The sequence below is a fragment of the Pelodiscus sinensis genome, chromosome 1 (genome assembly GCF_052426305.1).
Source record: "Pelodiscus sinensis isolate ZL-2025 chromosome 1, ASM5242630v1, whole genome shotgun sequence".
Lineage (NCBI taxonomy): Eukaryota > Metazoa > Chordata > Testudines > Trionychidae > Pelodiscus > Pelodiscus sinensis.
The window spans coordinates 194,471,921-194,592,054 of NC_143052.1; the positions used below are offsets into that span (position 1 = coordinate 194,471,921).

Sequence of the window (120,134 nt, forward strand, 5' to 3'; positions counted from 1 at the left end):
GTTCTGTAGGAATTTTTAATTCTCAAATTACCGATATCTCCTATGCTCTGTATCACCAGTTAAATTCATTCATATTCTCCCCCAATCGGTCCTGTACGTCCAAACCATCTCTACTTATTTTGCCCATCTCTAGAGCAAGTAATTACTCAAGTTTGTAATGTCAGTTTTAATGTCCTTTATCTGAAAAAGGTGAAATTAGTTTTCACCTATGTGGTGTGACTTTGGGCTAATATGCACCAAAATATCCACCCCTTAGGTTAAAACCTGTCAAGCATAAATCAAAATAATAAATTGGCTGCCAACAACCACTGGCTTTCAGTCTCACTGGCTTTTCCAGCTCATTATTTGAAAGTGCTTATTTTACTGCTCACCATTTTTTCTGTTGCTTATTTAAGGCCTATGTTTTTGTATTTTTGTTTAGTCTCACTGAAAAGCAGAAGGCTTAATCTAATATTCTCAGTCTGGCTGGCCTGTGTCCCAAACCTTTGCTTCCAGGTTTCCTGAAGGACTTAAAGGGTCCCCAGAGAAGCTATTTTATTATTTTTGCTTTAAAGTAGAGAGCGGCCCTGATCCTGCAAGTTACTCTGCAACTAGTAGAGCTCCATGAGATTGCAGGGTCCACCTGCATGGACCAACTCCCAGAACCATGACATTCTTGGTTTTATAAAAAAAATTGACATAGATCAGTTCTTAAACATCTCTGCTCTAGCACAATTGCAGGTGGCTATTAGCCAGAACTGCTTTTGGTTTTAGTAGATTTGCTATGTCATGCATCACCGTAGCAGCTAAGTACTTCACAAATATGGCCAAGATTTTCCAAAATAGATGCCAAGTGTTAAGCTCACTCTACAATCCATAATTAGTTGCCTAAGAAAGTTTCATGGTATTTCCAAAGTGCTGAGCACTGGACATGGATCATTAATTAATTTACCTCCAATAGTATTCTAAAGTTGGGGGAAGTATCCCCATTTTATAGATATGAAACTGAGGCACATAAGATAGCCAGTCTCTTTGGTTTTGGAAAAATTTACCCAGAAATTAAGTGACTTGTTCAAGGTCACATTGAAAGCATATTGCAAAGCAGGGAAACTTCCACAGTTGTTTGGAGTATTAATTCAGTGTTGTGGTCACAGACTAAAGAGAAGAATCCTTCACTTGTCATATTTTAAACAGTTTTAGATTCAAAGCCGCTTTATAACTATCTATGAGAGAGAATTAAACTTTTAATAGAGAGAACTACATCTCCTGGCCACCTCTCCTGTTTGCTGTCTTGCAATGGTAATCACAGCAGTTGTTTACTTTAAAATCAGTTTACTTCCTCTCTCTCTCCCCCCTCCATTACTGCAGGTGCTTTACTGCTTTAAGGTATCATTTGGACCATAGTGACTCATGGTAGCACTCACCAGGGCCACTGCTCCTCCCCCATGCCCTTACCCAGGGCTGGCTTGAGCCATTCCTGCGCCCCGGGCAGCAGGTGCATGATGCATGCGTGGGTCTGCCCCCCGGGCACGCAGCGCATGCGCGGGTCTGCCCCCCGGGCACGCAGCGCATGCGCGGGTCTGCCCCCCGGGCACGCAGCGCATGCGCGGGTCTGCCCCCCGGGCACGCAGCGCATGCGCGGGTCTGCCCCCGGCACGCAGCGCATGCGCAGCCCCGCCCCCGGCACGCAGCACATGCGCAGCCCTGCCCCCGCCACGCAGCGCATCTTACAGATGCAATCAGGCATGTGGCGCCTGATGGCAGCTCTAAGGGGCACCGCACAGCCCCCGGGCATGTGGCACCCCCTATAGGTTGGCGCCCTGGGCAGCTGCCTGGCTAGCCCACCCCTTAATCCGGCCCTGCCCTTACCAATATTTTAATTGCTTAATGAAATACTCAAACTTGGTCCCTGTCTTCCCTGCACTCCCTCCCCCAACAGGCACCAATCACCACTCCTTTACTGCATCCATGTTTCCACCTATCTTATCTCTTGACATCTGCTTCCTTATTGCCTTATCCTCCTTGGGATCTCCTGGCTATGGTGTCAACATAATTAGAGCTGGTACAGGAACAATGAACTTACTGGAAAGCAAATAGCAACTACTGCAGATGGCTGGCTAATGTAATATTCCAAACTACAGCAAGGCAGTGTCTCCTACTCTGGCAGGGGCATCCTTCTCATGCCACATTTTCCTACTGCCTGGCAGAATGAGTGAACATTGCAAATGTTCCTATATATTTTAATCTTAGAGCTCCCTGAACGGGGGGGCGCAGTGTTTATTAAGAGAAGCTAATGTGCCCTCACCTCTTATCCTAGCAAGGTAGAAAAATTGTACTGCCACTCCTCTGGAGGAGGATTAGAAATACTATCACTGATCCGCCCCATGGTAAATATGCTAGAATTGTTATGGGTGGTGGTGATGAGGGAAGCTAGATGACTCATAGATTTAGGAGTAGGTGTGGGTTATCTGGTTAAACTTGGTATGTCTAAATTCAGACTTGTGCTACCCTCCCTCTTCTTCATTATTTTTCTCTTATTTGTTCCTTACACATCCCCAGAGGAGGCTCCCCATTACTCTTCTGTGTAGACTGATTGATTTCTAGGGCTAGCTGAAATTGTTTTTGGTTTTAAACAAAAACACCTTTTTGAATTATGCAGAAACTTTTCTGATCATTTCATTTTTTATTGAAATGAAATATTTAGAGTAGTTCAATCAGTTGGAATCACTTTGAATTTTTTTGGCATAAGAATTACCCTCTTTTTAAACTATCATCCCTGTTTTTTCCCCTCTGAATTGATTTATTTAAATACTAGATGGTTTACCTAGCATTGCTTCGGTCTAACTCAATTTTTGCTTTTCTTTATTTAAATCATTTCTCTGGAGTGGAGCAGGGGATGAGGGGTTCGGTAGGCAGCTGCCCTGGGGAACGAGAACAATCCCAGCCATCTGTCACCACAGCAGCTTGAGGCCAGGTGAGGAGCACCTCTCCATAGCCCCTGCAGCTTCAGCAGGCACAGCTGGGGAAGGGGTGCATGTTCCCCAGCTGGGGCAGGTTCAAATTTGTCTGCCTGTTGTTCCCTAGCCAGAGTGAGGAATGCAGCAAATTGTGTACTCTCCCCTTGCTCCCTGACAAAGGGGAACAGCCAACAATATTCCCATATGAATGGGGGAGGGTGGTTTCAGCTCCCTACCTGCCCCTTTCACCTACCTGGTGATAGACTCTCTTCTGTATGGTTTTATGAGAAGCAATCCCATTCCCAGCACATCCTATTTTCTTGGCACAATCAAACTCTTACCTTGCTGTAAACTAGGATAAGAGGAAGCTGTACACCAAATTTAGTGTCTTAGCTCTTAATTTGAGCAGTCCTTTGAACAGAGAGAGTGTGTGGGCAGGGGGGAGGAGGCCGGCTCCTCCACAACAAAGGTGAAAGTAAGCCACTGGGTATGATAAGAGATTGGCCACCTGGGCATGGGGCACCAGATGCTGCTGGTGTAGCAACAAAAATGGCTTGTATCTCTACATCAGGAGTCGACAATTTTTCTAGGGGGCCACTTCACCACTATTGATAGTGTCCATGGACCACTGTCTTCTCTTAACCCCATGTCCTAGGGGTGCCTAGAGGGAACTACCAGCCACCTTGAACGGCTGGTGAGTCCCTCTGGGGCACACCCCTGGCAGAAGGGGGGAAGACTTGGTGCACTCTCCTGCCTCTGGTTCTTGATTGGCCTGGGGCCAGGGGTGGTGCAGTAGGGCGGGCCGCAAGCCACATGAAACTGCTTGCTGGGCAGGATCCTATCCACCCCTGCACTACAGGCTGGGTAGCATGCCAGCCATGGGGCTCTGGCAACTGGGCAGTGCAATGGCTGTACTCCTAAATCTGAGATTCTTCCACATCATACTTTTCCTTTAACACTGCACACCCACCCACCCACCCACCCACCAACCAACCTTCTGCTTTGAGGACCCCTCTCTCCATCCCACCCTTTTTTTAAACTGGTACTATAATACTGTAGTACCTGTAAGAAATTTAACTTTTCATTCTGGTGGTCAGAATCCTTAGGGGGTGTAGTCGTGTAAGCCTTCATAGAGGGGAAAGCATAAAGCCTCGTTTAACTGGAGAGGGGAGGGACAGCAGATGCTGGTGCTGTCTTGTCCTGTGGTCCCGGGGGGAGCTATGGAGTGAGTTTGCCCACCCTGTTTCTACTTCACCGCGGGGTGTAGCCGGTGCTCAGTAAGAAATCCCGGCCGTGCCAGGTGGGGAAACAAGCCCAGGAACCAACATCCAGGAGCCGTTTGGCTGGCTGGACTCTCCGGCGCGGATACTGAAATGCCTTGTGAAGGGCAGCAGCCTGGGAGCGAGAGCAGGTGGGTGAACGAGGCTCTCTGATGAGCGCAGCTTCCCCGCTGAGAAGCCCCAGGGCGGCTCGCGCAGGAAAGGCAGCGTGTTCCCCGCCTGCGGAGCCAGGGAGAAGCCGCCGGCCGCTGTGGGTGGCACTGGGCGCGGTGACATTTACGCAACCGAGAGCGGGCCCGCGGGGCTAACCCGGCGCCTGCAGCCTCCCCCCGCAGTGCCCGGGCGAAGTGAAAGCGAAAGCGCTGCGAGCGGAGCGCGGCGCACGCAAGGTCCCTTCTCCCTCCAGCCCACCCCTCGGCGGGGCGGCTTTATACACCGGCGTGGAGACCGAAGCAGCCGGGCCCCGCCTGACTCAGCCCGCTCCCCCCACGCCCGGGGCGTGCCTGCCTGCCGGGCCGGGCCCACAGGTGCGGCGAGTTTGCGCGCTCCCTGCTGCCACCCTGCCCGGGGCGCGGCAGAGCAGCTGCAGGGGAGCGCTGCGAGGGAGCCCCGCTGGCCGGGAAGATGCGGCTGCCGTGGAGCAGTGAGTAGCAGCGGCGGGCGCCCCCGGTCGGGCTGGAGGCTGTGGGGCGGAGAGGCGGGCGCGGGCCCGCAGCTGGAGGGCTCCCCGCCCCCGAGCCCCACACGCTCCCGGAGCTCAGGGTCCCTTCCGGGAGGCTCTTGGGACGGGACGTGTCGGGCTTGCTCGTCCCCTCCCAGCCCTGCCTCCCTTTGGCCCGTCCCCTGGCAGGGGCAGCGGAGCCTCTGGACGCCCGGGGCTATGGGGGGTAAACACCTGCAGCACGAGTCATCCCCCCGCACGGGGAGCAGGGGTTGGGCCGGCGGGGAGCAACCTCTGCTACTAGCGCCATGCCCGGCTCGTCCCCGGAACCGCATTGCTGGGGGACAGGGGTTGGAGAAAGGGCAGGACCTTTCTCCAAACAGGGGGATTGTCCCGCAGGGCTAGGGATGGTAGGCGAAGAGTCTGGTGTCTCTCCTCAGCAATTGCCCCTGTTCCCTGAGTTTCCCCCTTCTCTACAGCCACATTGGTCGCAGGTGGGAGAAACCTGCTCTCTGCCAGGGCTGCCTACATCTGCACTCCTAAGTGTGGGACATAAGTACAGCCGCCCTTTGGCCTGGGCACGGTTGCAACAGCTACGTGTACTCCCTACCAGTGCTTGTGCCATTTCACAAGGGACTGAGAAATCTGTATAAACTGGTATAAAATACTAGAGAAATTTCTCTAGTAAATACATTCAGTGCCACATGATACTCTGGATGGAAATTTCACCTAAGGTCATAATTCATTACACACACACACACACACACACACACCCCACCACCATCCCCCCCCCCCCCCCAGGGGAGAGGAAATTTTCACTTCTTGGGTTGTACTGAGTAACACTGCAGATGCCCCTGTCCTCCTCTGCCCACCATGCTTTCGCTCTCTCCCACCCTTGGGGCATGCACAGATCTGCCAAAAGGGGGCAGGGGGTAGATTCCATGCAGCACAAACACACAGAAACCTCTTTCTGGAGCTACTAAGGCACTGGAAAGCTCTCTAGAGTTTTTTGGCAGAGAACATAGTTAGCTGTCAGGAGCACTGTATCTATTTCCTATATACAAGAAAATGTAAATAAATATTAGACTCACACAGCTCTAATATTAATGTGTTCTGACATCTTGTAGCAAGTCACTTGAGAGACACTGGTTAGCCTTAAAATGTTAATGTATGGTCTTACTAGAGAGAGATTGTCAGGACTCCTGGGTTCTAGCTCTAATCCGGAACTGGAATGGAGGCTAGTGGGTTACAGCAGGGGGCAGATACATTTCAGCTCTTTATAAGATCCGAATGGCCATACTGTGTCAGAGCAATGGTCCAGCTAGCCCAGTATCCTATCTTCCAACAGTGACCAATGCCAGGTGCGTCAGAAGGAATGAACAGAAAAGACATTCATTAAATGACCCGTCACTCATTCCCAGCTTCTGGCAAACAGAAGCTAGGGTCACCATCCTTGCCCATTCTGGCTAGAAGACACTGATGGACCTAACCTCCTTGAACTTAGTTTGTTCTTATTGGACTCCTGTTATAGTTTGGGCCTTTTCTCCATCTCCTGGCAAATAGTTCCACAGGTTGACTGAAGTTTTTTTTTTTAAATCTGCTGCCTATAAGAGTTATTTTTATTTACTCCTTCACTAACATAACACATTTCTTTATTCTATTTTTCCACACCATGTATGATTTTCTAGACCTCTAATATATCCCTTCCTCAATCCTTTAGTCATTTATTTTCCAAGCTGAAGAATCCCAGTCTTGTTAAACTCTCCTTATATGGAAGTTGTTCCTTACCCCCAACCTTTTCTGTTGCCCTTTCTGTACCTTTTCCAAATCAATTTTTTTTTAGATGTGATAACCAAATCTTCATACAGTATTCAAGATGTGGGCATACCATGACTTTATATAGAGACAATATTTTGTCTTACCTGTTCGTTTCATGTTGATTCCCAATAGTCAGTTTTTAGACTGCCACTGCATATTAAGCAAGTTTTCAGGGAACTGTCCACAATGATTCCAAGATCATCTTCTTGAGTGGTAACAGGTATTTTAGACCCCATCATTTTTTGTATGCATAGTTGGGATTATTTATTTCCATGTGCATTACTTTGCATTTCTCAGCACTGAATTCCATCTGCCATTGTGTTGCCCAATCACCTATTTGGTGAGATCCCTTTGTAACCCCCTTTGCAGTTAGCTCTGGACTTAGCTATTTTGAGTAATTTTGTGGTATTTGCAAATTTTGCCACCTCACTATTTATCCTTATTTTCAAGAACATGTATGGCTGCGTCTAGACTGGCAAGCTTTTCCACAAAAGCGGGTGTTTTTGCGAAAAAACTTGCCAGATGTCTACACTGTCCGCTTGAATTTGCGCAAGAACACTGACGATCTAATGTAAGATTGTCAGTGTCCTTGCGCAAATACTTTGCTGCTCCCGTTCAGGAAAAAGCCCTCTTGTGCAAATGTATTTGCGCAAGAGGGCCAGTGTAGACAGCTAAAATGTGTTTTGCGCAAAAACGCCATTTTCGCTACTGGGGCTATCGGGGCTTTCTTGCGCAAAACCGCATCTAGATTGGCACGGACGCTTTTCTCAAAAAAGTTCTTACACAAAAGCATCTGTGCCAGTCTAGATGCTCTTTTCCGCAAATGCTTTTAACGGAAAAACTTTTCCGTTAAAAGCATTTGCGGAAAATCATGCCAGTCTAGACATAGCCATATAAGTTTAACAGTACTGGTACAAATTCAAATCACAGCAACACAACACTCATTGCTACTCTCTTTTGCCCTCCCTATCAAGTACTTGGCAATGTTTTCATGATGATCTATGATCATTTAATGACTTGCATATCAGTCTTTTGTTGTTCTTAATCACCTGCCTCCCTCCTTTTATAACAAACTCCCTGTCCCAAAGGCAAAGCAGCAAGCAGCTCAAACTCTGTTGCAGTTAAGAGCTGCCTTTGGAGCCAGGGTATACAGCTTTAAACAGACCTCAAGTATGAAACCCAGGGGGTTCAAACTTTCAAGGTGGGCTTCTGCCTCCTAACCCCTCACTTGTGTTGATGTGAAATGAGGTGCAAAGATAGGTATTTACCAGTGTTCCCTCTAAGACTTTCCATCCATGAGCAAAATGAGTTTTGCCTTATGCACTGTGACAGGGTGGCAAGCCCAGCTCCTCCCCACCCCCTCAGGAGGAAGAGCATGGAGCCTTTGAGGCCCCATCTGGGTTGATTTACCTTTTAAATTGTTATCATCCCCAGGCCAGTAGCAGCCTCCATCAGCAGGGCAATGCAGCCCAGTAGCCAAGTCAGTTGTTCAGATGTAGTGTCCCCCATTGAGGCTAATGGGGTGGGGTAAGGGGACCTCCCACTGCATTGGGTCCCAGTCCAGGGCACTGTCACTGGTGGGCATGTCCCACCACTAGCTCAGTGGGGAGTTCACCCAAAACACACCAAGCTCTCAGAGATTCCAATTCCCCACCCTGGGCTACTTCCTACCCTGTCCAGGATTCTCAGCTTCTTCCACACCTGTGTCCTCCAAGCTGGACACTTACCTGGCCAGTCTCTGCTGGCTGGCTTCTGCTTCAAGCTCTGGCAGCAACTCCTTTCTCTGCTGTGGTCAGCCTTGACTGAGCTGCTCCCTTGGCTTTTATACTGGTCCTCCAGTTGGAGCATGCCCAGCAGGGTTGTGGGGTGGAGCTCTCTCAGCCATATAGGCCTAGTTAACTCTTGCCAACCCAGTGCACAGTTGGTATACCCTGTCACATGCACCAATATTGAGGTCATGTGCGCTTGTTTGGATGTTTGCCATCATGTCACCCAAGTTATTAACAAATAACTTTTATATATTTTTAATAATGCTATGGAAGAAACAATACTAAAACAAGGGATAATTAACAAGGTTCATGACTTTAAATGTTTGTTTATTTAATATGAAGTCAAATTAAAAATGTAATATTGCAAAATTTTAAGTAGCCAAATTCCTCTGTTTATATCCCTTTACTAGACCCTCCTGCAGTTGGGCTTCCTGCTCAGTTAAATCTGGCTGTCCTTTCAGAAAATTGTTAATTGGCCTTTCAGACTAACATTTCTCAGCTTGTGTAGAATACACTGTCCATTGCACACCTAGACAACAGCTTATTGAATATTTCTCACCATTCACCTTGTGTCTCAGGGCTATCTTTTATTTTGGATCAGAGGTGAAGTCAATCCAGTATCTCCCCACCACTGCCCTCAGTTCTTTCTATTTGATTTACTACAGGTAAATAGCAACTTAGAAAATGTAGTTACCTAGAATGCTTGTTCTGCACACAAGACATAAATCAGAGCTAAAGCTCTCAGATTTCCCTTGTCTGATTTGATCAACTCAGAAGCATTCTTCAAAGCTTAAATGTCTATTAACACAAATAATGTATAAGAAAGGTGACAAATAATATTATTTGCTTTATAACACAGTGCACAGGCAGTCCAGTAGTAACTGGCAGTAAGTGTGCATTCAGGCAGTAAGTGTACATTCAGAACTCATGAGCGGCTGAACAGGGCAATTAAATCCTCTGCAGCCTTCCTTTTTCAAAGTCTCTCAAGTGAAAAATTCCCCTCCCCTCTTAGGCTGTCCCGTGTGTGTGTGAGAGAGAGAAATGTGTAAAGAAGGAAAAACAGAAGGTGTGGTCACCAGTCATGTAGCAATAGAGAGTTTATATTGTGTATCAACTATTTTCTGCTCTTTTTTGAGAGGGTCTGGTTTTTAATGGCAGTGGGCCTGCTGAATGCTGTGCATGTTTTACTATTTTACGACATGTTTACAAATAAAGGATGCAATGTTTTCAAGCTATCTCTGCATTACATTATACCATCATGGTTAGGGACGATAAAACTAAAAACCTGTTTAGGAGCAATTAAGCACTAGGAAGAAAACAGCATTCCTCTATTTAGCTAGAACTACATTTCAGTACATTCCATCTGTACATCCATTTTACCCCTGTCCCACACAATAAAATTCCTTATTCATCATGTCAGTCTGAATTTTACTGCATGACAGTCAAGCCCATACCTCGTACAAGCACTGTCCACCACCAAGAAATTAATCAGCCACTTTTTCCCCCCCACAAGCATACTCCTATGGGTACTATTCCCACTCTTCCATTGGGCCATGCATGTCCATGTGGCCACTGGCTCTGGTCCCAGCTCTGGCCCCTGCCACCACATGGTTCTGGGACCCAGCTTCAGCCACCACCATCAGCTGCAGCTCCGGCAGCCAACATGAGAACCCTTCCCCACACCATCCGTTAATAACCGTTAAACCTCATTTTTTAAGGAGTAAGGGTTATTTCAAAAGAAGGGGTTTCTTTCGAAATAACCGTGTCTACACCGTGTTTTTTTATCTCGAAATAGGGTGTTTCGAAATAGCGCCTGCTATTGCTATTTAAGCAAATGAAGTGTGGGAAATTCAAATCCGTGCTTCATTTGCAATTTCGCTTGGCTTCATTTTAATTCCACTCTTGAAAGAGGAATGCAGTGTAGACATACCCCCACATAGCTCATGATGATCTGTATAAATGTGTTGTCTGTTCTTAGGATTTTAGAGTTGGATGTTTGTCTGTTATCTTGCTATAAACAAAAAACCCACTGTCACACACATCTTTCTGTAAGTGAAGACAAGAATGTAGTGCCACACACGAGTGAAAGGCCAGTATGAACAAATTAGCTCAAGTGTTACTTTGTAGTGTTGCTATTTTCACTAGAGCTAGGCTAGCTCTAGCACAGAACACTCAAGCACAGAAAACTTGAATTAATTTTTCAGTCACTAAAAGTGAGTCTGGCAGTTGAAATTTGTCTCAAGGAGGATACCCAACATCAATTGTTTCTTTAAAATGTTTTATACTTCATTAAAGCTAATGAGTAAAGGACCGTTGCAAGTTTTTTTTTTAATCAAGTGGAAAACGTTGATGATCAGATTTATAGTGACCTTTTTCTTACTCTGGATCAGGAGTGGGCAATAATTTTTGATGGGTGGGTCACTCCAGGCATTTGGTAAGTGGGTAAGGGCCATGCTCTTCCATTATATTAATGGAAAAGTTGCAGCATCTGGGATGGAGGTTGGATACAGAAGGGAGATTGAGGTAAGGGATTGGGGTGCAGAAGAGGGTGTGGAATCTGGAAAGGAGTTATGACCTGGGTCAAGGAACTGGAGTGTAGGGTCTGGGAGGAAGGTATGAATGCAGGTAGGGAAGAAGAGGGTTTGGAGTTATATATGGTGTGGGAGTAGAGGATCTAGGAGGAATGAAGAGACTGAGCCTGCCTCTGGCTGGGAGATGTTTACCTGGATGACTTCTGGCCAGCAGCCCAGCATGTTCCCTGCCTTCCATGTCCCAGAAGGCCACTGAGAGCAGCCAGCCATGGGACCCTGTTTGTGAACAGCTGTGAGCCTGTGGGGAGGGAAAGGTTACTTTGTGTGCTGCCTGTTCTTCAAATAGACAGCTCCCATTGGCCAGAAAATGAACAATGGGGGCTGAAAGATTGTGCTGGAGGTGGGGTCAGCAAACGGAGTCTGAGCAGGGGGAGGGAGCAGGCTGTCAGGCTTCCACTGCTCACGTGAGCCATATCTAGCAACTTGGTGGGCAGTATCCAGCCTGTGGGCCTTATTTTTCCTGGCACAGGGGATGCTGAAAATGAACAAGATTTCTCTTGAATTAAATTAATATTAAAAAGCTTGATAAGCTGGAAACAAGGGTCTTAACAAAACAGCGTGGATATTTTTTATAAACATGAAAATCTGTCACATGATCACTCAACATATCAAAGTTCTGCTGTTTCTCATTGACAACATTCGGTATCACATTTGATCTGCAAAAGGCAAAATAAATTGAGCTTGTGCATTTGTGTGAGGTGACTACAAATCCTGTTTAACTAGCTGCTGAGCAACTCCTTACAGTGTTCATATTTTACCTGAGACGAATCCTTTGTTTTAATTACTTATATCCATTCAGTTCTTTGTTTTTCTACCACTCCCTTCAACTTCAAGCATTCTGAATCAGATAAATCATTAAATAGAGTTTAGCAATCAGTGAATGCTAAATAGAGCTGGCCAAAATGTGTTAAATTGGGCCAATTTTTCAATATAATTTTGTATTTTGAAATATCAGATTTTCACCCCAGAATATATTTTGGACATATATTGCATCCTGTTTTAATTCACTTTAAAATATAATACTTGTTGTCAATATCTAATCACCTCCAGCTCCAGCATAGACTGAGAGTCACTTAACTCAATTGTTAAAAATCTGTATCAATTGGATGCTAATTAGAACGGGTCAAAATTTTTCCAACAAAATGTTTTTCCTGTTAGAAAAAGCTATTTTGTTGCAATCTAAACTTTCCCCAGCAGGTATCAATTTTGATGAGATTTCATTTTAAAAAAATCAAAATGAAGCATTCTGATATGGTCAAAATGTTCTGTTTTGACTTCCATGGACTAGGACATTTCAGTTTTTCATTTTGAAATTATTTTTTTCTCTAATATTTTATTTTATATTCTAAATTATAATATAAAATGTCAAAATTGATTCAAAATATTTTGATTGTATTGAATTGTAATGTTTCACCTGACCAGAAATTGATGTGGGTTTTGTTTTTTCAAATTCCATTTTGCAGGAAATTTAGAAATTTCCACATAGTAAAAGAGAATGGGAAATTTAGTTTCAGAATTTGATGTAAAAAAAAAAATGTTTGTTTCTGAATAGCCCCGGTGTTAATGTTTTTAAACAGCACTTATAAGTTAAACATGATTTATTTATCTTTTTAAACTCAACCCACGCACTCCTCCATGATAGATGGGGGGCCTAGAGTGCTGGGATTGTGCTAAAGCACAAGGAATTCATTAACTTCTTGCTCAGGAATTTGATTTAGGAACCATCTATAGATCCCGTATTTACTATTAGGAAAGGAAACTTAAAAATAAACAAAAGAATCTCCAAATTTGATGTTTAGTCCTCATTTCCTTGTCTGAACTGCCTGCTATGTGCTGTTGAAAAACCTGCCTTGTTTTCTCTGTCCCTTCCACATCTTGCAACCCCACGAAAACTCTGTATTTCAGCAGCAGTCAAACTAGTTCTTAATGAACACAATGTATATACTCACCGTCTGAAGCACTTGGGTCATTTTGGGGTGAAAAATATACAAATGTGGTATTTTATTAACTTTTGAGTAGCATGAATTACACTTACTTCCAGGCCCAGGAATAAATTGTTATTTCTCAAGAAGAGGTAGCCAAGTTTCTGGTACAACATGACTCTGTATTTATCTGCTTCAATATCAAAAACATGGCAAATACACACCAGTCTTCGTGTCCATTATAGACACTATTATAGTTTATACTAGAATTAGTAGCACAATTGCAGAAATGAGAGAGACTGGACTAATGGCTATGGTCACTCCAGTTTTCTCTGCAGGCTTCCAAGTTTCCGGATGTGCACAAATCTGGTGTTTAGAAGTCCACCCTCAACCAGATCTCCAACCCTCATTTACATATCTGCCTAGTCAGGCCTAGCTTAGTTTCCTCCTGTATTTTTAAGAAGATACAGAAAGCCCCCTGTAAGCTTACTGTAGGGTAGGGTTTTAAACTGCTACCTATCATCATAGAAACTGGGTGCCACCAATCTAAAATGGATAGCAATAGGAAGGTCTATTGTGGATTTCATGGACTCTCTGGCATGTCTCCTTTTCCAGGGTCAAATAGATAGACTGATGTTTGTTTTTGTTTTTAAGACATTTTTCCTGTAGGGGTAGAAAAGGTGGTCATTGTAGAGTGCCATGCTCACTCTGTCCACAGCCCAACTGAAAATCTCAAATGGTGTGGAGTGCCTGTGCATCAGGACTGAATTTCACTGTATTAAATTGGTTTATTTGTGTAGCATTGCCATAGAAAATGCTATATTTTTAATATCCTTTTGTAGACTTATTTCACATTAAGTAATGGATTTGTTGTTTCTTTTCAGACGTGGCAAAGTTATCAGGACTAGCATTCGCATCTGTATGTGCTTGGTATTTGGGATACCTATTTGCAGATATCGTTCCTGAAGATTCGCTATCATCAGCTATTGAAAATCTTCAGAACATTGGAGAGAAACCAGTAATTAAGCGTATGTGGTCACTTGATATTTTTCCACTAACATGCAGCATATTATAAGGGAAACATAGTGTTTGTAATTTAATCTGCAAATGGCTTGTTAGTTAATGAATGATTACTTGTGTACTATTTTAAGAATGAATGAGCAGCTATTATTATAATTAAAGCTGTCATTTTAATAGCAGTTAACTCGTGGTCAACTCAAAAGAATTGTGGTAAAAAATTGTGATTAATTACACTGTTAAACAAATAAAATATCAATTGAAATTTATTAAATATTTTGGATGTTTAAATTTTGAAATATGTTGATTTCAATTACAGCACAATACAAAGTATACAATGTTCATTTTATATTGTTATTTTTATTACAAATATTTGCGCTGAAAAAATGCTAAAAGAAATATTTTTCAATTCACTCAAAAACAAAATTACGTTAAACTATAGACCTACAAGTCCACTGAGTCCTACATTTTGTTCAGCCAATCACTAAGACAAGCACGTTTGTTTACATTTATAGGAGGTAATACTGCCCATGTCTCATTTACAGTGTCACTTGAAAGAGAGAACAAGCATTCATATGGCAATTTTGTAGCCAGCATTGCAAGGTATTTACGATCAGATATGCTGAATATTCGTAAATCCCTTCTATAGCTGTAAAATCCCATTTAATTGATTGTCTGGTTAAACATCATGTTTAACCAGTTAACTGATTAAAGGGGAGGTGGGCAGGATGGCAAAGCTCTAGCCTCCACTGGTTAATGGGAACAGGTAAGCGTCACTCATTAAAGGTGATGCTTACTCGTCAACCTTTCACATCCCTAGGCCCTTTATGCTTTGGCTACCATTCCAGAGAAGAAGCTTTCATGCTGATCATACTCATTAAAATATGTTAATTAAATTAGTGACTGAATTCCTTAAGAGAGAATTGTGTGTCTCCTCTCCTGCTTTACCACTTTCAACTGCGGATTTGACAAAACACACAAGGTACCAATGTGAGATTTCTAAAGATGACAACAGCACTGTACTCAAGTTTAAGAGTCTAAAGTGCCTTCAAAAATCTGAGAGGATGAAGGTGTGGAGCATACTTTCAGAAGTCTTAAAAAGAACAACACTCTGGTGCAAAAATAATAGAAACCAAGACACCCAAAAAAATCAACCTTCTGCTGGTGACATCTGATTCAGATGATGAAAATGAGCCTGTGCTGATCAGTACAGCTTTGGATTATTGAGCAAAACCAATCGTTGGCATGGACACGTGTCTTCTGGAATTGGTGGCTGATACATGAATGTACATTTCAATCTTTAGTGCATCTGGTATGTAAATATTTTGTGATGCTAGTTACAACAGAGCCATGCGAATGAGGATGCATCTACACTGCACTTTTAGCTCGGTATAAGCTACGCAATTTGAGCTATGTAAATTGCATACCTTACATTGAGTGTATTTCAAAATGGCTTATTTTGAAATTTTGCATTGACTACACAGCGCCAAATTTTGAAATAGAGCACTATTCCGAAACATCCCTTCATCCTCATGGAACTAGGTTTACAGGGATGTCAGAATAGCATTCCCATTATTTCTAAAGCTATTTTGAAATAACAGGTACTGTGTTAAGATGCGGGAATGTTATTTTGGGACACCAGAAGTATCCTGAAATAGAGCTGCTGTCTAGATGCACCCTGACTGACTTCGCTTTCAGATGACGTTGTGAAGAAGTTAGTAGCATTATCTCCTGCAAATTGTAACCAAATTTGTTTGTCTGAGTGATTGTCTAAGTTGTAATATTTTTAAACACCAATTTACCCTCATTTGGCAAGTAGGTGCTAATTTCAAGCATGTGTAAATCTGGGGTACTTTTGATATGATCGCTTGCCTTTGTAAGTACTTGTTTGACCTTGCTCTAATAGTCTGAAATTATTTGGTCACTTTGATAACCATGATGTTTACACGGTGCTCAAACAAAACATGTTCTGTTTTCTTATTCACTACAGCCCCACCTCCTAAACGACAGAAATGTGACCATTGGTCTCCATGTTCACCTGGGAGCTATGCTTATCGATTACTTAGTGGTGGTGGCAAGGAAAAAATGGCCAAGATTTGTTTTGAAGATGAGATGTAAGTCCTACTCTACTTTCAATCCAACCAAGGGCATTTGCTTTTGGTTTAATGACAAACCAAATTCTTACTATAAAAGACATTTATTGGATTAACGCAGACTACATAACACAAGAACAGTGATCTTGGGATTTTTCACTTTCAATATTATTTGCCGTGCTACACTCTTTAAGCACCTCAAGCAAGAAACCAGCATCTCAGCTCTCCTCTACTTTACATCTGCATATGTCAGTGGTCTATCCTTGGCTCTTCCCAGTTTGTTCGGTTCTGATAGCGTGTGAGATGGTAAAACACACACACACAAAGTCCATCTGCAAAGAGATTTCAGTTTAAAGTACAGGTGTGATTCTAGGACAGATATGTTGCAAATGAGGCACAGTTGGAAATCCAAAGGTGGGAATCACTTAGAGCAGTGGTGTAGCCAGGGCCAGACACTTGGGTGGGCCTCGACTTTTGGTGGGAGAGTGGGTGGGCAATGAGAGGGGACAGGAGAGGTCAGGACTGCCTTGCCTAATCTCTCCTGTCAGCCTTGCAGGGGGCAATGGACGTTCTGGCGAGGAGTCCCCCTAGACTCTAAGTGCACACCCAGGGAGCAGGGTCAGGACACAAGAGCTTGCCCGGATCCTCCCATCTGCCTGGTACTCCAGCCTGGGAGTGGGGTCAAAGTGCAGGGGCAGGGTTGAAGCGTGAGAACTTTTCCTGTTCCACCTGCCTGGCATTCCATCAGGGCAGTGCGTCAGAGCATGGGGGCCTGCCTTGACACTCCAAGTCCACTCCCTAGCTAGAGCACCAAACAGATAGAGGGAGGCAAGGCCTCAACCCCACTCTACAGCCAGCATACTGGGTGAGCAGTGTAGGCCACTGCACCCCAGCCCTGTTCCCGGTTGGAGTGCTGGGCAGACAGAGCAGGGCAAGCCTTCAGCTCCACTCCACTGCTGGAGTGTGGGGTGGGCAGGGAAAGCAATGGGGCCAGAGGAGAGATAGAGTTAGTGGAGGTAGACCTGGATCCTATGTGAATGGGCCACCGCCCAACCTTGGCTATATTTCTGATTTAGAGGTTGCGGGTTTTAATTTAATGATTATAAATATTTTAAAAATCTTCTTCAGTGCTGTCAACTCTGCTCCATACGTTTTCTCCCTTTGGGATAGCTCACTGGTTTTTTCATCTTTGGGGTCACATGCTGGTTTTATTGAAATCTTTGCCAATATTTTCACTGACTTTACTGAAACTAAAGCTTGACTCTGTGTCCTTATTTCTGTGAAGCTGCTATCTCCCTGACATTTTTATTTCCCCCTTTTCTGGCTACATGTATTGCTTCATTGTGTCAGCTGTTGGATACCTTAACTTTAAACCCTGAATAATTCTGTTCCATTTGTGTGGAGAACATTCTTTTTTTTTAAGTCCATTACCAACACTAAACCTTGTCTAATTTTCTCTGTTTTATTGCATCTTTCCAGTCTTCCTCGCTCTATGTAATCTGAAAGTATACTTATTTTTCTTTGACACTTTAGATTTTTTTTCCTTTTAGTCTCCTTTGTTCTTTTTGTTTTCTCTGCGCTTGTGTCTAAAATAGTCATTCTTGGTAACATTGTTTAACCTTGCACCTAGGATTGTACCTTAGTTTGTATGCTTTGGGCCAAGATTTTCAAAAGTGGCTAATGCAGGGGTTCTCAAACTTTGTGATACCATGACCCCCCTCTTAGCTGCTCGCGACCCCCCGGGGGGTTGGGACCCACAGTTTGAGAAATGCAGGGCTAATTAATGTTGGTGCATCAAGTTTCCACTGCACAACTTGAAACACTGTAAAAAGGGCCTAATTTTCAGAGGTTGGATTTCCAGCACGTTCTCAAAATAGGGCCTCTTTATAGTATTTCAAGTTAGGCCCTCTAAAACTGAGACACTTGCAATCACTAGTGACTTGTAAAAATGTTGGTGTGCCACTGTTGAGAAGATACACTGGCCTATTCTATGAATCTACATGGAATGGTGCCATAAAACTTTTTTTTTTCTCTCTTCAGCATTGTTTTTACTCTTATGCTGCACTTATTTACGGTTTTGAAGTAGGCTTATTATGGGTTCTCTGGAAGAAACTGACCCACCCTTCATAGACTTTTAAGACATGGGGGCTCCATTGCTTTCAGCAGATTCCTCAGTTAAATGATTAACCTAAAAACAAAAATCTAAAGGAAGGACTTTGCACAGGTAAATGCCATTGCTCTTCTGGAAGTACAATTCCTGACTGACAGCATATTTATCTCAATTTCAGGCTCATAAGTGAACAGAAGGGTAATGTTGGACGAGGTATAAACATTGCCATTGTGAATTGTAAGTAAGAGAAGAATGTTATGAGGACAATGGTAGAACACTAAGAAAAATGATTATGCATATCTAAGATGCAATCTCTAAGCAAACTAACAATCCTCATTCTATATTTTTAAACTAACATTTCTTCTCCGTTGGACACTTACAAAAATGTAGCAGAGCTGGGCAAAATACAGCTCACCAGCCAGAGCCAGCTCACCATGATACTCTGGGCTGCCAATGTCCTGTAGTCTACGGGATCCTCAGGCAGGCTTCCTGCCTGTCATGCCCATGCATGCCACTCAAAGCTGTCAGCTGCTAGGGTCAGTGTGTATGCCTCTACTGTGTGCCCCCTGGGAGGGGGTCTCCATACACAGTTCCTGCTCCAGTACAATCCTCACAGATCCCATTGGCCAGAAAACAAGCTCAGATTCAGTGTGGTGTTTGCTTTTACCCAAAAATGTTGCACATTAAAAAAAAGTTTTGTTCTATTTCCCCCTCTTCCCCCCCCCCCCCCCACACACTTGAAGCTAAATGGCTGCACTATAGAGACACAGCCATCCTTCCACCGAGAGCTAGTTTCTAGCCATGCTTTCCTTAATTATCTTATTTTGTTTATCCACTCATTCAGATAGAAAAGTGACTGTATCTACCTTTGCAGTACAGTAAAACAAATCATCTGCAAATGTACTGTTCAATTAAACATTTTGGGTATGTCTACACAGCAAAGTTATTTCAAAATAAAAGCCATTATTTTGAAATAACTTTCCTAGCATCTACACAAGCCAGCTGCTATTTGGAAATTAATTTGAAATAGCGGAGGCCTTATTTCAAAATTGGTAAACCTCATTCCACGAGGATTAGCGCCAATTTTGAAATTACTATTTTGAAATAAGTGCTGTGTAGATGCTTATTCTGAAATAAGGGGCCTCCAGCCCTTCCCAGGGTGCCCTGCTGGCTGCCCTGGCCACAAGGTAACTTCTGACCTGATGCCCTGCCAGAACCAGTTCCGGCTGACCTTAAATGTGATTCAGCGTCCAATCAGTGTGGCTGTGCTATTTCAAAATGCATTTTGTGTGTATTTCAAAATTAGATATTTCGAAATAATGTAGTGTAGATATACCTTCCACTACACACTGTATCAAACATTTTTACTATAGCATCAGTCTAATATATTATTTCACATTGGTGTCCACTTTGTTTTCTGAATGAAGAGTTTTTGTTGTTAAGGAAGAAAAAAAACATAGATCAAGATTAACACCACTTAGGAAAAAAGGTGATGTTTTGCAGACAATCCAGAATCCTACGTTTGGCATCTCTAGTCTCTGGTCTTTACTCAGATCTGGAATGTTATTTCCCCACTTCTGGCCTCTGCCTCCTGAATTGGGAAAAGTAAACTTTAACAGAGTCCAAATACTCCTCCCTCTCCCATGATCTTGCCAAGGATAAGCCTTGATGAGCCAGAGAGGGAGCAGCAATTGCCAGATTTTCCTGCTGAGTGGGAGCTTACAGTGCTCCAGAAGAAAGCCTTGCATGGAAGTATGTGTCTTTCATTTTAAAGCCTGACTCCGTTTGGCATTTGAAAGCATAACATGACAATTGGTTATTGTTTTTCCAGTTTTCCTACTAGCAAAAACATATGTTACATGAATTTATCAAAGAATTTTGAAGTCTTAAGACTTGCTTCGAATTTTGCATCTGTTTCATGAACTCACGATAGGCTCATTTTGAACAATAACAATTAATTATAAATATTAACCAAAATTCTCTAAAATGACTAGTGGGTATGGGAGCCTAACTTGGGCCACTATAAAGAGATCAGGTTTTTTAGAAAGTGATGAACATCCATCCATTGAAAATTAGGGCTATTGAAATTTTCTCTAGTTTTGCTTCCATAATCAACAGGAACTTGAAAGCCTTAAGTCGTTGTATCCAGCTCTACTTAGGAACTAGAATAAAGTGTATAGGCAAGCACCGCAGTTCATAATGCAATTCACTCATTCTTTTAAACATAAACCGAAACAGTAAAGCCAATTCAAGAATCTGGGCAGAAATATTTTCTGCCATGAAACAATTTTGGTGAAGTTCAGTTGCAGGCAGGGGCGGATATAGGGCAGGGCGAACAGGGCAGCCGCCCCGGGCCCTGCACTTCAGAAAGCCCCGCGCATGCGCCGTGGCGCCGCTGCGCATGCGCATGGCGTCACAGCGCATGCACCGTGGCAAAGGGGGGGCCCCGTGGAATTATGCTGCCCGGGGCCCCGCAAAACGGTCATCTGCCCCTGGTTGCAGGACACCTTTTTATAGATCACTTCTGCATGCAATCAGTGGGCAGGAATTAATGCTGTCAAGGAGAATCACTAAGATTATATATAAGTGAATATACATATGCACGCACCAGATTAATGTTCTGAACTTGGAAGGAAATATGGAACTAATGAAAACTTGAAACCATAAGCAATGAGGAGTCCTGTGGCACCTTAGGGTATATCTGCACTTGCACCCTCTTTCAAGAGAGGGATACAAATGAACAGGGCTCACCGAACCGCGGCAAGTCCCGCTCACCAGCCGCACTGTCCTGCGATCATGCGCAGATCGCCCGAACCTGGCTCTTCCGGGTTACAATCTACTCACCACGGGCAAGTAGATTGCATTATTTGTCGAGCTCTGCAAATGAAGACATTCGAAATTGCAAATGAAGCCAGGATTTAAATATCCTGTGCTTCATTTGCATATTTACATTATGGCACTATTTCAAAATAGTGCTATTTCAAAATAACAGATGCTGTTAAGACGCGGTTATTTCGAGAGAAAACCCTTCTCTCAAAATAACCCTTATTCCACATACAATGAGGTTTACCAGATACTGCGTCCTAACAGCGTCTGTTATTTTGAAATAGCGCCATAACACGAATATGCAAATGAAGCGCAGGATATTTAAATCTCAGCTTCATTTACAATTTCAAATGTCTTCATTTGCATCCTTCTCTCGAAAGAGGGTACAAGTGTAGCCATACTCTTATAGACTAACAAATTTATTGGAGCATAAGCTTTCCTGAGCAAAGACCCACTTTGTCTGATGAAGTGGGTCTTTACCCACGAAAGCTTATGCTCCAATAAATCTGTTAGTCTATAAGGTGCCACAGGACTCCTCATCGTTTTTGCGATTCAGACTAACACGGCTACCCCGCTGATACTTGAAACCATAGTCAGGGGCGGATATAGGGCAGGGCGAACGGGGCAGCCGCCCCGAGCCCCGCGCTTCAGAAAGCCCCGCGCATGCGCCGCGGCACTGCTGCTCATGCGCATGGCGTCACTGCGCATGTGCCGTGGCAAAGGGGGGGCCCCGCGGAATTATGCTGCCCAGGGCCCCGCAAAACAGTCATCTGCCCCTGACCATAGTAATATAAAATAATAAATGCATTTATTTTTAGTTGTAACCATTGTGTTTACTTTCCCTTTTCATATCTCCCTTTCCATCATATTTAAAATGTATTATTTCTTTATTGCAGTTAAAACAGGAAAAGTAATATCTACAGAGTTTTTTGACATGTGGGAAGGAGGTAAGAGCCAAAGTATTATGAAATAGAAGTGGCACAGGGTCTCTTGTAGACACTTTTCCATGCAGAAGAAGTTTGGATAGAAAATATTTTTATTTAAATATTTGACAGTTGCTAAAGTCCTCCAGTAATTAATATAAAACAGATGGTAAAACAGATTTAACTCTGCTCATCAGTAGTACTTCACAGCTTAATACTAAAGAAAAAACTGAATTGTGTCAGTGGGAGTTGAGGGCACTCTTTTTTTTTTAGGATTGGGCCCTCTGAATGGGAAAGGGGGAATTAACTGGCTAGAGAAAAATGAGAAATTTACTTCTGTTTTTTTGGAGAAGGAAAGCTTAAAAGTAGCAATAAGCTGAGAGTAAGGTGTTTTTGTGCATTGGTATGCAGGTAATTGAAGAATCATTTGTTTTATCAATAGAATTCTCTGGACCCATGACTACTTTCATTAAAAATGCACCTCAAGGGTCACTCCTTTTGATGGTGACCCATGATGATGGAAGCAGCAGGTAAGCGAGTGCATTCTAGAATAATAAATGGCTTGCAACTCAGACTGGCAACCTTCTGAGAAGCAAAAGTTGTTACAATTTGAGTGATGATCAGGTTTAATCACTTACCATCTCCTGTGATATTTGATGTTGTCCCATTCAACACTTACTCATATAACACATATTGAACTTCTCAAAGACGCTCCAATTACACTAAATTTGTTCAAACAATTAAATGTACAAAAGAGAATCCTTCCCAACATAGAACTCTCCTCTCTGCTCCACGTGTGCAAACTCATGGTTTTTTATTGACATCAGTGGAGTTGCACAGGTGAAGTGAGGATAGAATTTGTTTCTGTGAATTGTATGGCACATTACTGGACAGTTCTTCAGTAGAAGATACAAGAAGGCTTTAATTATTCATTAATAGGAAATCAGAACACCCAACACAAAATATCAACAGACTATTTCCTTTCTTACCTAACTTATTTTTAAAGTTCTAAATTTCAGAAGTTTTCAATGTTTAATTTTTCAACTCTTCTAGATTAAAGGATGATGCGAAAAAAGCAATAGCAGAACTTGGGAGTAAAGAAATATGGAACATAAAGTTCAGGTCAAGCTGGGTCTTTATAGCTGCCAAAGGTTTCAAGCTACCAGATTATATTCAAAGAGAAAGGGTAAGGGTTATTTTGTTGTTGTCGGTTTTGTTTTTTAAAACTATAAATTTGAGAAACCCTTCAGAACCTTGTGTTGTGGCTTCTTTTCTGGAAACCAATTTCCAAAAGTGACTAGCAATTTAGGGTGTTTCAGACTTCCTTAAAGGTGTCTCAGAAATTGAGTTTTCAAAAATTGAATTTCAGAAGGTAGATGCTCAGCATTTTCTGAAGATCAGGACCCTGTATGAGTCTCAGAATTGACACCCAGGAAGAGATGCCCAAAACTATGTCATTTTTAAAAAATATTAGCCTCCTCACATTTGAGGAAAATTTAGCAGTAATCCTTTTTGAATCTGAACTTCTTCCCATGCCAGTGATATTTTAATTTATATGCTCCATACCTTAATTTATATGATGTAGAGAGGGGAGGAAAAATTAGTATTCTAGACCCAGCTCAGTTTCCACAGATTTCTCAAACTATTCTGAAGATATAGAGAACTATCCCTAGTTTCACGTCTTTTCCAGAACATGGTTGGGTGTTACTTACTGAAACAGATTCCCTATAAGAGGTACCTCAGCATCATTGTCTATGAGGTGCTCCAGGCATTAAGGAGTTTGGGTGATATCATTTTGAGGAATGATTATATAACAGAATGGAGTGAGGACATGCCAGTTTATGATAAACAAAATGCCCAGTGCATCTGACAGTTTCCAAGTGCTGGTATCCACGTATCTTTTCTCTCTTGCTACAAACAGCGAAATTAAGTTTTCCAGACTACTGACAACAGTCTATATGTGATAAACTGAACATTTGTTTGCTTTTTTTTTTTAACCAGATCAATCATTCTGACAATAGCAAGAACAGATATAATGGCTGGCCAGCTGAAATCCAGATAGAAGGTTGTATCCCAACTAACCTGATCTGATCTTACATTTTGCTACTAAAGTTGTGTACATTATTTTTATATATGGATGAGTCATAAAACCGATACACATTTAAATAACTGCTGTAAACTAATAAAGTCATGTGTACTATTTTAACCAGTTATCCTTCAGTGGTTATATTATACAACTGGTGGGAAAGCAAATGGGTGTTTCAATGGTAGATGCAGATAAATTCATCCATTTTCTGGTCTATAATGATGATGCATAATAGATATGCCAGGATTATAAAAATGGGACCATACTGTCACTATAAATGACAAGTCTTAATTTTTATAGGTTGCTTTCTGCTGTAAGTTTTACGAGGAAACAAGATAGAAAACCAAATTATATTTCTCCTGTCTCAATCCCTAGTAGTTGAAACAATTACTCTGCTGCAGTGTATTAATAATTCTTTTTCTCCTAAGAAAAGTTTGAATTGCCATTACTCTTAATGTACTTGTGTACTGATAATTAACCAATTTTAGCAATCACCAGAGGGTCACTTACAAGAATTCTGTGCAAATGATCTACACCCTTACATTTCAGTTTGCTCCTCCTCTCCCCACCATTAGTTTATTTTGCACATTGTTTCACAAACTTCTTACAGAATTTATAGAACTCATAAGAAAGATGCCTAGCTTCACTGTTGCATTTGTTGCTTCTCTTCTATTTCCTTTGTTTGGTTATCTGTTTAGAATGTAAGCACCTCAGGTCAGGAATGTAATAATAATATTTGTCTGTAAACCACCTAAGAAACTGTTGGCATTATAGATACTGTAGTAAATCCAAATCAAATCCAACATAGCACCTGCTGAATTTGGCCTCACTCCTATTGTAATAGGTTCCCTATTGGGTACCGCTGTGTTCCTGACCTATCAGCCTGGGCTCCCTCTTGCTAGGGATGTCAATGTATAGTTGAGCAGATGATTAACTGATAAGCCTAGGCTTATTGGTTAATCTTATTGACTACACACACTCCACCCCTCCTTGCTGCCTATGATAGAGAGGCAGCAGGAGGGGAAAGTGAGAGCCGGTGGTTCAGAGCCACCTGCCCTGCCCCCCTAACCCCAGCATTGCGGCTTCATGTGAGCCGCTTCTCTCCCCCTCCCTCCACACTGCTGCCTCTCTATCAGAGGAACTGGGGTGGGGAGAGAGGCAGGAGCTGATATATGTAGGAACCAGCTCTTAAGATGGCTTTCCTCACATACTGGCTCCACAGATCTGTCTGCTGCTCCTCTCCTCCCCTCTCCCCTCTCCCCCCTCCCCCCCACTCACACTGCTGCCTCTGTTAGAGGTAGCAGGGGGGAGGGCAGGAGAGGCTGCAACAGAACAGCTTCTGTCCATGGTGGGCTCAAGCTCACTGCAGACAGAGGCTGCTCTGTGGGATGCTGGCACAGCTCTTGTCCACGGGGAGATCAGACCCCACAGAGACAGGGGCTGGTGCCACCCCCATGCTGCTGCCTTCTGGCCCCATCCCTGAGGACCATTGAATAGTCATGTAACCATGTAATATTTTGTGCAGTTACATGACTATTCAGTTAATCACTTTCTAACATCCCTACCTCTTACACTGGGACTGCTGTTTCAAGCTGCAAAGCCTTCAGCAGGTTGCTGCCTTCACTTTCACCAGCATATGTATGGCTAGCGACACACCCAGCTGCTGTTACATGCAAACTCTTTGACAAGCCCCCCCTTGGGAAGGCTACAGCAAAGGCAACAACCATCTTCTCAGGCTCACACTCTCAGGAGTATAAACCCATCTTGCACTGTATAGAGAACAGTCCAGCGTAAGCTCACTAACTTCATCCCCTTCCTCAATGTGAAGAGGAATATGCAACAGCCTTTTGCACGCAAGTTGTGGTTCGTGCACACTGGTTTAGATAAAGCAAAAATAAGATTATTAAAAGCTGCATTTTAAGTGATCATATAAGGAATAACAAACATCAAAACAGATTACCTAGCTAGCCATATGAATAGGTTGTTGCCTGCTGCAAAGCCACACAGAGCAGCAGAAGAGGGCATTGGAGGGATTTGTTGCAGAAAGTTTTGTATCACCAAAGACAACCAGGAGCATCTAGTACTCACTGTTGGACGGGAACTTTACCCAGAACTGCTGAACTTAGTGTACAAATGCATTCCTCAGTGCCTCCTCTTTCAGACTGCTGTACCACCAGGGCTAAGGAGCCTTGTGTTCAATGTAACTCTGATTTACCTCCCCCTCCCCCATCTTTCCCTTTGTAAATAAATATTTTCTCTTCCTATATTTGCTGTCCTCTTCCAGTGTATGTGTATTCATTCTGGGCGCATTGGAACAGATGCTCCAAGGTGGAAGGGACTTTCCCAGCTGCATTTGTGCATGTGCCGTTGCCTGTCCAGAACTGCCTTCGGAGTGGACTGCATCTTGGCCACAACGGCACTAAAGTTACACAGCACAGATGTTTGAGCCTGGGTCTGGGACCATGAGAGGCAGGAGGCTCCCTGAACCCAAATATTTTCACAGCAATGGAAAAGCCCCTTAGCCTGGGTCAACTGACAAAAGCCAGCTATGTGTGTTTAGTTGCAGTGTAAACATACCCTTAGCAGTGGGCATGTCTTCATCGCTACTGGTTCTTAAGCACCCTGGATGATGTACCAAGCGAGTAAGAAGTCCACCAACCTGTTTTTGTCTTTAATGTGAGCTTGTGAAGGACGCTGTTTTGTGAAGTTATGAAGATACAGTAGCAACTGCCAATGTTCTGGGGGAGATTTGGAGAGCACGTAATGTACAATGCTTTATGGTGCTGTGCAAGTGCAAAGCAGGCAGAAAGCCAAAGTAGCCAGCTACCTGCAATAGCTCTATGCCAGCCTATTTGGGTATGGCTACACTAGCCACCCTAGTTCGAACTAGGGTGGCTAATGTAGTCATTCGAACTTGCAAATGAAGCCTGGGATTTAAATATCCCGGGCTTCATTTGCATGTTCCCGGGTGCCGCTATTTTTAAATGCCCAGTAGCTCGAACTACCTGCCCGCAGCACGGGCTAGGTCTGTGGTCCCCAACACGGTGCCCGCGGGCGCCATGGAGCCCGCGGGGGCATTTGTGTGCGCTCACCAAGTGCTTGGGGCTGGCCTGGCCTCGGGCGTGCAGCACTTGGGGGGGAGTATGCGGCGCTTGGGGGGATGTGCCGGCCCCGGGCGCGCAATGCTTGGGGAGGGAGGCGCCCGCGGGGGCATTTGTGGGCGCTCACCAAGTGCTCGGGGCTGGCCTGGCCTTGGGCACGTGGCACTTGGGGGGTAGCGCCGGCCCCGGGCGTGCGGCGCTTGGAGGGGGCTCCAGGCATGTGGCGCATAAATTTAAATGGCTGCTGCGCTGAGCCGACAAACAGCTGATCAGCTGTTTGTCAGCTCAGCTCGCTAGTCTGGACGCTCCCGCGCCAACATGAAAGCCCTTTATCGACCTCCCTGGTAAACCTCATCCTATGAGGCATAAGGGGGAGGTCAATAAAGGGCTTTCAGGTCGACGCAGGAGTATCCAGACTAGCTCGCTGAGCCAACAAACAGCTGATCAGCTGTTTGTCGGCTCAGCGTGGCAGCCATTTAAATTTAAATGAAGCCGCAATTATTTAAATCGCGGCTTCATTTCCCTTTGCCCATCAGTCTAATCTACATGGCACCATTGATGGAGCCATGTAGTTTAGACACACCCTAGTAGTGTTCATGTAGCATACGCTACGTCTACATTGGCATGATCTTGCGCAAATACTCTTTAATGCAAGAGTCCTTGCGTTAAAGTATTTGCATAAGAGAGCATCTACACTGGCATGTGCCTTTGTGCAAGAGATGTGCTTTTGCGCAAGGGCATCTGTGCCAATGTAGACACACTCTTGCGCAAGAAAGCTCCAGTGACTATTTTAACCATCAGGCTTTCTTGCACAAGAAATTGATATTACCTGTCTACACTGGCCTCTTGCGCAAGAACAGTTGTGCAAGAGGGCTTATTCCTGAGCGGGAGCATCATAGTTCTTGTGCAAGAAGCACTGATTTCACACATTAGAACCTCAGTGTTCTTGCGCAAGAACACACAGCCAGTGTAGACAGGCAGCATGTTTTTGCACAAAAGCGCCCACTTTTGCGCAAAATCGTGCCAATGTAGACACAGCCATACTGTTTTACAAATGTTTACAAAGCTGTAATAAAAAATGTAGTGTGCCATTTGAGTGGCTTGTCCTTATATAATTTGTCTGGTAAAAAGATCATCAGGCCCACTAGATCAGTGGTTCTGAACCACTTACGTGTACCCTGGGGGTACATAGAGATCTTCCACGGGGTACATCAACTCATCTATTTGCTTCACTCCACAACAAGCTACAAGAAAAACACTAGCGAAGTCTGTGCAAACTAAAATTTAATATAATGCCATGTTTATTCTGTGCTATATACTATACATAGAACTATAAGTATAGGTTGAACCTCTGTAGTCCGGGACTCTGGTCCAGCAACGTGCATGGTAGGACCATGGATGTTGTGGGACTAGAGAGCCCCAGCACAGAGGTTGCTGGGGGTTGGGAGCAGAGCCAGCCAGCAGGGGGCAGCAACACCCACGGGGCATCAAAGTACACAGCCAGTTGGACTGGGAAGCTGGCAGGGGCGCCAGAGTCCATGGGGGGTGGAGGGCAGCAGAGCTAGCAATGGGCCAGGAAGCCAGCAGGGCTGCTGGAGTCCACAGGGCAGAGGAGGCTTTAGTCTCCGCAGCTGGTATGGCTGCAAGTGTCCACAGGGCAGCCACCAGAGCTCCTGGGGCTGCTGGGCTTCACAGGGCCCGCAGGGCTGCCATAAGTAGGAGGCTGAGGGCAGTGGTAGCAGGTAGCTGGGGAGAGGAGCCCAGTGGAGGGACTGCCCCTCCCTTCAGACCTTCCCTGGTCCGGAAAACACTCCAGGCAGCCAGACCAGGAGGTCCAATCTGTACAATATTTATATTCCAGTTGACTTACTCTCATTGTTAGCATATAATTATAAAATAATTAATTTTTCAGTAATAGGGGGCTTGAGACACTTATGTCTGATTTTGGAACCAATAGGGTTTTTTTTAAGTGAAGTGAAACTTGGGGCTATGCAAGATACATCAGACATTTGGAAGGGGCATGGTAATAAGAAAAAGTTTGAGAGCATCTGCTGTAGATCTATGGCTTATACTACATCTACCAGAGTTATACCAGACATGAACTTCTTTCTAAGGGTATGTCTACACTACCACCCTAGTTCGAACTAGGGTGGTAATGTAGGCAACCAGAGCCCGAGGAGTAAAACGAGGAGTAACGGTAGTTACTAGGAAGCCTAGTCCGAACTACCTAGTCCGTGCCGCGTGGAGGCGCGCGGCACGGAGTCCGCAATAGCAGACATTTAAAAATGGCGGCACCCGGCTTTATGCAAATGAAGCCCGGGAAATTCAAATCCCGGGCTTCATTTGCAACTCCGGTTGCCTACATTACCACCCTAGTTCGAACTAAGGTGGTAGTGTAGACATACCCTAACTGCTTAGGCCTCACTAGTAGATGTAGTGGGCCTGATAGTAGCTGATACAAATCAGCATAGCTCCACTGATTTCAGAGAAGCACTACCAATTTACACTAGGGGGCTGTGTCTACACTGGCATGATTTTGCACAAATACTTTTAACGGAAAATATTTTCCATTAAAAGTATTTGTGCAAGAGAGCGTCTATACTGGCGTGTGCCTTTACAAAAAGATGTGCTTTTGCGCAAAAGCATCCGTACCAGTGTAGATGCTCTCTTGCACAAGAAAGCTCTGATGGCCATTTTAGCCATCGGGCTTTCTTGTGCAAGAAAGTGATGTTACCTGTCGACACTGGCCTCTTGCACAAGAACACTTGCGCAAGTGGACTTATCCCTGAGCGGGAGCGGGAGAGTATTTGCACAAGAAGTACTGATTTCATACAGTAGAACATCAGTGTTCTTGCACAAATACTCGCAGCCAGTGTAGACAGGCGGCAAGATTTTGCGCAAAAGTGGCCGCTTTTGCGCAAAATCTTGCCAATGTAGACACAGCCAGGGAGTATCAGCTCTTCATGTGTGATATCTGTACTGCAGAAGCACCCCCAACCTGCCTTCGCTACATTGCCCATAAAACTGTAGAACAGGGTTTTCCAACCTATGGGTTGGGACCCAAATATGGGTCGCCATTACATTTCAAAAGGGTCGCTAAGTGTTTCCCCAGATGGCTCTGCCATCCCTCCTCCCCCCCCCCCCCATTTTTGAATTGCCTTGGGTCGCTAAGTCTCCCTGAATTGTCAAAATAGGTCCCATCTGGAAAAGGTTGGGAACCGCTGCTGTAGAAGCAGCATCCTGACCACAGCTCCTGGGTTCTCGTGTGGCTACAAATAAAAGCATTTAACATTCAGGTAAATCATTTTATGAGGAATTCCTCTCGGGCTATGTCTAGACTACAGGGTTTTTCCTCAGGTATCCTGGAAAAACTCTAACACATCCAGGGAACGCATCCGCTCTTCCGCTTTTTTGGCAGAAGAGCGGATGTGCTCTTTTGGAAGCTCTGTCTTCCTCCTGCCACGAGGATGAAGGGCTCTTTTGAAAGGTTTTTTTTCCCAAAATTTGGCCCAGTGTAGACAGGCCAAATTTCGGAAAAGCATCTTCCAAAAAAAAAATCTGCATACCTTTTTCCGATACAGCCCCGTAGTGGAGACATAACCTCAGTTGGATTTTGATGTTTCCCTGGAGCAAGGTACACTGTTTTAAGAAGCATTATCTCCAGGGTCCTGCAGCACACCGGAATGAAATGCCTCAGTTGTCCTCACTTTAAAGTAAAAATCATGACTTGCTGGTCCTGCTTCCCCATCTGTCACACAAACCAGTGACTTAAGTAGATCATGGCTCATTTTTTACCATATAAGTAGAATTTAGCATCTGTCTTTGCAGCTTATCCCCTTTCCTAGTACCACAGTGTAGAAAGAGATGGCAAAAAGGACCCATTAAAAATACTGAATCTGCGATTTCTGATTTAACTGTGGCCTGTAAGAGAATTAAATGCATTTCACTATCTTCATATGGCTATTAATACTGTTTTATTCTTATGTATCCTATTACAGGACAGTCTGCTGGAGAGAGATCAGAATAACTAATTAGATATTGGTGGTAGGTGAAACAATATTAACAGTAATGAATAACCAAATCTTTGGGTCATGAATTTAAACTCCCATATTTCATGCTGCTAAGCTCACAGTAGAAAGCAGCCCCGGTGGTTTGTTTCATTTCTCCAGAATGATGCCACTGAAGCAGGGTGGGGCTAGTAAGCATGGTATATATAACCAAAAGCATCAGAATATTAGCAGTTTCCTCTCAGCCCAGCACTTGGAACAGGTAAGAATCTTTCGCCTTTGTTCTTTCTCAATTAATCCCTTAGTACTGTGCCGATAGCAGTGATTGTTCTATTGCAAGAGAGAAGGATTACTTTATTGGTAGTCAAATGTGAGTAGCAATAAGAGCTGCTACCAGAGAGCCAGAAACAAGAGTGACGTAATGATACAAAAGCTTTCTCTCACTAGACAAAAACAGAGTGTTGTAAAATCTCTGCTAGTAGCATAAACTTACAGAGGGAATGTAGTTTCTGTTTAAGAGGATGTTTGAAGGACGGGTCACAGATTATTGTTAATTAGAGGTATATTTAAAAAATAGGAGATTCTAGTCTATGGATGGAGTTGCTATGCAATGTTTTACACAGCCTTAGAGCAACCTAGCAGTTAGAGAGAGAGTGCATCAGACTGTAAGGTAAATATAGCACAATTAAACTGAATTAGCTTTAGTTTTGTTTTCAGCTACAGTCTCTCAGGGATCCAGGGAATTCTCTGGATGCTTCTGAAAGCTCAGATAAACAGAGGTGAGAAAACATTACTGTGATTGCCAGGAATTGCTCTCCCCTCTTAGAAGGGTAGTATATCTCACCCAGCCCATGAGCGCTCTGCAATGTGAATGATTTGCTGACATGGTGAGCCATCACTCTACCTGGTAAGTTTCGTTTCTGCTCTTTGCTGCCTGGGAAGCTGGAGAGAGCTGGTGATGCGGATGCTGCTGTTGCTAGGAAGGAGACACACAGCTGAGTTCGGGGGAGTTAAACCCCATTTCCATCAGCATGTAGCCACCCCAGAAAATTGTGATTGGATTGGAGGCACCAGATTTCTGACAGTTTCTGAAAAAAGATGGAAGATAAAGAGGAGACTTTTTATTTTCTACCACAATTCTCTTTGTCCCACCCCTCACTCCTAAAATAAACTGCAGGGTTGTGAATGTCAATAAGTGCCCGTTTAGGGGATATGCAAAAGCCAATCTGTAGCCATTTGGCAGCAGCACAGTACCCACAGCATAGGAGTCTGAAACAAGAGTTTGAATAAATGGTTACCTGCAGAGGTTGAGTCATTGGAATAATATAACCTTTTCTGTTTTGTTTTAAATACTATGCTGTTTACTAGTAGCCTACTGATACAGGGTGAAAGATAATGACAGGTCCTTAAGTATAAAGATAATGTTCTTGGGAACCAAAAATTTGGGCTATAATAGCATTCAGTGGTTAGTTTAGTTTCCCGAAGTTCTGAGAAAAGGATGGAGATAAGTAAACCACAGTCAGTAGTTTTGAAATACTCCTAGCATGTGGATTGGTAAAGCTCCTCTTTCTCTTGAAGTAATTACTTATGTCAGCAGATATTACTGAATGAGAACCCAAGTGACCTATCCAACAGAAAATTGGATTATAGGCAGCACAGAAGCCCCTGCAAACAATTCTGAAAATCTAGGTGAAATTAGTAGGTAACCTGATGCATATTAAGGATATTTTTTCATAGAATCCTAGAGCTGGAAGGGACCTCAGAAGGTCATTGAGTCCAGCCCCCTGTGCAAAGCAGGACTAACCCCAACTAAATCAACCCAGTCATGGCTTTGGCAAGCTGGGACTTTAAAACCTCTAGGGATGGAGATTCCTACTTCCCTAGGTAACCCATTCCAGTGCTGCACCACACTCCTAGTGAAATATTTTCCTAATATCCAACCTAGACCTTCCCCCTGCCTTCCGCCCCCGTAACTTGAGATCATTGCTTCTCATTCTGCCATTCGTCACTACTGAAAACAGTCTTTTTCCATCCTCTTTGAAACCCAGAGGCATAGCAAGGGGGGTATGAGAGGGGCAGTTGCCCCCAGGTGCCATGCCAGGTGTCGATCCAGGAACCGGAGGTGCCGCCTCTGGTAGTCCTCCTGGTTCCTGGCTGTCCTGCTTGCCCGGGCGCGGGCGGCTGCTGCAGGCGGTGGGGTGCGCCCTGCAGGCCCAGGTGCTGCGGCTGTGGTGCAAGAAGACCAGCGGTCAATTACCCCAGGGGCCCAGGTGTGTGAAACCCAGCTCCCCTCTGCAAGGCCAGGGCCCCTGCAGGATCCCCAGCTGCTGCTCTGTGGTGGGCAAGGCCCAGGCGCACGGTCCCGGGGCTCCCTCTCGCCCCAGCCCCCCGTACACATAAGGGGAACACGAGGGTACTCACAGGTGGACGCCTCCCCGGCCTCTGACGATGCAGGCGAGCGGGTCTGTGGCGTGCCTCGGGGGTCCCAGGTCCTGGGCAGGCTGGCGGCAGGCTCCTGGCTCTCAGAGCCCTCTTCCTCCTCCTCCGTGTCCAGGAGCGGTCCCTCTGCCCCGGGGTCAATCACGTCCCGGGGGGCAGAGACAGCATGAGCCCCCAGGATGCGGTCCAGGTCATGGAAGTGGGGGCAGGCTTCCGGGTCGGCCCCTGGCAGGCAGGCCCGGGAGTAGGACTGCTGCAAGTCCTTTATTTTGCAGCGCACCTGCTCCCGGCTGCGCTGGTGGCCCCTGGCGGCCAGACTGGCAGTCATGCGTCCATAGACGGCCGCGTTCCGGTGGCTAGTGCGGAGATCGTGGACATTGGAGGCTTCCCCCCAAACCTCGATGAGGTCCACGATCTCCGCACTTGACCAGGCGGGCGCCCGCCTTTTGCGCCCCCCGGGCAGGCTCCTGGGAGCCGCCAGGCTGGTCCTGGGGAGCAGTGGAGGGCTGGGAGCCCTCGGATGGCTGGCTCATCCTGTGGCAGGTGCAGGCTGTGCAGGCACGGGTGCTTGCAGCCTTGCAACTAGCACAAAGTGAGTAGCCAGCCCGTGGCCCTTTAAGGGCTCCGGGGCCGGGAGGGGGGCAATAGAGTTTCCCTGGTGTTGGCCAGAGTGGCCACCAGGGAAACCTGGGAAGCCTTAGCCTCCCACTAGTTCGAATTAAGGGTCTACACAGCCCTTAATTCGAACTAGCTAGTTCGAACTAGGCGTTAGTCCTCGTAAAATGAGGATTACCTAGTTCGAACTAAGTGCTCCGTTAGTTCGAATTAAGTTCGAACTAACGGAGCGCTAGTGTAGCGCCTAGGAAAGTTAGTTCGAACTAACGGATGTTAGTTCGAACTAACTTTGTAGTGTAGACATACCCTGAGAGTCATCATATGCATATGAAGTTAGTTGTCTTAATGCTGCCCCATTCACCTTCAAAGAGGGAGCTTCCAAAAGCAAGCACTTGCTGCTGACTCTCAAGACATCCATAGGTCTAGTCTTCTCGCAATGAGCCCACTTCACAGGTCCCACTGTTCTTCTCATTGTTCTTGGAACTGGCTTCCACCCTTCTCCAACCATTGCAAGTGCAGGGAGGTGCTCGTCTTTCATGCCTTATCCATTCACTCCTCATTCACTCAACAGGACAATCAATTAAGCAAAAGGAGGTACAAAATCTACAAGATAGAAGGTTTCTATGTAAAAAGACTTAATACAAAGTTTCTATGTTCTATATGAAAGTATACAAAGTTTCTATATAAAAGGGCTTAATACAACAAACTAAAGACAGTACAATACTAAAAGGACTTGATTCAAAGTTAAAATAAAAAATTTCAATGAGAAAATGAATAATACAGAGATTTATGAGATGTATCTACAGTTGCACAGCTTTGGGGAAGGGATGAGTGCATTGGGGGTGCTTATATTTTTTTAAAGGTAGTTTATAACAAAAGGAAAAACTTAAAAACAATAATCTAATAGAACTTTAAAGACTAACAAAACATGAGATACTACTGACTTCCTGAGAAAAGTACAAAACATCGATAACCTCCCTGGTAACACCATCCTTGCTACCATGGATGTAGAAGCTCTATACACCCACATCCCACATGAAGACGGATTACAAGCAATTAGAAACACTATCCCAGAGGACAGCACTGCCAATCTGGCAGCAGACCTATGTAACTTTGTTCTCACCCACAATTATTTCCAATTTGAGGACAACTTATACCTCTAGATCAGTGGCACAGCCATGGGTACCCGCATGGCCTCACATTATGCTAACATCTTTATGGCTGACTTAGAACGTTTCCTCAGATCCCGTCCCCTTATGCCCCTTCTCTACTTACGCTACATCAATGACATCTTTATGATCTGGACTCTCATGGCCAAGAAACACTGGAGACATTCCACAGAGATTTTAACAGCCTACACCCCACCATCAATCTCAGCCTGGACCATTCTACACGAGAGATCCCTATCCTGGATAACAGGTCAGACACCCTCTGTGGTGACACTGCTGGGCTTTGACACATTCTTCATCACCTTGTGGCCTTTGCCAAGGCTGACGGCTATGGGGCCATGCCTGCCCCCAAGGAACAATGCTCCTCTGATTATGAAATGTGGTCATATTTTCTGTAAGGACTAATGACTTGATTTTTGTCCTAGGAACACATCCTGAAGATTCCAGTGTAGCATGATGACTGGGAAGAATGTAAAGAGAGAGGGAAATTTTTCAACTCCCCAGGGGAATAAAAAAGTACAGGTGAGTGTCAGACATATAGTGAGAACAAATATCTGGAGGACCATATAAATTATGCTACTTACGGGTAGGGCTTGAACTCTTGACCTGTGAATCTGAAGGTGGGTAGCTTATGCACTGTGCCACTGGAGGAACCTCCAAGTTCCTTGTGGTCTGTATCCCCCTTATCCGTCATACATCCTAAAGATGCCAGGTCCATGCTGAGGTCCTGTGTCGATGCTCTGGAAGGGGGAGGGGCTGGCAAGGCCCTCTGTCCATCCATAGCCCCAGTACACCTGCACGGGACAAGTCGAGTGTTAGCCCTAACTGTGAATAGTCTAGGAACATATTCTTTAATAACTTTTGCTATTTCATAGCTGCGAAGGAGAAATGCAATTCATTATACATAGAAAACGTGCGAGTCTTCAGACTCACTTTGGGTATTTCATTTTAAAACATCTCCATTTTGGCACGTGCAGATGTACTGCATTGTCAGTTCTTGTCATGGAAGGTGCTCAATGATAGCCCGGGTGATTGAAATGCTTTTAGCCGCAGAAACAGTCACCTTCTGGGCACCAAATGCCCCAGCAGATATTTCCCCACAAGGCCTTTCCACTGTATCCAAATCCTTTTCTGCAGGGGCTGCCTCTCAGGGTAAAATGGCCGTTCTGTTTCTATGGCTGTTCCAACTTTGGTCCCTCCAATGAGAGTGCCTATAGAGAACCAATCCCTGCCACCACTTAGGGACTGGACAACAAACCCCAGTTCATTTCATGCAGGAAGCTGAATATTTAGGAGATGACAATAACCGTGGTGCTTTTGAAGGCTGCCTAATAGCCTGGGATCCCCTGTGTTGGTGTAACTAGGATGAGCATGGGCCCCCTTTCTATAGTGTCCCTCGTTTGGTTGGAAAGCTCATCAGTCAAAGGTGGAGAAAAAAGTCATCACATAATCTCCTTACGCGCCTTCAAAGTTAACGTTGTTTTGAAATTGAGAGAAATACCTTAAAATAATCAATGGGGTATGAGCAGGGAGGCTTTCTAGCCAGGATGGTAAGAAGTCAGTGAGTGTGGGGTCTAGCGCACAAGTGGGGGAGGGGCGCAAGCTCCATGGCTTGCAATGTGCAGGAGGTCAGACTAGATGATCATGGAGGTCAGTGTTCCCATTCAGGTGTGCGCCTGCATAACCGCGCACAAAAAATTCTTCCCCTGCTCACTTCCTCTGGAGAGCCATGCAGCAGCGCTCGCACAGCCGTGACTGCTCCAGTGGGCAGGACAAGCTGAGACAAAGTGGTGAGGGAGCTGCTGGGGTGGGCCATGGCCACGTGGAGGGAAAGGAGGGGGGCCTGCTACATCGGCTGGGGCTGCTATATTGCGGGGAGGCGGGGCCTGTTCCAGCAGCTGGGGTAGGGAACAGGATCTGCTGCATGACGTAGCGGTGGTGTCTGCTATGGCAGCCACAAACGTGTGTGTTAATAAATTGGATGCCATGTTGGCACACATCCAGACCAACACATATGACCTCAGTATTGGTGCACAAGCCAAAACTCATTGGAAAGTCTTAGAGGGAATATGGACAGAGGTCCCTTCTGACTTTAAGGTTTAAGCATATGAATGAGATACCCAGAATCAAGCTAGAACTTTGGGCACAAGGAAATTGGAGTGTCCTTTATAAAGCATTATTACTCGGTATTTGACTTGTTTGTCTGTCTAAACAGAAATGTCCTGCTTTTCTGGTGCCTGTGTGGCTATTCAGAGCTACTTTATTTATCTGGGTCCTACAAATTGACTAGAGGTTCTTATCTGAGGGTATGTCTAGACTACATGGCTCCGTTGATGGAGCCATGTAAACTAGTTTACCCGACATAGTCAATGAAGCAGGGATTTAAATAATCCCTGTTTCATTAAAATCAAAATGGCCGCTGCGCTGTGCCGACGATCAGCTGATCCAGCACAGCGCGGCAGTCTAGACACAGCTCGGTCGACAAGGGAAGCCTTTGTCAACCACTCCCTTATGCCTCGTGAAATGAGGTTTACAGGAGCAGTCGGCAAAGGCTTCCTTTGTCGACCGATCCGCGTCTCGACTGCCACACTGTGCCGGATCAGCAAATTGTCGGCACAGCGCAGTGGCCATTTTTAAGTTAAAAAGCAGGGATTATTTAAATCCCTGCTTCACTGACTATGTCAGGGTGTGTCTACACTACAAAGTTAATTCGAACTAACGGACGTTAGTTCGAACTAACTTTGATAGGCGCTACACTAGCGCTCCGCTAGTTCGAACTTAACTCGAACTAGTGGAGCGCTTAGTTCGAACTAGGTAAACCTCATTGTACGAGGACTAAGCCTAGTTCGAACTTACTAGTTCGAATAAAGGGCTGTGTAGCCCCTTAATTCGAACTAGTGGGAGGCTAGCCCGCCCCAGCTTTCCCTGGTGGCCACTCTGGCCAACACCAGGGAAATTCTATTACCCCCTCCCGGCCCCAGACTCCTTAAAGGGGCACGGGCTGGCTACGGTGCCAGTGCCAGGTGCAAGCCTGCCAGCACCCAGCCAGCAGACCCTGCACCTGGCACGGCTCGAGCCAGCCACCCGATGCCCCCCAGCCCTCTCCCTCTTCCTGGGACCAGGCTGGCGGCTCCCGGGAGCTTGCCCAAGACCGCAAGAGGCGGGCACCCGCCTGGACCAGTGCAGACATCGTGGACCTCATCCACGACCTCCGCACTAGGCACAGGAAAGCGGCCGTCTAGGGCAGGAGAGCTGCCAGCCTGGCCACCCAGGAGCAGGTTTGCATGAAAATCAAGGTGGTCCACAGAGACCCCCGACCCTGAGCCCTGAGCCCTGAGCTTAGAATGGCCGTACTGGGTCAGACCAAAGGTCCATCTAGCCCAGTAGCCTTTCTGCCGACAGCGGCCAACCCTAGGGACCCTGGAGGGGATGGACCAAAGACAATGACCAAGCCATTTGTCTTGTACCATCCCTCTCCAGCCTTCCACAAACTTCGGCCAGGGACACCACTCCTACCCCCTGGCTAATACCACTCCATAGACCCAACCTCCATGAATTGATCTCACTTCTCTTTAAACTCTGTTCTAGTTCTAGCCTTCACAGCCTCCTGCAGCAAGGAGTTCCACAGGTTGACTCTTTTCTTTGTGAAGAAGAACTTTCTGTTATTAGTTTGAAGCCTGCTACCCATTCCTTTCCTTTGGTATCCTCTAGTCCTTCTATTATGGGAACTAATGAAGAACTTTTCTGTATGCACCCTCTCCACCCCACTCATGCTTTTATAGACCTCTATCATATCCCCCCTCAGTCTCCTCTTTTCTAAGCTGAAAAGTCCCAGTCTCTTTAGCCTCTCTTCATATGGGACCTGTTCCAAACCCCTCTTCATAGTAGTTGCCCTCCCCTCTCCCACCTCCTTTTCCCAGTCTCCCCCAGTTTTGTTCAATAGAGAGAGATTCTATTTTTGAACACAATTGTTCTTTATTTTGTACATCAGGAAGGGGGGCTAGGGAGGGGTAAGTGGAAGGAGGTGAGGGAGGAATGGGGTACGAGCCCCCGATGGGGAGGACTGGGAAAAGATCTGCGGGCTTCTGGGGGTGGAACCTCTCTGCAGCCCCCCAATTGCCCCCTCTCCCCAGATGGCAGCCTGTGGCAAGTGCAGCCGGTCTGATGGCCGAGTGCTTTGATGTGCCCAGTGTGGGTACTCCGGGCAATCCAAGCCAGGACTGCTTTGCAAGCGGGGCACCCCTGAGAACTGTCTGTCCGGGGTGGGGGTCGGGTCCCTTTAAGCACAACCCTCGGCTAGCCTGAGGCAGCAGCTCCACGCTCTAAGTCCTCATCTGATGCCCTGCCGACACTGCTTCCAGCCATCCTTAACCCCGGTTCAGGGTCCACTCTGTGTGGACATGCTAGTTCGAATTAGCAAAACGCTAATTCAAACTAGTTTTTTAGTCTGGATGCGTTAGTTCGAATTAGCTTAGTTCGAATTAACTAATTCGAACTAAGTTAGTTCGAATTAGCGCTGTAGTGTAGACATACCCTCAGATAAAGTAGTTTACATGGCTCCGTCGACAGAGCCGCGTAGTCTAGGCATACCTTGAGACATAAGATATCTCCAATGGTAATTTAAAGCACTAGCATCAATGTAATCAATACAAAGAGAAACCACAAAGCTGCCCTGCAGTAAAGAATGATGATTAAAAGGACTCCCCCACTTTCCCCATATATCACCCATGCCTTTGAGCAAGTAGCCCTGCTTCACCGGTCCTCTTAAGAAGATGAGATTTCCAGGGTGCTGTGAATATCAACGGATCAGGCTCTTCTGAACCAAATAACTGGGAGGAGCAAAGTGCATCCTAAGGGAAGCAAGGGTATGTCTACACTACCCTCCTAGTTCGAACTAGGAGGGTAATGTATGCATACCGCACTTGCTAATGAAGCCCGGGATTTGAATTTCCCGGGCTTCATTAGCATAAGCGGGGAGCCGCCATTTTTAAATCCCCGCTGCTTCGAACCCCGTGTAGCGCGGCTACACGGGGCTCGAACTAGGTAGTTCGGACTAGGGTGCCTATTCCGAACTACCGGTACTCCTCGTGAAACGAGGTGTACCGGTAGTTCGGAATAGGCACCCTAGTCCGAACTACCTAGTTCGAGCCCCGTGTAGCCGCGCTACACGGGGTTCGAAGCAGCGGGGATTTAAAAATGGCGGCTCCCCGCTTATGCTAATGAAGCCCGGGAAATTCAAATCCCGGGCTTCATTAGCAAGTGCGGTATGCATACATTACCCCGCTAGTTCGAACTAGCGGGGTAGTGTAGACATACCCCCCGAGACTTGTGTGGAACAGGCCCTGCCAGCTGCCCTGCCATTGCATATTGTGGTGAGAGGTGTCTAGCTGGAGCCCCTGCCTACATTTCAACTGCAGCAGGCATGGCGTGAGGAGGGAGGATGACTGCTAAGATGACACACAAGATGTGTGGAGTTTGTTCTTCACGGTATATAAGGAATACACAGATCTTCCCAATATTGTGTATTTTAGTGCCTCGTGGAGTGTCATCGCTGTGTCAATTACATTTTTTATAATACACACACAAAAACCACACCTGACATAAGGCTGTGTATCTGTGACACTCCTTAGAGTGCAATCTAGACTGTTGGATAGTTGGACAGCCATCACCCCGTGGTACTGCTAGCGCACAGCTTTTAGCAAGCCACTGGGTTATGGGGTTGCTTCCAGAGTGACACCAGCAAAGTCAAAGTCCCAGACTGGCTGCTCAGAAATGTGTATGTTCTACTGCTCAGTACTCTTCTGGCCAGGACAAGCTTGTAGACAGTTTGTCATTTCAACAAAGGAAAAGGATTATGCACCAGACATGTTATCTCAAGTACAGGTTCCCAAACCTTTCAATACACGCACACACTGCTTTAGATAACATTTTTTAAAAGATTAGCTATAGAAAGATGGATTTAAGTGATTACAAGTGATGAGGCATAAAAGTCAAATTGGTGAAAAAAATAAAAAGATAAAAATGCAAATTAATTCCTGACTTTACCAGACCAATGGTATAACTACAAAAAGATCTGTCTCACAAAAGAACCTGCAGTTAATATCATAGGCTGGCTCCACTTCTAACCTGAAACCCCATCCCTGTAAGGCAAGAGGAAGATAGGTGACACTGTGTCCATTGTCTCTTATTTTTATACTCCTCTGCCCTCGTTAAGTCTCCTGTATATAGGAGGTTTGAACAATCTCTGAGATGAAATGTAAATTTCTTGTTTATACCTTCTCTCATGTTGGAGGATGCCTGCTTAAGCTGGTGATACTTTTAAACACTTTGCTGGTGTGACAGTGTGTTTTCATCTTTAAGAAACTGGTATCTGGGTGTTACCCAGAACTGCAACATATTTCAGTAAGAATCAGAGTAGATCCATATAACTTTGTACATAATGTTGCTCAACTTATTTTAACAGGATAATATTCAGCAGATTATGAATTTTCAAATGATACCTCATAAAGCATACTTTGCACAAAACATTATAACCTTATAAAATTGGTGAACATGAGTTTCACAGTATCTCACCACCGGCACTATACCTATGTTTTTAATAAAACTGGAGGTCTAGGTCCTGTTTCCATTTATAAACTATTTTTTTTATCAGAATGCAGAATGCACCTTGTGCAGTCAATATGAGGAAAAGGTTCGTCCCAGTATCGATCTCATTGACTCCTTGAGAGCGCTTGGAATAGAAAAGGACCTGGGTTTGCCAGCAATTGCAGTGATTGGAGACCAGAGTTCTGGAAAAAGCTCCGTTCTAGAAGCCCTGTCCGGAGTTGCTCTTCCTAGAGGCAGTGGTAAGAATTTGCCTTTTGGCTTTTTCTCTCAGAAATCTGACACTTGCCTGAGTTGCAATGGTATATTATTCTGTAAGGGTATGTCTACACTACCCCGCTAGTTCGAACTAGCGGGGTAATGTATGCATACCGCACTTGCTAATGAAGCCCGGGATTTGAATTTCCCGGGCTTCATTAGCATAAGCGGGGAGCCGCCATTTTTAAATCCCCGCTGCTTCGAACCCCGTGTAGCGCGGCTACACGGGGCTCGAACTAGGTAGTTCGGACTAGGGTCCTATTCCGAACTACCGTTACTCCTCGTGAAACGAGGTGTACCGGTAGTTCGGAATAGGCACCCTAGTCCGAACTACCTAGTTCGAGCCCCGTGTAGCCGCGCTACACGGGGTTCGAAGCAGCGGGGATTTAAAAATGGCGGCTCCCCGCTTATGCTAATGAAGCCCGGGAAATTCAAATCCCGGGCTTCATTAGCAAGTGCGGTATGCATACATTACCCTCCTAGTTCGAACTAGGAGGGTAGTGTAGACATACCCTAAGGGTGGTGAAGGGCTGCTTTGAAATATGGAGGGAGAAGGTGCACCTGTGATCTGAGAGACTGAACATGGGGCTGGAAGGCAAGAAATCTGGGCTATGGTGTCAGCACTGCCAGGAACATCTAGACAACTCATTTCATCTGGGGTCTTCAAAGTATTTGAAGGCTTCAATATCTGAGATATAGGTGAGAGGATTATTCTAGGAGGGGTGGGTGAGATTTTGTGGCCTGCACTGTGCAGGGGGTCAGACTAGATGATCATAATGGTCCCTTCTGACCTTAAAGTCTATGGCTACGTCTAGACTGGCCACAAATTCCAGAAAAGGGATGCAAATCAGGTAAGTCAGCATAGGGAAATCCGCGGGGGACATGTTTATTTAAATCCTTGGGGATATTTAAATCCGCGGGGGACTTCCCTATGCTGACTTACCTGATTTGCATCCCTTTTCCGGAATTTGTGGCCAGTCTAGACGTAGCCTATGAGTCTATGAGTCATCTCCCTGATTTTTAGGTGCCCCTTTTTAGGTGCCTATGAGTCTATGAGTCATCTCCCTGATTTTAGGTGCCCCTTTTTAGGTGCCTACCTGAATAAGAGATCCTCCGGAAAAGGGCTTTATTCCGGAGGATCGTGCCAGTCTGGACGCTTTTTTTCCGGCTTTTCCCCAAGCTGGAAAAAAAGCGGCGGACATGTTTATTTAAATCCGCGGGGGATATTTAAATCCCCCGCAGATTTCCCTATGCTGACTTACCTGATTTGCATCCCTTTTCCGGAATTTGTGGCCAGTCTAGACGTAGTCTATGAGTCTATGAGTCATCTCCCTGATTTTTAGGTGCCCCTTTTGGCGAAATGGGGATAACTCCAAATATATTCACACACACATATACCTATGTAATGGACTTTGAGTTCTTCAGATGAAGAGCACTGAGGGTATGTCTAGACTACATGGCTCCATCGACGGAGCCATGTAGATGAGTTTATTAAACATAGGAAAATGAAGTGGTGATTTAAATAATCGTCGCTTCATTTACATCAAAATGGCTGCTGCGTTGTGCCGATCAGCTGTTTGGCAGCACAGTGGGGCAGTGCCACCAAACAGCTGACCGGCACAACGCAGCGACCATTTTAATGTAAATGAAGCAGCAATCATTTAAATCACCACTTCATTTTCCTATGTCTAGTAAACTCATCTACATAGCTCCATCTACAGAGCCATGTAGTCTAGACATACCCTAAGAGCCTATCTAGAGGCCCTTGGACTCCAGTGGAAAGACTATTATTTCACTGACATTACATTTGAGACTCTACTACTGTGCAAAGAAGTAATTGTATCTTTGATTATGAAATACATGTTGACCATAAGCTAAAGACAATCTATTGCTATTTCAGTGGCTTCCAAAGAGGAGGGAAACACTGTATTTCACTTTTTGATATAAGACTAGTGATTTTTTTGTTTTTGTTTAATTCTGTAGGTATTGTTACCAGATGTCCTCTAGAGCTCAAACTGAAGAAAGTGCATAACACACAGGAATGGAAAGGAAAAATTACTTACTTGGAGATAATGCAGGAGTTGAATGGTCCCTCAGAAGTGGAACAAGAAATAAGGAAAGGTAAATGTAACCCAGGACATAAATAACATATAAGATTGTGCTTCTTTGTGACCTTGATTCTGCACTGACCTCTGTGTGGGCACCAGCGCTTATTGTAGGATTAAAGCCCATTTTTGTAATGACATCATGAAAAGTAGGGATTTCTTACTCTTGAGTTTGTGCTTAGTTAAGAGTAAGTGTTATCAGCAGATAACATTTGCAAGTAGGCTCCTTCCTTATCCTGGCCAAATAACAAATACATTGGTTCACTGGTGATTTAGAAAAAAAAGTGAAAATTGCCAGTGAATTGAAAAAAAAAATTGTTTCAGCTGAAATAAAACATTTCATTTCAAATCAAAACATACTTGTAGGCTACGTCTAGATTGGCATGATTTTCTGGAAATGCTTTTAACGGAAAAGTTTTCCGTTAAAAGCATTTTCGGAAAAGAGCGTCTAGATTGGCACGGACACTTTTCCACAAAAGCACTTTTTGCGGAAGCGCGTCTAGATTGGCCATGGACGCTTTTTTGCGCAAAAAAAGCCCCGATCGTCATTTTCGCGATTGGGGCTTTTTTGGGCAAAACAAATCTGAGGTGTCTACACTGGCCTTTTTGCGCAAAAGTTTTGCGCAAAAGGGACTTTTCCCCGATCGGGAGCAGTATAGTATTTTCTCAAAAAGCACTGATTTCTTACAGTAGGAAGTCAGTGCTTTTGCAGAAATTCAAGCGGCCAGTGTAGACAGCTGGCAAGTATTTCCGGAAAAGCGGCTGATTTTCCGGAGAAACTGGCCAGTCTAGACACAGCCATTAGGTAACAACTGTTTGAATGGTTTTGAAATAAATGGGAATCATTGGTTTTGTCTTGAAATTTATTTTGTTATTTATTTATTATTTATTTATCTGAAACAATTTTGTTAAATCGACACGAATTTGTGAAATGTTTTGTTGTCACCAAATCTGCTTTTTTCTGTTCAAAATATGGTGAGAAAAATTTCACCCACCTCTATGAAGCTTCAAACCAGACATACACTTATGCTGGATGTAGACAGATGAGCAGCAAATTTGTGGTTTAGCACTCTGCTGCTCTTAGGGGCTGATAGTTGCTAAACCCTGAGCCAAGTCTTCGATATTTTTGTCCCTATGGTATATAAATGAAGACTAATCTTTTCTCTTTTATATCATATTTATTAATCTTATTTTATAGCTAATTATAATGAAGGGGAAGCTTTTCTGATAACATATGTTCTGAAAGAAGCAAATGTAGCAATAGGTTTTTTCTTAATCCATGACATTTTTTAGTTTAAGTTCATAACATGTTTCTAATCTTTGCTTTTGTGTCTCTTTCCTGTAGCCCAGGATGCAATGGCTGGTGAAGGAGTGGGCATTAGTCACGAACTAATTTCCCTAGAAATTAGCTCCCCGAATGTTCCAGATCTGACACTGATTGATCTGCCAGGGATTGCTAGAGTGGCTGTTGGGAGTCAGCCTCAAGACATTGGCAAGCAGGTAAAGTATGTAGCAATTCTCTGCTGGGAAACTGGTAATAATGGCAAAGGAGATTACTGTATCTTGCTCTGCATAATGTTCTGCTTAATGATGACACAGAACTGACTAATATGTAATTTCCCAGGAAGAGTTAAGATGTAACAAAATAGGGTTTTAGTGGAGGAAGTGCTACATTGAGAAGGATATGCATATACCAGGCTAGGGTAAAATACAGCCTGTGGGCTGGGTGCAGCCAGCCAAGCCCCAGATCTGGCCCGCAGAGACAACCCTATAGCCTGCACACCACTCAGAAATGGAGCTGTGGGGCGCTTTCTCATTATGAGTCCGGAGAGGAGGGGGAAAGATTCAGACGCTGCCCCCAGCATAATCCTATTAGCCGGTTTCTGGACTGTATCAGTCAATTGACTGCCAGCACAAAAGCTGAGGAGATACACAAGTGTTTCAAATGCATTTGAACACATCCATCTCCTGAGTTGCAGCCCAGAATCTGAGTCTAAATGTTCAGTTGTGAGACATGTTGTCTTCAACTTTTCAATAACATCATAAAAAGCGAAAATTTGATGTCGCTTTATCATTCCTAATTTAGTTCTAAGTATACCTTCTTGGACAGTCCTCTGTGGACTGTTATCCGGTGCTTTTAAACAATGGCTGTTTGAGTTGGTCACATGCAGTATGTTTACATGTGTTTATCAACACATTTAATTTTACCTTTAGATGATAAGATTTCAGGCTGTATTGTGTTCTTCTCAAATAAGCTTCTGTCCCATAGTCATATCTCTAATACTAATAATCTGAGATCAACTCTGAACATGAGCCAGTTAGTTTTAGGAATATAAACTTCTCAGTACTGGATCCAAATCACTGATCGATTAAGTTATATCTAGAGCCTCTGGCAGTTCTCAGTTCTGTGAGACAGGTGAAAAACACCATAATGCACCTACCCAGTTATGCAGCCAGTCTAACCACATTCAGAGATGAGGGATAGCTAAATTCCTTCCAAAGCTATGAAATCTGGAAGGACCAAATCTACCACTTGTAACAAGACTTACCTACCTATCTGAAGTAATCAACTTTTATTACAAATTGAGGGGGAAATCTCGCTCCCCTGGGGTACAGAGCCCCCAGAAGGGTCAGAGGCCAGAGGTCAAATCAGTGAGGCAGGAGAGAAACCTAGAAGGAAAAACTTTATGATGCATGCATGCAGGCTGTCACTTCCAAGAGTGAAAGCAGCAGCAATGAGAGACAGATTCAGGTATCCTATATACAGAATGCTTAGACAGTTCAGTTGTTGATTGTTCTTCTTTAACATATCAAAGTCTCAGCAGAAGTACTCTGAGACTTCTGTTCACCCCAGGAGTGCTAGATGTAAGTTTTTACAGTACACAAAGCCACATGAGAACTTGAGTGGAGGAGTCTACAAGGCAAACTGTGACAAAGATAAGGGTTTACATGACAAATTGTGACAAACTAGGAGTATCCATGAACTTGAGATAGGAGGCATTGTAAGGGTCTTGATTAGAGTTAATTTGATTTCTCTCTGTTACAGGGAGAGAGGTCTGGAAAACTTTTAACCCTTACAGCAGTTTTCTTTCAGAGAGTTTTGATTTCTGCACAGTCCCCCCTTTGACACAATTGGAGTTATTTGATTTTTTCTCCCACAATATCTTATTTCATTACAGATCATAACTCTTATTAAAAAGTATATTCATAAGCAACAAACTATAAATCTGGTAGTAGTGCCAAGTAATGTGGATATTGCAACAACAGAAGCCCTAAAAATGGCTAAAGAGGTGGACCCTAACGGGGAGAGAACCCTTGGTAAGTAAAGATACATATATTTAAAAAGAAAAGGGGATTGGGTTGTGAGAAAAGTAATTGTACTGGCAAAGAATGTTTAGTGCTAAACACAGGAGAGGCTGAGCATATTCCACCACTTGCTGTGGTTCCTTCCTAAAAGAATCATGGGAAAGCAGCAAAGGAACCAGACATTTATATTTTGGTGGTGGGCTTGCTTTGATTTGAAATCCACACAGGATTTCCTATCAGTGCTTCATTTGAGAATCTGAATTTCAGACAAAAATAATCACAAGTACTATAGGGGGAAATGGCTAAAGGAGCAACCAACCATCCCCTCCTCGCAAATTATCCTGTTATGTAAAATGTTCCTGCAAATGTTAGTTCTGACACTTGGTGAGCCTAGAATCATTTGGGAGTTTCTTTTAACAATTCTCCACAGAATCACAGAACACTAGAACTAGAAGGGACCTCAAGAGAACATGAGCTATAAGGCAAGGCTGAAGGAACTGGGCTTGTTTAGTTTGAAAAGGAGAAGACCGAGAAGGGACATGAGAGCAATTTCAAGTATCTAAAAGGGTGTTACAAGGAGGAAGGAGAAAAATTGTTCTCCTTGGCCTCTGAGGATCGTACAAGAAGTAATGGGCCCTGCAGCAAGGGAGGTTTAAGTTGGACATTAGGGAAAACTTCCTCACTGTCAGGGTGGTAAAGCACTGGAATAAATTGCCGATGGGGGTTGTGGAATCTCCATCTCTGGAGATATTTAAGAGCAGGTTAAATAGATGTCAGAGGGAAAAAACCTCTCTAGTAACCAAAAGTGAAATGTTCTCTTATGTGGAAGGACCTTCCTGCCACACAATAACTTTGTCTACCCTGCAAGTTTTTGTGGTAGAAAATATGCTAATGAGGGACTCATTAGCAGGGCTTGACAAATAATGCAATCTACTTGCCTGTGCAAGTAGATTGCAACCCAGAAGAGCCGGGTTTGGGCGATCTGCGCATGCCGGACAGCGCAGCTGGTGAGTGGGGCTCGCCGCAGTTCGGTGAGCCCTGCTCATTAGCATAAGTCACAATATCATTAGTATATTTTCTACCGCTTCTTTTTGCATGAGGGGTTTTTGCACAAAAAGAAGCAGTGTAGCCACTTCCTTTTTGTGCAAAAAACCCTTTTTGCGCAAGATCCTTATGCCACTCCCAGTTACACTGCTTCTTTTTGCTCAAAAACTGCTTGCACAAAAAGAAATGGCAGGAAATATGCTAACGATATTGCAACTTACGCTAATGAGCAGGGCTCACCGAGCAGCGGCAAGCCCCGCTCGCCAGCCATGCGGTTCTGCGCTCTGCGCATGCACAGATCGTTCTGCGCATGCACAGATCGCTCTGTGCCAGCTCTTCCGGGGTGTAATCAGTTCTGTTAAAAGCATTTGCGGAAAATCATGCCAGTCTAGACGTAGCCCTTATGACTCTACTTTAATCCCCAGATGGATCACATCCGTGAGCAGAGATACCTTCCTAAAGCCGAAACAAAAGACAGGACTATGTAGCACTTTAAAGACTAACAAGACGGTATATTAGGTGATAAGCTTTTGTGGGCCAGACTAACACTGCTACATCTCTATTACTTTCTAAAGCTGACAGACATACAACCACTTAACACATAGTTGATAACTGATGTCTGCTTTGTTTAAATACTTGTTTCACTGGGAACACTGATGTCTGCTCCTCACAATTAGCATCTATCCAGGAGTCTAGAATTTTACTCCCCCCCCCCAATCACTTTGATCTGCCTATTGAGCATCCTATATAATCAGTTGTAACCTATCTGGCAGCGTTCACTAAGCCATAATAAGCGATGTGACACTCGGACAGTGCTGTGTGTAATAAACTCTCCTGTTTGCTTCACATAAAGTGTTCAGATTCTGTTCCTTCATAACTATGGAACCACAAGTACAGCTTCCGTCTATAACGTGTGTCACCTCATTAAATACAATATTTCTTTCGTTACTTCACAGGGATTCTCACAAAACCTGATTTGGTCGACAAAGGAACGGAGAGAGATGTCACTGACATAGTCCGAAATCTCAGTGTCCCCCTAAGAAAGGGCTACATGATTGTTAAATGTCGTGGGCAGCAGGACATCCATGACAACTTGTCGCTGGCCTCTGCAATCCAGAAAGAGAGACAATTCTTTGAGGAACATGAATATTTTCGGTAGTTTTAAAGTCAATACACACGGAATATTAGACAGGTTTTCCCCCACTAACAGGTTTTTTTATCACAGAAAAGAAAGTAAATACATGCTATATGTGCAGTCATTAAAGCCAGTCACTCTGGGCAAAATTATGAGGTGGACTACACATGCACACAGGGAAGAAGATGGAGTAAGCATTCCCCTTATGCTGACATGCTTCTGTAGGGGCCAAAGGGAACAGTTGCTCCAGAGCTCAGGCTCAGGGCTCACGCCTGCTACTGTAGCAGCAGTGCAACCAGAGCCCTGGGCCCTTTTGGTTGCAGCTGGAGCAATGCACAGCATGGTCCAGGCAGCTGTGCGGGTTGGGGATGGGCACTGCATTCCAGAGGGTGTTTAGGGTTGGCTGCTCCTGGCCCTGCCCTTTCCACCTGAGGCCTCACCCTTTCCAAGACCACAGAGCCAGGTCCTCCCTCTACCTTGTGCAGGGGCCTATGGAGGCTGATGGTGCTCCTGCCTTTATGCTTCTACACGGGCTCCTCAGGCTTTGGGAACAGTCCACTCTGAATCCAGCAACCTGAATAAACAAAATCACCTTGTCATTCATCACTATCAGCTAATCTCTACTATCAGAAACAAAAATGTGTTCACAACTGTGGTGTGTGAGAAGTACCATACACAATTCCATAAACTCACATGGGTGGTCTATTCACAGATCTAAAATCCTCTTTTCTTCTTCTTCCCAAGAATAGGCCATAGCAGCAGCACAATAATACTTAGCACTTGTATATAGCACCTTTCATCAGCAGATCTCAAAGCACTTTATGGAGTAGCTCAATATCATCTCTGTTTTACAGAAGGGAAAACTGAGGCAGAAAATGATTACAGTCACCCCAAGTAACACAGAAGGCCTCTGGCAAAGCCAGGAACAGCTGTACTGTGTCTGAAATGCTTTGGAATCCTTTGGGATGAAAGAAGGAATTCTTTGGGATATTATTATTTATTGTGTTCTTTAATCTCTTTCAGTGTTCTTTTTGAAGAAGGAAAAGCCACCATCCCCTTTTTGGCAGAGAGACTAACACAGGAACTGATAGAGCACATTAATGTAAGTTAGCAGTCTTGGACTACTGGTTCTTTAAAAACCAATTTGGTGAACGCACAAAACAGCAAATGTTGTTTGGACCTTTTACCGAGATATGTATGTAAGCTGCATAGTAGCAAGTCGGAACTCTCTGAAACCTTAACTAGATTGTAGAACAGGGGTGGGCATGATACAGCCCGTGGGATATGGCCTGCCAAGCTATTTTTTTATCTGGCCTGTGGCCTGCCCTGCCGTGCCCCTGCCCCCAGGCCAGTCAAGACCCTGGGGCAGGGGAGTGCACAAAGTCTCCTCCCCCAACCAGGGACACGCAGCACCAGAGGGTACCATCAGCTGTACCATCAGCTGGAGGTTCCCTCTGGGTACCATGCACTCCTGGCAGGATGGGGGCAGGGATTAGACCTCCCATGCTTCCCCTTTCCCCAGGGGAGCATGCGAAGTGACCTCTCTGCTTCCCCCTGCACATGGTGCCTAGAGGGAACTACCCCTTCTGCCTGAGGGCCCCACCTCTTTCAGGCCAGCCTGCGACAACACCCAACTTTGGTGAAGTGGCCCCCCTACAAAAATTATGGCCTACCCCTGATGTAGAAAATAAATATAAGAAGTCAATTTCTCATAAATTCATATTTTTAACTAATGGCTTTGCCAGGCTTGGTGACAGAGGGACAAAGGGTTCAGTTGCCCTGGGGTCTGGTGACTCCAGCTACGTCTAGACTACGGAGTTTTTCCGGGTATCCCAGAAGAACTCTACCATGTCCGGGGCAAGTGTCTGCTCTTCCGACACTTTTTGCAGAAGAGCAGACATGCTCTTTCGAAGCCCCTGTATTCCTCGTTTCACAAGGAAGAGGGGCTCTTCTGAAAGAGGAAGTTTTTCCAAAATTTGGCCCAGTGTAGATGGGCCAAATTTCGGAAAAGCCTCTTCTGAAAAAACAATTGTGGATCGCAATTTGTGTACCTCTTTCCAGTAAAATGCCGTTGTCTAGACTTAGCCTCGCAGAGGCCTGAGACTCAGGCCGCTGCCTCAGCAGCAACAATGCTAAAGTCTCAAGCCCTTTAAATCACCACTGTAGTGCCTCTCTGGGAAGGTAGGGGTGTGGCCCCACGCAGTCCCAGCGGCAATGAGAGCCAGCTGCCATTGGCCTGCCCCTTCTGCCTGCACTCCCCTCCTCCCCCCGACACACACACCTTGCCCAGTGATGTGGCGTGGCTGTCAGCTTCCCAGGGCTTAGCGTAAAGCAAATTACAGATCTTGAAGAATATTAGCTACATTTCTATATGTATCCCCTGATTTAATTTGGAGATTAGGAGATCCATACTAGCTTTATGTCAATGCCTTGTATGTGGATAAAATAAATAGTCTTGGTTAATTTGAGGTTTTATACACTATTCTCTTACAATGGGTTAAAATTTTTTTTGCCTCCCCTTGTTAATACCAAGTGACAATACACACTCAGTTATAGGATAGCGATGACCCAAATTCACATCAGAAAATCCCTAGTAGAAAACTACAATTGTTCCATGTCATATTATACATTTAAAGCTTTTAAAATGTAAGGAATTGTTTTCCTCACTGAGGAAAAATCAACCCCTTTTACTTGGGACTATCCTTCCAGTTGCTTTATTTCTTTTCAATTTAGAAGGACTTCAAGGGCAATAGGGTTATCAGGGACAGCCAGCATGGATTTGCCAAAAAAAATCATGCCAGATTGACCTAATTTCCTCCTTCGACTGTGTTACTGGCATAGTGGATAGGGGAGAAACAGGAGATGTGATATTTCATGATTTAATACGTTGTTTGACACAGTCCCACATAAAATTATCATAAGCACACTAGGGAAATATAATATTAAATGAAATGACTAAAAGGTGGGTGAACAACTGGTTGAAAGACTACATCAAAAGTGTAGTTATCAATGGGTTGCAGTCAAACTGGAAAAACTTATCTAGTGAGGCCCTTAGGCATCAGTCTTGGGTCCAGTACTATTCAATATTTGTGTTAATGACTCGGGCAGTAGAGTGGAGATTATGCTTATAAAATGTGTGGATGACAAGCTGGAAGGGTTGCGAGTACTTTGGAGGTCAAATTTGAAATGACCTTGACAAATTAGAGAACTGGTCTGAAATCAATGAGATGAAAGTCAATAAGGACAAGTGCAAAGTATTTTATTTAGGAAATAAAAAGCAAAGGCATAACTGCAAAATGGGAATCGCTGGCTAGGCGGCAGTACTGCTGTGAAGGATCCAGGGCTTATCGTGGTTTACAAACTGAATATGGGTCAACAACGCGATGCAGTTGCAAAATAGAATAAAATTATTTGAGGATGTATTAGCCGGAGTGTCGTATTTAAGGCACAGAAGCTACTTATCCCTCTCTACTTGACACTAGTGAGGCCTCAGCTGGAGTATTGTGTCCAGTTCTGAGCAGCGCACTTTAGAAAAGTGGTGGACAAACTGGAGAGAGTCCAGAGGAAAGCAACAAAAAAGATTTAGAAAACCTGACCTACAAGGAAAGGTTCAAAAAATTGGCCATGTTTAGTCTTGAGAAAATAATAGAGAGGTGGGGCCTCGTAAAATCTTCATATCTCTTAAGGCTGTGGTCCTCAAATGGTGGTGCATGGTGACTTCTTCGGTGGTCCACAGGAACATTGTCCAAAGGCACACGGTGTGAGCAAGTGCCGCAATTAGGCTGTTTTATGCTGTGTTCACAAGCATGTGGCGCATCACCTAGGATGCAACCACGTTATGTTGTCAGTAACTTCCGTCTGAGGCTCTGAGCATCAGTGTAGCTGCCCCCGTCATGCTGAGCAGTTGCTGTGTCATTCGTCCTGTGCTACATGTGCTGGAGGTAGTCCACGAAAATTTTTTGATTGGCCTGGTGGTCCGTGGACTGAAATGAGTTGAGAACCACTGTCTTAAGGGCTGTTATAAAAAGGACGGTTACCAATTGTTCTACATGTCCAATATACGCAGGAAAAGAAGCAGCGATCTTTATCTGCAGCAATGGAAATTTATTTTAGCTATTAGAAAAAACTTTTGTAGCTGTAATGGTAGACATGTTCTGCATCAAACTTTCAAGGGAGGTGGTGGAATCCATGTCACTGGAGGTTTTTAAGAACAGGTTGAACAAACATCTGTCAGGTATGGTCTCAGTTACTTGGTCCTTCTGTCATCCGACGGTCAGGGCAGTGTGTGCGTGTGTTACACCCAAGTCTTCAACTGCTGAGACGCAAGGTCCCGTCGCAGCGGGCACCCTAGGAGGCTGGAGGGTGCCCCGAAAAGAGTTTAAAGTCTGTGACTTTACCGCTAGGACCTGGGTCCCGTCGCAGAGGGCAGCCAACAGGCTGACAGATGCCCCGAGTTAATAGGAAGAGCTTATTACATCTCAGATTTCAGCTGCTAGGATACAGGATCCCTTCGCAGCAGGCAGTCTAGGGAAGACTGAGAGATGCCCCAATGGATCTGTCACCTGGGAGTGACACGATCCAAACGCCCAAGCTCTTCCTATACCTGTCCCTTATGACCGGCTGAAGTTCTTTTAAATTGTGCTTGGTTCTGTTACAGCAACTGAAGGAGTTAGGTTAAAACTTAAACAGTTACAGGTTTATTAAACAAGCTTATAAATCATATGGTTACAATGGCTATTGCTCTATTTTTTAACTGCTAGCAAATATAGATCTTTAAAATAGTTACAAAGAAGATAAAGATAGAAAATAGAAATAATGGTACCAAGTAACAGCTTAATCTTTAAAGAGCTCTAAGTCTGTGTACACTTAAGACAAAGGACCACATCCAGGTACAATTTTTACCCCCTTCTGTGCCTTTCGACTCCAGCGGGTCAAGCCAGGGCCAGTCCCTCAATTCCTAGGAAAGACGAATACGAGGTGGAACCTCGGGAGGTCAAACACCTAACCCGACCAGCAGATAGATGGTGGATTGACACTCAGAGTAAATGTGCTGCTGGACCCATCTTTATACCCATAGGGGCCCATATCCTCTTTCTTATCTAAGATGCCAAATTGTACTGGTCCGTTTTTGTGGCGCCAGTTCTTACAAGCAAGTTTCAACTTAATTTACACTTGCAAGAGAGATAACTAAATTATGAGTACTGGACATTTTTTTTTTTTTACTGGGCAAGAGATTCCTCCCCCCACGGATGGCTGTGTGTTCATATCAATATGGGTTTCAGTCAAGGTCATTTCTTGGCAGCCTCTTGGTCAGCAATTGGCGTATCTCTGTTTACAGCCATTCAGGGTCACAGCCTGCATATCCGGGCCTTCTGTTCAAGGCTTACTGCTCTGTGTGCCCTGTATGCTCCAGGCAAGCAAAGATGGATGTTACAGGGGGGTTCCTGTCTGGCTATACCTTCCTCAGCAAAGACTTTATGACTTCTTAAGCCCTACATGTCTATGATTCTATATTTCCCCCCCACAGAAATCACTACCAACTTTAGAAAACCAGATAAAGGAAAAACTTCGGTTGGCAAACAACAGGCTACAAAAATGTGGCAAAGGTGTGCCAGAATCAGTGGAAGATCAGATGCCCTTCCTAGTAGATGTGAGTATAAATATGTATTTGGTACCCTTATTGGAACAAAAACATTGGTTAGCATTTGGAATTGTGTGGCTATTGCAAGTAGGTCTCTTCTAGGCTGCATACTCAGCATGAACTCACTAAATAACTACAGACACATCCACATGTACTTTCCTTAACATAGAAGAAGTAGGCCATGAGCTTGCTTTCAATTCCCAGTCTTCATAAATCCAGAATCTATATTCACCAATAAAATAAACCAAATTAAAAATCAGATTATTTCTGTTTGTACATGTCAGCTCTAATAAAACAATGGGTAAATTACATTTGGTTACATTAAGGCTGTGTCTACACTGGGCCACGTATTCCGGAAAAGCAGTCGCTTTTCCAGAATAACTTGCCAGCTATCTACACTGGCCGCTTGCTTTTCCGGACAAGCAATGACGATCTACTGTAAAATTGTCAGTGTTTTTCCGGAAAAACTATGCTGCTCCCGTTCGGGCAAAAGTCCTTTTCCGGAAAAACTGTTCCGGAAAAGGGCCAGTGTAGACAGCACAGTAGTCTTTTCCGCAAAAAAGCCCCGATTGCGAAAATGATGATCGGGGCTTTTTTCCGGAAAAGCGCGTCTACATTGGCCACGGGCACTTTTCCGGAAAAAGTGCTTTTCCGGAAAAGCATCCTGCCAATGTAGACGCACTTTTTCCGGAAATACTTATAACGGAAAACTGTTTCGTTTTAAGCATTTCCGGAAAAGGGTGCCAGTGTAGACACAGCCTAATTGTACTAATGCACCTAAAGTTGCTGCTAATAGAAAATGTTGTATTAAGGAAAAGCATAACAGAAATCAAGAATAAGTAGTTGTATTCCATATTTACAAGGTCATATAATTTTTTGCACAAAATTCCAGTGATTTTTAAAAGCAAAATTGTCTTCTACCTGTATTCTAACCAACCCAGGTAATCCCATAAAACTCTTTTACAGCTTCAAACAATCCCAGCAGTTTGCAGTGAGTAGGGACTAGGGATATGTGCTAAAACAGAAGCTCTCAAAGTTCTGACAGGGCCATATTTTAATACAGAGACTGCCATGTACATTCAAAATAATGCTTACATGGAAAAACAACAAAGCACTCAATATATCTTTAGTTTCTTTTGATGAAATTTAGCTCTGGGAGCAAGGAGGATTATTGTTATTCACTGGTATTACCAGAGCATCTAGAACAGCCTGCATTGAGATGAAGACCGCACTGGGCTAAGTACTGTACACACACAGACTAAAAAGGTATTTGCTTTCCAGGAAAGTGTGCCACCTATGGACAAGGAAAGAAAAGGATGAGTGGGAAACAGACATTGAGAATTGAAGTAACCTGTGCAAGGTCACACAGCAAGTCAGAAGTAGAGCTGGGACTAGAAAGCTAGGCTTCCTGAGTCTTTGCCCTACATTCTGAACCACAGTGTCCTCAAACCTGCAGCAGTTCACAGTTGAGCACCTCAGTGCTAAAATACAGTCTCTGAGCGCTGATGCATCTCAGAATGTCACTGCCCTGGCTTGATCTACAATGTAATTGCAAGGGCGAATTCCAGAGTTTTTCAGAGAGCAGTGTTCAACTCTACAGAAGTTCCACTCCTTGCTACAAAGTTTGAGTTATGTATCATTGCAAACAACTCTGGATCTGAATTTAGCCCCCGGAGTGTTGTTTAACTGACAATTTCCTGTCTCTTTACAGAAACTCAAACTCTTTAATCAGAACATCATAAATTCAGTGCATGGTGAAGAAATTGTAATTGATAAAACAAAAAAAAGACTATTCACACAAGTTCGAAAATGCTTTAATGAGTGGGAAAATGATGTTCATGACAGTGAACTGAAAGGTAAACACCAAATGTTGGTTGGCCTGCAAGTTGTTCTGCTCTGACAGACATCTATGCCTGCCCAGAGTCCTAGTGAAATCAATAGGGCTCCGTGTGGATACAAAGGTTTGCTTGCATGGACCTGCTTGTTCTTGTTGGGGGTCTTTATCCATCATTAGAGATGAGTACAAAGGGCAAATTCCATATGTGGATCCAAGTATATGTTGTTCATGTTTAAGTATAGAGTTTAGTGTGATCCAGTCACTACTTCTAATGAGATCCACTTTGTCATGTTCTACCTGAAGTTGTACCAGCCCTAAACATGAAAGCTAATGAAAGTTCATTGCAGTGATGCAAGGTTGTTTCGATTTGTTTGTTTCCCTGACTGTGAGCGTGTTGATTGATCCAAGTAAAAGATATAAATAAAAATTCTTGTGCATGTAGATAGTGCTTGTGATTACTGCTTAAGATAAGCTGCTCCTTATCTTAAGGAATGCCAGCTTCCTTAAGATAACGCAGCCTGTTAATTGCTTTAAAGTGATTGTGAATCTCTCGGATTGGTAAACAACAGTGCTATTGTAACACTACATCTGAAATTATAATTGGGTTTTCAAAATGGTCAAATGCAGGTGATTGCACAACTGCCTTAGGCCCCTTCACTATCTCAGCTTGTTAGACCCTTTCTGTGGTGACTTTAACACTACACCCTCAAATATCTACAGTGTTACAGGCAGGTGTGCTACACAGTCACAGTGTGTGCAACTTTATAGCTACAATCTTCATATTCCTGACTGTTCCTGTAGCCAGGGGCGGATACAGGGCAGAGCGAACGGGGCGGCCGCCCCAGGCCCCGCGTTTAAAAAAGCCCCGCGCATGCGCCGTGGCAAAGGGTGGGGGGCCTGCGGAGTTATGCTGCCCAGGGCCCCGCAAAACAGTCATCTGCCCCTGCCTGTAGCTGTTTTGTATCCAAATAGATACATGCAAACTAAGAAATAGCTTTGGCCCTTTATTAAATCCAGGCCTTTTCACATATCTGTGCTGTTATATTAAAATCTACTCTGAAGCAGTGGAAATAACTGTCCTGCTGTTTTAATTGCCGTAGTAAATGACATTATGAAAGAAGAAGTGTGGGGCTTTGAAAATCAGTATCGTGGAAGAGAGCTCCCAGGATTTGTCAATTACAAAACTTTTGAGGCCATTGTGAAACAACAAATTGTGCTGCTGAAATCACCTGCTATTATGACCCTGAAGACAGTTACAGGTGAGTTTCATTCACTCAGTTTGCCATAAACTTTGACCAAATTCACTTAACTGCTTTTATGATTGCGTAGCTTTCAATCGTGTGACAAGCTTTTGGGGGCAGGTGAGTTTGGGGGCTGGAATCAGAATGATGGCAATTATAAACTTGTGGAGTGTAAAATATTGAAATATTCAACCCTCCGCTTGCTTCTTCAGACAAAGTCGTTCCATTCATAGGACAATTCGGAGTGGTTGCCCTGGGCCCTGCTCATGGGCAGCAGCACCTGGTGGAGGGAGCCATGGGAAGCAGAGCCACCCAGTAGCCTGCTGTGTGCTCCACTATCTCTAGCTAGGTTGCTCTGCTTCACCGTGATGGTGGGAAGTAGAATGCCCCAAGTCTGGTCCTTGCCCACTCCATTCCACTCCCCCAGTGACATTTTTAACAGCTTGGAGCACAAAATAACTCAAAGTATGATCCAGATAATGGTGGAGTGTACATTCATTTTACGCTGTTCCCTGCAAGTGCCATTACAATCGCCGCAGGACCCATGGACTCAATTTGATTTAGTGGCAATGTTACAAGCCTTCCATACTGAGGCTCCAAATCACCAAATGGAATGGACTACTCAAATGTTTAAAGATAAGAATGTATTTACAATGTTTTGCTATATCAGGGTCTCAGCAGAGAAAATATTTATTTAAACTTAAAGTTTTTCATGATTTTTATTCAGCTGATTTACGAGAAAAACATTTCATAATTAGCTTGGAAAACCAAGTAATACACATCACAAAACAATCAGCCATGCAGGACAGAAATACACAAACCAAGAAGCTTTTAAATTAAAACATTCTTTAAGCTACAGCTGAGCCCAATTTGTCAATGAGTCATATGGTTCTTATTTTTATTCTGCTGAAATTAAATTATAGTTATTTCCCCTTTCTCTTTTTAGAGCTTGTACAAGAAACTTTTACTGATATTGCCAGGCAACACTTTGAGAACTTTTTCTGCCTTTTCAGAGCAGCAAAGGTAAGGGGCTATTTATGGCAGTTGTTCTCAACCTCAGCTAGGGGTACACTTACCTGAGGAGTATGGAATAGGCAAAAGCCTCCGAGGGGATATATCCACTCATCTAGGTATTTGCCTCCTTTTACAACAAGCTATATAAAAAAGCACTGGTGAAGTCAGTGCAAACTAAAATTTCATGAACAATGACTTGTTTGTACTGCTCTAGATACTATATATTGAAATGTAAGTAAAATATTTACACTCCAATTGATTTTATAATTATATGGTAAAAAAGAGAAAGTAAGCAATTTTTCAGTACTAGTGTGCTGTGATACTTGCATTTTTATGTCTGATATTTTTAAGTACAGTAGAGTCTCGATTTTCCGACCTTCACTTATCCAACATTCCATTTTATCCGACAGTGCCGCCCATCATGTGACGGCAAGGGGCTCCAGGGATGATTCACACCACAATGGCCTTGCTTTCCCTTTTTCCAGGACTGGGCAGGAGCTCTGTTGGCAGGTCTATGGGGGCTCCTCTCAGCCTGGCACATGCAGCGTGGGCTCAGTAACCTTACCCAACCCCCCACGCCTGGGGCAGCTCACGCCTGTGCTGCGGGCTCGCCTGGTGCTCAGGTGTGCTGGGCCCGTGCCCCACTCGGGGTCCGATCCTGGCCGTCCTGCTGTGTTAGTGGCTCTGCTTTTGGGAGCAGGCCTGGACCTGCTTCCCCCTCCCAAAACTTTGCGGGCTGGGCGGGGGGAAGAGAGGGAGACGCCCCCCTGCAGAGTGAGCCTGGCTCCTGGCCAGAGCAAGGGGGGAGTCCAGGGGCCCGCTTCTCCAGGCCGAGGCAGGAAGGGAAGGGAAGGGGTGTGTGTGGCGAGAGGAGGGGCCACTGCTGCTACCGGGCTGCGGAAAGGCAGGAGCGCTGGGGCCTTGGGCACATCCAGTTGGCCCGAGGAAGGGGGAGGACGCGGCCCCTCACAAGGATGCAGCATCCGGAATCCACCAGAGAGGGGGCTGCGCGTGCGCCAACTGCTGCCAAGACAAAGAGCAGATCCTGGCTGGGAGGCCTCCCCCTCCAGCCACTGCCACTGCTGCTATTGCTGCTTCACTCCTGTCCCTCGGCCAGAGCGCACCAGGCCTCTGCCCCGCCATGAGCCAGTGCCGTCCATATTATTCGACATTTCTGGTTATCTGACCATCCTGCGGTCCCGTTTAGGTTGGATAATTGAGACTTTACTGTAAGTAGTTTTTAATTTAGATTAAAACTGGGTGTACACAAGTCAAATCAGACTCACGGGTACCATAATCTGGAAAGCTTGAGAGCCCCGGATATGTGATATCTTGTACCTAATCATCATTAATGGCATGATTTTAAGGCTGTTTTTATTCTTGGTCCCTCTATTATCTAGCTGTATAACTTCCCACTGGTTGGTGAAATATTTTATTCAGTGAATGGTGTACAACATAAAGTTACACAGTGAAGCGACAGATCTATAAAAGTGAAGGCATTGAACAATAATGCCATAAATGTGAGGACATGGGGCCTGATTCTGATTTCACTTAACTGGTTTTACACATGTGTAACTTCACTGGCCTCCATAGAGTTACTCTGGAATTATGCTGAGACCAGAATCTCAAACTCATGAAGTCTCATACAATGAATAGTTTGTGGGACTTTAGTTCCCTGATTCCTATTAAAGGGAGCCTTGGTGGGACAAACCCCACTTGTAGGCTGTCAGTCATTCTGTCCTCTGAGGCCTTGCCTCGGGTGCACAGAGCACAATTAGCAGAGATCTTGACTTTAGTTTAATGCCAAATTGTTTGATTATTACTAATTTGGTTCATTTGGTCAATAATCTGATGGATCATTTAGTCACGGATTTCGTTCTGAACTCTGAAGGTGTCACAAAGACTTGGGTGGAGGGTGCAGTTGCTTCTTAGTCAGCTCAGCTCTCTCCAGCTACATTCTCAGTATGGTCTGAGAGGTTCAGCTGGGACGCTGGTCAAGCTCCATTCTTTGCAGCCGACTTCAAAAGTGGGAATCTTTCTGTTATGGAGTGTTTGGTGTAGAATGAGCTTAACCTAGGAATGACTTTGGGAGGTTCAGATTCATTTATTGCCCCTCTGCATTCCAGGCAAGCTGACTACAGCTTTGTGTAGCCTGCCAGTGAAATCGCTGGGGTTTGTTGTTCTGGGTGGCTTTGATGTCTGCACAGAGGAAAGCTGTATTGAGAAAGGGTGTGTCTAGACTACCTAGTTTTGTCGACAAAAGTGGACTTTTGTTGACAAAACAATACCAGCGTCTACACTACCGCGGAGTTCTGTCGACATAACGTCGACAGAACTCCGCGGTTTTGTCGACGCTGGTATACCTCATTTTACGAGGCATAACACTTTCTGTCGACAGAACTCTGTCGACAGAAGGTGTTATTGCCTGTAACACTGCGTCCAGACTACGGAGTTCTGTCGACAAAGCGGCTTGCTTTGTCGACAGAACTCCATGTGTCTGGACGCAAATTGTCGACGGAAGTTTTGTCGACAGTATCTGTCGACAAAACTTTCGTCGACAAAACGCGGTAGTCTAGACGTACCCTTAGTTTGGTATCTCAGTACAGTGTAGGTTCTAGCTGGATCTAGAGTGGAAAATGCTATAATGCTGTTTGATGATTCAATGAGCGTCTAATAACCTTTGTCAGAGTTGGACTGTTTGCCTCTGCAGACAGAGGTCAGTGCTAACTTTGCTTCTTTTGGGGAAGTAGATACATTTAGATGAATGCTTAAGAGTCATGAGTAGTTGTATAAATTGTTGGATGGTATTGGGTCTGCTCTATTAATGCTTCTGTTTTTAAATCATAGAATAGAATTGAAGACATAAAACAAAAACAAGAAGAGGAAGCTGAAATTGTAATCGCTAATCAGTTCAAAATGGAACACATCGTTTACTGTCAGGACAGACTTTACAGCGAGGATTTACAGGAAGTTAGAAAAACTGCTGGAGTCCTCTCTTTCGGTGCTGCTGTTGCTCATGTTAAATCTGTTGCCTCTCAAAAACAGTATTCCATTGATGAAATGACTTATCACTTGAATGCATATTTCAAGGTGAGTTTCTTGTCTCTGTACTTCCCTCCATCAGTCCTACTTTGTAGAACAGCAGTCTCTGGGGAGGAAATGTACAGATGATTTTTTAAGGAAAGGGGTGATTCCTTTCCTTTTAAAAAAATGCTAAGAGTAAAGAGTAGTGCTTTGGGCAAATACAGGATTAACAGTACTGGACTCAGAAGACTTATGGACAAAAAAAAACTATTCAAATATCCTTAGTTGTAGTCATTGGTTTTTGGTACTTGTTCCCATTACAATTCTCAATTTGCAGTAAGCTTAAAGAGTAACAACTTGCTGCCATATGTAACAGTAGGTCCTATTGCTAGAAGTGATATAACATTGAGAAGTCATAGTCTCAAAATGAAAGGGAGTTAATTAACTATACTTTCATATCTATAGCTTATTGACTAGACTGCCTCTAACTAAAATGATCACTTGTAAAAATACAGGCTCCTATTTTCAGAGTTTCCCTAATGCAGAGGTGACATAGGGGAGGGATGGAAAGCATGAGGGATCACTTTTCTCCCCTTCCCCCTTCCAATTTGCTGCTTGGCTTGTAGCTGGCTGCCCTCATTCTGTCCCCCAGAGGCACAAGTCATCTCTGGATCCATCCTTAATTATTGATTACATCATCCTATTGATTCTCTTATTTTCTCTTAGGGTGCAGGCAATCGTCTTTCCACTCAAATCCCTTTGATTATTCAGTCCCATGTTCTCCAGGACTATGCTGAAAAGTTACAGAATGCAATGCTGCAACTTTTGCAAGATAAAGATCAGTTCAGCATTCTTCTTTCTGAGAAGAAAGATGCTTCCAATGAAAGGAAAATTTTGAAGGAAAGAATTAAACGACTGACACAAGCTCGACAACGCTTAGCAAAGTTTCCAGGTTAAAGCAAATGCACGAAGCATCAGCACTTACGTTTAACTCAATGGTCTCCAACCTTTTTACATCCAAGATCACTTTTTAAATGTCAGCCATGCGCTTCCTGAGCAGTTGGAGTTGGCACAGTCCCAGGATTCCTACCCCCCTACACAGGAAGGCAGCAGGGGGAAGAAAATTGCATGCAACACATCCAGCATTTCAGGAAACACGCTGGCTGTTTGGGGAAGGGGAAGAGCAACCCGCATGCTTCCCGAGGCCTCGGACCTGATTTCCCTCCTCCCCCCCATGCCGCAGGAAGCAGGCGCTACCTCCACTGTCGCTGGAGGTAGCCTCAGCGAGGTCTGCTTCTTGGGGGTGAGGGGAAATTGGGAGGGCCCCGAATACCTCGTGATCGACGAGTCAATCACAATCAACAGGTTGGTGACCATGAGTTTAACTCTTATGTGTGTGCGTTAGTTAACCTAGGCCTAAAGATTCAGTAGTAACAGTTGGGCACTGAGGACGTTTGAAAATCAGGCCACTTATTACATGACAGAATATGGATTTTGATGCCTTCCTGTTTTTGAAAATCCTGACCCTGGTGACCTCTAACTGGGAATAGCCTGGATAGGGAAGAGGAGTTGGCCTTCAAATTTCAGTGTGTGGAGGATTCTTCTCTCCTCAGGGGGGAAACATAGTTTCTTTATAATACTGGCCACACTGGAATCCTGACCAAGTTCATACAACTGGGGGAAGGAAGTAAAGTCTGAATTTCCTGCCAGAACGTCTCTGTACCAGACCCATCTTACACTCCCATCTCACAATATCTGAGACATCCCTTCAGGGCATCTTGCAGCTGCATTGCTGCCCAGCTCCCATGATCCCCTGATAGCATGTCTCCTTTTATGTCAGCCACCTCTATTCTAGAAATGCCCCCCGCCCCCCTTACCAGCCCCTCTAGCAGCCATCTTCAAATACATAGAACTGGGACCGCATACAGAGGAGCCGACCGCCTCATTGAGCCCCTGGACAAGGCGGGGGATGGGGGCAGGGCCTCAGGCAGAAGTGGGGGGCCAGGGGCAGTCAACCTTCATTGTTGCCTGGACTGTGGCACATCCTCCTCTCCCCCCAGCCTTTAGCGCTGCCTGGAGTGCTCTCCGGTGGCAATTTAAAAGGCCCAGGGTTCTGGGCTTTACCACTGCCACAACAGCAATGGCTGGGAACCTCAGCCCTCTTGAATTGCCAGGCCTTGGGGCAGTTGCCCTCTTTGCCTCACCACCCACCCCACCCCCATCAGCAGGCCTGACCACATGGACACCTCCTCCCCCCTCCACCCATTGTGGGCCTTCATACAAAACTCTGCCTCAGCAGGAGGAGGAGTTTCCTCATCATGCAGGGAGGCAGGCCCGTCCACCTTTCTGAAAGGAAGGGGGCTATCAATAGGGGACTTTAGATTTGTGCTTAGTGCTTTTGCCTCTTTGTGATGCTCACAGCAAATGTTTTTGCTACAGTTTTTAGCATATGCTGCTTTAAACTTTGATAATCTTGTGGTACCTTATTTAAAGCATAATTTCTATATATATTACATAGTGTCCTCTGTCATTTAAGCTGTGAGTTATTGTTTCTATGGTGTGTGCATTTTTTTCTCTGGGGACTCAGTGGACAGTCCCATCAAGTGAAAAATTATTCCGAGTTCCTAAATAAATAGTTGAAAGCAACAGCGTATATGTTTTGTCTCACGTAGTATCTCACAGCTGCACCCACTCTTCAATTTATCCTACAAACATCTGACATATTTTGGAAGCTGGCTGGGCATTTTAATAAACTCTTTTCCATAAGCAACGTGTGTCTCTATTCAGTACGGTGTATCATTCTATAATATTGCATTCCAAGTGCAACATGCTTCTTTAAGGCATGATGTTAATGTAAGACATCTTGTGATAGCCCTTCCATGCATGACACACAGAGACAACTGCACCTTCTGGGGACATTTAAGTAGAAAGTCCTTGACAGAGATCCTGCTGAAGAAATCAGAATGAGCCCAAATAGGTCTATGTTCAGAACATGTTGAAAAACTCTTCATTTTGCAAAAGCCTTCCTGCATTAGAAGAAACTAAGCATTCAGGCCAGATAGTGTAAACAAGCATCCTGGGAATGTTGTACACAATTACAATGTGGGGATTCAACTCCCACTTGTCCTTTATTTTATTATGCTCCCAGTGTCTATGGTTACAAATTAGAACAATTACCTGGCCTGACGAGAGCTCTACTAGACTTGTGATTATAAGGCCTTTTCCTAGTTTGGGCTCCATCTTTAATTGTACTGAGAGCAACTTCACAGGCTCTTTTCAGCCTGGCATAGTGACCTTCAACTCATTCAACCAAACTGGTCACCTCATCCTCCTCAGTGTCCTCTCTGTCCAGAATATCGAATGGCAAATGGGCTCTCTCCCAAACATGAGATAAAAAGGAACATAACTCATTGATGAATGGATGAGACTGATATAACCCAACACCAGCTCATGAAGGTGTTCCTTCCAGCTTCACTTCCTTTGGGGCTTGAGGGTCCTTTGCAAGTCAGGCTCCATCCAATTAAATCTTTCACGCTCAGTGTTTCTTTGCAGGTGATAGGGTGGTGTTTGGCTGTTGGCTATGCCATACAGTTTGCACAATTCAGACATTGTCTCTGACTCAAAACCCCTCCCCTGATCTGAGGATAAATGCACTAGACAACCATAGTACACAAACCACTGGTATATGAGGACTTCAGCCATTGTCCACACAGTCTGGCTTCTAGTTGAATCTGAGACAATGAAGCAGGTAAATATGTTCATGAGAACCAGTACTTCCTTATACCCTTCTGAAGATCTCTCTAGCAGCGTGTAGTCCACCACTAGTATCTCCACTGGTAGTCACGTTAGGACAGGTCAAAGAGGCTCGGGGGAGGAAACACATCTTTGGCACACTATTTGCACTGACAGATCCACGATTGCACTTCGCTACGTATTGTAGACCAGCAATAGTTTCTCATCCCTTAAGTAGGGTTCCTGTCTTCAAAATGCCCACCGTGATCATGCCTAGCTTTCATAAACTTGCAGCACAGTCGCCACCAACCATCACACTTCTTTATCTCAGGGGGTACGTCTACACTACAGCGCTAGTTCGAACTAACTTAGTTCAAATTAGTTAATTCGAACTAAGCTAGTTCGAACTAACGCGTCTAGAACTAAAAACTAGTTCGAACTAGCATTTTGCTAGTTCGAACTAGCGCGTCCACACTGATTGGACGCAGGGAGGCATTTAAGGGCAGCTGAAACCGGTTCTGGCAGGGCATCAGGTCAGCAGTTGCTTTGTGTGGCTGCTGTCTGAGGCTATCTGAGGCTCGTGATTAAAGGGACCCCCCTGGACAGCCGGTTCTCAGCTTTTCCTGCTTGCTTGCCAACCTCGCCGAGGGACAGCAAAGCGTTGGTCTCTGTGCCCGTCTGTGTCGGTGCTTCCCTTCGGGGGGGCCGCCGCAGGTGGCAACATGGAGCCACGGCTCGCCCTGCACCTTCTGGTGCACGTTCTGGACTTGCTGCTGCAAGCCTGCCAGCAATGGCTCGAGGCTGCCTGGCACCACCTGGGGAACGTCAGCCCCCTGCCTCTCCGCCTGGCCGCTCTGGGGGCCATGGAGGAGCCGCGGTGGCGCCCCGGCACCGGCGTGCCCCGCCGCATCTGGCGTCTGGACACCAGCAGCGACTGGTGGGACCGCATCGTCCTGGAGCGCTGGGACGACCGACAGTGGACCCAGAACTTTAGGATGAGGAGGGACACCTTCCTGGAGCTCTGCGAGTGGCTCGCCCCTGCCCTGCAAAGAAGGGGCACTCAACCCCCAGCTCTTGGGGGTTCTGCTCCGAAGGAGGCTCAGTGTGAACAACCCAGAAGCACTGTGGGAGGAGGGGGGTTTCCCTGCAGTAAAGGGACACAAATTGACCTGCCCACATCCCCAGGATGCTGCTGTGTGTGAAACCTGCCTCAGGGAGTGGCAGAAACCTGCGCCCAGGACAGTCCCCAGATGGCAGGGACCTGTCCACATGGGAACCAGGAGCAAAGCCTTGCAGCAGAGATAGGGATTGGGGCATGTTCATGCAGGACAGACCAAGCGCAATGACCATTTGCTTCGAGTCTGGGAGGCTCCAGGCCAGGGGCTGGCTGAGGAGCAAGGCTGGAAAGCAGTGGAGGAGGTTGGGTGAGAGGAGGAGGTTGGGTGGGAGGGGTGGGAATCCCAGAACTTCCTTCTTCTGCCTTCCGAAGCTTTGCTCTGCCCAGCAGGGGGTCCCAGCCCTGTCTGGGATAAGTAGCAAAGGCCCCCATGGCTGCTCCAATGGCCTGAATTGAAATGTCATGAGCGCAGAGCCCTGTGATCTCCCAGCCCCCTGCTAGAACTGCAGTGCCCAGAATGAACAGCTGGGGGCTTGGCAAAGCCACCCTGGGGGTCATGCTGGTCTGTACCAGTGTCCAGTGCCTGCCTTGGAAGAAAGCAGAGATTTGAGAAACACTGCTGTAGATCTTTTTTTTTTTTTTTTTTTTTTTTAAACTGTTTAAAGCTAAAGTTATTCTGCCTTAAAACAAATGAAGCCTTACATTCCTTTGTCAGTTATCTCAGCAATGTCTCTTTATAATGGAGGAAAAGGTCTATATGGAAATCTATTCATTTTAAAGGTAGTTCAGAACAGATACATAAGCACTTTAGGTAAAACTAAATTATCTAAAAAGTTGCATTTGTGCAAGGCTAGGGGAAAAGCTTGTTCATTACAGATGCCAAGCAAAACCCACCAGTTTTATTCACAGTCCTATTATGAGATTTAAATATGAGTAACTTACATAAAACAAATCGCAAACAGGCTAAACCTAAAACAGCTTGATTTAAAACAAATTGAGTTTAAATTTGTACAATTTTTGACAAACACTGTAAACTTAAGGAGCTACTATCTGTCCATTTGGATTGATGAAGCAAAATTATTTAAAATAGCTTTTGCCAGACTCTCCTTAACAATCTGTAAAGGCGAGATCTGCAATGTGCTCTCCATTCTCATTAATGTCAGAGTTCACTGGGCCTCAGGTAAATGGATCTCAAATATTTTTTGAATTTTACTGATTCTAATGCACAACAAGAGAGACCAGGAGATTAAAAATTGAATTTCTTCACTACCATGTGCCATTTCAGTTGCTGTCATCCAATCAGTCTGCTACATAAACATTCCTGCATTTGGACAATAAATCTGTCTTGATAACTCATTCTAGGGCCTGAAATGTGCAGCACTGGTATTTAGGAAAAACACTTTTCAACTTTGTAAATTGAGTCAATTTGAAATCACAGCCAAAATGTATATATTAAGCAATGCAATCTTAATTGAATGATTAATAGGCAGCAGCGCTTCAGAAGTGATGAAAAGGAGGAGGGGAAAACTTGCCACAAGGCAACATAGGTGGGTATCCCTCCTGCCCAGCCTAAGCTCTCTGGAGTGTCAGGAGCTTGGCCCCCACCTGGGTTCCACATTGCTCAGTTCCTGCCCACAGCCACCTCCCAGGAGCTGCTGCCAGGCCAGGTAGGTGAGCTGGGCCTTCCTCTCCAAGCTGCTGGCACCAGTCCAGCTCATAGAGCACAGAGACCCCCACAGCCAGGAGCCAGCACCAGCTCCCCATGATGGCCTCTGTCCCAAGATGCTCCCTGCCTGTATGCACAGCACCACCAGCACTACCACACACCTACTGCCCCTGCACACTGCCCCACCATATACCCCTACCCCGGTGCACAGAGCCACTACATACACCCTACCCCTTCACACAGTATCACACCCATAGGCATGCACAGCACATTTCATTAGGGTGTGCACCCAAAGAATTTTTTTAAATGTACTTTGACCACTCCCCATTAGCCACATCGCTGTTAACCATGCCTCTGTTCCCCATTAGCCATGCCCTGGGAGGTAACCCTCTCCGGGCAAGATGGGCACATGACCAAAAGTAAAAAGTGTTATGTGACCCCCGACCCAAGGACTTTTCCCACCATCCTCCTACCAATAGGGATTAGTTTGCCCCTCCCAGCCGCCCCCCCCCCCATGCAACTATCCTGCAATTGCATTAATCCAATGTGTGTGACATTAATGCGGGGGTGGAGAGGCTGGGGGGGCAGTGTTCCCTCTAAGAGTTTCCTCCCATGAGAAGAATGAATTTTGTGTTGTGCACCAGAACTGAGTTCATGTGGCTTGTTTGGATGTGCCATTGTGGCACCCAAGTTACTAATAAATATCTACCTTTCCCCTTTGCTGCCATGTCTCCTCCCCTTGCTCCATCAACTCCCCTGGTGCCTGCTTCCCCCCAGTCCTCTTCTGCTGTCCTGACTCCTGCCCTTCTCACTGCCCTCAGCTTTCCTGAGACCTGCCCCCCTTCACCGGCCCTTCTCTCCCCCTGTGCCCACTCCTCCAGTAGCCCCACTCTGATCATGTGAGCTACCCCTCCTCATCCTCTCATCTAACACCTCCCTCGCCTCTCTCCTCTGGTGCTGGTCCCTCCCCTGCAGGTGTCTGCCCTTCTGCTTCATCCCCAGAATCCCCTGGCACCTACACCTTCCCTTACCCCTACACCCTCCTGGTGCCTCCCCCTTCCCTCATCGCCCCTGCCCCCTTTAACTTTTTTCCCTGATGCCCATCCCCTCACCACCCTCTGCCCCCATTCCCCTCATGCCCCTGTGCCCTCTCACATGACTTGCTCCAACCCCACCTTCCTCATGCCTATCCCTTCTGTCAAGCCGTCTCCCAGCACCTCCCCCTCCAAGCCCCAATGCCCTTACCCTCTCCTCTTCCAGCATCACCCTGTCCCTCCTCCCACTGACACCTCCCCTCCTGCCCTTTTCCTCATTGTCTCCACTTCTCCCCCTAGCATTTGTGTCTTCTCTCCCCTGTCCCTTTGGTGCCTTCCCCTTTCTTCCCCCTCTCCCCTCCCCCTCCGTACAAGCCCCTTCCCCTTTCTTCCTCCTCTACCACAAAAGCCCCTTCCTCCTATCCTGCCCCCCCCCCCCTTACCTTCAGCTTCTTCCTTACAGCTTGCAGGGCTGGAGTCAGAGCCAGCCCAAGTTGCAGGGCCGGGGAGAGGCAACCCCAGAGCACTGTGCAGTGCTGCAGGGCTGGGCGGGAGCACCCCCGGGGTGCCGCATGTTGCTGTAGGAACAGGCGGGGGTGCCCCATGGTGCTGCAGGGCTGGGCGCCACGCAGTGCTGTAGGGCAGGGCCCGGGCTGCCATCTGTAATCGGGCCCCAGCTGCTTTTGGTGTTGGGCCGCTGGGTTTTAAAGTTCCCGGCGTTTCCCCTCTCACCTGTTCCACGGTGTCTGTCCCACAGTGCCCAGTAGATGGCTGTGGGGAATTTAAAGTGAGGGGCTGTGGTGCTCCATCACAAATCCCCCTCTTCCTCCAGCAGCTGCTGGCTGGCCCCAGACATTAGGGTGTGCCTGCGCACACCCCGTGCACACGCCAATGATCACACCACAGCTTGCCTCTGCACAGCACCACCTCTATGCTCTCTGCCCCTGCCTACAGTGCCACACCCAGTTCCCCCCATACCCTGTTGTGCAACCAAAGACTATTCACGCATCCTGTCCCTGTGCACAACACTACCACATGTATTCTGCCCATAGTGCCACTTCCACACACCCTGCCACTACACACAGCTCCTCCAGCACACCCACTCCATGCCCTTAGGCACAGCACCACCACACACAGCAGCACTAGAACACCCACCTCTCCATACATGCTGTCTCTACATACTTCACCATTTCCACACAGTGCCACCAGCATCTACACTGGCCACAAGCACAGCACTGTCTTACACACCCAGCCCCTATACACACAACCACACAGCACACCAGTACCTACGGGGGTCCAACCCCCTCCCGATTGGTAGAAGGAGGTGGAAAGATTTCTTAGAAGGGTCACACAACCCACTTCTGGACTGATCACCCAGCCCTGGAACGCCCCTGATTGGTCAAATCTGCTCTCAGGGTAGTCCTTTGGGGCCCAAACACATCCCAATTGGTAGAGGATGGTGAGAGGAGTTCTTAGAGGGGTCTCATAAGACCTTTTACTTCCAGTCATGTGTCCATTTTGACCCCGGAAGTACTACTCCAGAGGCGGGTCTTCCTGTGGCAGGTGGGCAGGGCCTAAAGGGTCAGTGGGTGTGGCTAATGAGGTCAGGGGGCATGACTAACATTTGATTGATAGGCTCCTTATATCATGTCCCCCCATTTGCAGTTCGGAAAATATGGTGACCATATGTATGAGTTCTATGTCCAGCCACTCATGCATTACACTGCAGAGCAACACCAGCAAATCCCATCCCACACTTTTCCCCAGAAATGTGACTCTTGTACTGCCCAGTCCACACCTGGACAATACAAGTTGATATATAGTCCAATATTCATGAACAGAAAATAATATACACAAATCTGATTATTTCAAATATTTTCCCCAAACACATCAATCTACATGTATTCGTTTAAATAAAACAATAAAAAAGGTTTGTTTACTAAATAAAAAGAGACTTTTAAGTGATTACAAGTAATGAGGCATAAAAGTCAGATCTGGTTACAGAAAAATAATGGTAAAATGCAACTAATATCTAACTTAACAAGCTAAATGAATTCAAACCAAGAGTTTCTTTCCCTCACACCATGTGCTTCAGCAGTCTTGCTGACTGGATTGTTTTTAGCCAAGACCCCTAAGGCCAGAGTCAAAATTCTAATTAAGCACAATAGGCACATACCTAGAGGTGCCAGCATTCCTAAAAGTTAAAAGTGGGTTAAAGGTTTCATTTTTCACAGAAAATGCAGAAGTCAATTATATGCAAGGGGCGCTAATGATTTTGTGTCTAGGGGTGCATACAATATTGATCCAGCCCTGCTTCTGATACTTCAGTGTTACTTTCCTTGTCTTTCAGGTGTTGTTGATGCAATGGACAGAGAGAAAGGGAAGAGTATTGTGGGGCATTGATTCTCCTTTCTTTTAGTTCTCTTTTTCTTTGAAAAATTATCTCTAGCTGAGTTTCAGGAGACAGAAAGTCTCTGGGGACAGAAACCTTCAGCTCTTTCTTTGTCAAGAGGTAGATTTCTCATTCACACCCTTTTGCCTGCCAAAGATTGGTCACATATACAGGTAATAATCTATTTGATTTTATGTACACCTGGCTGAGGCTTCATTTTTGTGTTTTGGCTTTGAAGAGCTTGTTTGTATTTATTTTTGCAAACTTGGGACATTTCAGAGTAATACCACACAGTAAACTCACATAACTTTATGCAGTGTTGCCCCCACAGGTCTATTTTACCAGGACAATAATGATCAGCAAATTATGAGTTTTCAAGTGATACTTCAGCTGGCATAGTTTGTACAAAATTTAATATAGACCTATAAAAAGCTGAATATAGGGGTTTATATTGTCACAGCAGTGAAGCATCAGGATGAAAGAATCTGGAAGATGAAGAAACAATGGGTTGGAGGGAGCAGGCTTGTTCGAAGAGACTGAGTAGGATTGTTGAGGAAACTGATTTTGAATGTGCAACAGTTAGGGGCATGGTAATTGATGTTGGGTGTGTAGATTCAGTTTGGTTTGGGTTGTTGTCCATCTCATCACCTTACTGTACCAGTCGTGCCAACTCTTATGCTTTTATCATGAGCCTCTGTGATATTTGTTGAATCAGAGTTATTTGAAAATTAGTTTTTAGGCCTTATGGTTGCAGAGAAAAGCCTGTATTGTTTGAAATCTAAAGGCTCAAAAGATCTCAAAGGCAAATAAATCCATGTATTATTTTTAAAAATCTTAAGATTTTAAGCCAATCTTTTGATTTTGTGGCGTCCTGATTCATTATTTTAGAAATCTTGGGATTGGTGAGGCTGAGATGCAGTACATTTTACTGTAAATATTTGGAACCCCTTGCATTAAAAAATCAGTAAGTCCAACTTTCTATCAATAGAGGTTGCATTAGCTATATATGAATACAGCTGAGAGAGTAAATGGAACACAGATTCTGGAAACATGTATCCCTTGTCCATTGAAAGCTCTGTAGTAGACAAGCCATGGCAGAGAAAAACATGCATTCCACTGTGAAACTAATTTACAGTCATGAAAAGAATGTTCTTGCAAATTAGTTTCATTTCCCCTGATTATTGTCAGAGAACATGGGTGGAGCCAGTGACAAAACAGTGAAAGAAAATATAATTGTACTATGAGATCAATGAACACACCTTGATGCCTGTAGGATACTTCTGAGTAAGTTTCATTTCTTCTGTTTCTGTCTGGTACTGTGGGTGGAGTTACAGACAAAGAAAATAATGGAGAAATTCCATATTGGATAATAGTTTCCTGTTGGGCTGAATGTAAGGCAGGTAGGAATTTTTCTCTTTCTCCTCTTTTTAAATAACTAAAAGTTTCTGTGTATCTTTGGGAATAGGCTTTCCCTCTGTAAAATGATCAGCACACAGACATAGGATACAAAATAAATACGACTGTTTCCTTTTTTTGAGGATGAATTGTGATGTATTTTGTATGTGTGTGTGTGTGTGTGTGTGTCTGTTTGTTAAGAAGTCTGGACTTATTATGGGAATTCAGCCTAATAGCTTGGATAACTATTTAATTGTTTTCAGTGTTGTGAGCACTATGTTTGGTCAGACTCTGAGAGGCTGCATGGAGTTTTAGGATAGCAGAGGATGGAGTTTAGAGCCAATAGTTCTGAGGCAATCACAACAATATGGTAGGCAGAAGGTGCTGTCACTTTTCAGATGGACAAAAGTTGAATAAAAATTATATTTGGGGAAGGCAATATGTGAAAATGGCACCTTCTTACTAAAGAGTCTGGCCACTTCCCTGGCCCCTTTGGAATCATCCATGCATTTAGTGACAATAGCTGCTTGTTTTTGTGACTAAAGTAAGTCTATTTATTGGTTATTTCTTTTAGTGCCATAGCTTCACGACAGCCATGGAAAAATGAACAGGGTCACCTATTCATGCATAATTTTCATTACTAATAATGAATTCAAAAGGGCACAATTTAATGTGTATTTAGGACTAGATTAATGACACATTGGGAGATAAAAGCAAAAGAAAAAATAATCCAGAATTATATTGCTGAATGGGGTATAAATTACTCTGGAGGGAAATAATGTGTGTGACTTTATTAAGGGCAGTCATAACAACAAGTGGAGTAGAAAAAAGGAGAGAATTGTGGAATACTTTTGGAAGACATCATTTTTTCACAAAATTAGAGAGAGAAAAACCCTCAGCCAGCTCTATAGTAGTTTTTTTTTAAATGACAAACTTAAAAAACAACAAATGGTCTGGTAGCACTTTAAAGACTAACAAAACATGTAAATGGTATCATGAGCTTTCGTGGGCACAACCCACTTCTTCAGATGACTGGAGTTTTGAGTTAAGGGAGTGCAGACCCAAAATACATAGGGGAGAAGAGAGAGGAGGGAAGGGAAAAAATGTCAGGGGGCAGGAAACAAGGAGCAGAGGGTATGAAAATATCAAAGGGAAAGCCAAATAAGCAGAACTGGTAATCTATAAGCACCTAAAGATTGGATAGTTCAAAGAAGCAGATAAGGCGCATAGGATAGCAATTAGAGAGGAAGGATACTAAAGCAAGAATCTCCACAGACAAAGACCTAGTGGCACCTTCATTTAACATTAAGTTGATAATGTCCCAGCCATCTGTCATCTTGATTGAGGAGGCCATCAGTGTGAGAATTGAATGTGTGGATGAATTGTAATTCCAATGCCTCTCTGTGTATTTGGCTTGTAGAACTGGTTTGTGAGAAGACAGCCACCATTATCAACCTAACATTCAATGAAGGTGCCAACAGCTCTTTGTCTGAGAGACATGCCCCTGCTTCAAGGAGAAGGGTGGAACCATGCCAGGCAGCAGCCTCCCTTAACCTGCTGCACCAGGGACCGAGCTATTACGGGTCCAGTCAGTAGTGCTGACTGGAACCACCAGGATCCCTTTTTGACCAGGCATTCTGGCCAAAAACCAGACATCTTGTAATCCTAACAAAACTTGAATTTTTACTACATTAAAACTAAACAGAAATAGAAAAAAGAGAAAACTTCCCGTTCTCCTTTCCACAATCTAATACTGCAAAATGGCCACAGCCCCCTTTTTTGTTCTTTTATAATATAGAGCATTTTTAAGCAAAAGGGGTGGCCCATTTGTAAAGAGCGAGCCAACAGTTGTCCAGATACAAAAATGTCATTTTTCTAAATGTACGGGTTCGTGAAAACTCTCTGAAGAAAGAGTGTCTGGAGAATGGTGTGCTGGTTTGTGCTCCTTACCTCTGTTTGCCAGCTGTCCATTTAGGCCCCATTCCTGTAGACACACATAAGTGTTAAACTGCCAACTCACACAAGTAAATGTAAGTGTGTGGATGGGTATTTGCAGGATCTAGTCCTTTAAATAGGACACTCATGAGTCAATCACACTAGTAAAGCTACGTGCAGTGTTTTCTATCAAAACTTCCTATTGATTAAAAATAATTTTTCAACTATAGTGATGTAGGGGGAACAATTTTTCATATATTTGGTCAAAATGTTCGGTATTTTAATTAGAAGAAAAATGATTGAAGATGGTTTTTGAGAACTGATAATTGTTAAGAGATATTTTTGAGGGAAATCTGGAAAAAAAAGTGAAAATGTTTCAAAATCTCCCATCATATATATAGTAGCCCAATGTCAGAGAGTCTGTAATGCTGAAATGCTGGCTGTTCCCTCTGGGCGGTGCTGTTGCTGAAATGCTGGCTGTTCCCTCTGGGTGGTGCTGTTGCTGAAATGCTAGCTGTTCCCTCTGGGCGGTGCTGTTGCTGAAATGCTGGCTGTTCTCTCTGGGCGGCCCGTGCTGCATGGGGAGTGCGGGGCTCAATCGGCCTCTTGATCCTTAAGCGGCGCAGAAGCCAGCTGAGCACCATGGTAGGAAGGGAAGGGGGTGGGGCGTGACAGCGACTCCAGGCCCCGCCCCCTGCCGTGAACATCACCTCCCCACCTCCCTTCGCCTCTCGCCGTGGCGCTCGGCTGACTTCGGCACCGCTTAGCCAGGCCACTGCGTGGGAGCAAGTGGCACAAGCGACTGTTTGGGCTCCGCACTCCCCAAGCAGCACGGGGAATGCGGAGCCCAAACAGCCGTTTGGGATCCGTGGTCCCCTGAGTGAGAGGCAGGAGGGGGAGGAGAAGAGAAAGAGAGAGACAGAGAGAGCAGCAGGAGGTGGAGGAGAGGTGAGGGGGGGGAGGCAGTAGGAGAAGGGGAGAAAGAGAGAGAGAGAGAGACTGGAGGCTCAGGACAGAAGACCGATGTGGAGGAGAGATCTGAAAATCCCATCTTATGACGGGCTAATTGGCTAGTTAAAAGTAATTGTCATTTTTTGACCAATTCAGCACAGTGACGCAATAAAAATAAGGGAGGAGAACCTCAAATGGAACAAGCTAGCATAGAACAATTGGTTTGAAAAGAACTATACTATCTGGTTCCAGCAGAAATCTGTCCCAACCAATAACAATATTGCTTTGACTTTCTCTATAGTTATTACTGCTGCCGCCTTGAAGCCACTCAAGTCCGTGTATTGTTTCCAGACCAGAACAGAACAGCTCTGGATCAGATATTTGCTTTTCAGTGACAGACATTTAGTGAACAAGTCCCAGAGCTGCTGAGCATCTTCCTTTGTCATGCAAAGAGGCAGGCAGATAACGTTTAAACCATCCCTTCGTAAGAAGCAGGCACCATCAGAGGCTGGAGAACACTTGATGGCCAGAGAATCACAAGTGTTCATTGGTGGAAGACAACCCCCACAGTTAAATGCAGCTTCATCAGAATCACTCCCACAGCCTAAATTTGCTTTTGCAAGAGCATTCCCAGCTCAGTCAGAAGAAGATTTTGCAGTTCCACTCCCACCAGAGTCAGAAGACCCTTTTGTTACATCGCCCCCACCTGCACCGACTAATGCAGCTGTGGAAGGATTGTTCTCAAATGCAACGTTTACAGGACCACACCCAACCCACTCACAAGCACCTTTTCCAGGGTATTTCCCACCACAGTTTAAACCAGTTTTTCTAGGATCACTCCCAACACAGTCCAAGGAAGCTTTTACGAGCCCACTACCAACTGAATCAAAAGGAGCTACTGCAGTGCCACACTTTTGGCTGCAGAATGCACCTCCAGAATGGAATGAGAAGATTCAGAAACAAACTACAGCAGACCAGTTGATGAAGCCCGAGAACTATCGTCAAGAAAAGATGAAACAGCAAGGGCTCTATCATTTACAAGGGCAACAGAATAAGGCAAGTCAGATATTTGGCACCTGAGTGAAAACTGATACCTCCTTGGAAATTAATGTTTAGCTGCTGAATTTTCAGTAGTCTGGGCTCACTTCTACATACACAGTCTGCAGATTAGGGTAACCAGATAGCAATTGTGAAACATCAGAACAGGAAGTGTGTGTGTGGGGGGGGGGGAGTAATACACCTATATATAAGATAAAAGCCTCAAATATCAGGACTTCCTCTATAAAATTGGAACATCTGGTCAGCCTTCTTTAGACACAGATCAAAACAATTCTGTCTCTGTGCGATTGTGCATGTAAATCTAGGTACCAGTCCTGCAAACTCTTATGCACATGTCTAAATCCCTTTGAATCCTACAGTACCCAATAAATCACATATGTAAATATTTGCAGCATGGAGGGAGTAATTGATCAGTCATGTAATTACTAAGATTTGCATCTGCATGTCATTTGTAAGTATAAAAAATGTAGGCATATAACATGGAAAGGCCAGTCTAACTCCAACCTTCCCTTAGAATGTGTATTTTAATAAGTAATATTAGAAAACTTTAAACAGATCCTGTAGGATTTAAATTATTGGGGGAACGGGGTGTCACATGTCCTCCTTTCAATAGGAATTGGTAGAAATATAGACTCTTATTTAATATTTCTTATGTTTAACACCTGAGAAAACCAGAATAGACATTTCAAAAGTTTATATTAAAATTAATAAAGCAGCTAAATAGTAAGGGGGGTGCAACATATTTTCCCCCTGGTGATAGATATGACAATACTTATCATCACCAAATATAGTTATTCTGTATTTGTGTTTCAATATATTTATTTCCTGAAATAGTGTTCTTAATTCAGAGTGGAAAATGAGCATTTAGCTTTTTATCTCTGTATGCAGATACCAGATTTTAGATTAAGATAGGAAGCTGCCTGATCTGTCAAACTATAAAATACTAGTTTTCTCAAAGTGATATGGAGGTAGGGCAAGGAGGAGGTAGGGGAAGGATCAACATAAACATGTAAAAGATAGTCATCAGCTATTAGCCCATAAAGAAATTACAGTGGAACCTCACTTATCTCTGCATTATCTGACTCCAATAAAAACTCTATGTTTCTTCAGAGCACACAGCAATGATATAACAGGGATAATGTAATGAGGTTTCTTATTATTAAGACCAGTGGTGCACAATAAGGGGGTCATGGATGTCTTCCCAGGGGGTTGTGGTGCTAAGATCCGGCCAGCTGGGAGCTGGAGCTGGAGCTGGCAGTTGACGGACCCTGTGACTGAGGGGTCGCAGATCAAAAAAGGTTGTGCACCACTGATTAAGACTATCATAACTTTACTATATTTATTGGAATACATGTACTAGCACTTCATGTTGCATTATTAATAAAGAAGGACTGCAGATACCAACAATAACTGAACAAAATACATTGATGGGGTGTTATTACTTTTATTACTGTGTATTCACTTACCTGCCAATTTATAAAATTCAGTAATTTACGATGGCTATTTCAGCCATTCCTGCAAATTAGCTAAGTTCTAGTGAATTTACAGAAATGTGTTTACCTTGTGAAGAATACTACTGAAGGCTTTTAGCTCACAGGGTGCAATATACTTTGTTGATGATACACATGACTTATGGCATGGATGTGTTTAACTTTGGCTGAGTTTGTGAAATTAAATGAAAGACTAAATGAAAGGCTATTCTAAACAGAGAGCAGAATACACCTTGTGCAACCAATATGAGGAGAAGATCCGTCCCTGTATCGATCTCATTGACTCCCTGAGAGCGCTCGGAGTAGAAAAGGACCTGGCCTTGCCAGCAATTGCAGTGATTGGAGACCAGAGTTCTGGAAAAAGTTCAGTTCTAGAAGCCCTTTCCGGAGTTGCTCTTCCTAGAGGCAGTGGTAAGAATTTCCATCTTGGCTTTTCATCTCAGAAATCTGATACTTGCCGAAGTTACAATGGTGTGTTTCTAGCTGACATTCTGTAATTCATGTCAGATCAGGTGAAACAAAAGACAGGACTATGTAGCACTTTAAAGACTAACAAGATGGTTTATTAGGTGATGAGCTTTCATGGGCCAGACCCACGTGGGTCATCACCTAATAAACCATCTTGTTAGTTTTTAAAGTGCTGCATAGTCCTGTCTTTTGTTTCAGCAAGACCAGACTAACACGGCTGCATCTCTATCACTATGTCAGTTCAGGGACACTGAAAGTGGGGGTTTTGATTCATCCCTGACAGAACCCAAAATACTTTGTATTTTCCCCCTTACCATTATATAGAAAACATTGCATCACCTCTCTGTGGGAAAATGCATTATTTTGAAATTTCTTTCATTCCATATTGGGACAAAGCTTCATATGTCAGACTTCATTTTGAAACAACAAATGTTGTAATTAAATAATCTGTTTAGTGTCAATGTTTACTTTATATTCAGCAGGGGTAATTGTGTGCAGTGAAACCTCTGAAAGGAATTAACTCCAGACTGCTCTCTAACCAAATAATAGCAACTGTTGCTCCGGAGAACCCGGTGTTGGCCCAAGAGACCACTTGCAGATCTCATGACACAAGCAGCAGTATGGGCATAGTGTGACCAGATGTCTGTTTTTTTACCAGAACATCCAGTCAAAAAAGGATCACGACACCTCTGGTCAGTACTGGGCCATTAATAGCCCAGTCAGCAGTGCTGCGGAGCTAAAACAGGCTAATCCCTACATGTCCTGATGCCACACTGCACTCTGGAAGCAATCAGCAGAACCAGTTTCTAGGTGGGGGAGGATTGGGTAGATAGCCACTCTAACAACCAGTTGCATAAAGGTGAAGCAAAAACATGGCAAGACTGCTCCTGGAGTACTGTGGTTTACCTGCTTTATCCCTGGCAGTTCTTAGAAAAAACACATCTTTTCCTGGGCTTTGACATAGTCTTTTTCATAAATATCTGGAACACAATGCATGTGTCTTCAGTTTAGACATTAATTCCAGCATATCCTGTCAGAAAGGTTTGGCATGCTCAAATAACTTTTTAATCCCACAAAATTGAACACCATAACCCTGCCTCTTCCCCTGCTTCATAGCCCCATTCCTCCTCACTGAGTGGCTTGCTCTCCCCACCCTCACTCACTTTCACTGCAGGGGTGCAGGAGGGAGTGAGAGCTCTGGGGCTGCAAGCTCTGGGATGGGGCTTGGGATAAGGGTTCAGAGTGTGGGAGGGGACTGTGAATTGAGGCATGGAGTGGGATGTGGGGGGGGGGAGGTGAGGGCTCTGGTGGGAGGTGCAGGCCCTGAGGTGGGGTTAGAGATGAGGGGTTTGAGGTGCAGGAGGAGGTTCTAGGCTGGGGGCAGAAGGGTTTAGGGCATGGAAGGGGACTCTGGGCATAGGCAGGAGTTTGGAGTACAAGGAGGGGGGATGAGCTCCAGCTGGGGGTGCAGGTTCTGGGATGGGGCCAGGGATGAGGGATCTGGGGGGCAGGAAGGGGCTCTGTGTTTGGGGGGCTCAGGGCGGGAGCTGAGGGTTGGTGCTCAGGGTTTGGGCACACACTTACTTCTGACAGTTCCCTGTCAATGGTGCAGTGAGGAGACTAAAGCAGGCTCTCAGCCTCTCCTGGGAGAGCAGACCAGGTTATAGGCTGGAAGCAGCCAGCAGTAGGTCTAGCTCCTAGGGGAAGCACAGGAGGTGTTTCTGCATGTAGTGCTACTCTCACTTGCAGGCACTGCTGCCCAGGGATGGCCTGAGCTGTTTTGGCGCCCTGGGCCCCAGGCACGCGGTGCCGCCCCCGAGGCGCACCCATGTCCGGGATGCGCAGCCCCGGGGCAGGCTGTGCCTGGCCGTGCAGGGCCCTGTGGCCACGGGGAGAAGGGCACTACTGGCCGGTGCTGCAGGGGTTAACACAGCCCCTGCCCCGGGCAGCCGCTGCAGCCCGCCAGGAGCCGGGCGCTCCCCGTAGGTTGGCACCCTGGGCAGCTGCCCGGCTAGCCCACCGCTTAGTCCAGCCCTTTTGCCACCACAGTTCCCATTGGCCCTGGTTCCCAGTCAGTGAGAGTGTAGCACCAGTACTTGGCCCTGGGGCAACTGTCCCTTTGCTCCCCCATCCTTTGTCAGCAGGCCTGATCAGCGTAGTAGGGTTATGGTAACTAATTGACCACTCATTATCAGTGGGAAATAGGTGAATGGAGGGATGATAGGAATTACTAGAGAACTTTCTGGGTGTCTGACTAATGAGTCTTGCCCACATGCTCAGGGTTTAGCTAATCGCCATATTTGGGGTCGGGAAGGAATTTTCCTCCAGGGTAGATTGGCAGAGGCCCTGGAGGTTTTTCGCCTTCCTCTGTAGAATGGGGCACAGATCACAGCTAGAGGATTCTCTGCATCTTGGGGTCTTCAAAGTATTTGAAGGCGTCAATATCTGAGATATAGGTGAGAGGATTATTCTGGGAGGGGTGGGTGAGATTCTGTGGCCTGCACTGTGCAGGGGGTCAGACTAGATGATCATAATGGTCCCTTCTGACCTTAAAGTCTATGAGTCTGTTAACTGTATGAAATAGCTCTCAAATAAATGTGAAAACTTTCAAACAAAGTATTTTTAACATCTGGCCACTGCCCCAGAGCTGCATACAAACAGGACAATAGTTTTATTCACTGTCCTTCAAATGTCCAACATCCTTTCCTGACTCTTAGATATTCCACAGTGTGTAAACTCTGTGAACACACTGGAAAGCTTTGAAAGTCTCAAAGGGATAGCTGTGTTAGTCTGTAACTTTAAAAAAACTTCTTGGGTTAGCACCTTTCTTATCTAATTGCTATCCTGAGATCCTTATTGGCTTCTTTTAACTATCCAATCTTTACGTGCTTATAGATTACCAGCTCTGCCTACTTGTTTTTCCCTTTGATATTTTCATACCCTCTGCTCCTTGTACCCTCCTCCTTCTTTTTTTTTTTCCTTTCCCCCATTCCCTTTTCCCCTATTTATTTTGGGTCTACACATCCTAAACTTAAAACTCTGGTCATTTGAAAAAGTGGGCTGTGCCCACGAAAGCTCATGATACCATCTACATGTTTTGTTAGTCTATAAAGTGCTACCAGACCATTTGTTGTTTTTTAAGTTTAAAAAAACAATGTGTAGTCCTGTAGCACCTTTCTTTGGGCATTTCTCAGCCGGTGGTAGGCAAAGCTACATTCTGTGTTGTGCTCTGTCTGTTCCTATTCAAAATAACAAGGATGATCGTTAATAGAATGAACTCTCTTTATGAATGGTTGTAGGTATTGTTACCAGATGCCCCTTGGTGCTCAGACTGAAAAAACTGGCTCCTCAGCAGCAATGGAAAGGGACAATTAGTTACTGGGATGTAAAGAAAGAACTCCACCATCCTTCAGTGGTGGAAAAAGAAATAAGAAAAGGTAAGCGGCGCTATTTCTTGCATTCAAATGTAATTAATCAGATCCATCTTTTTCATCTCTTATTCCCTTCTGTTAGGCAGTATAACATTTACCAGATTATCCCCCTGACCGTAACTGTCCAGTATGCCAGGAACACAGGAAGCCACACTCACAGCTGAATAACAACTCAGCTGATTTCATTTAACAGCAGAAGTCATTTATACCAGGACTTTTCAGACCAGCTCAGGTTCTAATGGATCTAAGTCATCGTCCTGCATTTGACTTTGACCAATGCCAAGTATTCTAGCAGAAGATAAAAAGAAATGATGTATTCACATGACCCTACATAATTGTACAGTCTTCCATAATATGTCTATCCTACCTCTAAGGGTTATCAGTTTATGCTCTAAAGTTTAAATTTGATTGTCCCTGGCTTAGCATGCGTAGTTACCTATAGCAGTGGTTTTCTTTTTCTTTTTTTTTTCATGACCCAGTTGAAGAAAATTGTCGATGCCAGTGACCCAATATAATTTGAGTAAAGTGTGGGCTCTGGGGTTGGGCTGAGGATGAGAGCTTTGGGCTGTAGGAGGGTGCTCTGGTTTGGGGGAGAGGTCAGGGCTGAAGTAGGAGTCACTTACCTCAAGTGACTCCTGATCAGCAGGGTGCTAAGGCAGACCATGCTGCAGCACAGAAGCAGCCAGCAGCAGGTTCCCAGCCAATGGGAGAGCGGAGCTGGTGCTCAGGGCAGGAGCAGTGTACAGAACCCTATATACTCCCTTCTCCCTGCATCCCCTAGGAGCTGGGCTGCTTTTAGGGCACAGTGCAATCTGTGGTGCCACAGGTAGCCTGCCTTAGCACTCCCACTGGTCACCTGATTACCCTGCAGCCATGAGACCCAGTGCTTGATATTCTACAACCTAGTTTAAAAACCACTGACTTACAGTGCTACTGGACATAACATTGTTTGTTAATCTCTGAAGTTTTCAAGAAATCATTGTAAAAACTAATAAAGTAAGTGACATACAAGTGAAATGAGCAAATTATGAGTTCTGAGAGTTTCTCATGAAAATTATGTACTTTGATATCTAGAAATGGCAGCAATGCATAGCTATAAAATTATGTTATTTTGCATTGATAAACCAGTCACATGTACTTGCAGGCTTCTGAGAGATGCTTGATTACAGTGCTCGTTCATGGTTAGAGAAGAGTACTGGCATTTCCTTCTTTTCTATTCATGGCTCTGCCACTGATGTGCTATATAACCTTGGATAAATTACTCTATCTCTGTGCCTGATTTCATCCACACATCCCATCTATAGAATGTGTATAAATATGCTTTACTAACTTTCAGTGTTGTCAAGGATTAACTAATGGGTGTCTAACATTTAGGAGTTGAGGAACCAATTGTGGAAATGCTAAGTATTTTGTTGCTTCACTATATGTCTAGTTGTTTTTATAAAAAAAAGCATTGTACTTTGTTTTTTGCACACTGAGATTTCTTAAAGTGTATTCTTCAATTATTATGAAAGTTCAAATCCTGCAAAGGAGTCCAATCATGCCCCATTGATTTCCATAGGACTTTTTGTGGTCAGGGTTGGGTCCCAAAATGCTTTTCTTTAAAATAACAACAACAACAAAGGTTGCAACTGGAGCTTTCCAGTTTTAATATGTTCTAATCTGAAATTCTTATGATGACTTTCTATGATTTTCTTTCTTATCTTTCCCTCCTTTCTAGCCCAGAATACAATAGCTGGCGAAGGAGTGGGCATTAGCCAGGAATTAATTTCCCTAGAAATTAGTTCCCCAAACGTTCCAGATCTGACGCTGATCGATCTTCCAGGAATTGCAAGGGTAGCTGTAGGGAATCAGCCACAAGACATTGGAGAACAGGTAATGCAACATACATTTTCTGATCTGGGAAACAGTTAAGTTACATTAGCAGAGATCTAATGCATACATTATCTTAACAGGAGGTTTTGCTGGAGGATCAGACTGTAGTGTTCTATACAGTTACGGTGCCTTAGTTATGACTGAAATTAAAAGAGTTGTACACAACAAACAAGACAATTATTGATGGAGGAAGTGCTGAAAAAAAATGAGTGATGGTCACTTAGGGTGCATCTACCCTTAGCTCGAAATAAGCTATGCAATTTGATCTATGCAAATTAAGTAGTTTATTTCGAGTTAATTTTGAAATAGCTTATTTCATATTTGGGTGCTGTCTACACAACACCAAATTTCAAAATAAACTGCTATTCTGAAACATCCCTTAATCCTTGTGGAAAGAGGTTTACTAGACCACCAAAATAAAGAGCCTGTTATATTTCAAAATAACGGGCTTGTCTCAAAGACATGGAATGGCTACTGGAAATATCCCAAAATAGCTCCAGAGTGTAGACATACCCTTACTGATCAGTCCTACAGATGAAATTCAGCAATAGAATGGCTCATAACTTTTTAAAAAATTCTGACTAGTGTATTCTTCCACAACTGAGAGAAATTGTGTGTTGTAAGGAAAAAATCTGGGTTCATTAATTTTATTGTCTCTCAGTGTTTCCTCATATAAGGGATCAAATTCTTACTTCAGCAGAGTTATAGCATATTTGCAGCAGTGTAAATGAGAGTAGTATTGGGCCCATTTTTTCTGAACCATGCAGAATACTTTTGTGGAGTGGAAAAGATAATACATAAAGTAGAAATGAGTAACAATTTTCCTGTCTTTATTTTTAAAAAGGTAACAAACTAAAATATATATAGTTCAAATAGGAATTATTCAAGAACATGGCCACCTGTAAAGTTACTCTACAATTAGCCAGAGTTTGAGTGGTAGGTGGTGATGTACAGTAAATCTGTGTATTAATGCCTCCCCCCGTGTTACACTTAGAGAAATAAAACCAGCACAATCTTATTTTGAGAAGGCAATATGCTGCATTCATTGTGAATGAAGAATTCATTTACTGTCCCTAGCTACTAAAACTATCCACCACACATACACACACTTACATAGACACTGTCCTATGGATGGGATATAATTACTGGCCTCAGTTTCTCATGCTAGTCTACTGGCCAGGTGGTCTATACATGAAGAGGGGAACCTGGTCATATTAGTGCACGCTGTGCTCCTCGAGGATGATTGTAAAATCGAAAGACCCAACTCTGTAGTTTTGAACCCATCTTTTTATATGTCCATAGATCCTGTTCTGTCCCGAGAACACTGTTTGACCTCAAGTCATCAGCTAATGGCAGATGGGACTTTGACCTTTTCCTGATAGGGTTTTTGTGTGTTAGGTTTTTGGGTGGGTCTTTTGCAGGGTTTGCTGGCATTGTTTGTCAGCCATCAAGGTGGTGTTGGCAGCTGGCCACTGAGACAGACCAGAGCCTAGGACTGATACCATGCACAGCACACATACACATTCAGACTTTTAAATGAGATTACAAGCAGACACCCCTAAATTTAACGAAGGACAGGACTATGTAGCACTTTAAAGACTAACAAGATGGTTTATTAGGTGATGAGCTTCCCCAATTATCACCCCTAATGTCATTACCTCACAGAAACTTCCCCTATTATCACCCCTATGTCATTACCTCACAGACACTAACCTTCACCCCTCACCCCTACTCTGTTCTAAAATTTGATTTGTCAATTTCACATGGGTTCATTTTTTTGATTGTATCACTTTGGTATATTTGGTGGTGCTGATTTTCTTACACATATTGATCTGAGGAAGTGGGTCTGGCCCAGGAAAGCTCATCATCTAATAAACCATCTTGTTAGTCTTTAAAGTGCTACATAGTTCTGTATTTTGTTTCAGCTACACCAGACTAACACGGTTGCATCTCTATCACCCCTAACTTTAAACAGTTAAGGAGGTACAGAGTTTAAAATGAGGTTTTAGTTACTATACAGAGTACAATGTCAATGTATTAACAGTTTAAAATGAGGTTTTAGTTACAATATATAAAAAAGTTACAGTAACAAATTCTTCAAAGGCAATTCTTAACAGGTTACTAACAAATGCATTCAAAAGTGGTTAGCACTGTTTCATTTATAAATTCCATGCAGATATAATTCATTAAAAGGGTGATTTCATAATTCAGCACTACACATAATGCGTGTAAATAGTGTTCCCTCTAAGTGTACGTCTATACTGCGGGATTTAAACTCCGCCACGTCCTAGGAACGCATTTGCTCTTCCTCATATTTTTTTTTCCAAACATGCTCTTTCAGGGAGCCCCGTAAACCTCATTCTATGAGGGATAAGGGCTCCGCTGAAAGAGGAGGCTTTCCTGCCATTTGGCCCCATCTAGACTATGCCAAATGGCAGAAAAGCTGCTTCCAGAAAAAAAAATCAGAAAAAGCTACACAAATTGCAGAGTGCATAGTGTAGATCGAGCGTAAGCTGCATGGCAGAGCAGCTTCACGGGTGATTAATCAGCCTTTCCCAAGGGTCAGGCCTCCCATGCAGGGAGTTAACTGGCTGGGTGGGGCTGATTAATCATTTGGGAAGCAGTGCAGGTGACAGGTTAGAGGGACCACTGCCTGTAAATGGTACATTGGAATAGAAAGAGAAGCAAAAACTTGACAAATGCCAACAAGGTTGACTGAATGAGAAAGGGTTGGGCCATGTATTGTAACAATGTAGAAGAGAATGATAAGAAAGGTAACACACAAAAACCAATAGGAGAACACTTTAACTTCCCTGGACATTCATTAATGGATTTAAAAGTAGCCATCCTCTTACCAAAAAATCTTTAAAACCAGATTACAAAAAGAAACAGCAGAGCTGCAATTCATTTGCAAATTTAACAGGATCAAATGGGACTGAATAAGGAATTAGATTGGTTATCTCACTCCACCAATTTTCCCTCTTTTGGTATTCACATCTCCCCATCAGCTGCTGGGACTGAATCACATCCACCCTAACTAAATTGGCCTTGTTAATATTGGCCCTACACTTGACAAGTAGCTCCTTTCTTTTGCTATACTAGTATATGTATATGTGTGTCTATGTATATCCCTGCCTCTGGAATTTCTAATCCATGCAGTCTGATGAAGTGGATTCATCCATAAAAGCTGCCTTATCACCAAATAAATCTGTTAGTCTTTAAGGTTCCATAGTACTTCTTTTTGTTTTTAAAGCTAATACAAGAGTGCTCCCATTATGTAGCCAGAATGTAGGAAAACAATCTCTTTATTTTGAGATGAAATTACTATAATTATTTGTACAAATCTATTCATTTTATCCACAATAAAATGGTTGTTGTGAGCCCAGCAGCACTTGTCAATACCCCTGAATGGGTTGCCCCAAGAAGCAAAATAAGGGAGAATAAGCATCTTACTTTTTTAACATGAGAGAAAATGGCATTGAAGGGAAATATGGATGGCAAGGGCCAATTGAACAGGATAATAGTTACATGAATTCAATTGAAGTAGAGCTGGGTAAACCTTTGGTAACAACACAAAATCATGAGAAGCTCTGGTTGTTGGGATTCAGACATGAAAAAACACCATCCAAATGTCATGTCTGTTTTATTTACTTTTTATGAATTACTGAAAGGTGAAGCTAAGGTATTTTGCTTCCTTTTCATCGGTATGCTTTTAAGGTGGACGTATTTCATTCTACATTTTATCTGCTCTTGATGTATCATTATATTCCAAATTGACTTTTTTTCTTAGCTGTGCATTTAGGGCATGTCTAGACTACATGGCTCTGTCGACGGAGCCATGTAGAGTTGTTTACTCGGTAACGGGAAATGAAGCAGCAATTTAAATAATTGCCACTTCATTTAAATGTAAATGATTGCCGCACTGTGCCCATCAGCTGTTTGGTGGCACAGCGCTGTAGACTGGATGCTCCATGGTCGACATCAAAGACATTTGTCGACCTCCCCGGTAAACTTCATCCCACGAGGCATACCGGGGAGGTCGACAAATGCCTTTGATGTCAACCACGGAGCATCCAGACTACAGCGCTGTGCCACCAAACAGCTGATTGGCACAGCGCAGCAGCCATTTTAATTTAAATGAAGCAGAAATTATTTAAATCAGTGCTTCATTTCCCTTTGCCTACAACCCTAATCTACATGGCTCCGTCAATGGAGCCATGTAGTCTTGACACACCCTTAGAGAATAGAACTTGGTTGTCGCTAATGCAGGAAAATATCATTAGCATATTAATCATCAAATAGATTGTGTACCTAGACTAATCAATTTTTATGAGCATTTCCTAAAGCTGATACATTAGCTGTATGTTCTTGGCAATGTTACACATTTGGATTATCTTTAGATAATCAGGCTGAATTCCCCCACCAAAATTCACTTTTGTCATATAATTACATCCATCATGATGGATGCAATTCTACCTCCTCGGACAATAAGAAGCCTGGTATCCAATGGCATTTGTCACATCAAACTTTACTGCTTTTCTTTCTTACCATATTTTATTACAGATCAAAAAGCTAATTAAAAATTTTATTGCTAAGCAAGAGACAATAAACTTGGTAGTGGTGCCAAGTAATGTGGATATTGCAACAACAGAGGCCCTGAAAATGGCTCAAGAGGTGGACCCTGATGGAGAGAGAACGCTAGGTAAGACATGCTTTTAAACATACAAATGGGGGGAAGGAAGGTCATAGAGTTCTAATATTTCCCCCTCCCCCCCAGCCCTGCAAGGAGTTATCCACAATGAGGAAAAAACAAGCTGTATGAAATAACATGAATTTTGTGCACCAATAAAATGAAACCAACATCTAAAGGCATAGCCCAGGGGTGGCCAGCCAGTTAGACACAAAGAGCCAAAAGAGCTAATAGTACAAAGAGCCACACGTCCCTCCCCCAGAGCCAGGCACCCTCAGATCCCTCCCATTATAATCCAATGCCTGAATCTCACTGGCGGGTGCACAAAGCAGGCACACAGTTCCAAACACACTGTAAGCCTGAGAGCCGCATTTCTGTGAGCAAAGAGCCATATGTTGGCCACCCCTTGGCATAGCTCAATATGGGGCCCTACTGCCATTGATACTGTGCCTATAAATATCTTGAACACTTCACAGGTTAAAATATTGTAAAGGCTCTGCTACTTAATGTCTGGGGTGTTCCTGGAGAAACGTGTGAGGAGAGAAGTGGTGGGGTGGGGAGGAATTACAAGACCCCTTGAGAAGTCACTTTAGCATGCACTGCAGGAAATAGTCCTGGCATTGGGTGACTAGATATCTCAACAGATCTTCCTGTGCTTATCATTTCTGTGCTTATCTAACCTGCTCCTCATTACTTGACAGGGATCCTGACAAAACCAGATTTGGTGGACAGAGGAACTGAGGAGTCGGTTGTTGACATTGTCCGAAACCTTGTCATCCACCTAAGAAAGGGTTATATGATTGTTAAATGTCGTGGGCAGCAAGACATTCATGACAACCTGACCCTGGCCTCTGCAATCCAGAAGGAGAGAGCATTCTTTGAGGAGCATGAACATTTTAGGTACTTTTCAAACAGTTAAAGGGCCTAATCCACAATCCATTGAGGTCAATGGAAAGATCCCTGCTGACTCCAGTCAGATTTGGATTAGGCCCATAATGAGAATTCTCCTCAAGGGATTGGGTGTTTCTTTGTTTAGTTTCCTTTTGTTTGTGTGGTAGTTTCCAAAATACAAGAGTTTACATACCAAACAAGTTTTGTTTGGTATAAATCAAGAACACTTCAGATTCAAGTTTGATTTAAGCCCTGATCCAGAAAACCATTAAACTTGATGACCATTAAACTCTGAAGTAGTCTCAATAAAGTTGTTCTGCACATGCTTTAAAGTGTCTTACTGGCATGGGCAGTAACACATATAGTTCCATCCACTAGAAAGTATGGTGAAACTCACAGGAAAGCTATGGTCTGTGTCTTACTGGCATGCAGTCCTCCATAGATGATTGCTCTTTAGCATTTCATGCATAAAGAGGGTTTTTTTAGCCTAAAGTGGTTCTGAATGAGTAACCCCACTATATGTAGCAGTATATACATTCTTATAAAAACAGAAAATATTTTTTTTGAAGTTATGGTTCTGAACATTTTTCTATTCTCAGTCTGTTCAGCAAACAGCTCGTTGTTTAAAATCCAATCTTGCACAAAAGCAGTCTTGTCAGGATGAGTTGAGGCAACGGCTGCACCTTCACCAGCGTTCCCCTGCCTCATCAGAAGAAACGTGTTTTGTACTGCAGAACTGGAGAAGACCCTGCAATCTTGTTCAGCAAATGCTAATTGCTCATAATCATATTCCTTACTCTCTTTCAGAGTTCTTTTGGAGGAGAACATGGCTACTATCCCCATTCTAGCAGAGAAACTTACAGCTGAGCTTGTGGAACACATTAATGTAAGCTAATAAACGCCTAACATCAGGTTGTTTTCATCAGTGACTTTTTAAAAAGAATAGAACCCAAACCTACAGTTTTGGAGGACTGGGTCTGTAAACATTATTTCTATGAATAGTCTTTAATGACCCTGCTTGATACCAGTCTAGAAGCACATGGTCCACTATGTTAAACCTTGGAGTGGTAGTCAGGTGTAGAACTGGGTGGATAATTGATTTTTCAGTTCAGCTGCCAACTGGGGGTATAATTAGGGGGAAAATACTCATTTTGGATCCAGTACTGAACTTAGAAAAGTCCATCTTTCCCCCAATTTGAAACTATTGAGTCAAATACACAAGTTTCGGGTCAACCAAAAGTGGGGGTTTTTAGTGAATAAACTATTTGTCCAGGAAAGTTTTACCCAGCAATAATTAGTTGATCTGTATTGTTGTTTTCACCTCTAGAAATCTTTGCCCACTTTAGAAGAGCAAATAAACACTCAGCTCCAAAAAACAACTGAACAGTTACTAAAGTATGGCAAAGGCGTACCAAAAACAGAAAGCGATAAATTGCTTTTCCTAATAGACGTGAGTATAAATGTGTGTTTGGTTGTGTGGAGTACCAAAGGGATCTGAATAAATTACTTAACTTTCAGGAATTTCAAAGGGAACAATTCAGTTCTGCCACTATTATTCTGTAGGGCTTTCATGGCTTACAACACACACAAGCCTAAATGTTTCCCTGGATTTAAACCATGGCTGTGCTTGGCTTGTGGTGGCCAGTTTAATGAAACTCTTCCATCTGCTGTTTCTTCTATCTCCTGATTATGAACCCCAAACTAGTGTGATGGATCTGTTACTGGTGGGGTGGATCAGACTCGGTAGCCTGAGTTGTTCAGGAGGTCAGACTGGACAATCATGACAATCCCTTCTGCCCTTAAAGTCTGTGAGTTCATGAGATCTACGGTGAATGGTGGTTCCCACAATACCGAGTGAGCTGCTCCCACAAACACCACCTTCCAATCCCCCAAGTGCACCCCTGTAATGATGCAGGCCTGTGCCTCCACTCCTTTTCAGAGTGCAATGCTGTGATCCAACCCCTCTCAGACTGGCTGCCAATTGTGTTATATAGTAGCAGGCGCACTTGGGCTGTGATCTGACAGAGTTCTCCTCTGGGATCCTGCATTATCATATTTTACAGGCCCTCATTATTGATACCTGTGCAACTCCACCAACCTTTTTTTCACTCCCTCTGGGGCACCTGGCATTAACCACTGTTGGCAGACAGGATACTGGGCTAGATGAACCTTTGGTCTGACCCAGTATGGCCGTTCTTATGTTCTTAACCTTCACTGGCTTTGCATAAGTTTAAATTTTTATATATATTTGTATTGTGGGTTGTTGTTGTTTTTGTAAGCCGCCTGGAATATTTTAAATAGAAAGGCGGGGTAAAAATATTTAAATAAATAAATAATAAATAAGTCTAACAGGAATTTGATAAAAGATTGCCCTGAACCACAAGGAAAATAAAGTTCAAGTTCACTCTTGCTTAGCTCTGCCACCTTCACAGAACTCAGGCTGTTTTTAAAAACCTCTCATTACAGAAAATCAAACTTTTTAATCAAGAGATCATGAGTTCAGCGGCGGGAGAAGAAAAGTTACATGAAGATGAAATTAGGCTTTTTACAGAAATCCGCAGAGAGTTTCAGAAATGGGAGAAAATACTTGATGACAGCGCATTGACTAGTAAGTAGAGTGGGTTGTCTGTGAAGCTGCTATAAAATACAGGTTGAAATTCTCTTAACCGGGATTCTCTGGTCCGGCAACATCCTTGGTCCAGCATGGATGTCGCAGGACCAGAGAGTCCAGGTGGAGGGCCAGCAGTAAGGATCCCTGTGGGGCAACCAGGGCAGTGTGCAAGTGGGAGACCCGGCATGTGGCTGCCCAACAGGGCTAGGAGCCCTGGTGCGCAACACGCGGGGCTGCTCACAGAGCCCTGGCGCAGCACTAGTGGCTGCTCGGGAAGACCTGGTGCACATCATATGATGCTACCCAGGGACCCCCAGCATGTATGGCTGTCCGGAGTCCTAGTGTGTGGTGTACGCGACTGCCTGGAGCCCCAGCACTGGACTGCCCTGCAGAGCTATGGAAGCAATGGCTTCCCAGTGGGTCAGCAGGACAGCAGGGCCATTAAGAGGTGGGGAACTGGCTGGGAGCCCAGCAGCCAGGCCAAGGAGACTGGCGGCAGGGGTCCAAAAATGACCTCCCTCTGTCAACAAAATCCCTCATCCAGAACCAGTCAGGTTCCGAGTGTACCAGACCAGGGAGGTCCAACCTGTACTCAACTTCTCTTATTTTGTATGACGTTGTAATCAATGGTCCCTCTAATTTTTTACATCCATGTGCAGAATAGATTTTGCTATATGCACCATTATGGAGGTGATATATGGTGTGGGTGGAGTTGTGAGCTTCAGAGCATGGGAGGAGAGTCAGGGCTGAGGCAGAAAGTTCCCACCATTTGAATTGAAGTGCTTTGCATGTGAGATTCTGAGTTGGCATGCCTGGGTTGTGTAGAGTGGGATATTTTTCAAAAGCATTCAGCATTAGCTTAACTCTGCTCCCCATGAAGTTCTCCCAGTGACTCCACTGAAGGAAAGGTAAGCAAACACCAGGTACTTCTGAAAATCACACCCAGAAACTTTAATCCTGACTTCCTCAAATGCACATTTGCTAACACAAATGGAAGTAATGGAATAAATTGTCATTTTAAATTAACTTTGTCATACCTCCCTTACTGAAGTTGATTGTTTAAAAAAAATAAACAATCCATACAACCACACCAGTAAAAATGAGTAGTCCTAGGGCACCTTAGAAACTAACAAATATATTTATATAGTATCATGAGCTTTTGTGAGCAAAACCCACTTCTTCAGATGAGCTGGAAGCTGGACTGGAAATAATAGGAATCTAGAGTTTATTACAGAAAAGGAAGGTGTAACGGGGCAGGACGCCTCTGCCCCTCAGAGGCGAACCCATCCCGCACTGAGCCGGCCGTGGCGCTCACGCTGCTCAGCACTGCCGGGAGAATGCGGCGGGTCTGTGCGGCTTGCACGGCGGCCGATGGGCAGTCCGCCGCCGGGCGCAGGGGCAGCTACAGTGTCCGGCCTGTTGACGTCAGAGGAATGACGTTAGTGGCGCGTCAGGGGAGGGGAAAGGGAGAGGATGCTGACGTAGGGGGGAGGCAGGTAGTTTAAAAGGGAAAAGGAAAGCCCTAGGGAGGGGGCGAGGAGAGGAGGAGGGAGGAAACAGAGACGGAGGGTCGGGAGTAGGAAGAAGCCCAGGGCAGGGGCTGGAGTTGAGCCCGGCGAGCCAGAGGGTTTTGGGACAAGTTTCCCCCGCCGGCTGAGCAGGTCTGGTGGATCCTGCTCTTAGGTCCCTGGGCTGGGATCCGTGAGTGAGGGCGGGCCCGGGCCCCCCTACTCCCTCCCGTTGCTGGGAGACCACGCCTTAGCGCTGAGGGCGCAGCAGCTGCGGAGGCCAGCTCGTTAAACTCATAACTGGGGCTACCCGCTATCTGAGACCCCGACACACGGGAAAGAGGGGGAACCTCGCCCGTTGCAGACTGGACTTTGGGGGACATGCACCCCAACAGAAGGGAAGAAAAAAAATTACCTGTCAATAGTATTACTGGTGCTAATGAGGCTAATCGAGTGGGCTGGAAGTGTTTACTTTTTAGTTTATAATATTTGCTGTTACTTTAAACTAGCTTACCCTACCCAGTCTTTCTCCTCCAATTTGAAAATACAGCTGTGTGATTTCATCTGCACTTCCTAATGAAGCTACATTTTACTAAAGGTTCTCTGTTAACAGCTTGCTAGAATGGGCGTCCGTACTTTTGATGTTAGGTTGTGGTCAGAGGCACACAGCATTGCTGGTGTAAAACCAGCGGAGAGAGCTGAATCACTTTTCAAGATAGTGTAAACCGGGCAATAGGTTTTTACTCGAGATGGTCAACATTTTTCACACTTCAAAATTTGGAAAGCCTTTTTTTCCTTGCAATTTTGACAAACAGAAATAAAACTGTACAGAAATGTTCAGTTTCTTACACACACGCCATGTTTTTGGGGGTTTTTTACTGGCTGGTTTTGGTCCATAATATACAGAATATTGCTAGATTTTTTTAATAGGAATCTTTAAGAAAGACTGCATTCCCAACCAAATTTAGGATATGCGTCTACTCTTTGATACTGTTTGTTGTAATTGAAAACTCAGCAGTCATTTAAATACTCTCCATGCTGGTAAAAAGTGGCAATAGTGATTACAATTAAACTGCGGCTAGTGCTACAAAACCATAAAAATGTTGCTGTCTACATGTCTTTTGCCCAAACAGTTCTTTTTCAGTAGATAACTCAGATGATTGTGTAATTAGTGATCTTAAATAAGTTCTAGTCTTTTAACCATTAGTAACCCCAACACCATTTCCCAGGTGTGAGAGAGTCTTCTGGGCCAAGTTTAGCAGGACACTTACCTTTGGTGAATCTAGTTAAAGTGAATGAATGGCAGCCTGGACCTCCTGCAGTGGGGAGAAACGCCTGGCTGGAGCAGGGCCAAAGCTGGGACCGGAGTAAAAAAGTCTCTCACCAGCTGCAATAACTCCAGGGCCGGGGTCCTGGGAGAAGTGTCTCTTAGACTCATAGGGTATGTCTACACTACAAAGTTAATTCAAACTAACAGACGTTAGTTCGAATTAACTTTGATAGGCGCTACACTAGCAAACCGCTAGTTCGAACTTAATTCGAACTAGCGGAGCGCTTAATTCGAACTAGGTAAACCTCATTCCACAATTCCATTCGAATTAAGTTAGTTCGAATTAGTGCTATAGTGTAGACATACCCATAGACTTTAAGGTCAGAAGGGACCATTTTGATCATCTAGTCCAACCCCTGCACCGTGCAGGCCACAGAATCTCACCCACCCACTGCTAGAATAATCCTCTCACCTATATCTCAGATATTGAAGTCCTTGAAACAATGGTTCAAAGATCCCAAGATGCAGAGAATCCTCCTGCTAGTGACCCGTGCCCCATGCAACAGAGAAAGGAGAAAAACCTCCAGGGCCTCTGCCAATCTACCCTGGAGGAATATTCCTTCCCAACCCCAAATAAATTCCTTCCTGACCCTCTTCTCAGGCCGCAGCAACCCTGGGGCTGGGAGAGAGGCACCTCTCCCCGGCAGTGTTCCCTCTAAGATTTTCCATCCATTAGCAGAATGAGTTTTGTCTTCAGCACTGATATTGAGGTGATGTGCGCTTGTTTGGATGTGTGCCGCCGTGGTACCCAAGTTATTAACAAATATCTTATATATATTTTTTAAAATGTTATGGAAGAAAGAACCCTAAGACAAGGGATAATTAACAAGGTTCATGACTTTAAGGCTACGTCTAGACTGGCCCCTATTACGAAATAGCCATGCTAATTTCCAACTTTGGAATAGGGAAATCTGCGGGGGATTTAAATATCCCCTGCAGGATTTAAATAAACATGTCCGCCGCTTTTTTTTCCGGCTTGGGGAAAAGCCGGAAAAAAGTGTCTAGACTGGCGCGATCCTCCGGAATAAAGCCCTTTTCCAGAGGATCTCTTATTCCTACTTTCAGAAAAAAAAGCGGCGGACATGTTTATTTAAATCCCGCGGGGGATATTTAAATCCCCCGCTGATTTCCCTATTCCAAAGTTGGAAATTAGCATGGCTATTTCGTAATAGGGGCCTTAAAGTCATGCACCTTGTTAATTATCCCTTGTTTTAGGGTTCTTTCTTCCATAACATTTTAAAAAATATATATAAGATATTTGCTAATAACTTTCAGGTAGGAATAAGAGATCCTCTGGAAAAGGGCTTTATTCCGTAGGATCGCGCCAGTCTAGACGCTTTTTTCCGGCTTTTCCCCAAGCCGGAAAAAAAGCGGCGGACATGTTTATTTAAATCCCGCGGGGGATATTTAAATCCCCCGCGGATTTCCCTATTCCAAAGTTGGAAATTAGCATGGCTATTTCGTAATAGGGGCCAGTCTAGACGTAGCCTAAATGTTTATATAATATGAGGTCAAATAAAAAGAATATTAATACTGCAAAATTTTCAGTAGCCTACTCCCTCTGTTTATAGCCCTCCCCAGAGCCTCACCCAGCTGGACTAGTTGATCTCCTTTCCAGTCTTATGACATTATGATTACTGTCAGAATTCAAAACACCACAAGAACCTCGGGGGGTTTGCTACCAATATATGAGAAATATGAGATCCAGCAGAAAAATCTGAATTACAGCATCTCTCAACTTTTATTACGATACCAAGGCATGAACTCAGTGCAGGAATGCTGAAAGAGTGGACGATGTATCTATGTCCCCTTTGTGCCATCTGTATTTTCCATCTTGCCAGAAGCATGTCCAGCTGCTGTTGTTAGATTAGCCTCAAGGCAGCTCTAAGTCTGCACTGCCCACAGTTCCACTGAAGTCACAAGAGGCCAAAAATAAGCACAGGGCAGCACTGCTCTAGTTTTCCTCCGGAATGCCTCTATGCTAGGAGTTTTGTGGGGGGCACCACAGAGCTATTTCTTTGGCTCTCAGCAAGATAGAGAGTCCTCTACCTACACCGGGGGTAAGACCCAAGTGGGGAAGTGAGATCACTGCCTTCAGGGTACCTCTCTGCCCCTGGAGTGCAAAGTGGCCACTCTGCACCATGCTGTGCAAATAGCCTGGACACTAGCACACCCGGGCGGAATCTGGGGCTGGGTGCTCCTTTCCCCTCTCTGCAGTGGTGCCAGGAGCCCGTGGCATGATTCGGGAGTCAGCATCGCCCCCCCTTCCCCAGGCTGGGTGCCTGACCTGGTTACCCCGCCCCCGCCACCCAGTGTCTGAGCTGTGTTATTCCTGTCTGCACAGGATGTCAGAGCAGGAGCAGGACAAATGACAGGCAGTGTTGTGTGGGCTGCTGCAGGCCCAAGTGCAAGCCAGCAGTGACCCCAGAGCACTGAGTAGTGCCACCATGCGCCTTCACCTCAGGAAGGCTCCCCACCTCGCAGGCATTAGGGAAAGGCAACTCATTCAAAAGATGGGTTTTCTCTCTAAATGCCACTGCTACACGGGGCGTTTTATTTCGCAATAATGCGATTTCAAAATGGCGGCTGGACGCGATTATGCTAATTAAGCACAGGATATTTAAATCCCGCGCTTCATTAGCAATTTCGGTACACTACATTTGCATCCCTATCTCGAGATAGGGAGCAAGTGTAGACGTACCCTGAGGCTACGTCTACACTGGCATGAATTTCCGAAAATGCTTTTAACTGAAAAGTTTTCCGTTAAAAGCATTTTCGGAAAAGTGCATCTAGATTGGCAGGATGCTTTTCCGAAAAAGCACTTTTTGCGGAAAACCGTCCGTGGCCAATCTAGACGCGGTTTTCCTCAAAAAAGCCCCGATTGCCTTTTTCACGATTGGGGTTTTTTTGCGGAAAACAGTACTGTGCTATCTACACTGGCCCTTTTGCGCAAAAGTCTTTCGGAAAAAGACTTTTGCCCGAACAGGAGCAGCATAGTTTTTCCGGAAAAGCACTGATGATTTTACATGAGATCGTCAGTGCTTTTCTGGAAATTCAAGTGGCCAGTGTAGACAGCTGGCAAGTTTTTCCGGAAAAGCTGTTGATTTTCAAGAAAAATTTGCCAGTCTAGATACAGCCTGAGTGTTTAATGAAGTTTAGACTAAGTGGACTTACAAATTGTGTTACATCTTTCTCTTAAGCATCAAGAATATCAGACTCCTAGAAACTGCTATGCTGTTTCAGAATACTGGCCAGTGTTCCTGTTTCCATTAATTTATATGCACATATCAATGAGTGTAACAGTTCATTCTTAGCAGTAGTAATGGCATATTTTGGCTCAGTTTTATAGAAATCAATGTGCTTATGCAATCAGATGTGTAGTAATTCTTCCAATCCAAAGTGTCTTTGGAACAAAGAATTGAAACTTCTCTTTTGAAGCCACAATTTTCTTTAGAAATTTGGTATATTAAAAGAGTGCTGTTGTTTTAATGTTATAGATAGAAAAACCATACAACATGAAGTGTCCAGATTTGAAGAACAGTATCGTGGAAGAGAGCTCCCAGGGTTTACCAGTTACAAGACATTTGAGGCCATTGTAAAACGGCAAATCGTGGCACTAGAAAAACCAGCTATTGAGATGATGAAGAAAGTGATGGGTGAGTTTCAATTAAGGTTATCTCTAAGCTTTGGAAACATTGGTTTGTCTACATTTTGGTTGCTGAGCAAGAGCCGTATCTTGGCTACTTCAGGCAGGGGGAAATGAATCTGTATCAAACCAGCTTTGGGCCATGAGACAGATCTCTAGACCTCAAATATCTTTGCTTATTCTTTAGACTTTGCCACTACAAATTCCAAAATGAACAGGGGAGAGGCTGTCCTAGATATGATTTTGACAAATAGGGAGGAACTAGTTGAGAATTTGAAAGTGGAAGGCAGTTTGGGTGACAGTGAAAGTATAGAGTTCATGAGTCTAAGGACTAGGAGGAGGGAGAACAGCAAAATAAAGACAATGGATTTAAAGAAGGTAAGGCCCTATGGGAAGTAAATCTACAAGAAAACATGACCTATGAGGGAAGACTGAAAGAACTGGGTTTGTTTAACTTGGAGAAGAAAAGACTGAGCGGGGACTTTGCAGCTTTCAAGTACCTAAAAGGGTGTTATAAGGAGGAAGGAGGAAAATTGTCCTTAGGGGTGGAAAATAATTTTTGATGGGGGACCATTCCAAGATTTTGGAAGGTGGTCATGAGCCACACTTTTCTAGATGGTCGGGAGGTTAGATGGAGGTTGGGTACAGAAGGGAGCCCAGGGTAGGGGACTGGAATACATAAGGGGGTGTAGGGTCTGAGGGGAGTTTAGGTGAAGTAAGGGGTTGTGACCTGGGGCAGAGGATTGGGATGCAGGGTCCAGAAGGGAGTGGGGTACAGGAGTAAATTTTGACCTGGGGTAGGGGTGTAGCAAGGGGTGCAAGGTCTGGAAGGGAATTGTGACCTGGGTCAGGCTGTGTGTTCAGAGGATTTGGGTGATGACCTAAGGAAGGAGCAGGTGATGACCTGGAGTGGGGAGTTAAGAAGTGGGTGGGGCTGGGTACCAGAGGCAGAGGCTAGGGTGCTGGAGGCAGGCTCTGGCCAGGAGTCACTTACCTGATGCAGCTCCTGGACAGCAGTCCAACAGGGTCCCCAAGACAATCTCCCTTCTGCAGCAGCCTGAGGCTGCTCAGGGAGGTTCCCTTCATGTGCCACTCAGGGCCATTTTGGACAACTGGCAGCTCCCTCTATGTGCCACGTGTCCCTGGCAGGAGGTGGGGGGAGGAGGAGACTTTGCACTCTCTCCCACTCCCAGGCCAATTGGAGCATGGGAGCAGGGGAGCGTGTGAAGTCTATCCCTCTCCCCTGCCCCCCACCCTACTCCTCCCTGCTGATGGCTCCCTATAGGCACCACACATCCTTGGTGGGGACAGGGAGGCAAGGAAGCTGCCAGCCATTTTGATGAACAGCCTTGGGGTCTTAGCAGTGTGGGCCACGGGCTGGATCAGACTGCTTCGCAGGCCAGATCTAATATGTTGCCCACCCATGGCCTAGATGGTGCTTGGTCCTGCCATAAGTGCAGGGGACTGGACTTGATGACCTCTCAAGGTTCCTTCCAGTTCTAGTGTTCTGTTTTTGAAAAAGTTAGAAATGGACCATGACAGGAAAATGTAAAATCATCCTAGATATGACAAGAATGGATTAAATATTGAATAGCTAAACATAGCTCCATTTCATTGTCCTTTGCATAGATACAGAGAAGAACCACGTTTTATAAATCTTGTACTACCAGAAGCTCATTAATCACATTTACATTGTTACCTTTATTTTATGTCTCTTTTCTCCCCTCAGAAATTGTCCAAAAATCTTTTACAGAGGTTGCCACAGATCACTTTGAGGATTTTCATAATCTTCACAGAGCTGCTAAGGTAAGACACCACATGCTCTCCACAAAAGCGCAGCAAGAATGATTAAAGGTCAGGAAAACATAACCTATGACAGAAGACTGATAAAATTGGTTTGTTTAGTTTGGAAAAGAGAAGACTGAGTGGGGACATTGTAAGTTTTCAGGTACATTAAAGGTTGTTAAAAGGGCAAAGATGAAAAATTGTTCTAACCTCTGAGGATAGGATAGGATAAGAAGCAATGGGCTTAAATTGCAGCAAGGGAGGTTTAGGTTAGACATTAGGAAAAAATCTTCCTAACTGTCCAAGTAGTTAAGCTCTGGAAAAAAATTGCTGAGGGAGGTTGTGCAATCTCTTTCATCTGAGGTTTTTGTAACTGGTTAGACAAACACCTGTTGGGAATGGTCTGATTATTAGTAAGTCCTGCCTTGAGAGTCAGGGACTGGGCTAGAAAACCTGTTGAGGTCCCTTCCCATCTGATACTTCTATGACTTTATGTAACCGGATATAAGACAAGTAATACTGAATGGCATAGTATACTTACTGTATATAGAGCTACATTTTACTCCTCCACTGTGGATCAGTCTCTGTCATTATTGTGTTATTAAGCAATTTATGGCGATTCCTGCACACATATCACCTTTACGAATATGTTGTGCAATAAGGTAACAGAGAAACTGTAAATAAATGGAAATTGTATATACAGGAGACATGAAGGTTTGTTGCATTAATAGCAACATTGTCGTTGCTCTGTTTCTCAGTTTCATGAGTATACTGCACTTGATTTTATATCATAATGTGGCAGGGTGTTGCCCTGCCCTTGCCCTTTAAGGGGCCAAGGAGCGGGAGAGAGGAGAGCCCAGCTGAGGGCAATTAGGAGAGCCCAGCTGAAGCATAAAAGAGCAGCTCCTGGGAGGAGGAATCATCTACCTGCCTGCTGCTCTGGAGGGAGAGCAGTAAGTCCTGATGGCTAGGGAAGAAGAAGGCTCCCTGGAGGAGGGCAGGACTGGGGAGGCTCAGGCAGGAGAAGCCCAGGCTACACGACCTGAGGCCCAGTGCTGCATAGGAGGCAGTTCTGAAAGGCCAGGGCGAGCAATGGAGGCAGCCCTAAAAGGCTGGGTCGCATAGGAGGCAGCTGCGGTAAGCTAGGGGAGGCTGAGCCAGGGAAGCCCCAGGCCATGAGTCCAGGAGGCAACTGGGCAAGCAGAGGTGAGCCTGTGGCCGGGGAGTAGGGGCCTGGAGATCCTGCAGTCTGCCTGGAGGAGCTGTTAAGGGGCAGGCAGGGGGCCTGAGGCCAGGACAGAGTGAGGGGAGCTAGGAGTCCCCAAGAGGAAGAACTGGGGGTCCCCCAGGAGTAAGGAGGACCCTGGACTATCTCCCCCTGGAAGGGGGCCTGGAGGAAGAGCAAAGTGGTCACTGCCAGAGGACAGTGCCCTGAAGACACCACCACACCTGAACAGGGCGGGTCTGAGCGCTGGTTACTTCGCCAATGGCCACCCTGGAGGGAAGAGCCAGGCGAAAAAAAAGGGAGTGAACCCGCTACAATATCTGTTCATAGCAGTGTACACAACAAAAATTGAGTTTCTGCTCCCAAAGAGTTTACAATCTCAGATTTCATTCCTGCTGAGACTTAAGTACGTAAGTAGTCCCCAAAGTCAAGCATGCGTGTAAGTTTTTGTAGTGCCTGTGTTAAGCTAAGAATAGAAGACACCACCACAGGGAGGGGAAAGGCCAAAGACAATATGATGATGGGGCTGCTTAGGAAATTTATATATCATGGGGGGAGGGATTATTTTTTTTTAAAATTGAATTCAGTCACTTAAGGGCTATGAATTGAGAGAAGATTTTGGTGGAGAGGGAAACTATAAATGGACAGACAGGAAGGTACTGCCAGTCAGAGGGAACTGTATGAAATATGGCCTCATTTTCTAAATTGATGAGCATCCACAAAATCACTTTGAAATTTCCGAGAGATACAAGGGCTCAGCAGCTTTGAAAAATCAGGCAGGTGAGTGGCTTTGGCTGAGCAAAGAAGAGGGCAGGGAGTAAAGGGAAACCAGAGCAGAGGGGGAGGAAGGAAGAGAGATGTGATGTGGAAGTCCTGGGATCTGAGAACAAGGCTGAATTTGGTTCAGGAGGGAGTGTGAATCCTGGGAAAGGATTTTAAGGAAGGCTTGAATGGAATTGTAACACCGAGGAGAGGCAGATAGTTTACCCATCCAATCTACCCAAAAGTCTCCTGGGAAAACAATCTCTGGAAGGCCAAAGAGGAGGGGTTGCTGAACTGAACTATTGGATGCTCAGTGCTTGGCTGAAGGTGGGTTTGTTGGGCATGGACAATGGAGTGGATTTTGGAGATAAGATTGAGGGGAACAAGCTCACGTCAGGGCCTGCCAAAGACAGAGACAGTTAAAATGTGGCTGGGGGGGGACATGTGTTGAATACGCTATTGGCAATCACTCTATGCTGCATCAGAATGTGCGGAATTATCCCTTTAGTTAGTGTTTCCTTAACTCTGCACACCCATCGCATGGTGTGGGAAGTCTCCCATAGATGGTAACATAAACACTCTGTTGCTTACTCAGGCAGCAGTTTTTTGGTGGTTCCTGCCCAAAAGTGTCATGGGTGCACAGAACAATGTAGACACTCCTGCCTTCCTTGAACCACCTGACAGGGAGCCAGAATCTAGCTTTGCCATTAGATTTTGGGAACCCTGTGACACTATAGCACATATTACCTGTCACATAGAACTGGTCCCGTACTCATGAACCTATTACTTAATAGATTTTCATCATTTTCTTCTCTCTCCCCTCTACCAATCTCCTTTTACAGGACAGAATTAAATACATTATCACGAAACAAGCAAAGGAAGCGGAAACAATCATCATAATCCATTTTAAAATGGAGCAGCTTGTATACTGCCAGGATAATGTTTACAGACAAGACTTAAAAGTTATCAGGGAAGAAGAATCAAAGGAAGTCGTCAATGATTTGCACTCGGCCTCCTTGAAATTCGGCTTTGGAACTGCCCAGGACTACCCTGCCATTAAGGATATGACCTATCACTTGGAGGCATATTTCCATGTGAGTTTATGGATTCCTACCACAGCAGTTTTTATTCCATTCCACACCTTGAAGCAGTTCCCATTACAATTAACAGATGTTTCTTATGGTTTTTAATTTAAGAAAATACCCATTTACAGGGCTCACCAAGCGGCAGCGAGCCCTGCTCACCAGCTACACGGTTTGGCGCACTGCGCATGCGCAGACCATGCTGCATGGCTGTGCTGGCTTGTAATCTACTCACCACAGGGTGAGTAGATTACACTAATTGTCAAGCCCTGCCCATTTATATGATCAGGAGTGGCCCGAGGTCGGCTGCGGCAGCTGGCGCCCCAAGCAGAAGGCACAATCGGCGCCCCCGCCTGTACAAGCCGTCAATGGCCATGACGTCATCATCGGGCGCCCGGGTGCCCCGTGATGTCATTATTGGGTGCCCCGGGCCAGCGGACCCCTCGGCAACCACTGAGTCTGCCTATGCTCACGAGCCATCCCTGCATATAATCCCGTCCTTGATTTGCATTGATAACTTTTCATTTATTAACTGGAATTAGAACTGCCAATGCATTATGTCTGTGAGCAAATTTAAATGTGATGTGAAAGACATGTACAGTATAGTATCAATGTTACAGGCTGAGTGTTTAACAAAGCTTCAGGGGGTAGCAGAGTTAGTGGGTACAGGATAAATTTAAAAACAACAAATGGTCTGGTAGCACTTTATAGACTAACAAAACATATAGATGGTATTGAGCTTTCGTGGGCACAGGGTGCTCTTTCCACAAAAGCTCAGGATACCATCTACATGTTTTGTTAGTCTATAAAGTGCTACCGGACCGTTTGTTGTTCCTTATGTGTAACACAGGAATGTTTCATCATGTTGCATCTACCTTTTGATTGCTTTTCCTGCTCTAAGCTACACCAACTTTCACCACATAAATTTAGATGTGGATTAAGTTAATCTCTGTGTCCTGAGAAATTAAGGCTCTGACTTTTAGCTGAGCCTCAGCCTGGTCTGCAGAGATGCAGCACTGGCCAAATGCACGTGCAATGGCAAAAAATGGATATGTCTAGCAATACGCATCAGTACATCCATAAAACAAAAGGCAGGTACTGAATAAGGAGACCTCAGTTTCCATTTTGTTCTAATGGAGAGATCAAATAAAAGCAAGTTCTTTTGTCTTTTTACCCTACCTCATAATATCTAATGCTAAAATAACCATGTCTATCAACTGGCATATTTTATGTCATCCCACGCACACTTATGGTGTCCTAAAGCGCTTCATGTGGCAATAGGTTAAATAAGACTAGAACGGTGAATCTGCAGCCATTAGACACTCAGCAACATTTTCAAGAAACCCTGTACAAATAAATTCCATTGGTGGTTTTGTTTTTGGTTTTGGTTTTTTGTTTGTTTGTTTTAAATAGGAGAATTAGGCTCCTAGATTGGTTACTTTTGAAAATGGGACTTAAGCACTTAAGTACTCAGGAAAATTTTACCCTCAACTTCATCATTTAAAAAGAGAAATGTTACACAACAGACTGGAATTTCTCACAAAAGTGAGCTTGATTTAAGTTCCCTCTGTGCATCAGTCAGGTTGAATAGCTTGTCTGGATTACAAATTGCTGCCTTGCTTGTACTCTGGTTTGTTAGATGAAGAGGGGAAATAGCTTATATTATCCTCGACCTCCTTTAAGGCTAGGATATAGCACTAAGGCAGGACTTTCCTTCACAGGACTACTAGACATGCCGAAATACATTCTGGATCCTGGGAGTTGACTTTGGACTGTGCCCATTTGACTACTGGTCCCAGATGGGTTGAAAATGTTAAAGGGATTCAAACTAGAACCATAAGATCTGAAATATGTAGAAGTACATTAGGCTTTGTCCTACATACAGGTTGGGCCTCACTGGTCCAGCACACTCAGGACCTGACCAATCCCAAACTGGATCTGGGAATTTTCCAGGTCAGAGGAGGTCGAGGCCGGCCCCTCTGCGGCCATTGGCTGCCAGGCTCTGCTTTGGCAGCAGCAGAGGGGCCAGCATTGACCAAACAGGGACTAGAAGAAGGGCATTCAGGGGAAGAAGCAGGGTGAATGCACAGCCCCACGGGAGCACGCTTAGCCCCTTGGCAGCCAGGCTGAACTCTTGAATCTTGCTGCTGGCTGTTGGGTTATGCTCCTGGCCTCCAGCCACAGGGTTCTGTAGCCACCCTGCCTCTTCCCCTGAGCACCTTTCTTGTCCCCACTCACCCAACCTCTCTGCTTCCGCCAGCTCTGGGGCTACATTTCAGGAGCAGCAGAGGGGGTGCCAGGCACTGAGCGGAGGGATGGGCATTTTGGTGAAGAGGCAGGGTGGATGCATAACCCCAACCTGTGAGTGCACTGAGCCCTGTGGCAGCACTCCCAGCCCCTCAACACTGGCTGCAGGGCTGCACTCCTGGTCCCCAAACCACAGGACTCTGCACTTACCCTTCCTCTCCCCCCCCCCCCCCAGCATTCCCTGTTCTTGTTGCTCCCCTTCCCTCCTACCTGAGCTTGTGGCATGATTGAGTCCAGTAGCATGTGAATTGAATTTGCAGATGAACTGTAATTCCAATGCTTCCCTGTGGAGCGGCCCGATATGTATATCCAGGAACGTTAGCTAGCGCCCCAAGCGGGTGGCGCAATTAGTGCCCCCCTCCCCCTTGCACAGCAGTCAATGGCCATGACATTATCACGGGGCGCATCATCGCCCTGTGACATTATCATTGGGTGCCCGGGCCAGTGGTGCTCTAGGCAACTGCCTAGTTCGCCTAGGCTCATGGGCCGCCCCTGTGTTTATCTGATTTGTGTCCATTGATTCTTTCCTGCAGAGACTGTCCAGTTTGTCCTATAGATATAGATATAGATAGATTGGGGGGCACTGTTGGCATTTGATGGCATAGATCAAATTATTGGATGTGCAGTCAAATGACCTTTTGATTTGGTGGCTTGTGTTGTTGGCTCTAGTGATGAATTCGCCAGTATAGATATGTGGGCAGAGTTGGTATCATTTTTGGTTGTAGAGCTGGGTTCCTGGAGGCTTATGATATGGTTGTGTGGCATGGTTACCAGAAAGAATGTTTCAGGTTGGAGGGTTGTCTGTAAGCGAGAATAGGATTTTCTCCCAAGGCTTCTGAGAGTGAGGGATCATTTTCCAAGATGAGTTGTAGGTTGTGTATAATGCATTGGAGGGGTCTGAGTTGTGGACTATAGGTAACACAAGAGGAGTTCCATTATTTTCTCTTTTGGGTCTGTCTTGGAGTAGTTCATGTCTGGGTACTTTTTTGGCTCTGACAATTTGTTTTTTCACTTCTCCAGGTGAGTATTTCAGTTTTAGGAATGTTCTGTAAAGATCCTGTAGGTGATTGTCTCTGTCTGTGGGGCCGGAGCAACTCCAGTTGTATCTTAGGGCTTGGCTGTATACAATAGACTGAGAAATATGTCTGGGATGGAAGCTGGAGGGATGGAGGTGAGTGTAGTGGTCAGTGGGTTTCTGATATAGGGTGGTGGAGATTTGTCCATTATTTAACTGTACTATAGTGTCAAGGAAGTGGATTTCTCGTGTGGACTTAACCTCAGCCTGGACGATGGTGAAGTGGAAGTTGTTGAAATCCTTGTGGAATTCTTCAAGAGTCTCTTTTCTATGGGTCCATGTGATGAAGATGTCATCGATGTAGTGGAAGTAAAGTAGAGGTGTTAAGGGACAAGAGCTGAGGAAACATTGTTCAAGGTCAGCCATAAAGATGCTAGCATATTGTGGTGCCATGTGAGTGTCATGGCTGTGCCACCAACTTGGAGATAGAACTTGTCTCCGAATCAGACGTAGTTGTGGGTGAGGACAAAGTTGCAGAGCTCTGTAATCAGGTGTGTAGTGTTGTCATCGGGAATGGTGCTCTTGATAGCCTATATTCTGTCTTCATGTGGAATGTTGGTGTAAAGGGCTTCTACATCCATGGTGGCCAGGATGGTGTTTTCAGGTAGATGACTGATGTTTTGAAGTTTCCTCAGGAAGTCAGTGGAGTCACGGAGGCATCTAGGAGTGCTAGTAGCATAGGGGCTGAGAAAGGAGTCGAAATAGCCAGATAATCCTGTGGTGAGTGTGCCAATGTTTGAGATGATGGGCTGTCCGGGATTACCAGGTTTGTGTATTTTGGGTAGTAGATAGAAAGTTCCTGGTTGGGGATTGGAGGGGGGTGTTAGTGTAAATTTGTTCCTGAGCAGCATCAGGGAGTGTCATGAGCAGTTTTTTTCAGTGTGGGGGGTGTGTGGTGTTTTTTGTTTTGTTTTGCATTCCTTAGTGGGGTCACAGGAGAAAGGCCTATAGAATCTGGTATTGGTGAGTTGTCTGTTGGCCTCCTGTTTATAATCTGTCCTGTTCATGATAAGTACAGCGCTTCCTTTGTCGGTCTCTTTGAATATGATAAGATTGGTTTTGAGGCTATGAATAGCATTGTGTTCTGCATGATATGTATGTTATATGTTTACAACAGTGTTATTTACTAGATGGCCCTCTGCTGGCAAATGTCAGCATTAATTTGGTTATACAAGCAGTTACATCATCATCCATTGTGTTCATGCCCTGAGAAAATTTGTGGTTCAAATTAAGAGCAGTTTCATTCATGTTTTCAAATGGGACAAAAAAGGAAACGATACATTTCAGCTCTCTGAACCATTTCATGACTAATTCATGGATGTGCTCACTGAAACAATCATTTGACACAATTGTGTAGCTTCTTACTGACTTTCACTACAGTGTCCTTCTCATATCCTCTCCAATAGTAATGTTTTGTATCCATCTTCTGTTTCCAGAGTGCAGGTAAACGTCTCTCCAACCAAATTCCTCTGATCATCCAGTTCTATATCCTTCAGGACTGTGGAGATAAATTACATAATTCAATGCTGCAACTTTTACAAGAAAAAGAGAAATTGAGCTTCTTTCTTCAAGAACGGAAAGATTCTGCGTATCAGAGAGAGATTCTGAGTGGACGAATTAATCGTCTGACACAAGCTCGCCTTCGCTTAATACAGTTTTCTGTGATATAGCTTCTCTACTTTAAATGGTCTGTTTCAAATATCAGTTCTTGGTACTGAAAAGATTTATCAGTGCTTTGTATAACCTGTTAGAAATTGTGCACCTGTCTACACTGTCCTTACAAAACCGAGGTAACTTACAAAACCGAGGTAACTAAGTCAGAGTTTAGCTAAATCACACAATTGCTTTAACATCATCCATTATGTATCTGTCGTGTTCATCTGTAAACCATTTCATATTTTTATTTTTATATTTGATTTAGTTCAATGTATAACATGAATTTCCTGTGCTTCCCCCTAATTATGTTCTTACTGGGAAACACTTTGTGTTCATTTTAGCAAACAAAGGACAGTGGCTCTCTGGTACAGAACACACATTCTACAATAGGCAAATGAATTAAACCATATTGCAGTTAGAGACTGAACAAAAAGTATATTTTAAATGTGTGCTTTCCTACTTTTTTGTTGTTGTGTTCTTCCACATGCTTTATTTCAGCCATGGAAACCAGTTAGTCTATTTAACATTTTGGAATTACGGTACATGATGAGGATGTAAAGTTGCAAGATTCTAGACTGTATGTGTGTGAAACCTGATGTCCTGGTCCAATCACTGGTAAAGAACTAATTTTAATGGTGGTTCAATAAATAGTTAGTTGGGACTAGGTTGTTTCTGTGAGTGTGCATTGTAATTATTCTGTGAAACTCTACAAGTCCAGTATGAGTTTTAATAGAGTGGCTGAGGCACCCCCAGCTCCCCGCTCTAACCCAGTGCACCACCCCTCCCCCAGAGCCAGGCCCCGCTTGTCCCCCCTGCTTCCCCTCCTCTCCCTCCTGCTCTAACCTAATACCTGAGCCTCACTGGAGCTGCCACCAGGGCCACACACTTCTCTTGTTACCTGCAAAAGTTTCTCTAAACCATTCCACACTTTAGGGACACACACCTTTACCCAGTTCCCAGGGCTCACGGTGCAACCCTGTTAATTTACACACCCACCCTTACCCAATTCCTAGGGCTCCGGGCATAACTCAGGGGTCTGCAAGATCTTTTGCCACTGAAAGAGCCTTACACACTAAGGCTACATCTACACTGGTGCTCTCTTGTGCAAATACTTTTAACACGAGTTTTTGCATTAAAATATTTGCGCAAGAGTGCGTCTATATTGGTCCAGGAAACATTATCAGAATGATGCGCTTTTGCGCAAAAGAGCATCTACATTGGTGGGACGCTCTTGCGCAAAAGCAGAAGCCCGGAACCATTTTGAAAAGGGCACCAGCTCTTTCCGGGGGCGGGGGCGGGGGCTGGAGCTCCTTTGAGACGTGCTTAAGGGATCTCCCCGGACAGCTGTTTCTCTCCTGCTGCGTGCTTTATAACCTCTTGTAGGGACTGACAGCTGCAGCAGTTCTATTGGTAGGTGCCCCCTGCCTTATTGGATACCACTGCCTTGTGCCTTAGTGCCTTTGGCTGATTTTTTTTTTTTTTTTTTTTCATTCTATGCTCCTTTCTTGCACCATGGAGCCAGGGGTGGCCTTGTGCCTGCTCTTGCCCCTTCTGGCCATGTTGAAGTGGCTGCAGCAGCTGCTCTATGCTGCTGCACTCCTCCTCCAGGACCTCGAGGCAGAGGTCACTCTGGACTCCCTGACCAGGGATGCCATGGTGTTCCTGAGCCATCCCCACCCCAGCGTGGAGAGGCCACTGTGGAGACTGGACACCAGTACGGACTGGTGGGACCGGCTGGTCCTGGGGCAATGGGGCGACCAGCAATGGCTCCGGAACTTCCGCATGCGAAAGCGGATGTTTCTGGAGCTGTGTGCCTGGCTCGCCCCTGCGCTCCAGAGAACCACCCATCCCCGTCGACAAGAGGGTCGCCATCGCGTTATGGAAGCCGGCCACCCCGGACAGCTACTGATCGGTGGCACACCAGTTCGGGGTGGGCAGATCCACTGTCGGTGCTGTCGTCATGCAGGTAAGTCCCGAGGGGAAGGGAGAGGGTGCTGCACTCCATGCCCAGGGGCAGGCAAGACTCCAGGCTGGGTCACCCAGGGGTTTGGGCCGTCCCTTCCTTGCACAGGCCTGCTGGGAGGGGAGGGGGACAGACTATGTGTGTGTGTGGACAGAGGGCATCACGGGGGGGGCGCCCAAGGGAGCGCACACTAACCCTGCCTTATCTTATGTGCTCCCCTGTGTTTCTCTGCACCCTTCTGCAGGTCGTCCATGGCATCTATGACGTCCTGCTCCTGAGTGCTGGGAGGGGCGGCAGCTGCTACCTCCCCTGCGGGGCTGGACCAGGGCATGTGGGTCCGGCCACAGTGGGACAGGCACCACAGAGGTGGGCGGGAGGGACGGCAGCAGGAGGGGGGGGCATGGCAGGAGCAGGAGGGGTGGTGGCAGGAGTGGGGACATGGGCATTTGGAAGGGAGGGATTGCGGGTGGATGGGGCACGGCCATGCCGTAGTGCACAGCATAACCTGCATGTGCTGTGAGGGCAGTAATCGCATCACCCACCCTATCACAGTGGGCCTGGAAGTGGCGCCAGGCCTGCTGGTGCCACTCCAGGTCCACCTCCACCCGCTGGGTGATGGATGCCTCGATTCTTTCGACAGCTTCAATGTGCCGCCGAAGGAGGTGGTCCCGCTGCCAGACCCGCCGGCTATGGGGCTGGGCGGTTGGGGGGAGCTGCCACTGCCGTGGGCCTGGAGGGTCCCCTGCTCCTGCTTGGTCCCACTGCAGGGAACAGAGAAAAGGATGGGTCAGTCAGGCAGGCCAGCCACCATCTCCACACCCCATGCCCTCCACTCCTGAGCCCAAGTGACAGCACGGTACTGTGGCGTGGGCCCATTCACGTGCCTTCCCCCCGTATTGTATGTTTACATACAGCACTGCCCCCCGAGAAGGGTGCTTCTCCATGTATTGTAACCACTGGGGTGGGTGGGTGTGTGTGTGTTTTGTGTTTTGTGTTAACCCATGGAACTCTCTGCTGGGGAGGCTTTGGGCTAATCAATGGTGTTTGACAGGGAGGGAGATGCCTGGGAGCACATCTGGCAGATGTGGTCTGGGCTCTCAGATCCCCCATCATGTGGCTGTCTCCTGGATGGAACCAGGGGGGTGACTGGGGAGTGTACAATCCTAGCAGCGACACTCAGGTGGCCCTAGGGCTGACCCGAGCGCTTCCTCCCTCCCCCTCACGCTAGCCCTCACAATACAGTAGCCCAGGGACGTGTGTGGCCGCAGTGGGGACTTCTCTCAGGGGGCCAGCCAAGGCACCGGGAGCAGGCGAGGGGCTCCGTGGGGGCCACGCTCATGGGCTGTGTCACTGTGGTTTTCCCAGCAGCAGCTGGCTGTGCCTCACAGCCAGGCATAGAACAATGTGGCTGTTTCTGCGTGCTGCGCCCATGGTGGAGCTGTGGGCTCTGGCCTGAGCCCCTGGGGCCCTGGCTGGTTCCAGCCGGCATCCACCCTTCCCCCCGGTCCGGACGTGAGTGAGCAACACAGTCCCAGGCGTGCCCTGGAGCTTCCTGCCATGACGACGTGCCTCTCAGTCACCAGGCTGCACGCGGCTGCACGTGTCACATACTGCTAAATGCTATGCAGAGTGCAGCTCACGCTGCCTAAGTGATGCTCCCTCCACCTCCTGCCCCCCTGGGTGCCTGGCTCCGCCCCTCCCCCTCCCCCCCGCCCTTGTCAGTCCAAAGTGCAACACTCACCACTGGATCTTTCCCCGGCCTCCGAGGATGCATGGGAGACGTCGGGGCTGCCCTCGTCCTCCGACCCGCTGTCGTTCTCCGGGTCCTCTGCTGCCTCGGTGGGCCTGGTGATGGGGGGCCTCTTGCTGCTGTCGATGGGGACCTCTGGGGCCTGTGGTGCTGCCTGGCCCAGGATCCGGTGTAGCCGGTCGTAGTGGGGGCAAGTGTGGGCTCCTGCCCCCTGGCCCTCGCTGGCCCGGACGTAGCCCAGGCGCATCTCTTTCACCTTTGCCCGGACCTGCTCAAGGGTCCAGGCTGGGTGTCCCTGGTGCAAGAGCGCCTGGGCCATCCGCCGGAAGATTTCAACATTCTGGCGCCAGGTGCCCCGTGTGTCCCGGCGGGCATCATCCTCCTCCCAGAGGTCCATGAGGGCCTCAGGCTCCCCTGAGGACCAGGAGGGGGCTCTTCGTTTGGTGCCTTTTGGGGCCTCCTGTGCTGGGGGTGCGGGTGGCTGTTCTCCCCCCCCCTGCTGGAGCAGCCATCAGAGCTCTGCTGGGTGGCTGGTGGCAAAGGCAGCAGGTCAGGGTAGAGGCAGGGGAAAAGGCTTCTGCCTCGTGGTCTCTGCAGGCTGCATCTGCCTTTAAGGGGGCTCGGGTTACCAGGAAGTCTGGGAGCTGCCTGCAGGTACCGAACGTCCAAGCGGCCACATGGGCTTTTTCCCATTGTGACTCCTTTAGCATAAAATGTCTTGGCTGCCTGTCTACACTGGCCTCTTGCACAAGAACATTTGAGATCGTCAGTGTTCTTGCGCAAGAACTCGCAGCCAGTGTAGACAGGCAGCAAGGTTTTGCGCAAAAGCAGATGCTTTTGCACAAAATCTGGCCAATGTAGACACAGCCTAATATTCTTCTTCTCTATTTATTGACAATTCCCCAGCCTGGAGCCCCCTCCCCGAGCCAGCATCCCCTTCTCCTGCATCCAAATTTCCTCTCAGAGCTTGTACTGCTCACCCCTTCCCACACCCAAATCCTTCATTTCCACCCCAGAGCACCTGCACTTCCTCTCTCAACCAAGAGAGAGCATATAATGGCTGGGGATAGGAAGTGATGAAGAGGAGGGGAAACAGAGAGGCTGGGGCCTCAAAGGGGTAGGGTCTTGGGGAAAGGATTGTGATTTTAATGGTTTTTTTTTGGGGGGGGGGGTTGTTGTTTTTTTTTTTTTGCTCGACAAACCTAGGCATAGAGGCCAGTTTAATAATCCCGCCTAGGGCACCATAAATCCTAAGGACGGTCCTGGTCTTGGTCATGCAGAGGAGTCTGTGTCTTGGAGGTGTGTTCTTTCAGATCATCCCTCCTTTTTCTTGGTCTTTCTTTCTTTCGTTCTTTCGTTCTTTCGTTCTTTCGTTCTTTCCCTTTGTTCTTCTTGCCTTTTGCTTTTTCCTTCTTTCCTTTTGCTTCTTTCTGCTGGTCTCCTTCTTGGACCCCAGTTTATACAGTGAAACTTGAGTCCTGTTTAGCTATACCGTAACCAATTATTTTAGTATAATTTTAATACCCAATCATAATATACTGTAACAGAATTATCTAACCAGTCATACCCCACCACCTTAGTTTATTTACACCTAGCAAAATTAAGTATACAGCAGACAGAAACAGTTACAAACCAGAAAGAGATCACACAGCCAAACACTAGGAAAGTGAGGCCAATAATCTTAGAATGTGTATTCCACAACCTCAACTATTGGTAAACAGTTTCTTGCCAGATGAAATGCTGTTAATTAAGTTTTCTCTACCCATCTTGAGATCTGTGTTTTTATCTGGTGACAGTGGGTGCCATTAGGACAAGGTCACCTTCTCACAGCCTAGTGAGACTCTACTTTAATGAAATTTAGATGGACTGTGAGGCTGTGTCTACATTGGCACCCTTTTCCAGAAAAGGGATGCTAATGAGACAAGTCGGAATTGCAAATGCCGCGGGGATTTAAATATCCCCCGCGGCATTTGCATGAACATGGCTGCTGCTTTTTTCCGGCTCAGGGCTTTGCCGGAGAAAAGCGCCAGTCTAGACGGGATCTTTTGGAAAATAAAGCCTTTTCCGGAAGATCCCTTATTCCTGATTTTAAGAGGAATAAAGGATCTTCTGGAAAAGGCTTTATTTTCCGAAAGATCCCGTCTAGACTGGCGCTTTTCTCCGGCAAAGCCCCGAGCCAGAAAAAAGCAGCAGCCATGTTCATGCAAATGCCGTGGGGGATATTTAAATCCCCCGTGGCATTTGCAATTCCTACTTGTCTCATTAGCATCCCTTTTCCGGAAAAGGGTGCCAAAGTAGACACAGCCTGGCTACGTCTACACTGGCCCCTTTTCCGGAAGGGGCATGTAAATTTCAGCAGTCGTCGTAGGGAAATCCGCGGGGGATTTAAATATCCCCCGCGGCATTTAAATAAAAATGTCCGCCGCTTTTTTCCGGCTTTTAAAAAAGCCGGAAAAGAGCGTCTAGACTGGCCCCGATCCTCCGGAAAAAGTGCCCTTTTTCCGGAGGATCGGGGCCAGTCTAGACGCTCTTTTCCGGCTTTTTTAAAAGCCGGAAAAAAGCGGCGGACATTTTTATTTAAATGCCGCGGGGGATATTTAAATCCCCCGCGGATTTCCCTACGACGACTGCTGAAATTTACATGCCCCTTCCGGAAAAGGGGCCAGTGTAGACGTAGCCCCTGAGTGTGTGACTCCAGGCTTTACAGCGAATGGCTGCTGCTCTTCAGTCTCACTACAGAAGAAGACTTGAGTGTAGGCCTTCCAATATGGCTACAGAAAAATCACATTGTTACACTCCCTCCAGGCACTGGGGCACATGTGCAGAGTGGCTGGCCCTGAGCAGGCCGGGCATGTGGCTCAGAACTAGCAAAAGCCGCATTTCTTTAAAGAGCCACAGGCTGGCCACCCCTGCATTAATGCTTTATTTTTCAAGCCCACATAATCCCTTGATCAAGGGTCTTTATAGCTCAGTTCCAAAGGGAGTGGCCTGTTCATGCAAATTACAGCTATTTATTTTTTGATGCGTGCCTAACTCTCTCATTGATAGTTATGAACATATTAGTTCTCAGCAGAGAATTACAGGCTACCTTCCTGGCCTGCCGCTCCTCATAAGGGTGTAACATGAAGGGTGCACTCCCTCATTTGTATGAAACTATTTCCCAGCAGAAGTCCCTTGTAGAGTCACTTCCAAGGCCTACCAACTTTCTTGGCTCCCCCTCTAAACTAAGATGCTCACCAGTCCTAGTATAGCTACTACCCTTCAGACTTCAAATCTGAGAAAGGCCCAATGGCTTAAAAGCATATTTTTTTTTACTGAGTTGGGAGGCTCTGGCCATATTTCCACTTGTTGGAGGATTGATGCCCCAGTGATCGATCCTCCGGGGTTCAATTTAATGGGTCTAATAAAGACTTGCTAAATTGAATGCTGAGGATGCAGCCGCTACACCTTGCTGTTGTGAGGAGTAAGGGACATCAATGGAAGTGTTTCTTCTGTTGAACTCCTGCTGTGAGACCACACCTGAAAATCAGTGTAAGATATATCAACTCCAACTAGGCAATTCACATAGCTGAAGTTGTGTATCTTGCATCGATTTTCTCCACTAGTGTATACCTAGCCTCTGGAACAGTCAATATAAGACACTGCTGGAGCAGGCATTATAGGGGGTCAGATGTGCATGTTATTCTTGGTAATGAACCTTGGAGTGTAGCACCCTATCAGCGCCATCCCATTGAAACAACAGTTCACAGTGGCCACCTCAGGATCCATAATTTGGGGGACCCTGTGGCAGCTATCTCAACTATCCAATGCCTGGGTCCTAGAGGGACCCAGGGAATTATCGCCACACTCCTTCCCATCCCTGCTCAGCCCCCTTGCCCAAAGCCCTTGAGTGACGTAAGTTGGGAGATTACCGGGGGGCATGATGCACGGTGGCAGCACGGGGTCAGCCCTCCCCACTCACTGCAGTGGCAGGAGCTGGAGTAATCCAGCAGCCTGCTCCATACCAGCTCCTGCCACAATGGTGAGTGTATTAAAAATCTTAGAATAAATACTATAAATTCATTAATGTCATAAATAAATATCTTTTACTTGCTAAAACGGTCTACCTGGTTCTGTCCTTCCCCCCTTGGGTATGCATCATTGGACCTGTGGTTCTCGCAACACTTACATTCTTAATTATGATGTAGTGTATCGCCATGCAATAGTATGAAAAACTAGGTTAACTCGTAAGTAACTCATTAGAAATAATAACAGATCCACAGTAACAAATGATTGGGGGGGGGGGGCACAAATTTGGCCTTTGCCCCCAGGCGCAAAACACCTTTGCTACACCTCTGAAGTCAACCCCCACACTCACTGGCAGTGGGATATGGAGCAACACCACTAGCATCCAGCAGAGTGGAGCTGGCTGAGGCCAGGTTGCTCCACCTCCCACTGCCACTGGTGAGTGCAGGGGTGGGCCTGTCTCCTACTGCTGGTGCCAGGTCCCCTGCTAATCCTCTGGACTGCATCCCGGGGGGGGGGGGGGAGTGGTAATGGGGCGCAGGCTCGGAGAGAAATAGGGATGGGCAGAGGCCACAGTAGGGAAGGGGACTTAAGGGAAAGGGTGGAGTACGGGTGGAGCAGGGGCAGAATAGGGGTAGAGTGAGGGCGGGGTAGGGAAAGAACAGGAAGCTTGTTTTGGCCCCACACACCCCTATGGACAGGCCTGCTTGGTGAAGCCTCTGGGGAGACAAGCTGGTGGATGAGGCTGGCTGCCAGAGCCTTCAGTGCTGCATACTGCAGCAGTGGCATGAAGCTGCCTAGTGCACTGTGAAATTTGGGGCAGTTTGGTGCCCCACCTTTTGTGGTGCCTTAAACAGCTGCATTTTCTACATACTGGTAGGGACAGCTTTGTGTAGAAGTCAGGGACGTTCCCCACAGAGCAGGACCATGCCCCCATTTACATTTAGGGGTGCTTGTCAGGCACTGTAGGTCTTTTGCTTTTTTTCACTGCAGAGTTAGAGCCAGAAGTGTAACTGGATTCCTGGAAATCCTGTCACTGAAGAAACAGTTTTTTTCCCCCCGGCCAAAGATTTTATGAACAGGGGAACTGAATCATCCCAATTAGAGAGAAAGGAGGGCATGTGGCCAGGAGAATGAGATCAAAAGCAGGGAGCCGGGAAGATTGCAATTATAGGAGGGTGCTGGAACCTTGCCCCCATCCTCCTACTTCTACAAGGCCAAAGCGTCAGAGGCAGAGACAAACCCATACCTGCTGTCATGAGCAGTACGCGAACTGCCTGTTGGGAGACTAGTCCCCAGGCCTTCCCCTTCTGCCTGAGGCCCTGGCCCATCCCATTCCTTTGCCAGAGCACCTCCACCAGGGCCATTAGCCCTCAGCCCCAAGCCACCCCAGTGCCCACCCTGAGAGCAGCAGGCAGGCAGCCCAGAAGGCCAGGGAGCCTGCCTGGGAATAAATGGAAGTAGAGAAGGAAGGGAACTGAATGGGGAGGCAACAACAGCTGGAAACAGTAAAGTACCAGGAGGAAAGAATCTGGGGCCAAGCAGCAGTGGTTTGGGGAAAATATGCTCAAGTCTGTGTGTTAGGGAAGACTGAGTAGGATTGCTGAGGAAACTGATTTTGAATGTGCATCAAGACTGATGTTTGACTGTATCAGAAACTGATGTTGGGTGTGTGGAATCATTTTGTTTTGGGCTGTTGTCCATGTCATCGCCCTACGGCAGCAGTTGTGCCAACTCTCATGCTTTTATCCTGAGCTTCTGTGATGTTTGTTGTTTTCCTTAGATGCCCAGCTCCTGGCATCAGAATCCTCAGAGTCATTTGAAAATTGCAAAAGCGACGAGAAGTCCTGTGGCACCTTATAGACTAACTGAAGTGTAGGAGCATAAGCGTTCGTGGGCAAAGTGGGTCTTTGCCCACGAAAGCTTATGCTCCTACACTTCAGTTAGTCTATAAGGTGCCACAGGACTCCTCGTTGCTTTTGCAGATTCAGACTAACACGGCTACCCCTCTGATATTTGAAAATTGGTTTCTAGACTTTATGGTAGGAGAGAGAAACCTGTATGCATAAAATCTAAAGGCTCAGACATCTCAAAGGCAAATAGACCCATTTGTTATTTTTAAAAAGCTTAAGATTTTAAGCCAATCTTTTGATTTTGTGGGAGCCTAATTCATTATTTTTTAAATCTTGGGATTGGCAAGACAGAGATGCAGTACATTTTACTGTAAAGATTTGGATACCATGCACTAGACCAGTAGTCCCCAACCTTTCATGGCTGCCGAGCGCCCAGGGGCGTGGCCACTCATGTACCATGCATCTGGGGGTGGGGCCACTCACATGCTGCACTTCCGGGGGTAGGGCCACACATGTGCCGCGCGCCCGGGGGCAGGGGCCGTCCACACGCCCTGAGCCCAGGGCCGTCACCATGCATGTGCCGCGCACCAGGGGTATGGGCCGCCCATGCGCCACGCTCCTGGGGCTGGCACCATGCATGTGCTGCGCGCCCGGGGCAGGGGCCACCCATGCACCACGCACCCGGGGCCGGCACCACGCATGTGCCACGTGCTGGGGGCGGAGCCAGCCCAGATGTCTCGGCGGGCGCACATAAATGCCCCACGGGCACCGCGTTGGGGACCACTGCACTAGACCCTTGCAGTTAAAAAAAAAAAAAATCAGTAACTGAAAACTTCTATCAATAGAAGTTGCATTAGCTGTATATGAATACAACTGTGA

At 45.3% G+C, this 120,134-nt stretch overlaps 3 protein-coding genes and 1 pseudogene across 5 annotated transcripts; all 4 read left to right on the forward strand.

Moving 5' to 3' along the window:
* The first annotated feature begins 4,478 nt into the window (after positions 1-4,478).
* Positions 4,479-24,152, forward strand: FAM3B (FAM3 metabolism regulating signaling molecule B). The gene is made up of 8 exons (XM_075912142.2): positions 4,479-4,859; positions 13,862-14,005; positions 15,985-16,108; positions 18,376-18,434; positions 21,920-21,970; positions 22,389-22,476; positions 23,000-23,132; positions 23,948-24,152. The coding sequence occupies exons 1-8, from the start codon at positions 4,841-4,843 to the stop codon at positions 24,035-24,037; spliced, it is 708 nt and encodes a 235-aa protein (XP_075768257.1). The 5' UTR covers positions 4,479-4,840; the 3' UTR covers positions 24,038-24,152.
* Positions 24,153-31,200: 7,048 nt separating this feature from the next.
* LOC102447361 (interferon-induced GTP-binding protein Mx1) lies at positions 31,201-64,431 on the forward strand. Of its 3 annotated transcripts, none has more exons than XM_089774070.1 (14): positions 31,201-31,402; positions 35,789-35,885; positions 42,016-42,208; positions 44,208-44,345; positions 45,675-45,829; positions 47,509-47,647; positions 49,636-49,834; positions 50,838-50,916; positions 55,342-55,464; positions 57,167-57,311; positions 58,393-58,551; positions 59,480-59,556; positions 62,395-62,637; positions 63,298-64,431. In XM_089774070.1, exons 2-14 carry the CDS (start codon positions 35,817-35,819, stop codon positions 63,526-63,528), a joined length of 1,950 nt encoding a protein of 649 aa, XP_089630196.1. In that variant the 5' UTR covers positions 31,201-31,402; positions 35,789-35,816; the 3' UTR covers positions 63,529-64,431. The 3 variants fall into 3 exon arrangements, with proteins under 3 accessions (XP_089630196.1, XP_089630199.1, XP_089630197.1); XM_089774073.1 differs by lacking the exon at positions 31,201-31,402 and adding an exon at positions 31,409-32,047; XM_089774071.1 differs by lacking the exon at positions 31,201-31,402 and adding an exon at positions 31,409-31,919.
* Positions 64,432-75,223: 10,792 nt separating this feature from the next.
* Positions 75,224-78,813, forward strand: LOC149525686 (uncharacterized; annotated as a pseudogene).
* A 711-nt stretch (positions 78,814-79,524) lies between these two features.
* LOC102450104 (interferon-induced GTP-binding protein Mx1-like) lies at positions 79,525-110,656 on the forward strand. Its single transcript, XM_089774077.1, has 12 exons — positions 79,525-79,753; positions 83,110-83,247; positions 84,962-85,116; positions 89,680-89,818; positions 90,508-90,706; positions 91,505-91,583; positions 92,025-92,147; positions 93,164-93,305; positions 99,644-99,802; positions 101,522-101,598; positions 104,407-104,658; positions 109,465-110,656. The coding sequence occupies exons 1-12, from the start codon at positions 79,540-79,542 to the stop codon at positions 109,696-109,698; spliced, it is 1,911 nt and encodes a 636-aa protein (XP_089630203.1). The 5' UTR covers positions 79,525-79,539; the 3' UTR covers positions 109,699-110,656.
* Positions 110,657-120,134: the final 9,478 nt, after the last annotated feature.

Bases quoted from the DNA above. Each gene is read 5' to 3' on its own strand.
- FAM3B (XM_075912142.2), top strand. The intron at 18,435-21,919 runs GTAAGTAAGAGA...TCTTTATTGCAG, and splicing joins AAACATTGCCATTGTGAATT to TTAAAACAGGAAAAGTAATA. The intron at 23,133-23,947 runs GTAAGGGTTATT...TTTTTTAACCAG, and splicing joins ATTATATTCAAAGAGAAAGG to ATCAATCATTCTGACAATAG.
- LOC102447361 (XM_089774070.1), top strand. From the start codon at position 35,817: ATGATGACTGGGAAGAATGTAAAGAGAGAGGGAAATTTTTCAACTCCC. The intron at 47,648-49,635 runs GTAAGTAAAGAT...GTTACTTCACAG, and splicing joins TAACGGGGAGAGAACCCTTG to GGATTCTCACAAAACCTGAT. The intron at 59,557-62,394 runs GTAAGGGGCTAT...TTTAAATCATAG, and splicing joins GCCTTTTCAGAGCAGCAAAG to AATAGAATTGAAGACATAAA.
- LOC102450104 (XM_089774077.1), top strand. From the start codon at position 79,540: ATGAAAGGCTATTCTAAACAGAGAGCAGAATACACCTTGTGCAACCAA. The intron at 93,306-99,643 runs GTAAGTAGAGTG...TTAATGTTATAG, and splicing joins TGATGACAGCGCATTGACTA to ATAGAAAAACCATACAACAT. The intron at 99,803-101,521 runs GTGAGTTTCAAT...TTCTCCCCTCAG, and splicing joins GATGATGAAGAAAGTGATGG to AAATTGTCCAAAAATCTTTT.